The sequence below is a fragment of the Perna viridis genome, chromosome 15 (genome assembly GCF_037379345.1).
Source record: "Perna viridis isolate PV_CMFRI_1.1 ecotype Kerala chromosome 15, ASM3737934v1, whole genome shotgun sequence".
Lineage (NCBI taxonomy): Eukaryota > Metazoa > Mollusca > Bivalvia > Mytilida > Mytilidae > Perna > Perna viridis.
In genome coordinates, this window is record NC_142459.1 from 25,603,600 (window position 1) to 25,747,778 (window position 144,179).

The 144,179-nt window shown below is 35.1% G+C and overlaps 5 protein-coding genes across 13 annotated transcripts; 3 read left to right on the top strand and 2 right to left on the bottom strand.

Annotated features, from left to right (window-relative positions):
* The first annotated feature begins 24,572 nt into the window (after positions 1-24,572).
* LOC148597608 (uncharacterized) lies at positions 24,573-29,681 on the top strand. Of its 4 annotated transcripts, none has more exons than XM_088563945.1 (3): positions 24,613-24,634; positions 25,715-26,323; positions 27,743-29,681. In XM_088563945.1, exon 3 carries the CDS (start codon positions 27,948-27,950, stop codon positions 29,664-29,666), a length of 1,719 nt encoding a protein of 572 aa, XP_088420071.1. In that variant the 5' UTR covers positions 24,613-24,634; positions 25,715-26,323; positions 27,743-27,947; the 3' UTR covers positions 29,667-29,681. The 4 variants fall into 4 exon arrangements, with proteins under 4 accessions (XP_088420070.1, XP_088420071.1, XP_088420067.1 ...); XM_088563946.1 differs by lacking the exon at positions 24,613-24,634 and adding an exon at positions 24,969-25,033; XM_088563944.1 differs by lacking the exon at positions 25,715-26,323 and having other exon boundaries at positions 24,573-24,634.
* A 2,205-nt stretch (positions 29,682-31,886) lies between these two features.
* On the bottom strand, positions 31,887-75,509 carry LOC148597609 (MYCBP-associated protein-like). Of its 4 annotated transcripts, XM_088563526.1 has the most exons (22): positions 75,313-75,509; positions 74,237-74,331; positions 72,233-72,345; positions 71,285-71,352; positions 70,074-70,180; positions 65,996-66,140; positions 64,746-64,862; positions 63,442-63,514; positions 61,786-61,868; positions 60,620-60,747; positions 55,970-56,100; positions 55,379-55,631; positions 54,318-54,390; positions 53,248-53,435; positions 52,006-52,149; positions 49,940-50,056; positions 48,388-48,572; positions 47,755-47,873; positions 45,788-45,825; positions 37,155-37,376; positions 36,092-36,150; positions 31,887-32,107 (listed from the first exon to the last, which is right to left on the bottom strand). In XM_088563526.1, the coding sequence occupies exons 1-22, from the start codon at positions 75,431-75,433 to the stop codon at positions 31,960-31,962; spliced, it is 2,727 nt and encodes a 908-aa protein (XP_088419652.1). In that variant the 5' UTR covers positions 75,434-75,509; the 3' UTR covers positions 31,887-31,959. The 4 variants fall into 4 exon arrangements, with proteins under 4 accessions (XP_088419652.1, XP_088419654.1, XP_088419653.1 ...); XM_088563528.1 differs by lacking the exon at positions 72,233-72,345 and having other exon boundaries at positions 31,888-32,107; positions 75,313-75,341; XM_088563527.1 differs by lacking the exon at positions 36,092-36,150 and having other exon boundaries at positions 31,906-32,107; positions 75,313-75,508.
* A 1,184-nt stretch (positions 75,510-76,693) lies between these two features.
* LOC148597610 (uncharacterized) lies at positions 76,694-87,024 on the top strand. Of its 2 annotated transcripts, none has more exons than XM_088563748.1 (3): positions 76,694-76,827; positions 83,426-83,845; positions 85,514-87,024. In XM_088563748.1, exons 1-3 carry the CDS (start codon positions 76,767-76,769, stop codon positions 86,296-86,298), a joined length of 1,266 nt encoding a protein of 421 aa, XP_088419874.1. In that variant the 5' UTR covers positions 76,694-76,766; the 3' UTR covers positions 86,299-87,024. The 2 variants fall into 2 exon arrangements, with proteins under 2 accessions (XP_088419874.1, XP_088419875.1); XM_088563749.1 differs by lacking the exon at positions 76,694-76,827 and adding an exon at positions 82,499-82,658.
* Positions 87,025-88,308: 1,284 nt separating this feature from the next.
* Positions 88,309-107,837, bottom strand: LOC148597611 (nose resistant to fluoxetine protein 6-like). The gene is made up of 15 exons (XM_088563550.1): positions 107,356-107,837; positions 106,346-106,533; positions 105,586-105,664; positions 104,005-104,098; positions 103,212-103,405; positions 102,723-102,890; positions 102,137-102,233; positions 101,342-101,434; positions 100,016-100,184; positions 97,921-98,000; positions 96,399-96,506; positions 94,841-94,961; positions 90,104-90,290; positions 89,153-89,295; positions 88,309-88,551 (listed from the first exon to the last, which is right to left on the bottom strand). Exons 1-15 carry the CDS (start codon positions 107,750-107,752, stop codon positions 88,426-88,428), a joined length of 2,244 nt encoding a protein of 747 aa, XP_088419676.1. The 5' UTR covers positions 107,753-107,837; the 3' UTR covers positions 88,309-88,425.
* Positions 107,838-113,177: 5,340 nt separating this feature from the next.
* LOC148597612 (uncharacterized) lies at positions 113,178-122,397 on the top strand. Of its 2 annotated transcripts, XM_088563551.1 has the most exons (5): positions 113,178-113,335; positions 116,821-116,934; positions 117,824-118,014; positions 119,491-119,559; positions 121,903-122,397. In XM_088563551.1, exons 2-5 carry the CDS (start codon positions 116,925-116,927, stop codon positions 122,323-122,325), a joined length of 693 nt encoding a protein of 230 aa, XP_088419677.1. In that variant the 5' UTR covers positions 113,178-113,335; positions 116,821-116,924; the 3' UTR covers positions 122,326-122,397. The 2 variants fall into 2 exon arrangements, with proteins under 2 accessions (XP_088419677.1, XP_088419678.1); XM_088563552.1 differs by lacking the exon at positions 117,824-118,014.
* Positions 122,398-144,179: the final 21,782 nt, after the last annotated feature.

Below are 144,179 nucleotides of genomic sequence, written 5' to 3' on the forward strand. Positions count from 1 at the left end.
TACAGTTGTGAGTATAGAAGTTAAAAGATTTGAAAGATGCATTGTAGTACATTTTGCAGATCCAGCTATGAAACGTTGTTAGTGTGGAGTTTAGGAATCCAGTACATAGACGGTAAATCACAATCATCGTCCTTGGTAGAGAAACCAAAATAAGATAGCACAGATTTATGGTTTTCCACAATCTCTTCTTTGGAGAGAGTGATAGAAGTATAGGTCTTATCTTTTCTATTATTTTCTGCGTCTACCTCTGATGATAAACATTAGATGTTAAACGTGTTGCAGACAAAAACAATGTTGTTTTGGGCTTTATCTGCTGGTACGACAACATATTTGTCATGTATAGTAGACAATGTTTCTGCTACATCGGGGTCTTTGAAAACTGATGTAGCACGTGCACTCATTGGCCTACTTGAAACTTTCATTCGTTTCAAAATTAAGGACCTCACGGCCTTTAACCACTCTGACAGAGAATCAATGTCTTCATGTTCTCGTTTTATCCATTTATTCTATATCCGTGATATAGGGTAGACGATATACATGTAGGTCTTAAACAGACTCTTATAATGCATATACAAATAAGTTTTATTACTAAATATATGATATAATTCTGCATGAGAAACTTATATTTTCCTTTATGGTTATAATATGAAAATCCTACTGTCTCTATGTAAAATTGATATAAATTAAAACACCTTTTATATGGCACTTTTGGCTAAATAGAGGTTTTGAAGAATCATTTTTGGTTTAAAAAGTCATCGTGGGACCACAGTTTTAGTGGAAATCATAATAAAATGAAATCCAGAGACAAATACCATAAAGAGAAAACAAGAACACACAACAAACAACATAAAATAACAAAATAATACGTACAAAGAAACAAAAGTCAATGAACAACTAAAAAGATGACTAGAGCAAAAATAATAATCCCACTGTACACTTAAGTTGATCCCTTCTTAGCATTTGATAACCATTTGAATTAGATTTTAATGAGCTGTGATTGTTTAAGGCTATTTATTTTACAATTAGTTTACATGTGAGCGTATGGTGCATACAAAGGACTGAAGCTATTTCATCTTGAGCTTTAAAGCGTCTTAAAAGCAAACATATTATACTTAAACTGAATGTACAAGTTTCACTTTTCGGTGCTTACCACTCAGTAGATTTCTTTCAGTGATATCGTTATCTAAGTTGCATTTTCACACATGCACTAAGACTGTTACTGAAACCCGGTTAATTTCAAGTTGAATTCCAAACCAGTTACACACTTATAAACGATATGCAGTATTGTGTTACATAAAAAGATTTGTACTCAATCAAATTAACTTTGTGTTTCTGAAGAAAGTTCTGTTAAAATATTGCCATTATTGCAGAACCATGTGCTGGAACTAACACGGTTGTAGTGTAAGAGTTTCCATAGCAAGATTATAGACTTCAGACTTGGGTACGTGCTATGAAAAATACGTTTATACACGGAACATCGTAAAAATCTTCATAAAAAACATGTGCATCATCATTAATTATAGCGACAAATGCACCACTTACAAATTCATTTCGATGATTTTTTTTTTGCCAGATATCAACATGATGTAATGAAATATAACTATCATTGAGAAGACTCCTATAACAGATTTAAATAAAAAAATATTTGACTTATCAATGATATAGCAGACTGCGTTTGGTTGACATGTTGACATCCAAATATTTATGAATGAGTTAATTTTGGTGTAGAAATTCCAGAAACTCTGAACTCTGTTTTTTTATTCAAATTGCTGAATTAAAGACGAGTGAATTAAAACAAAACAACTCACAATATCTTTTGGCCATGGATACCATATTTTCTTAATATCTTTTAAAGAATATATCAAGCATGAAGAAATGACTACTTAATTATGTATTGATGTTTTAATCTTTTAGCTGCTTCCAGATCACAATCATTACCCATTTGATCCTAAAACAAAAATAATATGTTAATATTTACGCAACCATTTAAACAAACTTAACTTCTTGTTACTAATGAACTCATCAGTTAAGCAAAATGTGTACATGAAACTACGGAACAACTCAAGGATTCATTTAAAATTCTAAATTCGAGGATTTTCCAAGATAAGAGACCAGACGTGGTGTTATTTTGAGGCTTTCTGTGATTTTAGTTGTTGTATATATGGTATAGGAATGAAAACATTAATTCTTCAATGACTTTTGTGATTCTTGAGATACGTCTCCAATGACTTTTGTGATTCTTGAGCTATATATCCAATGCCTTTTGTGATTCTTGAATTATGTGTCCAATGACTTTTGTGAATCTTAAGGAAAGTTTTAAAAAAAAACACGTGTAAAAAGTGTTAAACTTTAAATAAAAAAAAAAACAAAACAAAACAAAAAAACACACGGCTCTTTATATAGCGACGCCAAATTAGTTAAATACTTAATGCAGTTAATTGACCGTTAAAATGTTTATGACTTTCATTTAAACACAAATTTTCTCAGGTTTCATGATGGTTTTCTCAGGTTTGTTTTCTATTCTATTAGCTTTCTGAATGATATCAGGGCTCTAGAGATTCCCAAAATGGTAGACCAAATATGATAGTAATTTTACAAAATCAACGAATTTATTACCATTATTTCACTCCCAGGAGCACACGTCTATGTAAGATGTTGCAAAAGATGAATATTTAAAAAAAAACGATAACATATTTTGTAGGTGTTTGTAAACAAAGATTGACTGTTAAGCAACAACAGACATTGATTCATTTTCGGCATTCATGAAACATCATATTATGTAAAAGAAACTTTTATTGAAGAGCTTCATTCAACGCACTTATTTGTTACAGTACTTGTATGGGGAAAACGTCCCATTTTTTTTATGGTATACTGGTATATCCGGACATGGTGGATTGATCTGGTCAAAAAGAAGGAACATCGTTTAGCTAGATCCTTTAATCTCAGTGTTCACTATGTAGATGACATATTATCGTTAAACAATCCTAGTATTGAGGATTTGATACATCGCATCTAGCTCAAAGAACTTGAGATAAAGGATAATACAGACACTGTGATGTTAGCCCCATACACGAACTGCACGTAGAAAACGATTGATAAGGAGAAGCACTGCCCAAACTATACAAAAATGCAATAACTTTTCAACTTTTCCTTTCATTTGTGGCAACATCTTATCAGCACCTGCGTACGGTGTTTACTCTTACTCTGGACTTGATTTTAATGAGCAAGTCGCTGGGTGTTTCTAGAAAAGCAGAGGATGTTTACCTACCGGTGCATATGGTCCATGCTCGAGTTTTAAGTGGAGTCCGAATTGCGCATTTATTTTCTTTCACTTTGTGTGTATTATTTTGGTTGCATAAGTTTTTTGTTGTTTGTGTGTTTTCCACGTCTGGTATTTTTCCCTGGATTACATCTTTTTGATTTCCACTAGAATATATTGGTTCCCTTGATTAGCCTTTGATGTAAAAAAGTGTTTTAAATTTATAATTGAAATGCAAGTTAAAATTTTGAATAATTCACAAATGTAAAATATAATTCGACAATGTACAAAATATGCTTTAGGGATTCTTTGGGGGATTAGGTTGTTTCTATTGGGAATTGGGTGGAAAATTCTCAATAGGGAATGGGGGGGGGATATTTGATGTAAATGAGAAGTTTATCCCAATAAAGACCTGTATTCAATTTTTAAAAATATCACATTCAATATTGTCCTTCAAACTTGAGATAACGAACGTAAAGAGAAATCAAGGGAACCAGGATTCGAACGGTTATAAAATTGACCTGTCAACAACATAACAAAGCATTAAATAACCGGTTTTGACTGGTTTGCTGCCCATTTTGTTGTTAAAATATACTTGAAATGTTTAACCAAAATGGACGCAAGAGGTTTGGCGCACTATAAATCATGGTTTAACCCATCTTTCAATTCGAAATGAATGTACTTAGTGGACCATTTGCTGTGGTTTTCCGACTTTCACGTTTTTTTACACTTCTACCCTGATATTCACATTTGTTATACGAACTTTCCTTTAAGAATGTTCCTTCTTTTTTACTACTAACTGGATTTTACACGGTTCGGTAATTTTGCTATTACCCTTCAAAACAATATAATATGTGAATATTTTTTGTCGAGAAGGTGACATATAAAAATAAACCAAAAAAAAAAAAAGAACAAAAAGTTTATTATAAGATTTTTATTATGAAAGGTACAATGCTTTTATTAAATTTGAGATTTAAATTTTAGTTAAAGGGGGAACTCTACTAAGTATTTGAAATTGTAATTACTTCACAACTTTCAACTATACTAATAAAATTGTCAAATATAAAATAAATGTTTTCGATCAGGGTCTGGTGCACAGGTACACGTTTCACATCTGTTTTCATCAAGCAGACAGAATTGAACGAATAATTATACATTTCATTATATAGATCTATAAAGCAACTTATATAACAAAACAAAATTGTGTATCCTTAATTGGGGTGTATCACATTTTACAGAATTATGGATGATTCTCAAAAAGACTGCTACTTATTTCGTATTAGATTTGTTCATTTCCATCAATAATAATTAAATATATGTATAAAAATGCATTCAATGAGCTGTGTTTGCTAACCAAAATGTCTGTCGGATATGTTTCATCATAAAACTGATGGATGTCTCAACGTATTCCTGCCGTTTTGTTCACAAAAGGTTGAAACATTATACCACATATAAATAGACAGTAGAAGTAGACAGTAGACAATATTTACTTGGACTGACACATTTAAAATAGATGGCCATGGTATGAAAATATCAAAAATACTAAAGAACAGTAGAATCTCTTATAAACAATGACTAAGATATTACTGTGGTATTATATATGAAATAGACAATACAATTGAAAAAAAGCGGTTACCTTGATGCTTATGGGTTTCAGATGTTCAAAAAAAGTACTTTATTTCACGGCATTGCAATAATGTTTCATATATGTAAAAAGGGAAAAAAAATAAGAAAAATGAAAATTCCTTTCAAACAGTACATTATCGTTTTTTTCTACAGTCTTGCAAGTTAATTCTAAACAACAAATCTCTGGCAATTTTTTTTTCTGTCTAAGAAAACAACAAATAAAGATATCCTTGTCTTGCACGTGGTAGAACCTCTCGGTGTTGATTTGACTCCTATTGGTTTTGCGTAATCAATGTTGTCTTCTAATATTTATTAAAACCTTACTTTGTATGTGATTCTTATGCTGTTTAGGAGAGGTTACGTCTTAAAACAGGTGTACAGCATATCGATATAATCAATATATATATGATTGCATGGTATTTTTGCATTTAGTTCTGAAGAGGGCCTGGCGAATTTTGTGGGGTTAAAATGTTTTTTTTACAGCCACATTGGGGAACGATGATTTATTTCCGTTCCATTGCGTTACAGGTAAGTACAAACATGTATCTGGACTGAGGTCAGAATATTCTTATCCTTTTCTAGGTGGTTGAGGCCAGAAAACTTGTTTATTTTCTAGGAAGTGAAGGCCAGAAAATTTATTTTAAATTTTTTAGTGCCATTATATTTATTTCCAAAATATGCAAGGCCCCTGACTTAGAATTAAATGGTCGACCCTTATATCATTAACCTCCCATTTTTCCTTTGGACTCGCCATGCATTTTGGTCAATCAAAGAACGCAAGTATAATTTGATTCTGAAAAAAAAACTTAAAAATACACACAGGACGTTTTACATTTCAGGCCATTTTATATTGTCCAAGTTTCCCACTAATTTCTATAAAGAAACCGATCTCGCTCAGAGTCATGAAATTAAGTAGGGCTTTATGTAGAGAGGATGAAGTTATACCTAGGGAACGGCCGAAGTATAACCTGGAAAGAGGTTTAAGTATTACCTTTGAAGGGATTGTGGTATAACCTGAGGATGAATTGAAGTATTTTCTAAAAAGTGGTTAAGCGGGATTGTGGTATCACCTGGATCGGGTTTGAGGTATTATATTGAGAGTGGACGAAGTATTATTGATGAGGTTTTGTTTGGGATATAAACCTATAAAGATGGGTTGAATTATTATCTGAAAAAAGGCTGGAATGTACCTCGAGGGGGTATTTATATATTTACTGAAGATGAGTGAAGGTGTGAATGTAGAAAAACCTGGAAATACTTTGAGGTATAACCTGTTAAATTGAGGTATCATCTGCAGAGAGGTTGTGACTTTCCAAAATTTGGGGGTTGAGGTATTATCCGAAGATGAAATGAATTTGTTTTTTTTTTTAGAAAGCGATACAGTTAATACTTATATTACATGATGAGGGTATGGATTAAAACGTGGAGAAGGGTTTAGTGGGGTCGAAACATTCCATTTAGCAGGTTTAAAGTATAACCTGGATTAATTGGAGTGGGGTTGAGGTATACCTGAAATGGTGTTGAAATATTACTTGCATAGGAATTGGTGTAGTGATGGTAAGGGATCAAGGTATTACCTGGAGAGGATTTGAGGTATTCATTATTTGAATGATGGATCAATTAACCAATTGGTCCCGGCGTTTTTGTTTGTCGGAACTAAATTTGGAACTTATCTTAAGATAAAACATACAACCATCATCATCATGAATACATGCACAAGTATAGCATCCTTTCTCATCAGTTTGATAACCAAAATGACAGCTATTTACACAAGACAATCTAGGGCATTCTTCTTCAGCTTTAAAAAAGAAGCAGATCTGTACATTACGGGAAAACCACATCTTAAAATCGAATCAAAAGTACACGCAAATTAGAATTGTTAAGAAAAACAATCAGAGATACAAAACACTAATAAGGTCAATAATCTTGCCCTTACTAATTGCAAAGATCTGAAATTTTACAAGGCAAAAGTTAAACATTCGTAAGATGGTTGAGCTCTGAGCTAGATATATTCCAAGTTTACTTCATATGGGGAAAAAAGTTGCATTCGTATGTGATGGAAAAGTGTTTGTCATACAACGCGTTATCTTAAAGAGCTAGGTAGCCGAATCCACATGGTATCCCCTTTCATTTGCATTACCAAACCCGTCATTTACCCAAAATCAAATGGAACACAACTTTGTGTTTCATTATTCTAATACTGAAGAGGGCAATGTTGCATCTACTATATATTTTTATAACGCGTAAGTAGGACAAGACAGGACAAGGGACAAGAAGAAATAACCTGAGGAGCAATATACAGTTAAATGAAGGCGTATTGTTACATACACAAAATTTAATTCATCTATTTTTTTGTTAAACTTAAAATTAAAAGTAAAAATATGGTGAATATATTAACTAATGTAGTTAATAATTCATACATGGACATTCAATAAAAGAAAATATGTCAGGAATGTTTCAGATCCCGGTCGTATTAGATTTTCTTCTCGGCATCAGCTGGCTGATTGTCAAAATACCTTCTTTTGCATGAACTTTATAAACCAAAATTAAGATAATGAAACAAATTATATTTTATCTATTGCCCACCTCCTCAATGAAAGCTTTCTTCCTGCGGTAGTTTCTAAGCGCTTCATATTTTATAAAACATAAAATATGGCTGTAAGATTTAAACAGGCATAACTGATTTTGAACTAAAACGCTGTTTTTTTTTATTTTCAACGATGGATACTGCTTTTAATGACAATATTCACTAATAAAAGTACTTTAACATCCAGACATCCAGGATTTAAAAAATGCGTATTTTTATGAAAAAAGAAAAAAAAAACACCACTTGCAATTCCTAATTTGACTGCCTCCAAACAGCTTCATATCAACAAAATAAGACCAAAACTTCAGAAATGACCGAACTGTATAGTGTTTCCTACCTTACCAACAATGCCAACGTGATAATTTTCCCTTGACGGAAAGTCTACGGTCTAATACTGTCATTTGAATGCAGCATTTACGTTTCCGCTCCAATAAAAAACGGACGATTGTTAGTGTACTGTTTAAAATGTTTTATTATGTTTTTTTGTTTACACCATTGTTCTTTATTTTTAGTTTTAGATATCGATCGTTTCTAGCTATAGTCTCTGCTCCACATATTTATAAACAATAAGGTGAAGAAAATTTGATATAGTTTACTTACATAAACATCCACAAGACTGGCAGCCTACTGTAGCTGAGTAAGTATAACCAAAGCGACAATGCATTGCACATTCTTGTCTACAATCTACCGGTACTGAAATATAGATATCAAAGTATGAGACCGTTCTGTTTAATATGGACGGGAGATGTACCATACATAGTAGTTGTCTAAACACGCACTGGAGTTTGGAAATGATATACATAAATAAGAAATTGCTTGAACTAGAATTTGTAACAAAATGATGTGCTGTACGATGAAGTCGTTCTGTGAGTACAGATAGCTCCGCCTCTCTGTATTGGCTTTTTTTTTTGCTTCGATCGTAATTTTTTTCTATGTGTAATAATGTACTTTTATGTTTTATTGCAGTGCTAGATACGCGTTTTAAGTAGAAGCCTTTCTTTTGCGTACCTAACTCCATTGTTCCAGTATCTAAGTCATCTTGGGCTATCAAATAGAAAGGGACGAGGGAGGGAATATCTACGTTAACGTACTAAACTACTATGGGGAATGTCTTCGACGAAAGTTGCGTTTACGTTGTTCTTTCATGCTAATCTTCAGTATGAAATACTTCTTTGGTCCATTCCGTATGCAATTTTTTTACGATGTGTTTGAAATTCTTAATTTTCCCCTTTTTATCAACCTCGTGAGTTCATCATGTGAAACAATCAAAATCTTACCAATAGGGCCCATTACTTGTTGTCCCTACAGAACACAGTTATAATTACATGTTTAATAATATAATTATCGTTGATGCATAGCTGTAACAAAAAGTAAAAACTATTATAAGTGCTGTGGACAAGATATTAAAACAATCTTTAGAGTGTAGTGAATCTAGAGGGTATACGGCTATATCGTATATCAATGGAGAGATGAATCAATGTAGTTTTTGAACATTGTTTGCTAATTGAAAAGTGGTGGAACTTTCAGCTATTTCGCATAAATTATAGGAGGGGTCAAAGTTCAATCGACTCAATACATTATGATGTGTAATTAAAGTTAAATCGTTCATTGAAACCGGTAACAAGAAAGATCACATAAATAAAATTTCGAAAATGTAAAAAAGAAACTGAACCAAATTGCCTGTAAAAGTTGTTGCGTTTTACTGCATTGTCAATGATTAAGAGATAAGACACCTTTCTTGCAATGTATTGCTTTGACATTTAATATAGCCTTATAGCCTCTGGGCCCATTTAGGTTCTAAAAATCCTTAGCCGTCTGTTGCACTATATACATTTATACTACAGTTATGAAAACTCAACAGGTAATGAAAGAATTTACACAAAAAAATGAACATAGACAAAAATCTATGTGTATAAGTGTATGCAATCAATGATAGTGAAGGTAATACACACAAACTGTAGACTGTACGCGCGTTGCAATGTGGACCTCAACTACGGTAATGGCAATATCAGTTTTTTAGGTCCATATCATTACTCTCGGGTAGTCCTATTTTGTGATATTGCTCTCACAACCATTAACTATTTTGTAAGAGTTGTCAAGGGAACCAATGTTATAGCGGTAATCAAAAGAATGTAATCCAGGGAAAAAGACCAGACATGGAAAACAGACATATACAACAAAGAACATAAAGTAACTAAAATCATACATACAAAGTAACAAAAGCAAATGAGCAACTCGGACTCCACTAAAAACTGGAAGCATGGATCAGGTGCACCGGTAGGGTAAGCGTCCTCTTAAATATGGTTTGGTTCGTGCATGTATGAAATTTTCAATTACTTGTTACTTCTCATAGTTCGCATGTGTGGCATTTTATGTTGTTTTTACAGTTGTTGATGCAATGAATTCAGTTTTAAATCTTCTGTACAGAGGGTATAAATACTTTTGCTACTTCAACAAAGTAAGAACTCTGGCGCAATCACTGTGCTTTTTTGCTATGAATGCTATTTATAGCCTGAACTTGACTTACGGATCGTCGGCAAGTAGGATTGAATCGGAAGTGGATATTGCCTTAATATTCCGCAGTCTGTTCTCTTTACCCTTCCCCTTTTCCACCTTGCAAATTTACGTTTGTATATCGCTCCGCCGCCGATTAATATGTGATGGTTTATTTTTCGTAAGAGATGGAAGTATTATGACATCAAAGCTTTTGTGATATATATTGAATTGCAATATTTCTATACTTGTGTGCTTATTTTAAACTATTTTTTCTTAGCGAGCAGGACTATTTTTTTCTAATTGACCTGACGCAGGTCAATCACGGTACCTCCAATAACCGAAAACAATATAGCGTGGGAAGGACAAGTGACTAATTTCAAAGTAATGACCCCATATACAGACTTTCATTAGGTATCTAGAAAGTGCTGGAATACTAATCAAAAAACTTATTTGCAAGTGTGTTCAAATAACACAGTGAGCAATTATACCACCCAAAAACGTGTTTTTTTGAGGTTTTCGGATTTTCAATCTGGTTTTCGGTTAACACCGAGGTTCTTGGTTATTCGAGCAATCCGGTCAAACATTCACAAGAAGATGTCGGAAGTTTTAAATGACGGATGTTTTGGACCTGAATGTACACTTTTGAGTTGTTAGTATATTGTTAATGTCTACCATTACAAGATGGGTCCTGTAGGTTTGAAAGTGTTATTTTTTGTCAATCTTACCAAGGAGTTAAAGATAGACTACTATCATTACTGTAAAAAAACATTGAGAATGTCGGGAGCTTCTAATAACGGATTTTTCGGAGCTGCAATGTACGCTTTTTGTGATGTACAAAACACGTAAGTATAGTTTTAATATTTATGATAACAGTGAGGGTGGAAGGGGGGGTAGTTGGCATCCCTCCTTTTTATGGGAAAATTATAATTTTCATGTGTAAAATTGACAAAAATGGCAAATAATGCCCTAGCACCCCCCTTTTTCTGAGGAAACCAAGCTGCCACCCCTCATTTTCAAAGTGTATGGATCCGCCTGTGATATATCCTGAAGGTTTGAAAGTAACCTACATACAGTGTACGTAAACTACAGGTATTTTTGTGAACAGTTTTGATAAAAAAATATTTTCAATTTTCAAGTTGTTCTATATTTTATACACATTGTACTGTTAAATTCATGTAAATCCTACAAATGTATAAATACCATGTGTGGTTGATTTGATCGCAGAAATTTAAAATGCAAGCAATGTGTACATGTACATGAATAAACATACAAATATACATGCAGCAAACAAAATGAAGTATTTAAACTAGAAAATAAACATTCGAATCATAGAATTGTTAAATTAATATGATTTCGAAAGCAGAAACAATGTCTGTCTGAAAGGTAAGAATGAAAGGCAATGTAATTAAAATTAGATCTTAATTGCTCCCCCTTCTTTCTATGTCACATAATGTCATGCGACAAAGAAAAAAGGGGAGCAATTATAATTTAATCTGAATTGGATTGGGATGAAAAGAAGCCATGTGGCATATCACACTCAGCAGTTGAACTTGATCTATCAAAAAGAGGGATATCTTGTAAAAATTAAGTATTTATATGTAGCCAAACAAACTTTTAGAGCATAAAGAGTCCCCGCTTATGACATTACTGACAGAAACCTCCTCTTAATGAGAAATATTCTTACATGTACATAATTTTGTGTGCAAAATCAGAGGTTGGGTGGTTATCATTGTCCCAGATGACATGAAGTCATGCGACAAAGAAAAAAGGGTGAGCAATTAAAATCTAATCTGAATTCAATTTGGATGAAATGTCACAAACTTTTAGAGCATAAAGAGTCCTCGCTTATGACATTCCTGCTGAAAATTTTTCAAAATATGTCAAAAATGATTTGATTACATTGTGATTGTATTAGAAATTTCCCAATTCTTAAATTTTCAATCATTATCAGTGTGGCTGACCTTTGATTTAAATACTCTATATCACACCCTAGACCTATATCGCATACCCTATATCACACCACTAGGACTAGACCTATATCGCATACTGTATATCACACCCCTAGACCTATATCGCATAACCTATATCACACCCCTAGACTTATATCGCATACCCTAAATCACGAGCCTGGGCCTATTTCGCGTACCCCTAGACCTATATTGCATACTGTACAAATATATATTACACTCTTAAACCTACATGTATATGGCATACTGTATATCACACCCTTAGACCTATAAGGTATACCATATATTACACTCTTAGCCCTACTGGGTATATGGCATACCATATATCACACCCCTAAACCTATATGGCATACCATATTTCACACCCCTAGACCTATATTGCATACCCTATTTCACATCTCTAGACCTACATTGCATACCCTATATTACACCCCTGGACCTATATTGCATACCTTATATCACACCCTACACAGAACACACTTGAAGTATAATTAAAATATATGTTTTGATGAACATGACATGCCAAAATCTGTATCTGATGCGGTATCAATCCTAGACCTATATCAATACGAGACCAATAGCCCTATTTGGGTTGACATGGGAGTCTTGTGTTGATACCGCATGTGACACAGATTTTGGCATGTAATATTCAGTATGGAATGTACATGTGTATTACATTTATACACATGTAAGCCATAATTAATTATAAATATGATTCTTTTTAGTGCATTGTCAGGATATACATTTAGAATGCAGATCTTAAAGTTAGATACAGGATTTTCATGACACATGAAGGACACAGTCAATTAGGTTAGAAATTCTATGTCCATGAAAGTGGGTTGAAAATATGATGGATATCAAGGCATCCAGTAGTAGACCTTTCCTAAGAGCTGATTTTCAGGGACATTCATACATCTACAATGTATTAGGTAAGTGAAGGTATACATAAGTTTGTTCATATACTTCTAATGTACACAATCATTTAAAATTTTCAGAACTGGTGATAGGTCTACTGTAAACATTGTTAGTGTAGAACAGCTGTCATATGTCTTAGCAAAATTAGCAGTTCACATTTGTAAGTCTATGAACAGGAAATGTATACTGAAAACTACAAAATACATGTGAATGTATTCTACCTATGGTTACTGACATATGTAGTAAAGTATTAGTTAAAGATTTCATATATGAAATTATGAGACATTGTATTTGCAATATTATAATACGTGTATCAAATATACACTTTACAGTGTGACATTAATTGCTCATAAATAAATCAACATACAGGGATGGATTAAGTTATTTTGAACTGGGGGTGGGGGGGGGGGGGGCAGACATCATTATTTATCATCAGGTAACTTGAAACCATACATGGGAGAAGCCCTAAAGCAATACCATCAGTTAACTTTCCAGTTTGTGTATTTAGAAGTTTTGTCTAGTACATGAAATGACTTTAATTTATCGTTTTAAACTCACCAATTCAAACCACTTTACTGATCTTCCTGGTTATGAGGGGATGTTGTTTTAACAATGACTACCTGTCAGTCAGGTAAAAAGTAATCTAGTCTACTCTTACTGTTACCTGTTATTAACAGTTATTGAAACAAAGATGTGCTCATGAAGTACTACATTATTGTAAAGTTTGTTATGTTCTATTTAAGATGAATTTGAATTATTTTAAAGAAAGAAGTGTTTATTTTTCTTAATTAAGACACCTAATAGAGATATTTTAAGAATAACATTTCAGAAAATATAATATATATTTATTGTATTAACTTTTTATAATGTAGGACAGAAATTATGATGTTACAAAAAATACTGTTTGCTCAAAAACCAGTAAAAATCTGGGACAATGATAACCACCCAACCTCTGTTTTTTGCCTGATTTTGCACACAATTATATGTACAAGTAAGAATATTTCTCATCAAGAGGAGGTTTCTGAACTTCCATATGATGTGGCTAAAATACATGTATATTTTCATGCATTTACATATTGTAACATATTGCAATTATCAAAGGCACTGTTTTCATTTTTCCTTGATTTCTTTTCAGTGGTTATCTCTTTTAAAGTTTCACTAGATGTAGCGAGGAGAAAGCAAAAGCAAAATGGACTATTTTTGTGTAGGACACTATTTAGGCATAAAAAAAGTTCATGATTCTCAAGTGCTGGTACGTGTCAACATCTCTTAATAAAAACTACAAATATGAAGTATGATTTCGTATCACTTATTTGTTGGCAAAATATACGAGTTACTTGTATTTTAATGTAATACATACATGAATTGGTGAAACAATCAAGCAGAAAAAAATGAAAGAATGCACATATATTATTGAAGGCAGACAGGTGTAAAACACTCTGCTTAAGCGCAATAATGATTCATCATAAAAAGTGGTACGCATGGAGTATGGGTTCACTAGTGCCCTTTTTGTTTTGGAAAGTAGAAAAGATGGATTTAAATTCAAAGTGCAGTTGTTATAAAGAAAGACATAATATTTCCTGTATTCACTACATCTCTTTATCCTTGACTTTCCATCTTGATTGGAATCAAAAATTGCTAAAATATATGAGGTACAAACAAAGTTTTTTTTAGTTTAAAGATCTTTAAACTGCATAGTAGATTTGATTACAAGAGTTTGCATCCTTGTTTGAATTGAAAAAATCCTAGAGAAATGTAATTACTTATTGTAAAAAAGTGTATAGTTTAGACATTTTCAACTCATGGCCTAATCTAGACACCAATGACAAGGAACAAGCTTTAGTAAATTCTATTTGAAAACTAACAATATCGACATATTTGTTCATTTAATCTATTACAAATCACTGTCAAAGAGAGCACAAACAAGGAGAAGTTTTTTGCTCATTTCTCTCTTTAGATTAGGTCATTGGTCAAACTAGCTCCCTTACACCACAGGATTCATATTTACTTCATGCATCTCCAACCCGAAATTTCAAAGTGTGGATTTTTTCTTACTTTGAAAATCCATCTAATATTGATAGTCAGTGATTCACAGTGGAGATCATATTTTTGAAGAAATGCTGGTTTATGTGTTAAGTGTCAAGAAATTTGAGGACAATCATAAACGTACACAGCCAGAAATACCAAAAGCAATAAAAGAAAAGAAGATCCATAAATACATTAATAAACATGCAGCTTGATATGCATTTCATTAAAACAGATGGTTTTCTTTAAAAGTTTTTGATCCGTTTATTTAGCTTACAATTTGGTTATATAAATATTTATGAGGTCTTCCTTGACTCAGTGCCTCAGCGCTTTGATTTCACATCTTGTTAGTAAGCGAGTAATCAAGGGAACCAATGTTATAGCGGTAATCAAAAGAATGTAATCCAGGGAAAAAGACCAGACATGGAAAACAGACATACACAACAAAGAACATAAAGTAACTAAAATCATACATACAAAGTAACAAAAGCAAATGAGCAACTCGGATTCCACTAAAAACTGGGAGCATGGACCAGGTGCACCGGTAGGGTAAGCGTCCTCTGCTTTTCTAGAAACACCCGCCGAGTTGCTCATAAAAAGTTAAGTCCGGGGTAGACAAACGAGGACAGAAAAACCATGCCCCGTTGAATAAATCAGTTTTCATGTTACTGATGGATACACCGTAACGATCCACGAGTTCATGATGACGACCATAAAACTTCTGTAGTGATGACTTCAATCTTGTAGCAACATAACCTTGTTCCAGAAGCCTATTTGTTAGAGTTCTAACGCGATACAAAAAGTTTCAATTCAGTTCAAGACTATTATCTGAATATAATAGCATTAAAACCTATGATTTTTCAACACTGTATACTTCTATTCCCCAGTTGAAATCTCTACTTAAAAACATTATACACCGTTGTTTTTCGAAAAAAGATGGTACACCTAGATACAAATAGTTCTTGGTAGAGATTACTCATACTTTGTAAGAAAAAATTCCAAATCATCTTCCAAATATACAGAGGAAGATGTTTACAAAATGCTGGAATTTTTAATTGACAAGATATTTGTCCAGTGTGGTGGACGTGTTTTTCAACAAATGGTCGGCATTCCAATGGGAACAAAATGTACTCCTTTACTTGTTCACCTTTTCCTTCACTCTTATGAGGCTGACTTTATAGCTGATCTGATCCAAAAGAAAGAATATCGTTTGGCTAGATCCTTCAATCTCAGTTTCCGCTATATAGATGACGTATTATCTTTAAACAATCCTAATTTCGGGGATTTGATACATCGCATCTACCCAAAAGAACTTGAGATAAAGGATACTACAGACACTGTGAAGTCAGCCTCATATCTTGACCTGCACCTAGAAATCGATGCTAAAGGAAAACTATTGACCAAACTTTACAACAAACGTGATGACTTTTCATTCAGAATTGTCAACTTTCCTTTCATCTGTGGCAACATCCCTTCAGCACCTGCGTATGGAGTGTTCATATCACAACTCATACGTTATGCCAGAGCTTGCCGAAACTACTCAGACTTTTTGTATCCTGCTAGAACTCTAACAAATAGGCTTCTGGAACAGGGTTATGTTGCTACAAGATTGAAGTCATCACTACAGAAGTTTTATGGTCGTCATCATGAACTCGTGGATCGTTATGGTGTATCCATCTGCAAAATAAAAGCTGATTTATTCAACGGGGCATAGTTTTCCTTTCCTCGTTTATCTACCCCGGACTTGACTTTTTATGAGCAACTCGGCGGATGTTTGTTACTTTGTATGTATGATTTTAGCTACTTTATGTTCTTTGTTGTGTATGTCTGTTTTCCATGTCTGGTCTTTATCCCTGGATTACATTCTTTTGATTACCGCTATAACCTAGGTTCCCTTGATTACTCTTAAACAATGTATTTCCAACATACCCATATTTTGTAATATTGCATGCTTGGCGTTTTAATTATGGCTCATAAATATTTATTATTTATATTTATATTTACAATAATATTTATATTTATTGTTTGCAAGAATGGAAACAAGGTAAATTGAACCGAATAAAAAATAAGTAAAAATTACATTTACTTTTTCTATATTGAATATCATTTATATGCTAAATCCGGACCCAAAAAATCAATTATAAATATATATAAATGAAAAGAGTGCAATAAATAAACATAAACATGGAAATATATAAAAACGGAAAATAAAACAATAGCACAACTATGCGATATATAATACACGCATAAAATCTGCATTAGAAGCACTGAATGAAACACTCCAATGAATTCCTGATTCTGGATTAGGAAATATTTAAAGAACTTTCTTGACAATCCTAACTTAAACCAGCCTAAAGTATAAGCTACTACTCAGAAGCTTTTTAGATTTTAAACTTAAGTTACTGCTTTGGAAACCTATATAAAAATGTATAAAATTATGGATAAAAGATATCAGACAATGAATAATAAATGTACCATAAGAACTGTAACGAAACATATGATTAATATACTACCATGAGAAATCACATAAATTTAAATACATTTTAACTGCATCAACCCTGCAGAATTAAAATGCAAACCACTATCATTATCGCAAATAACTACCTTTTTACAAGGCCTTTTGACAAGAATAATCTCTAAGATTTAACAACAAAAACAATATCTTCCTTACATACTATTGATGACTTGTATTACAGAACCAGATGATCCACAGGCCTAGGTAGAATACTAGACACAGTTGTTATGATATTCTTGTTCTTATGTTTTATACTAAAAATTAATCTCTTAAATAAACTTAATACTGCACCATAATCGTTAAGTAGCACTCCAGATAAGAATAATGCAAAATGTGATTCATGGGTGAAATGCCTACATATTTTTATTTTTGATATTTTGTTTGAATTGCCATATTAAACAGAAATTAACATTCAGTTTTTCATATAACCTTTGTTCTTCGGTGATAAAAATTATATAGAATGCACTGTATATTTTAAAATTAAGGGAGATAACTCTGTAAATGACACTCAAATACCATAGAATCTACTGGATTTTCAATGTTGATTATCTCCTTAGAGCAGGCAGATTTGAATGAATAATTACACATTTCATAGTATAGACCCATACAACAATTTAATTACAAAAATACAAATAACAATTTATCCTGAAGAGAAGATTCCAAATAAATTTTATGGGCATCACTAGCTAATCACCGTTAACTTGAATTAGCTCATAGTATTAGAAAATGCTAGGGTAGCTTCTCCCCTACAAAAACTGCAAAGAGTAATCAAGGGAATCAAGATGATTCTATCGGAAATCAAAAGGAAGCAATCCAGGGACAACGGCCAGGCATGGAAAACAGACATACACAACAAAGAACGTTAAGTAACTAAAATAATACTTACAAAGTAACAAAAGCAAATGAGCACCTCGGACTCCACTAAAAACTGGGAGAATGGACAAGGTGCACCGGTGGGGTAAGCGTCCAATGAATAGCTCTCTGTTTCTAAACCTATAGCACAAAAAAAAATAATATACTTATCAACATCAAAATAAGTAATTGGAACAACTGAATCACTTTTAGGAAACAAATAGGCTGGACATATATCAGAGGCGGGGATAAATCGACAAATCCGATTATAAGCTGAAACCGGACATAGAGGAGAATCGAAAATAGAAACTAGTGGATTTTTGAATACCTTCTTATCAAATTGTAAAATCATCTATCGCCACCACTTTACCCCTTGTCAATTTTTGTTTAAATTGATATTCTTGTGAAGGTGTGGAACTACATAGGACTTTGTAGCCAGAGGAAAAAGCTAAATAAAAATAAACATTATATTGTAATATGCCTCAAATTAACAATCAATTGTAATAGGACTTACTCACGTAGGTACATGTTCTTGCTCAAGATTCAAGATTTTATTTAAAAAAGCTCAGGCACAGTGTGCAACATGAGCAAACAAACGTTACAACATACAACATATCAAACATACAAAGACAAAGACAAAGTGACATATATATATATGGAAGAAAAGAAACATAGCGGACAGGAGTAAATCACTTCTAGGCAAAAAGTTTTTGCTCTTACAATACCTTCATAAGGTAACTTAACTGTCACATTGGAGCTTCGGCTATTGTTAAACACCATTATAAATGTAATATTACTTTCCTATCTACAACTGAAACTAATTTGTATAAGAATCAAAGTTCGTTAGTGCCATTGATCTTCAACGATAAGCACCCCAAGTGTTATTCGTTTTACGTTTTTATTTATTTATTTATTTATTTATTTATTGTTTTTGTTTTTGTTTTTTTTTCTTTGTATTTTTAGGTCCATTTCCGTCTTTCGTTCAATTGGGGCCTTTTTCAGCTTGCTTTATTGTATAGGTTTTGCCCATCATTGAAAACCGTTTTAATGTTGAAAGTAGCAGCGAATAATGGAAGAATATATATATATATATATATATATATATATATATATAAAATAATAAATAGGGTAAGCAATTGTTTTTGTGAATAACCAAATATGACCACTCGTGCTAAGTTCCGTGCACTCGTTTAATCTAGGTGGTCTGCGATAGTCGTGATCATACTTCTACAACCAACTACTATATGTCTCCAAACGTATTACATCCAATGTATATTTTCAGAGGTAGCCGTAAAATAATAGCAGCAATTAGACCGCTACTGCTATCAATCTCCAAAGAAGAGATAATTGAAAGCCATAAATCTGTGCTATCCTCTTTGGTCTCTCTACAAAAGACGGTAATTATGACCTACCGTCTATGTAGTGGATTCCTAAACTCAACAAGAATCCATATAAACAACGTTACATAGCTGGATTTGTAATATATATCACCAAACCTCTTTCAAAATTTTAGCGGACTATAAAGATGATCTTATCCAAGAGAAGGAATATCGCTTAGTTAGATCCTTTAATCCCTATTTCCGCTGTATAAATGACCTATTATCGTAAAACAATCCTAGCTTCGGGGATTTGATACATCGCATCTACCCGAACAGACACTGTGAAGTCAGTCTCATATCTTGACCTATTTAGTAGCTTTATGTTTTTTGTAGTGTTTCTCTGTTTTCCATATCTGGTCTTTGTTCTTGGTTTTCATTCTTTTGATTTCCGCTAGAATCTTGGTTCCCTTGATTACTTTCCTACACTTAGAGATCGATGGTAAAGGAAAACTACTGACCAAACTATACAGCAGACGCGATGACTACATTTCGTATTGTGGCAGTATCCCTTCACACAAGTGTATGGAGTTTTCATATCATAACTCAAACGTTATAGAGCTCGCCGTAACCAAGCCGACTATTTTGTATCGCGCTAGACTTTACAGTTAACCTGGAACAGGGTTATGTGGCAACAAGATTGAACTCATCACTACAGAAGTTATGTGGTCCTCATCATGAATTCGTGGATCATTACGGTGTATTCATCTGCACAATAAAAACTGCTTTTTTCAACGCGTTATAGTTTTCCTTTCCGTCTACCCTGGGCTTCACTTTTAATAAGCAACTCGGCAGTTGTTTCTACAGGAACCTGGTTAAAGTTTGTCTTCCAAGGGCAATGAATTTAACAAGGAGTTGTCCAACTATTTTGACTCAAGAAGACTTTTGTTGGACTATCATAAGTATCATTTCAGCGATTGAAAGTTTCTTTCTATCTTTCACATCAGTTCTAAGCAGGATACCCCAAGAAACATTCATACGATCTTGGGTCCAATTGGTCAAGTAGTGTCAGGGGAGAAGATTTTTGAAAGAAATAACATTAAAAATAGCAAAAAAAAAACGTCGAAACAGGGCAATAACTCCAACAACGCTTAACAGATTCAAATTTAACCACAGATAGATCTCATAATGCTGAACACTTTTACCCTAATCAGAATTTGACTAAACCTAACCGTTTTTGGAGATATATGCGAAAAACTACTGTCTGACCCCTATGTTTTATTTTTAGTAAGGGCGGCCATGTTTTTCGACGGATCAAAAATCCCAAAATCAGGAGAAGAGTTTTGATAAATTGGTAACGACGTCGACGACGACGACGGACGCCAAGTAATGACAATAGTTCACATGACCTTCGGCCAGGTGAGCTTAAAAGCAAAGGACGCTTACCTATACCGGTGCACCTGGTCCATGCTCCCAGAATTTAGTAGTGGAGTCTGAGTTCCTAAATTATATGTATAATGTTTGTTTCTTTTTTTTTGTTTTTTTTTTTGTGTGTGTGTGCGTGTCTGTTTTCCATGTCCATTCTTTGTCTCTAGATTACATTCTTTTGACTTTCGCTGGAATCTTGGACCCCTTGATTAATCTTTCTTTTATTATACATCTATTTATACACTATACTTAAATCGAAATATATGCAATCAATTATATGTTGTTTTTTTTTTTATTTGTGACGTTTTTAGCATAAAGTTTAAGATAACTAAGGTATATCATACCTATCACCTGAATAATTAAGGTAGAACATACCTATCACCTGGATAATGAAGGTAGATCATACGTATACCTATCACCTAGATAATTAAGATAGATCCTACCTATTACCTGGATAATTAATGTATATCATATCTATTGCCTGTATAAATAAGGTTGGTCATACCTGTTATCCGGATAATTAAGGTATATCATACCTATTGCCTGGATGAATAAGGTTGATCATACCTGTTACCAGGATAATTAAGATAGATCATACCTATTACTTGGATAATTAAGGTAGTTTATACCTATTACCTGGATAATTAAGGTAGATCATACCTATTACTTGGATAATTAAGGTAGGTCATACCTATTACCTGGATAATTAAGGTAGATTATACCTATTACCTGGATAATTAAGGTAGATTATACCTATTACCTGGAGTATACGGGTCCACGGTGACCCTAGCTATTGAGTCCATAGGAACTTCAATATTGGTATTATACATTTGTTCTTCGTCAACGGTTCTGATTTCTGGAACAAGATTCAATTGATCTTTTATGTTACTAACTTCACATGTAAAATTAAATTTGGACAAAATCAACGACTTCTTGGTACGAATTAATTCCTGGTGTTTGATAAGGCACAAAAAAATCATGTTGACATGTACAGTTATTTTTTGTTCAGTTATTGAATGAACGACTTTTACAGTTATTTCACTTTGAAACAGAGCGACTACTTTTGGCAAATACAAACAGATCATATGGATTTTGCACCTCTGCTGTGGCCCGCATAATAGCACGGTCAATTTGATTTTTCATAAACCCCCCCTGGATGAAATCATGGGGACTTTTTAGCACGGGGCGTTCTAATAAAGCAAGCTTCTATCGAATAAGATTACTTAATCCTATCTCTTCTATAATATGCATAGAAAAGAAAATTTATTGATAAAACTTTCATCATCAGTAGTGGATCCCAAGGACACCTTTTTGGAAAAAATCAAAAATTTCTTACAAAATGTGGGGAAAATATGACAAATAATAGCTTGAACTGGAACTCCCTTGTTGCTTGCTTTCAACATCCGAAATGGCACGAATGCGATATGAACTGAAATCGGGTGACTTCCGCCAGAATTTTGGATTCCTTGATATAATTACTCTTTCATAACCCTGTTAACCCGAATGCACGTGCCCGGATGTTTCTCAAACTAAATAATGGTTACCATGAAGTGTGGGTAATGTGTCGTTCCACAAGGTTTTTTTTTCTAATTTTTAAGCAGTCTTTGGATACATGTATCTTACGAAATCGACCAGGGAACCAGATTAAATAAATGGCGATAACTATATATAGGTCATAAACATTATCGAAGCCCTCCGTCTGTGCGGGACCCCACAGGGTAGTCAAGGACATTAAAAAACCCTTAGTAGTATCGAGGCCCTGATAATGTTTATGACCTACATGGTCAATTGTAACGAGCCCTTAATTTGAGTCCGAATCAGAGACTGAGTAATATTACATTAATTTCAATGCTAACTGATCATATCATCATTAAATGTAAACTTACATTTTTCGTACAAACAAAAAAAAAACACACGTAGACATGTGTATGGTCGTATGAAGCCAGAATTGGCGGTAAACACGGCACCGATCAGCAGCATATAATGTGATGTAGTAATAGCTATTATGATTATGCAAATCACATGCGAATGTAAAGTACAGTACTGAAGTCAGGGGCATATTCAGGCGGGGGCGTGGCGGGCTTTCGCCCTACTCCCTTAAATTTGCAAAGCATTGGTTGTCAGGGTTAAAATTAGGCGATTTAGATTTAAACTTTAATTTCTCGCTAATTTTACTACAAAAGATATCTACATTTAAGCCACTCTAGAAGAATATGCCAAAAATTTAACCAAAAAAAATTCGATCCGCTAGGTAAAATTTTAACTATGCGCCCCACTCCTCTTTTATTTGCTACACGGCCAAAACGCCACAAACGTACTGTGGACTATTTTGTCAATATTTACTAGCCAAGGTCGACAGTCGCAGACAGTTTTACTTTTAATGTATTATTTTGAAACAGGAAGCATATGAATGTAAATTTTTGTTTGTAGCATTCATCCAAACATCAGGTGTCCAATCGTAATTTCTAAGGCGATCATCTGAATTTTTCAAGCAAACTTATATCGTTTCCTTATCATAAAAGGAAGAAAATGATATAAAAATCCACTTGTATATATTTTGAATACACGCTTTTTCTCTTCCCAACATTTATGTTACTAGCGATTTTTCAGCTTTTCCACAAAAACTGCAAAACTTTGACCTGTCCAGTAAACAGTTAAATCATAATTGAAACATACGTCCCCAAGCTCGAAGACTGCACTTTTTAGCAAAACCTTTGCATGTCTTGTTTTTTTTAATTGGGTCAAAGCACGAAAACCATCAGAGAAAGAATAACAGGTTCCAGTGTTACATGTCCACAATAACAAAATGAATTCACAGTAATAAGAGGTAATTCGAGTTATTAAATGAAAACTGTCTTCTTTTGAGTATATGTTCTCTTTCTACTTTAGTTTTTGCACATTTTGATGTACAAGTTTATATATTTTCTATTCAGGAATTCCTTACAAACTTCATAACCAGAAACCAGCAAACGAAATCCGTATTATGTCCAACACCGTACGCGACGTCAAGCTCCGAACAGCGTCTGACGTTTGAAATTTACTTGGTGAGTGACAAACCGAACGTCTGCCGCTGCGTGGAGTTTGATGCGACGTTTTTATACTAGTTCTTACGTCTGCGTTTCTTGGTTTAATTCGGATTGTTATTTACATGTACATGTATGTGCACGGATTCGGATTATTTCTACTTGGGTTGCACAAACTTTAAGCTTAATTATTTCTTTTCATTTATAAACAGTTGCTTTGTTTATTCAGTTATAGTAAAATAAATAATTCAAAATAAAAACCAAACATCGTTGATGTAAGGGACGCGCATCCATTTCCATTTGTGTGTTCCGGGAAAGGGGGGGTCAAGGCTTTTAAAAGCTTATTTTTACCACAGTTTGTTGCAAGAAATTAAAAAAAAAATCAAACAAAAAGAGGAAGAATCCATGCTCTCTCCTTGAAGCACCATTGCAGCGTTGATTAACAGACGACATATATTGGATAAAGTTCGAACTGACTTTTAAACCTGACTGTTAGTATACTGAGCGATTGTGGCCTTATGTCAACTAATGTACATGTGTCACTGTCCTTGATTACCGCTTTATCTATCAAACTATTTATCATGCATGTCATTGTCCATTTATATATCATTCATGCAGTCTTAAGGTAAGGTACAAATTGAATTCAACAGGTGCTTAGGTTAAGGAACCCGCCCTCTCTTCTTTTCATAAGAGATAACCAAGGGCAAAAAAAGGGTTTTTTTTAAGGTTTTGTTTTATTGTTTTTAACTAATGTAGTTTGTATCAGTAATCCATGGAATGACGTAGAGAAACAGTCGTCAAATATTTCGTCAAATTGTAGAATGAAATTATTCTATACTTCGAAAAAAAATGGGTTGGCCTACGTTTTTCTACCAAGCGCATGTAGTTATCAATAGTAGATACATGTATGAGATATGCAAGGTAAACTGTTAGGTATGCAGTTGTTTTAGCTAGTTATCTAAATGACATATCAGGGATAACCATTAGTGACGACGTTACACCGTATAATCAGATCTATAGAAAGGTGAGGAAACTATTGTTTATTAAATCAGTGACGGATCCCGAGTGAACAAGCGATTAGGCCGTCACCCACTCTTGGATTTTTTTTTTTTTAACATTTTGCAAGTTTGTGCAAAATTCGGCAAATAATATCTGAAACCCCCTTTTCAAAATTATCTGTATCCGCCCTGGAAACCATTCAATTTTACAGGGAAGCGTATGATACATTGTATCTATTGGGTCAGATTTGATAAAGATAAGACTAGAATTCATGGTACTTTAAATCAAATCTTAAAATGCATAGATATACCGTAAAATTGATAAGTGTGAAATGCAAATATGATAAGAATATTTAACCCCTTTGTTTTTCAACTTATTTTCCGATAATGAAAATAATTCATAATGATCGTAAAATAAATCCTGGTTAATACAAAATCAAAGCTCACCATACAGAAGACCGAGACATTAAACACAAACAAAAATTCAAAAGCAAATCAAACAGAACATTAAATATAACTACAACACAGACACATGTATTGTTGAAATAAAATAAAATGGGGGAATCCTCTTACTTTTCTAAAATATGTTGAATTGGTATTGGTTTGAAAAAAGGAATGCATCAAAAGAACTCCCTGGCGTTTAAGTAGGTACAATCATTCCCTCTCACAATAACAGTGATTCATTCATAATTGTACTGTATTTTCAGAAAAAGGAAAAAAAAAACAGTTGAAGTGCGTAAATTCATATCGGCCTTATTGTATGCTTGAGGTGGCTGCATTTAACGGAGTGCGTTTCGAGGCAAATATGACTGCATGAAGGCGGAATCCGTAGAAATGTAGAAGATTTGACTCGATCAAAACTCAACAAAGACTAGAAAATATGAACAAATAACCAAATAACTTTTAGATGAATTATTTCCCTTTGAATCTATTTGGCTATAGTTATATTCCTACGTATTTATCTATTTAAGACGCCCAACCTTCAAAAAAAGATTTCATCTAAATCCCTTGAGCGGTTTTGGAGAAGTTGTACTTACATGTAATGTGAACAGACGAACGGACGTCGGACGGGCAGACAGAGACACAATGCGATTCTTACATATACATATTTGTAACACTCCGATATTTACACATGCTATATTTTAACTTTAAAAGGAAGTCACTTTTGTAACGAAGGAAAACACAAGAGTATAAATTGATACTTGTTTCCTTAATGTCAACATCATAAATTGTCTTATCACCATCTTCAGACCCAATATATAACCTATTCATTACATCTCAGGATATTTACAAGGCATTCATGCATCCCGGTTTAGGTAGGTCTTGTGCTTTTCATTTTTTCGGTGTATTTGTTTCAGTCCTTTGTGGTGTGGAATTAAATCAGCGTATTTTGTTCTTTTGGTGCTCCAAACTTTGTTTGTCACAGGATGATCCAGTTGCAATTTTAGCGTTGTCTTATCCAAAGATTTCCCCGTTGTACTTTTGGTGTTCCCGGTGTTGTCTCCTTATCCAAGAGTAATCAAGGGAACCAAGGTTATAGCGGTAATCAAAAGAATGTAATCCAGGGACAAAGACGAAACATGGAAAACAGACATACACAACAAAGAACATAAAGTAACTAAAATCATACATACAAAATAACAAAAGTAAATGAGCAACTCGGAAGGATATCCCCGCTGTTCTTATGTTGTTTTCGGCGTTGTCTTGTCCAATGATATCCACATTGTACTTTCGGTGTTCCCGGCGTTGTCTTGTCCCAGGATATCCATGTGGTACTTTCTGTGTTCCGGCGTTGTCCTGTCCTAGGATATCCACGTTGTACTTTCGGTGTTCCGGCGTTGTCTTGTCCCTCGATATCCCCGTTGTACTTTTGATGTCCTCGGTGTTGTCTTGTCCAAGGATATCCCGTCGTACTTTCAGTGTTCCCTGTATGATCTTGTCCCAGAATATCACCGTTTTAATTTTGATCCCCCGTTCCTGGCGTGGTCTTGTCCAAGAATACCCCGTTGTACTTTCGGTATTACCGGCGTGGTCTTATCCAAGATTATTCCCGTTGTATTTTCGGTGTTCCCGTGTTTAAAGATATCCCCGTTCCGTCATACATATAAATTACATGGCATTTTAAGCACTTTCTCTCAGATTATCATCCAATTGCAGTTATATTACAGTTACAATTTTAATTTGTTTGTATTAGACTTTAATTACATACGTTTAGATACTTGAGAACATTTAATAACGTATCGTCATTTTCCATTTATACTTCACATCATAATCCATATTTAATCGTCTTTCCTTGACAATTACATGTAGTTTTTGAAATAGTTTTGCTGCAATTAAATTCAAGTCTTTGTGATCAATAGGTACTTAGGAACTGTACTGTACCGACTCCCCCAACAACCATTGTTGGATTATACGGAATATATAGGGTCTTTCTATTGAACAGCGAAATTGCATTTCCTGATATATTTTTTTTCAATTAATAAGCATGGAAATAGACAAAGTTCGATGTTTAAAAATAAGATTTGGTTACGAATCAACCAAAATAATGATTGTATATGAAAAAGGGGGAGGTCTTTTTTACAAACCATGATAGAGGAAAGAAGCTGTTGCAATCACATACTTCACGTTAAAGGCAAGCTGCTAACAGTAGGCACAATACATGTCGAATGAGCTAAACACAATACAACATAGGAATACACGAATTTCTGAAACCTTACATGTTGCTTTTTTCATAGGATGTTGATATAGAATCTGAACAGAATCGTCCGGATGCAGCTCAACGGACAAAATTTCTAATACGTCTAGTGAATCCGATACACTGCGAAAGGTACGCATTTAAAGGCATGTATAATAGGACATAACGAACGTTTCTGTAGCAACATCCACCAAAATAGCACTATTGATATAGTACTAAATGATGATCTGAATCTACGGCAAGTTATGTATTATAGCCGTTGTCGTAATGTTAAGTTGAAATCCTATAGCATATTTTTCATACTAGCATTGGTAACGTCGCTATTTATTATTCTCTTCTCGTATTTCACATCACGAAAAAAAGGACTTCAATATGCAAATTTTGAGGACATGTATATTCAAGGACTTAAACTCGACAGAGTATTTCGTTCGGAAGAAATCCGCGGGAAACATATACACCAGAAAGGCAGGCCTCCTTACAAAGAGGTCAAAAGTTCAACCCATATCCAGGAAAACCTCGAGGTTAACTCCACGAATGGTAAAACAATCTTAGAAAATATCAATGCTAACGATATGGACAAGCGCTTTACATCTACACAGGAAAGAATCATCTTAAAAACTATAAATGTTGTTGAAAAAAGTAAAAGTGTTTCGATTCCAACAATTTCAAATGTACAGACGAATCATACAGATAGAATCAAGGTTTATAGCTGGGAAGCAACCAACCGTACTGTTAGTAAAAAGGCACATTCGCAAAGAAAAAATGAGCGAGATTCTTACGCAAGGATGAGGACAACACAAACTTCTGTTATCAATGAAATAAAACGGGACACGAATCGACGTCTTCCGTCGGTTGGCAATACTGGCCACTTTATTAAGGGTCAATTACTTCCTAGAGAACGGGGAAACAGACACCAATTGAAGTCATTTATGGGTCCATGGCAGTTATCTCAGCGGAAAATATTTCAAAATCTGCGAAGTAAAATGAGAACCACAAGTTACCAAGTAAAAGTAAATTCATTTTTGCCTATTAGAAATGAATCTTGCATAAACTGTTTTAATAATAATTTGAAGATACTCATGCAGCCGAAGTCTTTGTGCAAGAACAAACAGACCATTGACCTTCTCATACTAATCTCAAGCACTCCACATGACTTTGATGCAAGGAACGCGGTACGTGACACGTGGGGCTCAAACTGTAACCACAAAAATTCATCAGTCAAATGTGTTTTTGTTCTTGGAAGATTAGTTAATCTTAGAAATGTCTCTGACGTATCTAAAGTGCCGTCAACGTTGTCTCCTAGCGAAATACAGAACCTCAACTTTCGTCTCAAAAACGAGAGTAGCAATTTTAAAGATATAGTGCAATTGGATTTTTCCGACACATATTCAAATTTGACAACCAAAACATTGTCTGGGATTTTATGGGGAATTACGCGGTGTCCTAAAGCGAAATATATTATGAAGACTGACACAGACATGTATGTCAACACATTTTTGCTGCCGTATCTTGTGAAACAAGCTCCAAATACACAATTTATTGGGGGATACTGCTGGGGAACCTCTTCTCCAATCAGAGATCCCAAATCCAAATGGTACGTTTCGTTCAACAATTATATCAAGAAAACTTTCCCGCCACTCTGTTCTGGTACCGGGTATGTGATGAGCAAAGACTTAGCAGCTTCCGTTGTGGCCGTTTCCAAAAATATTCCTTTTTTCCATTTAGAGGACGTCTATGTCGCTTTATGCTTACGAAAACTCCAAGTTTACCCTATAAATTTATTGGGATTTTCAAACATGCATTCTGAATTCGAACCGTGTTATTACAAAAACCAAGTAATCACATCTCATTACACGTCTCCGGACCAGCTACGAAAATACTGGGGTCCAATTGTAAAGTGTCAGCTTTATGGCCATCTACAGACTGTGTATGATCCTTTACCTTATCCTGATGTGTCACATTAAACATACACTTATGGTTTTGTTTCTATTCAGTTGTCTCGCTCCGAAGAATAATAAAAATGGTTAAATATCAAATTGCAAAAAAAAGACATTTTGAGCGCAAGTCAAAATGCTGGAGTCATCCCATAAATCTACAGTAAACTGTTCACCAAATTTAAACGATGAAAAAATAAAATCCTTAAAAGTAGACTGGAAATCGAATTCAAAACTTCAGAAAAAAAGTATTAAAGAATAATCAGGGAACCAATTGCAAGGTTCTAGTGGTGATCTAAAGAATGTAATCCAGGGACAAAGACCCGACATGGAAAATAGACATACACTGTACACAACAAAGAACGTAAAGTAACTAAAATCATACATACAAAGTAACAATAGCAAATGAGTAACTCGGACTCCACTAAAAACTGGGAGCATGGACCAGGTGCACCGGTAGGGTTAGCATCATCTGCTTTTCTAATAACATCCGAAGAGTTGCTAAAATCTATATCACTTAACATGTACTTTAAACGGCAAATTTTCAAAAAAAGACACCTCCCCAATTAAATACCAAAGCTTATGGGTAATATCGTATAGATATAATTTATTTTGCCATAGAACAACTTTAGTCACAACTTACTAGACCGAAGGATGTCTGGAACTGCGTCGCATTGAAGCTGTGATTTATAGTTGGCGCAAGAAAAATGCGACTGAAATGGTGTTACAGTCGGATATACGGAAATATGGGACATGATTTTAATAAAAAGTAGAGAATTAAAATTTCCTGATAAGTATGCACAAATACATATAGTGTTCTTGCTACTTACCAAGTATTCAAAAATTCAGCTACGTAGTTAACGAGAAGTGGCATTGGCAAGCTGATACATGATGTTTTCGGTATATTTCTAAGTTCAAAAGGGTATAACTCACAAATAACCCACACAAAAAAAATCCCGATAATATCCACAACTTCATATAAAGTGTTCTTTTTAAAAATATCAAGTTCTATGAAATTTATTCAAGTATTTGGAAGTGGCAATGACAGCTTGGTACATGATGATTTCTGGTATTTTTTTAAAAATTTAATGAGGCATATACCTGTACATGTAATTCTCATGAAAATACGAGAATCAAAATTTCCTGATAATATGCACAACTACATACAGTTATGTACTGCATACTACATACAAAGTTAAGGAATTTCTGTTGAGTAGCTTTGAAGGAGTTACAATGACAAAATGAAGTGGTTATAATTCACTTGGTCCAAGTTTCTTTGAAACAGATATAGTTAACTGACACATTGTTACACTTGGTCCATGTTTTTTTTTCTAAACAGGTACAAATAACTGACAAATTGGTGACGCTCGGGCCAAGTTTTACTCCACAATAAACATAATTTACGTACAAAGTATTCACTCTAGGTCAAAGTTTACTCCCCAACAGAAACAATTTACTGACAAAGTGGGGACTTTTGGTCCACGTTTACTTCCCAGCAGACACAATCTAATTACTAATTACTGATGAAGTGGGGAATCTTGGGCAAAGTTTACACCATAAACACAATTCACTGACAAAAAGATGATTCTTAGTACCAGTTTACTCTCCAGCAGGCATAACTTCCTGTAAAAGGGGTGTCTCTTGACTGATATTTCCTCCCAATGAAAACTATGGGCTCTCCATCATGTCCCTAGGAATGATATGCTTAAGTTTAAAAGTAAAAAAAAAGGTTAGATAAGTTTTACACAAGTTATTGTAAATAAACAAAGTTAACCAATACAAACAACGATAATGACAAGGTGATATCAGTATATGACTGCTAATGTTTTACTGTCCTATATAAATACACAATGAAAATAGTCAGCGTTAACTCGGACTCCAGTTAAATTATAAAATAGTCTGTGTTGACTCTTGACTCCAGTTAAATTATAAAATAGTCAGTGTTGACTCTTGACTCCAGTTTAATTATAAAATATTCAGTGTAACATTAACTCTGAATCCAGTTAAATTATTAATAGTCAGCGTTAACTTTGGGAGTATACACCAAACACACTGGTAGGGTATGCATCCAGTGCTTTTCAAGAAACAAAGTTGCTCATATGAAGTTAAATCATATGTACACGTGTAGATCGAGGTAAAAATGACAGAGGGAAACTACACAATTTTGAACTAGTTTGGTCTCATGATTGAGTTGGCATCACTGAGCAAAAAAGTTCATGTCTGATGTCAGCAATACAATTTTATAAGCTTGACTATAACTCTACCTTCAAAAGACGACAAATCTGGGTCCAAGACATACATATATTTTATTATATCAATTTATTTAGATTAAAAACTTCCAAGATATAATTATTATTGTGTTCTGGTTTAAGATTAAACTCTTGAACATCTCATCTTTAGAACTGTGGGTCACCATAACAGTAGAACATAGTATCCATGGTGTCAATGGCTCCCTGGAGAAGGGAATAAGCCTACAAAATGAGAATTATTTTTTCATATCGGTAGAAGATAAATAACTCCATGGAGACGAGAATAAGCCTACAAAATGAGAGTTATTTTATCATAACGGTCGAACATCAATAGCTCCCTGGAGACGGGAATAAGCCTACAAAATGAGACCTATTTTATCATAACGGTCGAACATCAATAGCTAACTGGAGATGCGAATAAGCCTACAAAATGAGAGCTATTTCATTCTAAATTGGATTTGTAACAGCCACATTTGTATGAGTGAAGGTAAATACACAAATGTACATGTTAGTCTAGCTACATGTTTGAGTCTAGCTAAATATGCATGTAATGTTCAAGTGAATTTCATACAGAAGCTTAATTCTAATAAGTATTAGCCAATATACAGACACTGCCTATGGTAGAGATGATTCGTGGTGTAGACAAACCCACAGAACACAGCTTTTATGGTAAACAAATGCTATATTTTTATTTGACAATAGTTCTTCCTGTATCTCCATCTGTACTTTTTGGAAAATTATACTCTAACCAAAGTCAACCAAATCAAACCAAATAAAGAACAATAACTCTTCCATAATGTCAATTTCATACACAGTCTATAGAATTTTTATCTCAAAACTGCAACAACCAAATAGCAAACTAAGACTGGTCATGTGGCCTGTAACAGAATGGCAAACTAAGGCTGGTTCTGTGGCATGTAAAAGAATGGCAAACTAAGACTGGTTCTGTGGCCTGAAACAGAACGGCAAACTAAGACTGGTTCTGTGGCCTGTAAAAGAATGGCAAACTAAGGCTGGTTCTGTGGCCTGTAAAAGAATGGCAAACAAAGACGGGTTCTGTGGCCTGTAAAAGAATGGCAAAGACTGGTTAAGTGGCCTGTAACAGAATGATAAACTAAGACTGGTCATGTGATCTGTAACAGAATGACAAACTAAGACTAGTCATTTGATCTGTAACAGAACGGCAAACTAAGACTGGTCATTTGATCTGTAACAGAATGACAAACTAAGGCTGGTTCTGTGGCCTGAAACAGAACGGCAAACTAAGACTGGTTCTGTGGCCTGAAACAGAACGGCAAACTAAGACTGGTTCTGTGGCCTGAAACAGAACGGCAAACTGAGGCTGGTTCTGTGGCCTGAAACAGAACGACAAACTGAGGCTGGTTCTGTGGCCTGAAACAGAACGGCAAACTAAGGCTGGTTCTGTGGCCTAAAACAGAACGGCTGGTTCTGTGGCCTGAAACAGAACGGCAAACTAAGACTGGTTCTGTGGCCTGTAAAAGAATGGCAAAGACTGGTTATATGGCCTGTAACAGAATGATAAACTAAGACTGGTCATGTGATCTGTAACAGAATGACAAACTAAGACTAGTCATGTGATCTGTAACAGAATGACAAACTAAGACTGGTTCTGTGCCCTGTAACAGAATGACAAACTTAGGCTGGTTCTGTGGCATGTAACAGAACGGCAAACTAAGACTGGTTCTGTGGCCTAAGACTGGTTATGTGATCTGTAACAGAATGACAAACAAGACTGGTCAGGTGATCTGTAACAGAATGACAAACAAGACTGGTCAGGTGATCTGTAACAGAATGACGAACTAAGACTGGTTCTGTGGTCTGTAACAGAATGACAAACTAAGGCTGGTTCTGCGGCCTGTAACAGCACGGCAAACTAAGACTGGTTATGTGGCCTGTAACAAAATGATAAACTAAGACTGGTCATGTCATCTGTAACAGAATGACAAACAAGACTGGTCAGGTGATCTGTAACAGAATGACAAACTAAGACTGGTTCTATGGCCTGTAACAGAATGACAAACTAAGGCTGGTTCTGTGGCCTGTAACAGAACGGCAAACTAAGACTGGTTATGTGGCCTAAGACGGTATGTGGCCTGTAACAGAATGATAAACTAAGACTGGTTATGTGATCTGTAACAGAATGACAAACTAAGACTGGTCAGGTGATCTGTAACAGAATGACAAACTAAGACTGGTTCTATCGCCTGTAACAGAATGACAAACTAAGGCTGGTTCTGTGGCCTGTAACAGAATGACAAACAAGACTGGTCATGTGATCTGTAACAGAATGACAAACTAAGACTGGTTATGTGGCCTGTAACAGAATGATACACTAAGACGGGTTATGTGATGTGTAACAGAATGACAAACTAAGACTGGTTCTGTGGCCTGTAACAGAATGATAAACTAAGACTGGTCATGTCATCGGTAACAGAATGACAAACTAAGACTGGTTCTGTGGTCTGTAACAGAATGACAAACTAAGACTGGTCATGTGGCCTGTAACAGAATGACAGACTAAGACTGGTTCTGTGGTCTGTAACAGAATGACAAACTAAAAGTGGTTATGTGGCCTGTAACAGAATGACAAACTAAGACTGGTCATGTGGTCTGTAACAGAATGACAAACTAAGGCTGGTTCTCTGGCCTGTAACAGAATGACAAACTAAGACGGGTTATGTGATGTGTAACAGAATGACAAACTAAGACTGGTTCTGTGGCCTGTAACAGAATGATAAACTATGACTGGTCATGTCATCGGTAACAGAATGACAAACTAAGACTGGTTCTGTGGCCTGTAAAAGAACGGCAAACTAAGACTGCTTATGTGGCCTGTAACAGAATGACAAACAAGACTGGTCATGTGATCTGTAACAGAATGACAAACAAAGACTGGTTATGTGGCCTGTAACAGAATGATACACTAAGACGGGTTATGTGATGTGTAACAGAATGACAAACTAAGACTGGTTCTGTGGCCTGTAACAGAATGATAAACTATGACTGGTCATGTCATCGGTAACAGAATGACAAACTAAGACTGGTTCTGTGGCCTGTAAAAGAACGGCAAACTAAGACTGCTTATGTGGCCTGTAACAGAATGACAAACAAGACTGGTCATGTGAACTGTAACAGAATGACAAACTAAGACTGGTTCTGTGGCCTGTAACAGAATGACAAACTAAGGGTGGTTCTGCGGCCCGTAACAGAACGGCAAACTAAGACTGGTTATGTGGCCTGTAACAGAATGACAAACAAGACTGGTCATGTGAACTGTAACAGAATGACAAACTAAGACTGGTTCTGTGGCCTGTAACAGAATGACAAACTAAGGGTGGTTCTGCGGCCTGTAAAAGAACGGCAAACTAAGACTGGTTATGTGGCCTGTAACAGAATGACAAACAAGACTGGTCAGTTGATCTTAACAGAATGACAAACTAAGACTGGTTCTATGGCCTGTAACAGAATGACAAACTTAGGCTGGTTCTGTGGCCTGTAACAGAACGGCAAGCTAAGACTGGTTATGTGGCCTGTAACAGAATGATAAACTAAGACTGGTCATGTGATCTGTAACAGAATGACAAACTAAGACTGGTTCTGTGGCCTGTAACAGAATGACAAACTAAGGGTGGTTCTGCGGCCCGTAACAGAACGGCAAACTACGACTGGTTCTGTGGCCTAAAATAGGTTATGTGGCCTGTAACAGAATGACAAACTATGACGGGTCATGTGATCTGTGACAGAATGACAAACTAAGACTGGTTACGTGGCCTGTAACTGATTTTTAATAAGAAATTCAGTGGGTATTTGACATGCATGAATCATTTCCTGTCTGATTTGTACGTAAATCTAATGTTATTTAATTCTGTAGGAGAATCATGATCCAATACTTTGTTTAGGATCAACTTCTAATTTTGAAGGCTACAAACAAAACCTAGTAAGTAAATCTTTGATAATAAAGGCAAAAACAAAGTCCCATATCGGTAAATCAATATAAATTTAACTTTTGATCTTAGGAGCACAGAGAGCCTGATTTCAGACTGACAGAAAGTTAACAGGTAATACACTGGGTAATACTGATCAGGACTGCATCAAATTTAGTAACTTTAAATTAAATCATGAAAAAGTAAATCTTAGTTGAAGTAAAACTGTAACTAGAGGCTCTAAAAGGCCTATATTCCTCACCTGGTTGAATAATTTTTTTTTTTTGTAAAGCGGCCTGGTGTTTTCTTGGATAAAAATTCCTAAAACAAATGTCCTTAGGAACAATAAAATACATTTTCACTAAATTCTGTTCAACAGTTACTGTGCAAAGAGTTTTTGAACGTTACAACATTAAAAATTGCAAAAAGATGTCATAAAGAGCAATAACTCCAACATGGCTTAACAGATGTATGCAAAAATAGACGACAGATAGGCGTCTTATCATGCTGAAACTTTTACTGCCAAGTTACATGCGAACAACTTCTGTCTGACTCCTATATCCTATTTTAAGTAACAGTGGCCATGTTTTGATGAACAAGTTCTATCTAGAATACTCTATGGAACATTCATACCAAGTTTTGTTTTAACTGGTCCAGTAGTTCCAGTGCATAAGAGTTTTAAAAAATTGTTAACAACAAGAGATGTCAAGTGATGGCAATAGCTCATACGGTCCATCAGGCCAGGTTAGCCAAAAAGGCATAATTTCTTTTTAAAAGATATCAATATATCATGCATATTCAACTTAGTCACCTGCATCATACATTAAACAACCTCCTGGTTCATCTTTTGTTGGAAATTTCACGTTATTTGAATTTGTTATTTGACACAACCCACAAAAACAAACAGAAATTGGTACTCCAAGGTACTTATAGCATTCTAGAAAAAATCAAATGTTAAGCCATGATACTAATACTTATAAATTACAGAACACATGAAAATTTTGTACAATACAATTTTAGCAAAACTTCATTTCAAATTTTGTGGTCACTTTAGTTACTTGATTGACTGATTGTTGGGTTTTTTTTGCTGCTAGGGCATTAAACCCCTACAATCAATCAATCAAGTAACTAGTGACCATAAAATCTGAAATCATAAAATATATATACAGTTTATTTTTACATAAAGTACCTTGAGGTTACTGACGAGATTTAAAAGTACTGTTATATATAGAACACAAAATTGGATTCAGACAAATATAAAATACAAATTTTTGGTGCCATAATGCCAAAATGACCTTAACAAAAACATGAAAGACCCAACCAACTTGTAAGTATAGTTTCTCCTTGTACACTTCCTGCTGGGTGGTTGTTGCTGTATCACGCAGAACTGGGCTGAAGGTTTCTATTATCCTTGGGGGAACTATGGAGGGGACAGAACCAGGAGTTTCCTTTAGTGGAGACTGAGTCCCCTTCTTTCGACTTCTTGATGCTACGGCTGCCAATAATCGCCCTGGTCCATTAGGGGATGCATTAATTCTGCCATCTGCCTATTAATATTCATATAGATTAGTCTGAATGTGTAACAACTTTATGATAAGCAAATGATTATCTAATAAACAGTTATCAGGGAGATATGTCTCGCAGCTGTTAATAAACATTTATCAGGGAGATATGTCCTCGCTGCTGTTAATAAACAGTTATCAGGGAGATATGTCTCGCTGCTGTTAATAAACATTTATCAGGGAGATATGTCCTCACAGCTGTTGATAAACAGTTATCAGGGAGATATGTCCTCGCTGCTGTTAATAAACAGTTATCAGGGAGATATGTCCTCGCTGCTGTTAATAAACAGTTATCAGGGAGATATGTCTCGCAGCTGTTAATAAACAGTTATCAGGGAGATATGTCCTCGCTGCTGTTAATAAACAGTTATCAGGGAGATATGTCTCACAGTTGTTAATAAACAGTTATCAGGGAGATATGTCTCGCAGCTGTTAATAAACATTTATAAGGGAGATATGTCCTCGCAGCTGTTGATAAACAGTTATCAGGGAGATATGTCCTCGCTGCTGTTAATAAACATTTATCAGGGAGATATGTCTCACAGCTGTTAATAAACATTTATCAGGGAGATATGTCCTCGCTGCTGTTAATAAACAGTTATCAGGGAGATATGTCCTCGCTGCTGTTAATAAACATTTATCAGGGAGATATGTCCTCGCTGCAGTAAATAAACAGTTATCAGAGAGATATGTCCTCGCTGCTGTTAATAAACAGTTATCAGGGAGATATGTCTCGCTGCTGTTAATAAACAGTTATCAGGGAGATATGTCCTCGCTGCTGTTAATAAACAGTTATCAGGGAGATATGTCTCACAGTTGTAAATAAACAGTTATCAGGGAGATATGTCTCGCAGCTGTTAATAAATATTTATCAGGGAGATATGTCCTCGCTGCTGTAAATAAACAGTTATCAGGGAGATATGTCTCACAGCTGTTAATAAACATTTATCAGGGAGATATGTCCTCGCAGCTGTTGATAAACAGTTATCAGGGAGATATGTCTCGCAGCTGTTAATAAACAGTTATCAGGGAGATATGTCTCACAGTTGTTAATAAACAGTTATCAGGGAGATATGTCTCACAGCTGTTAATAAATATTTATCAGGGAGATATGTCCTCGCAGCTGTTGATAAACAGTTATCAGGGAGATATGTCTCGCAGCTGTAAATAAACAGTTATCAGGGAGATATGTCCTCACTGCTGTTAATAAACAATTATCAGGGAGATATGTCCTTGCTGCTGTAAATAAACAGTTATCAGGGAGATATGTCTCACAGTTGTTAATAAACAGTTATCAGGGAGATATGTCCTCGCAGCTGTTGATAAACAGTTATCAGGGAGATATGTGTCGCTGCTGTTAATAAACAGTTATCAGGGAGATATGTCCTCGCAGCTGTTGATAAACAGTTATCAGGGAGATATGTCTCGCTGCTGTTAATAAACAGTTATCAGGGAGATATGTCTCACAGCTGTAAATAAACTGTTATCAGGGAGATATGTCTCACAGCTGTTAATAAACATTTATCAGGGAGATATGTCCTTGCTGCTGTAAATAAACAGTTATCAGGGAGATATGTCTCACAGCTGTTAATAAACAGTTATCAGGGAGATATGTCCTCGCTGCTGTTAATAAACAGTTATCAGGGAGATATGTCCTCGCTGCTGTTAATAAACAGTTATCAGGGAGATATGTCTCGCTGCTGTTAATAAACAGTTATCAGGGAGATATGTCTCGCAGCTGTAAATAAACAGTTATCAGGGAGATATGTCCTCGCTGCTGTTAATAAACAGTTATCAGGGAGATATGTCTCACAGTTGTTAATAAACAGTTATCAGGGAGATATGTCTCGCAGCTGTTAATAAACATTTATAAGGGAGATATGTCCTCGCAGCTGTTGATAAACAGTTATCAGGGAGATATGTCCTCGCTGCTGTTAATAAACATTTATCAGGGAGATATGTCCTTGCTGCTGTAAATAAACAGTTATCAGGGAGATATGTCTCACAGCTGTTAATAAACATTTATCAGGGAGATATGTCCTCGCTGCTGTTAATAAACAGTTATCAGGGAGATATGTCCTCGCTGCTGTTAATAAACATTTATCAGGGAGATATGTCCTCGCTGTTGTAAATAAACAGTTATCAGAGAGATATGTCCTCGCTGCTGTTAATAAACAGTTATCAGGGAGATATGTCTCACAGTTGTAAATAAACAGTTATCAGGGAGATATGTCTCGCAGCTGTTAATAAATATTTATCAGGGAGATATGTCCTCGCTGCTGTAAATAAACAGTTATCAGGGAAATATGTCTCACAGCTGTTAATAAACATTTATCAGGGAGATATGTCCTCGCAGCTGTTGATAAACAGTTATCAGGGAGATATGTCTCGCAGCTGTTAATAAACAGTTATCAGGGAGATATGTCTCACAGTTGTTAATAAACAGTTATCAGGGAGATATGTCTCACAGCTGTTAATAAATATTTATCAGGGAGATATGTCCTCGCAGCTGTTGATAAACAGTTATCAGGGAGATATGTCTCGCAGCTGTAAATAAACAGTTATCAGGGAGATATGTCCTCACTGCTGTTAATAAACAATTATCAGGGAGATATGTCCTTGCTGCTGTAAATAAACAGTTATCAGGGAGATATGTCTCACAGTTGTTAATAAACAGTTATCAGGGAGATATGTCCTCGCAGCTGTTGATAAACAGTTATCAGGGAGATATGTGTCGCTGCTGTTAATAAACAGTTATCAGGGAGATATGTCCTCGCAGCTGTTGATAAACAGTTATCAGGGAGATATGTCCTCGCTGCTGTTAATAAACATTTATCAGGGAGATATGTCCTCGCTGTTGTAAATAAACATTTATCAGGGAGATATGTCCTCGCTGTTGTAAATAAACATTTATCAGGGAGATATGTCTCGCTGCTGTTAATAAACAGTTATCAGGGAGATATGTCTCACAGTTGTAAATAAACAGTTATCAGGGAGATATGTCTCGCAGCTGTTAATAAATATTTATCAGGGAGATATGTCCTCGCTGCTGTAAATAAACAGTTATCAGGGAAATATGTCTCACAGCTGTTAATAAACATTTATCAGGGAGATATGTCCTCGCAGCTGTTGATAAACAGTTATCAGGGAGATATGTCTCGCAGCTGTTAATAAACAGTTATCAGGGAGATATGTCTCACAGTTGTTAATAAACAGTTATCAGGGAGATATGTCTCACAGCTGTTAATAAATATTTATCAGGGAGATATGTCCTCGCAGCTGTTGATAAACAGTTATCAGGGAGATATGTCTCGCAGCTGTAAATAAACAGTTATCAGGGAGATATGTCCTCACTGCTGTTAATAAACAATTATCAGGGAGATATGTCCTTGCTGCTGTAAATAAACAGTTATCAGGGAGATATGTCTCACAGTTGTTAATAAACAGTTATCAGGGAGATATGTCCTCGCAGCTGTTGATAAACAGTTATCAGGGAGATATGTGTCGCTGCTGTTAATAAACAGTTATCAGGGAGATATGTCCTCGCAGCTGTTGATAAACATTTATCAGGGAGATATGTCCTCGCAGCTGTTGATAAACAGTTATCAGGGAGATATGTGTCGCTGCTGTTAATAAACAGTTATCAGGGAGATATGTCCTCGCTGCTGTTAATAAACATTTATCAGGGAGATATGTCCTCGCTGCTGTTAATAAACATTTATCAGGGAGATATGTCCTCGCTGTTGTAAATAAACATTTATCAGGGAGATATGTCTCGCAGCTGTTAATAAATATTTATCAGGGAGATATGTCCTCGCTGCTGTAAATAAACAGTTATCAGGGAGATATGTCTCACAGTTGTAAATAAACAGTTATCAGGGAGATATGTCTCGCAGCTGTTAATAAATATTTATCAGGGAGATATGTCCTCGCTGCTGTAAATAAACAGTTATCAGGGAAATATGTCTCACAGCTGTTAATAAACATTTATCAGGGAGATATGTCCTCGCAGCTGTTGATAAACAGTTATCAGGGAGATATGTCTCGCAGCTGTTAATAAACAGTTATCAGGGAGATATGTCTCACAGTTGTTAATAAACAGTTATCAGGGAGATATGTCTCACAGCTGTTAATAAATATTTATCAGGGAGATATGTCCTCGCAGCTGTTGATAAACAGTTATCAGGGAGATATGTCTCGCAGCTGTAAATAAACAGTTATCAGGGAGATATGTCCTCACTGCTGTTAATAAACAATTATCAGGGAGATATGTCCTTGCTGCTGTAAATAAACAGTTATCAGGGAGATATGTCTCACAGTTGTTAATAAACAGTTATCAGGGAGATATGTCCTCGCAGCTGTTGATAAACAGTTATCAGGGAGATATGTGTCGCTGCTGTTAATAAACAGTTATCAGGGAGATATGTCCTCGCAGCTGTTGATAAACAGTTATCAGGGAGATATGTCCTCGCTGCTGTTAATAAACATTTATCAGGGAGATATGTCCTCGCTGTTGTAAATAAACATTTATCAGGGAGATATGTCTCACAGCTGTTAATAAACATTTATCAGGGAGATATGTCTCACAGCTGTTAATAAACATTTATCAGGGAGATATGTCCTCGCTGCTGTTAATAAACAGTTATCAGGGAGATATGTCCTCGCTGCTGTTAATAAACATTTATCAGGGAGATATGTCCTCGCTGTTGTAAATAAACAGTTATCAGAGAGATATGTCCTCGCTGCTGTTAATAAACAGTTATCAGGGAGATATGTCTCACAGCTGTAAATAAACAGTTATCAGGGAGATATGTCTCGCAGCTGTTGATAAACATTTATCAGGGAGATATGTCTCGCTGCTGTTAATAAACAGTTATCAGGGAGATATGTCTCACAGTTGTAAATAAACAGTTATCAGGGAGATATGTCTCGCAGCTGTTAATAAATATTTATCAGGGAGATATGTCCTCGCTGCTGTAAATAAACAGTTATCAGGGAAATATGTCTCACAGCTGTTAATAAACATTTATCAGGGAGATATGTCCTCGCAGCTGTTGATAAACAGTTATCAGGGAGATATGTCTCGCAGCTGTTAATAAACAGTTATCAGGGAGATATGTCTCACAGTTGTTAATAAACAGTTATCAGGGAGATATGTCTCACAGCTGTTAATAAATATTTATCAGGGAGATATGTCCTCGCAGCTGTTGATAAACAGTTATCAGGGAGATATGTGTCGCTGCTGTTAATAAACAGTTATCAGGGAGATATGTCCTCGCAGCTGTTGATAAACAGTTATCAGGGAGATATGTCTCGCTGCTGTTAATAAACAGTTATCAGGGAGATATGTCTCACAGCTGTAAATAAACAGTTACCAGGGAGATATGTCTCACAGCTGTTAATAAACATTTATCAGGGAGATATGTCCTTGCTGCTGTAAATAAACAGTTATCAGGGAGATATGTCTCACAGCTGTTAATAAACAGTTATCAGGGAGATATGTCTCACAGCTGTTAATAAACATTTATCAGGGAGATATGTCCTCGCTGCTGTAAATAAACAGTTATCAGGGAGATATGTCTCACAGCTGTAAATAAACAGTTATCAGGGAGATATGTCTCACAGCTGTTAATAAACATTTATCAGGGAGATATGTCCTCGCTGCTGTAAATAAACAGTTATCAGGGAGATATGTCTCACAGCTGTTAATAAACAGTTATCAGGGAGATATGTCTCACAGCTGTTAATAAACATTTATCAGGGAGATATGTCCTCGCTGCTGTAAATAAACAGTTATCAGGGAGATATGTCTCACAGCTGTTAATAAACAGTTATCAGAGAGATATGTCTCGCTGCTGTTAATAAACATTATCAGAGAGATATGTCTCGCTGCTGTTAATAAAAATTGATAGTGACATTGTTACTAATTTTATACATAATGGACAATTTATCATATGACACCACCAAAGTAGTGTTTGTATAGTTTATTGTTTGCATACACAGAACTGTGAAGAAATGATATTGTAGTAAAGTAAAATTTCAAAGTCAATAGACCATGACTGTAGGGGTATATGTATAAAAAAAGATATGGATCAGAACTGAAGTGTAATGCAAATGCAAATATATACCCAAAACAATTGACCTAGTGACCTAGCACAAGTGATTCATGTTCAACTGACCTTATCATAAAATTAAACATTAAAATCTAAGCATGATATTTTGAAACTTTCAAAGTCAATAGACCGTGACTGTGGGGCATGAAACAGAGTTGTGATACAGTAATGCTAATGCAAATGCATACACAAAATATAACTGACCACGCAAAAGTGGTTCATGTCAACCTGACCTAATCCATACCTGTTAACCTAGTCAAACCTAATTATGGGAGATCTCCTGCAATCCATCATAAAATTGCGGGCGATTTTGCGTGACAACATACTTTGTTATGTTATAAATTAAATAAAACAGAGGATTTTAATTTTTTTTTCAAAACCATAACTATATGATATATACAAATGAATCAACAAAATGAAATATACATGTATTCACAGAAGTGATGCTTGATATGGCATAAAATAGATTTTGCCCTGTTCCAATGTTCATCGCAGGCATGTCAATGCATCTGGCTTTGATGGATCTGCTTCTATCTTTAAAATTAAGAACAAGAGTAGCGAATAATTTCTGGCACCCCTACAGTTGCTTTCATCACATAAAATACTGAATGGTTTGTTTACAGTTTTGAATCACTGTACGTTTGTAGCCTCAAGACTTGGTACGATAACCTGCTTTATGATTTGGGTGCATTTAGTTCTTTTACATTAAAATTTCTCTGCAATTTTATTGCCAGGGAATGTTTTCTTTTTTTCACAAAGTCAGTAAAATGATCAGACACACAGAATGGCAAGTTGTGTTCAGCCACAAAGTTCATAAAATCTTGACAGATCTATTCATTTGAAATTGTAAATCATGCTATTTGTTGATATGAACAAAGATTATTCTAGAGAGACTTGTATGTCGATCAGCTATTCCGGGCGTTTTGACAATAAAGCTCTTTCGTGACTCATGCGGTTGTTGATATAAACAAAAATGGTGGAAAATTTTTTAGAAAATTTGACAAATTTTTTTACGGGAGTTTTATAGGAGGAATTCTAGCTAGAAGACGGGAGATCGATGCCTCCTGCACGGAGACTTTCTTTTGCAGGTCAAAAGGTTAAATTACAGGTGACTCGTGCAAAAAATGGGAGGGTTAACACCTACATTCCATGAAACGTTTACTTATCATTTATCATGAGCTTACACATCATTTTGAGTGTGTTTTTAAACGCACAATAGAAGAATTTATTATTGTGTGTTTGGTGAGTGTTTTGCATGGTTGTGCTGAGCATTTAGTGTGCATCTAGGTATCAAATGTGCAGGAAACCTAAACATCTGAGGGGTGTATTATAAAAATTTGGAATTTCAGTCAATAGACTGTGACTGCATGGACATATACATGAAACAGACTTGGAGTTGTGGTAAAGTGAAGCTATGGTAGTACTATACGTTTAGGTCAATTCTGAAAATTTTGTTTCATTTTGTTGAAATGAACCTGTTTTGAGGCCAACCCTCACAGAAATTTCAAGTGTTTTATCATAAAAACTACATACTTTCTAATCCTTGGTGTGTGGAGGGTTCAAGTCATTTATAAGTAATTTAGTGATAATTGTTATAAAATCCAGTAGCCATGGTAACATACTGGAAAAAAATATTACTAATTTTTAGTAAAAATCAGGGGTTCCTTTCCAAAACTAACTGCCAAATATTATGTTTTATAAAATATCAGGCACTTAAGACACTACCACAGGATGAAAGCATGCATGGAGTAGGTGAAAAAAGGGTAAATAACACTCTTTTCTATTCATCCTCTTGCAATTTCAGTTCCAAAAGTTCATGCAAAATAAGGTATTCTGGAAATCAGCCAGCTGATGCTAAGGAGAGAACCTAATAAAGCAGGGGAGTGAAACGTTCCGAATACCATTCTTCATTTAAATTACACCTGTTTGCCATTACTTATATTGTATCTGTCTATGTGAAAATGCTTAACTACATTTAAACAATATATTCACCAAATTTCAACTTTTAATATTAAGTTTTACAAAATTTGACTGTGTGCCAAACAGTGTACCTAAATGTAACTGTATAGTGCACCCTAATGCAGAGGTGTACTACATGTCTGATACTGTACACTACTATGTTTTTCATCACCATGAGCAAGAAAAATTGTGAAGGTAAATCACTATGAATAAGTCACTATCTTATGGAATTGACGTTATGAAAGAATATATGTTGTTTCTCAATTTTCTGATGGTCAAAAGGAGTAAAATATCATGTGTAAGTTTGAGTATACATGCACTTACACCTTTCCTGCCTTTCTGAGGTTTCTTCTTCTTTTTATCTACAAATAAAGGTAATAAAAGAAATCATTATCAATAACTTTATTGTCAACTTCTGAATAAATCTATACTTAATATATGTAGCAATTACTTTATGACATTTTAATCATTTACATGTATGACATGTATGAGGTCCATCTTATAATCAGTCATACTACTATTACCTACAACAGAAAATAATAGGCTCTTGAGAGCCTGAATCACTCACCTGGCAACCCATCAGAAAATAATAGGCTCTTGAGAGCCTGAATCACTCACCTGGCAACCCATCAGAAAATAATAGGCTCTTGAGAGCCTGAAGCACTCACCTGGCAACCCATGCACTATTAACTAAGTAACTAATGGTATCATACTATGTTACCATGGCTGACAAAAAATTACTGAAAAAGACCATACTGTGGAGGTACTTTTATTTGTACCAATTTTCATGTTTTAGGGAAAAATGATAAGTTGTGGATTCTTAAATTCTTGGATTTCAAACTGATCAGAATGGGAAATTTCCTTTTCATTTGGGAACCAAATTTTGAGACTTACAAACGAATAGAAAATTTCCTATTTATTGAGTACCAAATTTCTTAAGATAACTTTTGTGGTACAAGTAGCAAGAAATTAAAGTTTCAACTTAAAAGTGCCTAAAATATCACTGAAAACCCATGCTTTGCAAACTTTAGGTGGGGCACAAGCCTGCCAAGCCCCCGCATTAATCCACAGCTGTCAATATATTTTACGGTTTCCAGTGTTTTTTTTTTGTCAATTTTACACTTATTTTCATAATGCAATAACTTTAAACATCAATTAATTCTTTTATTTTACACTAGTTTTATTTTTAACAGAACATCCTTCAATTTACAATTACAAAGCTGCCAACCGATCAGTCACCGGTCATCGGTTATTGATCCTTCGGCAATCAATCGGTCAACAGTCATTGATCTGTCAAACAGTTCCGCGGATAGGTTCAAGGACTGTAACTCATTTTGAAAATTTCGAAAAAGGTCCATCTTCTGTGATGAACAATACTACTCTCTATCAGAATTTTGCTAAATTCAACAGTTTTGGGGTCATTTGTGAAAACTATATTTTGACCCCTATGCTCTATTTTAAATAACAGCAGCCTTGAATTTTCACGGATCAAAAATCCAAACAGTCACTTTTTGCAGGATACTCTAAGAAACCAGCATGGGGCAAGAGATTTTCACAAAAATTTGACCACAGATAAATCTTGACATGGTGTACACTTTTACCACAGTCAGAATTCGGTAAAAGCTAACAATTATAAAGCTAAACTAAACTGCTGTCTGACCCTTTATGCTCTATTTTAAGAAACGGTAGCCATATTTTTTTTTCAGGGATCAACAATCCAAAAGGTCATTTTGTGCAGGATACCCTATGAAACATAGCCTATGGCCAGGTGAGCTAAAAAGAATTGATATAGTGAAAAATAACAAATTCACCAGCCCATATCGTAAATACTTTCAGAGATAACCAAAAGGTCATCAACAAGTGTAAACACATCTTTAAGTGAAACCAGGGTAACAGAATGATGATACTTCCGCAAAATCAAACTAAAAAGAAATAAAATAACACAAAGGAAAATAACCAGAATTTCCTTACTATGGAAGAGTGCATGAAATCTGGGGTAAAAGTGTTTTATAAAGCCTTAACCACCTCCTTACTATGGAAGAGTGCATGAAATCTGGGGTAAAAGTGTTTTATAAAGCCTTAACCACCTCTTTAATATAAGGTAAAATTAATGAAACAACAAACAAACACACTATAAAATCAACTCAATAAAACATTGGATTCACTCCGCAAAACAAAACCAATTATAAAATATCCACTTAAACGATGCTTGCAATTACTAAAATACCACCAAAACTACCAGCATACAGTACATCATATTGCAGTACATTAATGAGTACATAGCACAATACCTGTTTTCTCATCCTGAGCATCTTCAGGTTCCAGGGATTTGACAGGGATGCCCATTCTGTAGGCCATTTTATAAACAGAATCTGCATACTCCTCTACCATTCTCTGAAGGATCTGGGAACTGTAATAATATACAAAATACATCTTCATAAAACTCTTGAATGGTATAAACTTCCCTTTAACAACATTTATCATAAACTTAACCATTTTTCCTTGCTCTTACTGCATGCTATTTTCAATGATTTTCTATCGCAACCTACCAATGATAACCTCATGTCGATTCTACTGTCATGTCAAAGACAAACAGAATGTCAGTTTTGAAAGTATACGGATAGGCTAATAGTGATCTGTTCTGTTTAGTCTGCAAAACTACCATTTTTCTATTTAAAACAACCCATTCCTTTCCATGGCTAGAAATACAGAAAGAAAGAAACCATCAAGAAAAAACAAGAATAGAGTATGTGACTGTAACAGCAACACATGGTAGAAATTTGTGAACAGTTGGCTTGAAGTATTTCATATATTGCCAAATAGAATCCATATTGCAGTTTACTTTTATATACAGGTATTATAACATTATCATTCTTCATCATTAAGCTATACACCTCCATCTTGGCTAGTTCAGTTAAACAGACCTTATATTCCTTCTTTTTAAGGTACAGCAGTCACAGGGTGACACTGGTTTGAATGACAATTCTCTGGTCAATGATAAATACTGTTCTATATATAGATCTTTCTCATCCTCCCTCTCCATCATTATAACATCATAGTTAGGATCATCCGAGGATGGGGGTTCTAAATAGTCCAGACGACACATTAACTACAAAATAAACAAAATATAAAAACACTCCTTACAAACCTAACTTATAAATAAACTTTAAAAAAAAGTCAGATTGTGGCCAAAGGTGTTACACTGTAGGGTAAATCCTATCCTACTGAAGCTACTCATCAATATCAAAGGTTGTCAAGAATAAAAAGTAATTCTGAGACATTCATGTACTAAGGTACAGTTAACCAACTAAATGACTAGGACACTTATGGATAAGGCAATAAGAGACTACACTAAAAGTAATATTTAACATCCATAGAAGTTGTAAATCTACTTTTAATTTTATTTTATATTTCCAACTGTTTGATTTTTTGGCATATTTTCTTATGTAGGTAACTTGGAGATACACTTCACCAAATAACATTCACAATACCTTCCATTACAGTATTTGAGGTGGTATTTACTTATAATTATAGGAGTATGATGATACTGTTTAAGTAATACTCTGGCTAACAATCATGCAAAATGTTATTCGCTTTGGAAAGCCGTAACATACTTTTATTTTCAATATTTTGTTTAAAATGTCATAGTAAACAGAAATTAACAAGTGGCTTTGCATATAACACATGTTCCTAGGAGATAAAAATTACATAGAATGTGCTGTAGATAACTGGATGTTGGAGATACCCCTGTAAATGACACTAAAATACAAAAGAAACCATTTAATTTTCGATGTCCATTATCTCCTAAGAGCAGACAGATTAGAATGAATAATTATATATTTCATCATACAGGCTTATATAGCAACTTAATAACAAAAATAAAAAAAAATGTGTAGCCTTTTTTCAGGGTGTATCACATATTACAGAATTTGCATGATTCTTACAAAGACTACTCCTCAACTACTTATATTGTATGATGGGTGTCAAATTTGGCGAATGTATACAAAAAAGTTGGCAAATTCTAAAGGTGTAGTGGCATTAGGCTATAATTATGGCTCAAAAATGTAAATTTGCACAACTGTGACATCATTGCAATGAACTCATTAAGCCTCAAATTTTGTTTTACTACTACGTACATATTTTTCTAGGTGAAACAAAATTCATATTATTTCAGGAAATTTTTTAAAGAAATTTGTGATATTGCTGTACATGTCATTTGTATTTGTTTACAATATTATTTATAGTAACAGTTACAAATGCTTTGCCAGTTATTGCAACATCATAGTAGTATGTTATTTTATTAGCCTTAAAAAGGGGGGGGGGGGGGGGGGTTCGTAGGCAGATAATTGGCAATTATGTCAATTTCAAACATTATTAGCAAGTGCAAATCAAAAGAATTGTGTACAAATTACCAACAAACTGCTTGAATTATAATATCTCCAAAAGTTCTTTCTTCAAATTTACACTTTAACAAACCTGTAATAGATTTTGGACACTAAATTTCTCTTCTGGAGAAGGAGAGATTAGTTTACTACCACAGATTTCCAGGTATAACTTCTCCATCTCCTGTAAATGGGATCTTTTATAAAACATCTGTAAAACAAACATAATAGTTATTATCTTTTTTTATTTTAAATATTTATGATATTGTCACAGCTCTACTAATTAACTTCTAATCAATACTTTCACCAACAAAATCCATAAACTTTCTAAAACTTCTTAATGCAAACTAAGCAGTTTTATTTCGCTGTTTTTGTGCTATTTTTGTGCTATGACCTGATGCAAATGTTTTCTTTATAGAAAACTTCATACAATTTGACCCAACGACCACAAATTTATGACTACATGAAAGAAGCTTAATAAAAGATGCACAAAAATTTCCCATTCAACAGTATCTCTATTCAGTTATCTTACCTACACCAGACATCATATTGTTTTATGAAGATACAACATTTTGTATGCATGTGACGTCCACATGCTATGGTAGTGATTAAATTTCCAATTACTATTTCCTTTTAAATTCATATTATCAAATTTCTTGGATAAAACACCTTTCAAGTAAGCTTGGTATAATTTTTTTCTCAAATTTTGATAGTAAAATTATGTCCTTAGAATATCCAAATCTAACCACCTCACAAACAGAAAAAAATGAAGCCCTTCTTATCTGAATGTGAATTAATTTACATGTTTTTTTGTCAAGTTACAAATTTTTAGAATATAGCTTTCCAAAGACCTTCAAATTGACCAATCAAAAAATTGATAGAAGTAGGGCATCTAATGGGACATTAAATGGCACACTGTTACAATGCAGAAAAACTTTGGTGGGGGTATAAACAATTTAAATGGCTCTAACTGTTGTGAAAATAAATCTGATCAAACTGAACTTTGACCTTGATTTGTATTTTATGATACTAAATAACTACAAATTTACAAAGTTTGCAAAAAATCCTTTAACATCTTTTAATGTTATCAGAAAAGTCCCCCAACAGACAGACGGACATGTGCAACTTTTTTTAGGGTAATTTGTGTGGCAGGTATAAAAAGCATAATATAAAATCATAAAATAATTGTCAAAAAGTGTTGATGTGATAATGATCTTGAGCTGGATTGAACAAACCTATTTTGATCATGACCTTTGACATCTGAATTTCATAATTTAATCATGCATTGGTCATGTCAAAAACAGCAAACGGACAAATTAACATTTTTACTCATTACAGAGTGCCTTTTTGTATTATAATATTAATTTAATCATTCAAAGCACATAAAAATGTACTTTTCTTCACTATGTATACAGTATCCGAACCAATCCGTGCAGAAAAAACTGTGATCAGTCATCGATCCATTAAAAGAATCCATTTAACTGGTGATCACATCATGTGACCACAGAGCAATCAATATATTTTACAAATTCCTGTTCTATTTTTCAATTTTACACATATTAACATAAAATGCAGTAGATGTAAACTACTTTAAATTTTACATTTGTTTTATTTTGAACAGATCATGCGTCATTTAACACAGCAAATAATGTGATCAGATCAATCATCGGCTGTCGGTTATTGATCCGTCATCGATCAATCAGTCTGCGGTCATCGATCTGTCAAATTGTTATGCGGTTCAGGGACTGTAATAATATATATTTTGTGAATGTTCATAAGAGAAACAGAACATTTATTTCCCCAAGTCAAAAACTATTACAACAAAGGTAATAGCTGGTATCAAGGGGAAAATAGTCTAGTTTTCCAAAAGAACAAATGACAGAATTATAGGGATGCCATCAAAATCAGGTAGTAAACAGCCTGTCCATAGCATTGTTGATTTCTGCTGAACATGCTGTATCAGGATTTAACAATGAACAAAATAAACCTGTAGACCATCTAAGTTTTGGTAAGTCAATTAAAATTGGAGGGGAAAAAATGTGAAATATGAGTATGGCACTATTGCCCTGGTCATTAGTAAAAGCTGTCTAAAATCATTAGGTTAAAATGTTACACTCGATATATTACAGAAAATGTATATACATGTATAATAATACTAACTCCTGGGTGACTCCTGTTGAACTCTTCCTCTGGTGATATATACAAAGGTAATATCAGGGTTTTAGATTTCTCCTCCACACAGAAAACAAGATCATTAATAATGTCCCTGACAGTAACATCACTAGATTTATCATTCAATCTTCTCTGTAATACAGATAATAAACAATCAGGTACCTAACATCTTCTCTACCATTTATTTGGCTCAATCTTTGAAATTTCCTAAAATTTTATGAAGTGTTTTACTTTGATAACAGAAGCCTTTTATAAAGAGGCGGTACCAGGTACTTTAAGCCTTCTAAACTACTGAAAGGTACCTCCTGAATTTTAAAACTTCATACATTTTTATTAAACAAAATGATAAAAAGTACCTCCTACAAAACCAAAGGTACCTGTATTGTAAAAAAAAATAATGAAACCCATGAAGTAAAATATATATATTTCAAGAAATTTTAAGCACATTTCATGGGAATAATTGTAATGAACATATAGTAGCTTCATCAAGAAAACTTTTCATCACTGAGTTGCTTTAAGTTGTTTTATATCAGAGTATCACAAATAAAATGTTTTGCTAATCTTAACAGAGTTATTTCACTTAGGTGTTGCATAACCCTTTGAAGAATAAAATAAAATCTTCTTATGTTTTTTTTTTTTTTAATAAAGTAAACTGTTAACTCACAGATCAGCTGACTGGGAGAACTCACAGATCAGCTGACTGGGAGAACCCACAGATCAGCTGACTGGGAGATTATTTACCAGTCATAAAACATACCCTATCAATCGATGAGATTGAAACACAAATTTAGGTGCCTGAATTCAGAGTTGACAAAGCATGTTTTTGGACAAATTGTGTCAGCAGGACAAATGGTCCAAATCTTGAAAACATGCTGAAATCTCATATTAGTTGGTACTAATCTGATAGCCCCCACCCCCCTTGCTAAATTACTTTAAATTAATCACCTTCTTTCATGCATAATACATATGATACCTATACTTCATTTAAAATTTCACAGCAATCTGCCAAGTTGTTCAGGAGTTGTACTTATAATAAAGCTTGACAAAAAAAGACCAACAGACAGACAGACAGACATATACGTTGATTCCTATACTAGTTACTCAAAACTTCGTGGAGATACAAAAAATAGGAAATCATATTGGTTATACCAGAAACATAATGTATTACATAAAACAATTATAGAACATCTGAACAAAAACAATTCAAAGACGATGTTTATAAACTTGTACCTGTATCTCATAAATTTTATCCTCCATGAAAGGAGGTCCAACTGTCATGGCTCTGAAATGAATGAGAATGTCCACACCACCACACAACACTGGTTGTGTCTTTAACTTCCAGGTTTCTTTGAACATACCGCAGCATTCAGATTTGTATAGAACAGGAAGCTGTAGAGTGCCACCTGGTGGGAGAGTGCCTGAAATTTTAAATAATCCGTCACTAGGAGGAAACATTATTTAATCAGGGAGTAACAAAGCACAGAGGGTTTGGGAGTATCAATCAATGGAATTAAGGTCAACAAATAAGAGAGTTCAATAAGAGAGTTAATTTAAAATACAAAAATGGATTACTCTAAAATATTTGATACAAGATAAATGCAAAATGTAAATGAGGCCAGTTCACCTTCTATTTACACGAACATTGTATTTATCATGTATCTGTCGTATATATGAAGTACAACCTACAGCTAATTATAGTCCTTACACCGATCTGTGCAACAATTTGATGGATTGTTGATTGCTGACAGATTGATAACTGATGACTGGTGACCAATCTCACAGCAGTTTTGTTATGTAAAATGACCGATGATCTGTTTAAAAGAAAAGAAATGTGACAAAGACAACTAAGAAAACTGTAAAATACATTGACTGCCTTGTGGTCACTTGATGCAATCAGGGATCAATATGCCGGATCGATGAATGATTAGAAACTGATTGGTAATTGATGACTGATCGCAATTTTTGTTGTACAGATTGGTTCAGGAACTGTTTCACCCTAGGTAATTAGTGGAATAATATAGTGAACTTTGATAGCTAAAAAAAAAAAAAAAAAAAAAAAATTCAAGGATAAATTCCGAATTTGAAATAGCAGATTTCCATACAAAGCATAAAAAATTAGGTCCGATTGTTACCATTTCAGTTAATTAGAAACCACCAGTCATTTAAAAAAATTAATTTGTGATTTCAAATGGATGAAACAAAACTTGGCATGTGCAAACCACAGTCTGGGTCTTCCATGAATTGTCTCTCAATATGTTTTTTTTCTGTATCTAGTGGTATCATGTCATCAAAATTCTTACCATTTTCACTCAGAAAATAAAACTGTTGTCTTCTCAGTTTGAATAAACCAAATGGACTTCTGATTGGAACTTTCTACAATTATGACATAAACAGACCCATAAAACATTAAAAGGAGAATTTAAAGTATCGCAAAACTAAACTGGTATGGATAAACAATAGTTAAAATTTTGATTTATCCTATGATCATGATGATATGAGGACAGATGGACAGACCAACTTAAATGATTGAGTACAATGTAGGTGGCTATTTTCAAGTGAAAATTGTTTTATGCTTATCATTTCATGTTCCTAAAAAATAAACTACAGATAATTAGTTCTATTGTATATACAGCATCATGTTTAATCTTTATGAAATAAAAATTTATACACTGATATAATACATTTCTTCATGTACCACCCAATCATAATATTTTAGTGTGCTCTTACAATTCTGAACTTACCATCCAAAAAATATCACCAAATCAAAGCGTATCAGTGCGCTCCCACGATTCTTACCGTACCATCCAATCATTATACATATCAATGCACTCCCACAATTCTGAACTTACCACCCGATCATAGTGTAACAGTGCGCTCCCACAATTCTGAACTTACCACCCAATCATAGTGTATCAGTGTGCTCCCACAGTTCTGAATTTACCACCCAATCATAGTGTATCAGTGTGCTCCCATAATTCTGAATTTACCTACCGATCATAGTGTATCAGTGTGCTCCCACAATTCTGAACTTACCACCCGATCATAGTGTATCAGTGCACTCCCACAAATCTGAACTTACCACCCAATCATAGTGTATCAGTGTGCTCCTACAATTTTAAACTTACCACCTAATCATAGTGCATCAGTGTGCTCCCACAATTTTGAACATACCATCCAATCATTGTGTATTAATGTGCTCCCAAAATTTTGAACTTACCATCCAATCATAATGTATCAGTGTGCTCCCATAATTCTGAACTTACCAATACCACCCAATCTTGGTGTATCAATGTGCTCCCACAATTCTGAACTTACCACCCAATCATAGCGTATCAATGTGCTCCCACAATTCTAAACTTACCACCCAATCATAGTGTATCAGTGTGCTCCCACAATTCCTCAGTAAAATTTTCTCCACCTTCCTTTCCTTTGGTTTGGTTGTAAAGAATAGTGACAAAGGCTGTACAGGGGAATCCTCTCCAGATTCCCTAACAGGGCTGTATACAGGTTCTGTTATAAAAGCTTGAGATACAGGGGATTCCCTTTTCGCTTCCCATGTTAGTAACTGGTTCCCAACTAGAAGTGCTGGTCCTTGGAAACCATAACTATAAAAACTTCCAAACAAACCAGTAACAAAGTAAATTAATTTTCTTCTACATTTTTTAAATGAAATAAAAAATATGGATTTTATATTTTAAATTCAAAGTAAATTTGACTTTGAAAATCGGAAATTTACATGAACCAATCATTTGTCATTTTACATATCATAAACAGATCAATCAAAGGTCAGTGGTTTTTGATCCATTAGCAACCATTCAGTTTTCTGTCATTGATTCTCTGAAACAGTTTCATGGATTGATTCAGGGACTGTAAGGTTCTGCAGTTTTCTAAAAATTATTTCAACATGCCTTTTTTACAAACAAATGAATCAGTTCTCCCATACTTTACATACCTTTCAGTTTCCTCTTCTTCTTTAAAAGGTGAGTGTATAACTATATGACCTCGAAATGGTTTAGGATGAGTGCATTCCTTACTGGTCACCTTAAAATGACCTTCACCTTTGACCATAAGGTCAGATAAATCCTTTAATGAAATACAAAACATTAATATCAGATATCAGAATACTAAAACACTATCTAAAAGTACTGGAATCATGCTTACTTTTGGGATCAAAATATATTTATTTAATTGTAAATTAGAAATACTTTGAGCAATATTACTCAGAGAACTTCCCTTGTATTAAACAGACTTAAATGATGTTAAAACCTAAATTTCTCTTTGCCAACAATCAGAAAATTCTTTCACACACATCTGAGTATAAAACTTCATCGAAGTACATCGAGCTATTTACGAGGAGTTATTCTGATTAGATTTTAATATGTAAAACCCTCATTTGGATTATCTCCCTTTACAGCCATTAATTACACTTCCATTATTCTTGTCTACATGATGTGACGTCTAACTTTTCTATGAAGTTTCGTCAAAATCCATTGGATGGTTCAGAAGAATTTACCCTTACATACCATGTAAACCATGTAAATTGGATTATCATTTTTAATGAGCATCGGACAAAATTTGTTGCTACCATACATGCATTGTCTTATCTTCATTAAAATTTGTGAAAGCAATTGAGCAAGCCCTTACAAGATGGACATAATACAAAATGATAGGGCGATTATAACCCATATAACCACACAACATTGTTTTCAGACATTAAATACCATTTTAAGCCTGAGAGACAATCTTGTTGAAATGAAGTGGCAGACATTGAGCACTTTAAAAATAATGCAACAGTTGGTGGTATCACAAAAGAAAGATAATTCAGTCAGAAACAGTTACAGTCCCTGTATGGGATAAACTTCCCACTGGCCCCATACCCTTTTCCCTATAGCCCCATTCCCGATTGCTCTATCCCCCAATGCATCAACTTATTTCCCGTTGTCCAATGCCTTTTCCCATTCTGAAAAGAAAGAGTAAAGTAAATGTTTTATTAAACACATATAATGCATTAGGATGTAAAAAAAATGACATATTTCTTCAAATTGTAAGGGTGCGAACAATTTTAATTTCAATAATGGTCCCAAATTTTTGAAAAAGAGATCTTTTTGCAAATTAATGACTGCATACACTTGAAATTAACTTTATGGTCTTATATTACTGTTTGAAACATTAAAATTGTCAAAACAAGCATCACATGTTTTAGCTGTAACATATTGATTTCAGTTAAATTACTCAAAAATGATATTTCTGCAGATTGTAAGGATGCGAACAGTTTTAATTTCAATCATGGTCTAAAATTCTTGTATAAAATATTAAAAATGGCAATATTATAATTCTTTTCAAGGTTGTGACAAATGACATATTTCTGCCAACTGAAAGGGAATCAGCATTTTATTTTTGTTAATGATCTTGTTATTATTGCTCAATGTGTTGAATTTGTCAGTATTGAAATCATACAAGTGTCTCCAACACAAAATTATTTAAGTATCAATTTTCAAAAATGATTTACGTTTAGAAATCGTGTGAGCGCGAACATTTTTAATCTATAATGACCAGAAATTAAATATTGTACAAATGTACTTCAAGTTAATATTGAAAAGATATGTCAATAAATAATGAACTGCGACAACCATAATAATAAAAAAATAATAAAAAAATAAAATTGTTTAAAATTATATTAATTGCTGTCACAGAATTATGATAGGTACGTTGCTAGCGGAAAAAGGCAGAACAATTTGTTTGTTTGACCAATCAAAATTATTCCCTCGCCCCATTCCCATTGCCCTATTCATTTACCTCATATTCCCAATGCCACATTCCCCACTGCCCCACCCCCCATTCCCCAAGCCCTATCCCCCATTCCCCCATACCCCATAAAATGGAAAGTTTATCCCATACAGGTACTATAATATATTGTAAATACATGTTACTTACTCCAAAATTGCAAAATTGAGGCAATATTTACCCCCACTTTTTTTTTCAAAATGTAATATTAGGTTTACATCAAAAGAGAGAATGTTCACGAGTTCAAACTGTGTCAAATTAGGACTGGTTTGATCATAGAAACAGTAAAACTTAGCATAAACATGGTATGAACACATACATTATAAAACATGAATAGGGTCTATAAGTCTCTGACTCCTGGATTCACAACAATGGGTTCCATCTACCATTCAAATGGATGGATGGAGATTTGTCATTTACAGAGTGTTGGAACCACTATTTTAAATGCAAATCTTTCTGGGTAAAAAAATGATTAAAAATGTCTATTTCTATATGATAAAAGTGTTAGGAAAAGCAATAAATAGAAGATTATACATTGTAATGCAGTGTTTCATGATTCCAGAAGTAAGCAATAAAATGTAGATAGGTCTACGAACTTGAATATGTTCTACACTGGAAATTCCAGTAAGGAAATTGAAACTAGAATGAGACTTGTGCACCCAATTTAAATGGGTGATTTCATGTTTTCCTAAATTCTATTGGAATGCTGCTGTAAAATCCCTATAACTATCCTTCATTCCTTTTCCCAAAAGATGTAGATAGATTCTTGAATACTCATAAAAAGGTTCGTTCAAATTTGTCAAGTAGTTTCAAAGGAGAAGATTTTTCAAAATTGTCAACAATTGACAACAATGATGGATGACAATGACAAAGTTATGGCATTAGCTCACCTGGCCCAAAATATAACACCAAAAATGATTGAGCACATGCAAAGTAGTTATATCTGTAAGAATCATGCAAAGTCATTAATATGTGATACACCCAAAAAAAGGCTACACATTTTTATATTTTTTTTATTCAGATGCTTTATAGGTCTATATAATAAAATGTATAATTATTCATTCCAATCTGTCTGTTCTTGGGAGATAATCCACATTAAAAATCCAACAGTTTCTACTATATTTAAGTTTCATTTACAGAGTTATCTCCCTTAATTTTAAATTCTACAATACATTATATGTAATATTTATCTCCAAAGAACAAGGACTATATGAAAAGCCACATATTAATATTGTTTTACTATAAAATTTAAAACAAAATTAAAAAAAAAAAGATGTACGCTTTCCAACCATGAATTACATTTTGCATGATTCTTATCTGTAGTGCTACGTAAAAAAAACTATGTGAACAAGCTATAAAACGAGTGCCTAAGATACCAACAGGAAGTACTCTCTCACCAGTCACTGTAAAACAAAGTCATACAGTTTAGTAACAAAGAAAATCCCAACACATGTAACAAGTCAAACCAAATTCTAGAATCTTAATTTGAAGACAATAAGGCTAAAATAAAAAAATATCCTAAAATAAGCTTAATAATCATCCCCACCAGCCCATTTTCAACCATCACAAAAAAAATTATTTAGATTCCCCATCCCCCGGGACGCCCTACCCACTTATTTTGAAAAATGTTGAATGATACTCTAGTTATTTGTTTATGATGGCTTTATATGGCAATTAAAAATCTGTAAAAACTTAGTAAAACATTTCTAAGGAACATGTCTTTAAACAAGGCATTATCTATAATTCTGGAAAAAATCAGGAGTTGTAAAAAATATTTTTTAGTAACTCTTCATGCTTCCACGAGGTAGTTTGGCTATTAATGTATATTTTTGTGATGTTGACTAACATCCTTTAGTCATATATACATGTACATGACTAACGCAGTAAAGATTAAGGTATGGAAACAAAAATCTAAATCATGACTCTCTTTTTAATTACAGGTATGCTGTTTCAGCCCTGTGGAATCCTCTGCCCGAAAACGTGGGCAGTGCTCAAACTTCAATCAGTTCAAAGCCATGATTTCAAGCTAGGAGGGAAAATGTTCTTGTGTTGTTTGTAGCGACGGCTAATCCATGCCAGGAGCAGTGACCCAGAATGCCATATTTTTGTTCATTTGATTTGATTTTTTTTTTGTTTCTGCCGGTTTTGCTTTTAGTTCCATGATTTGCTCTTTTAAAAATTGATATTTTATGTTTTTGTGCTGTATGTGTCTGTCTTACTATAACTGTTTGTCTTATTGCTTTGTTAATGTATATTACATGTATGCATGAACTGTACAGCTATTTATGTACCTTTTGCTGGTTATAAAAGCTCCTAATGTTGTATTGTTGTTATGAACTTGCCGACTTAAAATAAAGCTTATTTGATTTGATGATTTGATCTGAACATGAAGAAGAATCACATGTCATCATGAAAAGGGTCTCTTCATTTATGAAAACAAAAAAGTAAATAAAAAAGTTTATCATAGCCTGAACTAGTTTTTAATTACATGTATCTATTGAATATGTTTATCTGAAATATTCTTTCAATAAACTAAGGTCAATAACTCCTTTACAATACATCCACAAATAACAGAAATTCTCAAAAGCATAAGTCATTAATTTGTCTATATACATCAGACTGTGTTGGATCCCAGCCCAAGTCATAAGCAAAGCCTTGGTATTTATGTTTCCAGTTAGCTTTCAGCATATTCATGTAGTAAATTAATTAACAAGTGCTTAACAAATAATTCTCCTAAGAAAATGTGGATTTCATAATCATTTTTAATAGCTATGGAGGTTTCCTTCATTCAATATTCCTTTTATTATCAAATACTTACTGGATGATGAGGATTTAGTATGTGAATCATATCTTTGACATGTCCCTTCCTTTCCTCCATATTATCTGTGTGATAAGGTTTGTAAGATCTACCTGGTATATCAGTACCCATATCTGAGGGGGAAAATGCTAAAGAAGAGGAAACGAATGACAAAAACAAGAAACAAATGAGGGTATACAGCTTTCCCCTAACTTTTTGTTTTAAATATTGAGAAAGTACTTTTAATTGTGGATGCAAATTTTCATGATTTATGAAAAAACTAGCAGTTCATATACTTTCAAATTTGTGAATTCCACAACTCTATGAAGCAAGCTAAGGGAAAATTTCTTTTTCATTGGGAACCAAATTTTGTGGTTTACGAAAACCACTAAAGTTAGTACCCCACAATCTGTAAAGCATAATGCTAAAGTAGGTATCAAATTTTGTGGTTAAGGGAGAAAGCACAAGATCGTGGATTTTTGAATTTGTGGTTTTGATAATCCTGTCATACAATTTTAAGCATATAATCCTTTTCGTTGGGAATCAACCACAAACAACAGTACTGAAACCGTAATTTGTAGTCAATATTGATAGAAACTGTGAAAAGGAAAACACCTCTAAAATAATACCATTACTCTAACAAAAAAAACAACAACAACAAAAAAACAAAAAAACAAATGAAGGCCATGAAACACTTGAGGAAATTTCCTTTCATCAAAATAATCACTTTAAATAAGTTACAAAGTGTTTTAATTACATTAACAGTCCTTTAATGTATGTTATAGGAGTTGATGGACAGATCATAATAATACATCTGAGATGAACTGAACTCTAGGAGAAGTGAAAAAGTAACCAAGGGAACCAAGATTCAAATGGATATCAAAAGAATATATTCTAAGTATAAAGACCAGACAAGGAAAATAGATAAACAAAACAAAGACCATGAAATAACCAAAATAACATGTACAAAGAACAAATGAAATGAGCAACACGGAGTCCACATAAAACTGGTTCTTACAACCTATAATGTGGTATACTTATGAAAAGTCAAGAAATGTGATGAGTTATAACAAAGACAAGTGTGACAGATGATTTCATTGTAGAGGGGCATCACACACCTGGCTCATATACTACATGTACTTACATTAGCTTTATGGATAAAATATTAAAATCTGTAGTAAACTTACCTAATTCTGTCTGAATGTTACTGGGTATTCCTCTAAACTCTAACACCTCTCTGCCTTCCTGGACACTCTGTCCATAGGTAGGGCTGTTGATGATATGATGTAAAACAGTATAATACTACAAACAATATCATTCAATACATAACTTCTAGTCAGAGGTGAAACAATGTAGAAGAAGACATGATATATATAAAACTACTGGTTAGAGGGGAAATAATTTACCAGTAGATGGATAGAAAAAGGGGGGGTGTCAAACAATTTTTGACTCTGATTTTTGCCAAACGGTGGGAATACTAAAAGAAATAGCTCTTTCAGTGTCATGGCAATTACTCTTGGTATAAATTTCACCAGGAATAAATCATTTCCTTAACCAGTATAAAATATTGATACTCAAAAACTATAAAAAGCCCGAAAAAAGGTCCATCAATATCTTCTTAATAACCATTAAGAAATGGTTGACACACAACTTTTTGCTACTTTGTGTATAAAGCAAATGTAAAACTAAAGTCATTAAATGATGTCAAAATTATTACCATGCAGAGAATAAGTGTACAAAATGGAAAACAGAAACAAACCAATCTGTGTAAGATAAAGACCCCCTGTCTATAGAGACTTTATCATCAACAGTTCTTAAAAGATCACTGTAGACAGGTTTAACCGTAGTTTAAAGTAGAAGTTACCATTGTTAGGGTAAGATTCCGTTTCAATGTTGATCATCAATAATTGCCTTATCTGTTATGTTACCCATTCTTAATTTCAGGCTGACATTCAGAATCTTCTTGTTTTAACAAAATAATGGTAATTGACAATACAATTGTGAGACCTGCCATCTTCCTTCTGAATCATGTAAACCCTTCGATCTTCAGGTACGAGAACACAATTTATTCCCCTTGGTTTCCGTTGTATAGTTCCAACTTTGGTAGTAGGTACCTTCCACATTTTTTCATATTTTTACTGGAAACTATTTGCTGAAGTTTTGCCTCTAATTGGTAGAAAATAGGTTAAAATTACATGGGATTTTTTTTCATTAATCAATTCTGACTAAAAGTTGTGATTTGGTTCAGTGGAAGAAGGTTAAAATTTAGGACTTTTGACTCAGTTCATTTTTCATGTTTACCCCATCTCCAAATTATATGTATTAATTTCAGAAAATGATGGTAAAATTTTCTACAATTTATATATAAAATCCTGTTTGTACATATCTTTAGGCCAGAGAAGTTTTCTTCAGTTTGCGCCGGTGGAATTTTTTTAATCTGCTCAAATGTGTATATTGAAATGCACTTGAAAATTAATTGCGGTCTCGTGCCTTCATGAAGATCAGTACATTAAAGCACCTAGCTGTTGTAGATTCTCAAGATATTCCCAATGACCAAAATAGCCCCAAAAAATTTTTGGACAGCAACAGCCAATAAACATTTTCAGGTTGGTGATGAGAGGGGAAACAAACAATATTTAAATTTCAGCCTAATATATATATATATATATATATATATATATATATATATATATAGTATCCAATCAGCAGCCATGTGATGCAAAATTGAAGCCACCACCAGTATAGAGCTTAAGGATAGAATAGACTTGACAAGTAACTGATCAGTGACCAAACAGGGATCCAGTTTATAGTTACAAGGATCGGTTCAGGTACTATATGCTTACAATAATGGACTTTCATCATCTAGTCCCATCTGTAGTGGTTCCTTCCAAAACTGCTTAATCACTCTATACCTTCCTAAAAAGTAAAAGTAAAAGTACAATTAAGTATTTATTTCTGTCATATGTATTAATGCTTAATGCACTATGGCAGATATATCATGTATTTCAGGACCACAATATTTGATAAATTTAACCTGCCCTGCTTTAACATTGACCAAAACTCAAATTTTTTAACAGGATCACCATTAACAGTTGGCAGAATAAGCCAACATGTGCCAGCTGTCAGTTGATGTATCAATTTTAACAATAGTATTTGTATTTGTTTTCATGTTTAGATTGAAAAAAAAGAGAGATTTCTTTTATCATGAGAGACCTTAAGTTGATGCCTTCATCAATAAAATGAAAATGAAATGTGTCCACATTTAAGGTATTATTTTTGCTAAATTGAAACAGTTTAGACCAAGGTTATCAAGTTGAATAACTCCACAAAGAAAAATACATGGTAGAAATTGCACCTAACAGAATACAGACATTGTCACAATTCTAACAAGCAACTGACATTGTCACAATTCTAACAAGCAACTGAGTAAAGTTTAATGTTAATCCAATCTGAAGTTTTCAAGACAGGCCACAACCTTTTTTTTAAAAAGAAAGTCCAATAATTCAGAAACTAAATAATGAATTTTCCACAAATTACAAAGATTATACAACCATTATAATCAACAATGGTGCTAAGTTTGAAGTATGCTGAACAAAGTGTGTGGTACATTTATGCCAGACACACATCTGTACACCATAAAACAACCTGATCATGATATTATGAAGCCAACAAAAAGGAAGAAATTGGAAGCAAACATTTGATAAAAAAGAAACAGAAAATCCAGATTAGAAAAAAAGTAACTCTGTTTTAAAGAGGAATAAAATAATACCAGACAACTCATCTTAAGCAAGGATTTTCCGAAATCCAGAGCTGCAAACACAAAGTTTTGAAAAACAATAAGACTGGAGGCTCTGTTAGAGATTTTTTATAAAGCTTCTATACAATTTAAAGTCATGAGGTTCATTTCTTACTGTTAAATACTTTACAGGCAATTTCAGAAAAGACTGAGAAGTAGATCTGACTAATTTCAAAACCACAAACAGTCATGCCAATGAAAAAAAAAAATCATTTTCATTTTTTTTGGCTAAAAACTGGAAATGTAAATTTTTTTTCCTAATTTTTACAGTAACAATGACCAAAAGCAGAAGACTAAAGCTTAAATAGTAGCTCTGGAAACCCATGCATCATATAAAAAATAAATACCCACCATAACCTGACATGGTAGATTCAGCAGCTATGCCTATCTCTTTCCTCAGATCTAACCAGGAGGGGAAGTAACTCTGTGTCCTCATTAACATATCTCCTATAGGTCTCTGTACCTTGACTGTAAAAATAAACAAAATCAACACAGTATTCATTTACTGGAGGGTAAATTGTATCATTAAACTCTACTTTTCACTGACGCATTGCACCTATTAATGTTTACATGTAAACATTAATAGGTGCAATGTACTAACTTTCGTATTTTTTCAATGGACAGAAAACCATGAAAAATAGTACCCACAAAATGGATTTGTAAACAATATATATTACTAATAATTTTTTGATACCATGAAAACCAATACCTACGAATATGTTCATTTGACAGAATCTATGAAAATTAGCAACCACAAAAACTAACACATTTATAGTAATGTATTTATAAACTTCATTGAACATCTAACACAGGTTATTTCTTATTTCACTGTTATAATTTGAGGGAAATGTTAAATAAATATTCTTTAATTTGTTTCAAGGAAAATTAATTTAGATATTGGTGAATTTGTTTTTTTTTTGGTTTTTTTTTATATTCTGCAGTTCATTGTACAGAAATATAATGTTGTAATTGTTGTCTCCCTTTGACACGAGTTTTAACAAATGGAGACTTCTGCAAGACTTGTCAATGGGGTGATTTCATTAATTACTTCATTTTCATGAGTATTGTGGTTTCAAAGATATTGACTAAACACTGCAAAAATAAAAACAAAAGCCTTATTTTCACTTTCAAGGGGAATAACTCTTAACATGACGCTCTAGTAGATGTTCCTGTAGACCATATCATAACCTCTGGTTAGACAACATGTTGTAAAAGGTAGGTACATGTATGAGAGTGTTTACCTCATAAATGATAATCAGTATCATTTGCCAAAATTTTACTGTTGTTTAAATACATGTTTATGCTATGTAGAAATTACAGATAATCCATAGAAGTGATCATCTCTGAATCATGGAAGGACAAAAACTTTACAATTAAGATATATAATGTAAAGTGTTAATTATCCCTATTTCGCAGTGGACAGAAATGCATGAAAAATAGTGCCCGCAAAATTGAGTTTTAACACTACAGAACACTTATCATTTTTTTGGAAACCCATGAATATGTTCACTTAACAGAATCCAATATTAATCCAAAATTAATATGTTTTGAGTAATAAATTTAATATTCTCAGAAGGGCAAAATGTTTGAGGTATACATACTAGACAGTTTCTCCTGCTGTCGTCTCCATTCCCTTAACCTTTCATACCACCTCCTTAATGCCAAACTTTGTATAACTGTTGGTGATTTATCTCCCTTTCTTAAGTTAGGAGCAACTTCTTTCACATCCGTTCTTCTATACAAATGCTGACATAACAAACAATGAAATATCAAACATTGATTTGTTTTGACTCATAACAACATTTGAACAAGTCTTCTGTGGTTGATTTCACAAAAATTCATCAGTGTAAAATCAAGCATAATTTATTACGTCACAATACTTTGAACTTTTATGGCATCAAAACTCATGACAAACTTTAAACGCATGATTTTTTTTGTGAAAAGGGCTGAAGTTTCAGTCTCCATGGAACAAAAATAGCAGAATAACTATAAAATTTTCTTGAACTGAATTTAAGTTTCGATTTAGTTAAAAGAATCAGATATTGTTGTTAGGGATTTTTTCATGATGTATTATCGTTAAACAATCCTAGTTTGGGAATTTGATACATGGCATATACCCTAAAGAACCTGAGATAAAAGATACTACAGACACAGTGAAGTCAGCCTAATATCTTGATCTACACTTTGAGATCAATGGTAAAGGAAAACTCTTGACACTATAAGACAAACCTGAGGACTTTTCATTCCATATTGTCAACTTTCCTTTCATCTGTGGCAACATCCTTTCAGCACCAGCATACAGAGTTTTCATATCACAACTCATATGTTATGCCAGAGCTTGTCATAACTACGCAAACTTTTTTTTATCACCCTACACTTCTTACAATTAGGGTTCTGGAACAGGATTATGCTGCTACAAGATTAAAGTCATCACTACAGAAGTTTTATGGTCATCATCATGAACTTGTGGATCGTTATGGTGTATCCATCAGCACCATGAAAACTGATTTTATTCAACAGGTGTCAGGTCTTAGTTTTCCTTTCTTCTTTCGTCTACCCTGGACTTGATTTTTTGAGAGCAATGTGGCGGATGTTTCTAGAAAAGATGAGGTTGATTACCCTACCGGTGCACCTGGTCCATGTTCCCAGGTTTTGGTGGAGTCCGAGTTGCTTATTTCCTTTTGTTAATTTGCATGTATTATGTTAGTTATCATATGTCGTTGTTGTGTGTGTTGTGTTTGTTTTCCCTAGATTCCCGATAATTTCTGCTAGAAACTTGGTTCCCTTGATTACTCCTGAAATACATTTACAATGATTAACACATAGCCATTCATAACAAAGTTTTCTCTACAAAACTTAAAAATATCACTGGTGAATTCAATAACAAGATCAAACTGACTTTGAATATAAAACAAAAGGCTCACAGGAGCCTGAATTGCTCACCCGGTTGAATTTTGCCTTTCAAGAGCAATAAATTAAACAAGCAGTTGTCCAACAATTTTGACTCAAGAAAACTTTGATAGGACTTATCATAAGGATCATTTCAGTAAATGAAAGTCTAAATCTATCATAGTTTTCAAGACATTGGCTGAAAACTGTAAAAAAAAAAAAACCTGCACTTTTTCCCTGTCAAGGGCAATAACTTTTATAAGAAGGCGTCTGACAAATTCTATGCCTGACGACTTTTGTAGTCCTAAAAATACCGATCATTTCAAATTTGAAATAATTTGGCTTAACCTAATGGTTTTGGAGATATATGCGACAAACTATTGTCTGACCCCTATGTTCTATTTTTAGTAACAGTGGCCATGTTTTTCAACAGATCAAAAAACCCCACTTCAATTCTATGCAGGATACCCCAAGAAACAATTATACCGAGTTTTGTTTCAATTGGTAAAATAGTGTCAGAGGAGAAGATTTTTGAAATAAAATGACAATAGAAATAGGAAAAAACTTTGAAAAAGGGTAATAACTCCAGCATGACTTCATAGATTAAAATGAAAATTTGACTGCAAATAGATCTTATCATGCTGAACACTTTTACTGGTCAGGATTGGGCTTAACTTAACTGTTTTGGAGATATATACGAAAAACTATTGTCTGACCCCTATGTTCTAATTTTAGTAACAGTGGCCATGTTTTTCAACAGATCAAAAAACCCCACATCAATTCTATGCAGGATACCCCAAGAAACACTTATACTGAGTTTTGTTTCAATTGGTAAAATAGTGTCAGAGGAAAAGATTTTTGAAAGAAATAACATAAAAAATAGCCAAAAAAATGTTGAAAAAGGGCAATAATTCCAGCATGGCTTAATAGATTGAAATGAAAATTTGAACGCAGATAGATCTTATCATGCTGAACACTTTTACTTCTTCAGAATTTGGCTAAACCTAACCGTTTCGGAGATGTATGTATATGCGAAAAACTATTGTCTGACCCCTATGTTCTAATTTTAGTAACGGCGGCCATGTTTTTCAACAGATCAAAATCCCCACTTCAATTCTATGCAGGATAACCAAAGAAACAATTATACCGAGTTTTGTTTCAATTGGTAAAATAGTGTCAGAGGAAAAGATTTTTTAAGAAATAACATAAAAAAATAGCAAAAAAAAAAAACGTTGAAAAAGGGCAATAACTCCAGCATGGCTTAATAGATTATAATGAAAATTTGACTGCAGATAAATCTTATCATGCTAAACACTTTAACCTCATCAGAATTTGGCTAAACCTAAATGTTTTGGATATATATGCGAAAAACTATTGTCTGACCCCTATGTTCTAATTTTAGTAACAGCGGCAATGCTTTTCAACGGATCCAAAATTCCCACAAAAATTCTATGCAAGATACCCAAAGGAACATTCATACCATGTTTAATTCCAATTGGTCAAGTAGTTTTAGAGGAGAAGAGTTTTGAAAAAATGTTAACGATGACAAATGTGTGTGTAAGACACTAGTGATGCCCTCGCTCCCTAGATTTGCCAAATTAGGGACATGTTTATTGTTGTATGAAGACATGGTTTGCAGATTCAGAAATGCTTCCAACCCTTGTGTTACTCATGGACTGGGGATCAATTTGGGGATCAGAAATTCCTAAATATCTGCATATCTACCTATTGTATCCTGGCCACATAGTGTCATGCAATTCTGTTTGGTAATGTCAGACTAGTTGTGATGAGAAAAAGGGGACCAATGGACGTATTAATGGACACATAAAAAATGTTAATACCCCCAATAACAAATCCCTAAGTTTGTTGCTTGGGATATATTTCTGACAAAAATAACAAAGTCTAACTATCACCCAGTTCCGTAATATTTCATGTAAATCAAGATCCCTTTAGCCCTGCACACCTTCATCATGTGTAGAAATATCCTGTAAAATATTTTAGATGTAGTTCAAAAAACTGTACGAGGAGATAGCAGGACAAGCCATGATCCATATATTTCTGAGTAAAATGACAACGTGTAACTATCACCAATTTCCGTAATATTTCACGAAAATCAAAATTCTTTGGCCTTGCACACCTTCATCATGTGTAGAAATATCCTGTAAAATATTTCAGATGTAGTTCAAAAACTGTACGAGGAGACAGCCGGACAGGCTATGATCCATATATTTCTGAGTAAAATGACTAAGTGTAACTATCACCAATTTCCGTAATATTTCACAAAAATCAAAACCCTTTGGCGGGGAACACCTTCATCATGTGTAGAAATATCCTGTAAAATATTTTAGATGTAGTTCAGAAACTGTATGAAGAGATTGCCAGACAAGCTATGATCATGTGTAATCCAAACAGACCGCATGACAGACGAACGGACAGACAGGGGTAAATTAATACGCCCCCCGAGAGTTTGTCGCGGAGGCATAAAAAATTGTGAAATAAAAACAGATCTGACTGCAGTATGATCAACTGTTTTTATTTCAGAAGTACTTTGATTAAAAAAGTATAAAAGTGTAACATTCTTAGGGTCGCATGAAAAAAAATAGAGTAGGTCAAGTAACCGTTATCAGACTTGTACATGTAATTGCTATGATAATGCACATCAACCTGCCTAGTTTACATGAATAATTTTCCCCTGTACTAATTTCAATGTATAGTTACATTAGTAGATGCAAACATTTTTTATTGTGTTTTTCTTTCAAACAAATTATTAAAGCAATAATTTCTTATTACCATAAATTCTCCCCTTCGCTGAGCCTCAGTTCTGAAGTCGTCATAACTACCAAGGATGCTATGATCAATCACACGACCCTCTCTTGTAAACTGTGGTCCTGCATAGTCTGTATAGAGAAGATGTGGGTAAACTGAGACAATAATTAATAACATTTCTATATATATATATATATATATATTTACCAGTAGTTTTACAACAAGGAGTCATTAATTGTAAATTTCCCCTCAAGACAAAAATAGCATTGAGACCTTAATGGAACATGATTTTTTTTGTCTCCCTCATCTTCTTTCTCTCTAGAGTCTTCTTTGGATCCCTTCTCACCAGAATTACCTTTCTTTGCCTTTCTCCACTATCACCTTTGACTCACTTATCTCCATCTTTACCTTTGTTGCCTTCATCTCTCTTCACCTTCAGATACCTGATCACCTTTCTCTCTCTCCCGTCCCCATCTGTGCCCATATCTCTTTGGGATCCCTTATCTTTTGTATCACCCATCTTTACTCTGTCTCCCTCATCTCCCGTCTCTCCTTTATGACCTTTGAGACCATATCTTACAACTCACTTAACACTCAACATTTAAACATTACTTTTCCAGACCTCTTTATGTTCAATCCATCTCTTTTGACAAAATTCTTTTACAGTGTAATTTTAAATGCCATCAAAATTAAAATAAACTACAGAGTAATACCTCTGCTTTTTGTTAAATTGACGATAGAGATGAATTAATCTGTGGCCAACCAGCTCCAGTCTTTCAAAATAATACAACTAAAGATGACGGACTGTTAAATATAACATTAGGTAACACATGTTACCAAGCTTGGTACACTCCCACTCATTAAGAAAATTGATACTTGACAACAACCAAAATTACTAACAAAATATGTCCCATCTCTAAATGCCACTTGCCAAAAGTTAAAATCGATCCCCCAAATACAGTGAGAGGGACCATTTTCAGGTTTTTTCAAAGATTCTTTTAATTCTTCGGGTCTATTTGTTAATAAAATATATCAATTTCTTTATGTGAAGGGACCATTTTCTGTCCATGACCCCTGACCTTCCCAACCAATGCCAGTAAAAATCTTGGAAAGAAGATGGAGAGACAGACAAGTTGATTCCAATATACCACCCAATTGTTCAGATGGGGTCTAATTAATAAGGTTTCAAGACCATGGTCAATATAAACACATCATTAATGTTTGTGTTAACTTACTGGTAACATTCTCAAGAGGTTTAACTGTGCTGTCTGGATCAGCTGGCTTCAGAACCAAAACGGACCTCCTGTTTAAAGCAATAAAATCACTTTAAAACACTTTATTCAGACCCAGGGCAAACATGAAATACACAACTGCAGTAAACATATATACACTTTACATATAGAAATGCGTGTAACGGGAATGTGTAAATAGGTTTTTCCTTCACCCAAATATGGTAATTTTTTTTCTTGTGAAAACATAAGAGCTGTGTTAATTTAAGTAATTATGCTTCCCTCTGTTTTTGTGGAATTAACAAAAACATTTCCATATCTCTAAAACCAAAAAATGAATAGGAGAAAACAAAAAAACAAAAATTGACTAAGTCTGTTACATGTTTAATCTTGCCGATTTGGTTTTTATTGTATTCTGAGTAAACAGAGTCACATTTATTTCATTTCAAATTAGAAAAAAAAAAATAATAAAAATTTAATTTATCAAAATTCCCTACCTACCAACCCTACAAAATTCTAGAGGGGTGATCAGAAACACATTATCTTATTATTATTTTTTTTTTGAGTATAGGTTAGTAAAATACCATAAACAAGAAAATGTTTCCAACCATGTCTCCCCTAAAAACAATGCTTACCCTCATTTCAGATATATGTATGTTTACACAAATCAATTACATTCTGTTCTTTCAACAGCAATTCAATACAGTTTCCCAGATTTATATCTTTTATTTTTAAATGCCTGTACCAAGTCATGAACATTTAGATGGTTTCCAACTTTCAGGTGTTTACCCTGACATCTCCTTTAGACTGTAGACTACTGCCAGATTTTGTCGGTTTGGCAATTTATTTTTAATTTTGAAATTCTCTGTAATTCATTTTTATATTTTATCTTCAAATAAGATTGTTTTTCCCTATTTGCATATTTCTTATTATGAAAGAAAAGCCATAATTTACAAGATTTGTCTCTTTTCTTTAGGAATTGGTTTCTTCACATAATACGTGACTGTTCTCTGTTTTGTTTTCATCAAATGCTGAATGTAAACACTGGAAGCTCCTTTATATTTCAGCTGAAAAATAGAAATTCTCAGAAGTGGAATATAATTAATGAATTTTTACTTTGAGATTTGACAGATACATGTAGCTAAAATATCCTCATTACCATTATTTTACTTAGTTATTTATTTTGAAGAAGTGCCATCTTTTTGTTACCATGGTTTTTATTACTTCTGTTGTTATGGCCTTCAGGTCTTACTTAAAGGTATGTTTACACATGTTGAAGACCTTTTGGTGATTTCTGAAAGTATTTACTATTTTGTATTTAGGTTTATATGGTGATGTATTTGCTGGAATCCCTAAAGTCTTCAGGTGATCAGAAGACTACAATTCAATTTTGCAGAAATAATAGAATATCATTGAGCTGAATAATTGCAAGAAACATATTTACTGGTTATGAAAGAGGTATTGAATGATATAAAAGGAATTTGGACTATATTTTCATGTATAGTTCTGAAACAGTAAGGAAGTACCAGGCTTGTACCAGTGAAAAAAAAATGAAGGATAAAAAATCCCCCAAAATGTGTACGGTAGAAGTTGAACAACCATCAATTATTAAATGTTTTAAAACTAAAGGCTCTAGAGGACACGAACTGCTCACCTTGTCAAAAACTGTCTTGTACATGTTGTAAGTATTCAAAAATTGGACTCTTGACCCAACTGTACTTTGGCATAAGAATCATTTAATAAATAGAGAGCATCTTAATTAGTTTTCTATGCAGCCTGTTTTCAAATTATAAATTAATCAATCACAGTGATTTTTTTACTATTCAAGGGCAATAACTCCAACATCAGTCAACAGATCTTTATAAAAAAAAAATTAAGTACAGGTCTGTCTCAACATACTAATCAAGGTTTCAGCTAAACTCAACTGTTTTTAGTTGTTTGAAAAACCTTCTATTTGACCCCATGGTCTATTTTTAGTAACACCAGCTGCAATGTTTTCCGCAAGATAAAAAATCCCCATGCACAGATGTTTAAGATGTTCTATAAATATTCATGCTAAGTTTTGGAAATGTAAAATTCAGGAAAAAAATTATTTCAAGACCCATAACTCATTCATCTGATAAAGCATCTTTCTGAAAATTTCAGCATAGGTACATTCCATCATGCAGAACAATTTTACTTCCTGTCCATTTTCAGCTTAGTCCAAATGTTCTTGAGTTATTTGCAAATTTCTGCAATTTGACCCCAATGGTCTACATGTTGTATTTTAAGTAAACAGCAGCAATGTTTTTTGCCAGATCAAGGATTTCTAAAGATTTCCTAAGGAACATTAAAGCAAAGTTTTGGTAAAATCTGTCCAGTAGTTTCATAGGAGATGTCTGAAATAGTAAACAGACAATGACATGACGACACTGAAAGCAAAATTATGACAATAGCTCAAACTACCTTATTGTCAGGTGAGCTAAAAAGCTACAGTCAAAACCATGGATTATTCTAGCATTCTGCAAAATTATATCTGCACAAAATTTTGACTTTGCTTCCCTAATTTTGACTCCAAAATGGCAAATTTGTAATTTTTGCCTGAATAAGGCATTTCCCAGAATACCCAGATAAACCCCTGAAATTGTAGGCTAAACATTTTTTCTGCAAAATATTTGTTTTGAAGACATATATATTCAGATTTTAATAGATCTTATCAAAGTTTAGAATAGGTACAAAATTTTAGGGTCATGAAACAACAAGAAATTTTTTTTAGACCTTTAAGTGAGGTTTTCTTTATAGAAGATTTTTTTGCAAAATTGATAACAACTAACAACATTGTTGGCAAAAGCTGACATGGACATTGACATGGACATTTGGGTCACATATGGACTCCTTCTAGTCCGAATGAAAAGAGCCCTGATATATCAAGGGAAGGTTTTTCTACGTATGTTTCTATCTATGGGTTATATTACATACATCTTTGAGCAAATTTACATCAATGGAGAAACGACGGAAATCTTCCACCTTCGCAGGTTTCGGTTCCTCCTCCTCTTTTATCTGCATCCACTTACCTAAAAATACACATTTATAGCAAAAGTAGGAGACATATACATGTAGAAGGCAATTTCCACTCACATGTGTTACAGCCGAATTTTTGTATCAAATTTTACATTGAAATACACACAGAAGGAGTCAGTTTATCACTTTGGGATTTATAGCCAGTTACTCCTGAAACTTTTGAAAGTCCTGAAATTATACAGACTATAATTGGCAGCTTTGAAGTCAAGAGATAATACATCATACAATGTACTGAACCTAATGAAGAGTAATCAAGGGAACCCAGATTCTATCGAAAATCAAAAGAATGTAATCAAGGGACAAAGACATCATGTGTCATACGAAAAAACTATGGAAGGCCAGATTAACAAAAAATGAAAATTTTTTGAGGATTTGACTAATTAAGATATCAAATATATTTTCCCTTAAAAACATTTATCTTAGAAAAATTCAATAGAAATAATGGATATGCAGTATTTAACAATTAATGAATTATAGAAAAAGTTCACAATGGACAAATAAGCTAATTTGGGATTATTTCTTATTTACAGATATTTTAAAAAAATGAAGGAAAAACAGTATCACCCTGACAGTTAAAAATCTGCCTTATTGCAGTTCAGAATGGATATTTTGTTTGATAGTTTTTTTGTTTGTTTTGATTTTTTTGTCATTGATTTTTTAAAAAGTTGTTCACATATATAAATGATTTAATTTTCTAAGTTGGAATTGATTCAAACGAAAAATATAAAAATTAGCAAGTTTCAATCATCTAATGATTGAGATCACCATAATTAAGGGTACCCCAGTTTATAAATATATTTCCCTAGTTTTCTTACTGAAATCTCCTCCACTGATCATGAAAGACTCTAGTGACCTCACAATTGAAAATTACTTTGTTTCATAGACCACAAAAGGTTATTTCGGAGACAAATCTTGGGTCATTCATATTGAATATTGAATTCAATGTCAAGTGGGAACTCGTGGCTGAAACTTACTGGCAGTTGATTCCATCTGCTGAACTTCATTCTGAGAATTTTTTACAGCCTTTTTCAATCTTCCTGCAAGTCTTCCTTTTGCAGATCCTTTCTTAGTGGAAGATTTCTTTTTTAAATCCATAGTTCAAATATAAAAGTACGTAGAACGATCCACGACCACGTCTCCATCGACGTTACCGGGAGTCTTGACGTCGATTGTCCACGTCATGAGTCACAGTGCACTGAAAGTGCACAACCACAGGATTAAAAAAGTAAAGCAAATAAAGATTATTGTGGTAATACTAATAATGTGATTATATCTAGCGACTCGGTCATGATATACAGGCGATACCCATGCGTAACAGGCAGTCAATACACTCGCAACTATCTACTTTCACTTAGTCAGATTCCCGCGGTAATTTGACGAAAAGTAACGGTGCTTTCTAATTCCAAGTTTACCTGTCAGTATGTATTTTTGTTCCGGCTAAAATGTTACGGAAGAGTTCGGAATAAGCAGGGACACGGTTATAACTCCTTAAGGAACTTAAAGATGATTCCCGAACTTATTTGTGATAGGATTCTCCAGTTGCCAAACTATATAATAGGAGAAATATCATTATCATCAGTTTCTGACCAAAAATTAAGAAAGGAGGTTTTCAGGTCATCATTACTCATTTTTGCCAATTTTTTGCGCAATATCAAAAACACATTTTCCACCCCACCACCTTTTTGGCTGGAACTTAACTTTATATTACTGGAATTCCGTTCCTCCATACCCCAACCAAGTGAGAAAAAAAACTTGCCAGACAACTACAAGTGCTGGAGTAGGTGAATATGGAGCGAGGGGAATGTAACTGCATACAAAACATACACAACGCATGACATGAGACATATATACCAGCATTACCGGACTGAAGCCCGGACAGGACAAGAAATGCATTAATTATACAATGTACCCTATATGTAAAAACAAAAACATGGTGTGTGTTATATTCTGTCTGTCCGTATTTAAGGCTAAATCTTATGCAATAAAATTACAACAAAATTCTCCAAGCAATATGTATGTACGCAAACCCAATGTATGAAGCCCTTTACTCTATGTAGCCAGGGACTTTACATTAAATTGTGTATGAAGCCCTTTATATTATGTAGCCATGGACTTTACATTAAACTGTGTATGAAGCTCTTTACATTATATGTAGCCAGAGACTTAACATTAAACTGCGTATGAAGCCCTTTACATTATGTAGCCAGGGACTTTGTATTATACTGTGTATGAAGCCCTTCATATTATGTAGCAATGGACTTCACATGAAACTGTGTATGAAGCCCTTTACTTTGTATAGCATACGACATATTTACATTACACCACTTATACTAGTAATATAAATCTTGTCAACAAACTCTGTCTATAAACATCCAGGTATAAGAAATTTAATAGGTTGTATTATATAGCTTTAAAACAGTAATCGAAAATGGCGGATATGGAAACATCCCTGAGCAAAGAAGGAGAAATGCTATGGACCAACGATCAAAGTAAGTTATACATATTTCACTACAAATCTTATTTCATTTTTTCTTTCCCTTGAGAAAATGTTTTATTGAAAGAAAAATTTCTTCTGATGGAATTTTTAAATGGCATATGGGCGTTCCGATTTGAGATGCATTTGTAAGTAAAAAGGGAAAAACGATAAATATTCATAATAACTATCGTCAGATCATGATTGGTAATTGAAAACAATGAAATTGAAAAATCATATTATTTTTTAATTTCTGCAGAATTAATTATACAATGTTATAATTAATGAGGCGTAGATTAAATGTAATAAAATACAAAAATTGTGAATGTCGATATACTGTAAACCAGGAATAAGTAACTCTCATCAGCGGCATTAGAATCAAACATGTAGGAGGTTTTATAATACTTGGTTAACTTGTATACAAGAAGTACAGTCATTGAATATATACCAAACTATTCACATTCAATTTGTACTATACACAGTCATGTAGTAAATATAACGTATTTTTCATATATAATTATGAATATAAGGTACATGTACATATTCATTGTATCTCCCGTCATTTTATTTAAGCCTATCTCATTATTCCATTCTTAAGAGGAAACGATGCATGCCCGTACTATGTGGACGATTGTTTATTTAAAGAGGGGTTGTATTTATATGTAGGAGGGGGCCAAATAACATGCAAATGTTGTTTTGAGCGAACAAAATATGTTTAAAATGTAAGATAAAATATTCATTGTCAAATATCAACGGTTCAAATATTGTTTTTATTAGAATCATGATCAGTTATTAATAACATTGATAAAGGCATTCCGAATAAACCTAAGATACATGTTTTATGCAACTAAACAGATTTATATACCGTTGACCCTTTTTTCAGAGCGCCGAACACAGGACTGTGCTTTTGATAAGAACACACACACACACATACACACAAAACACATACACACATAATAGCAGTAATTTCTATTAACCGGAGCTTAGGAACAACGGATGACTACAAGTTTGTGATTTTGGTTTGGAGCTGCAGATTCTGAGTAATAAATACCATAATCAGTGAACAAAGAAATCAGGCAAGGATCGTACATGCAAAGAAACCCTCTCGGTAATCTCAGACACCCCTTAACAACTTTCAAAATTACCGAAGTGAATAAGTACATATATACAGGCTCACATAGGGAGTGTATCTGATAGGCTAAATTGAGCTATTCCTAAATTAATATACAAACGGAAGTAACATATAGATATGATGAATTTGAACTTTAAGTCGGGAAATACTAGTTTAGTTCAGTTTATAGTTTATAACGACATTTATTTGCTCAAAAGCATTTCTATTTTATTCCTCATCAAAGAATATTAGTTTCACTTGGCTCTCTTTACCGCTAATGAGCTAATGAACATGAACTTCTATCGGCAGATTTCATCCGGCAAAATTTTGTGAAAGAATTTCTCGGAACTCAGAGTACTTGAGAATATTTGTATTTAATAAAACTCATGTCAAGAAGAATGCTTGAAAACTTGAAAGTTCCGCACACTCGTTAAATCTGTAGTCGTTTTCGGAACTCATGATTACATTGTACTGGTAAAGAATTGTTTTAGTAGTCAGCTGTTCACATAATTCAACGGTACTGATTGGAATGAACTTCCTATTAACGTAACATACCAGTATATGTTTGAAGTGATTAGAAATCAGATAGATTTAAGATAATCGGTCATCACGAACATTGTATCAGTTTCCCCATCAGTCACCAGATCCTACTGGTTCACTAGTCAATATGAGTAAGCTTATTTGAAAGGCTACATTATCACATCATTAAGACTCGTATTACATGAACATTCGAAGCAATAGTATTATTTAATTAATATCATTTTACTGGTAAAGAATTATATATTGACAAGTTTTAGATATGACATGAAAGAATGAGTAAGATATACGTTTGGAAACGCTAACCCAATTATTAACGTCATGTTATGTAAATCACGTTACCCGGGCACGGAGATGAATGTCCCATCGCAGATCAACTTACAGTATATTTACATGCACTTTTTTAAGGCTCAAATAAAGTCCTGTACAAAATCGGGCAAGTCATTTAAAACTGAAACTCGTGCATGAAATGACAGACGACTTTTAAGTGTACTGCAAAAATGGTTCTCTGTGCTATGAATGGCAATTTGCTTCTTCTTACCTGATATAACTGGGAAGAAGAAAGTTTCTAGTTTTGCATTTTGAAAGAGTAGTTTCTTCGTTTTGTTTTCATGTAGCGAGGTCCAATTAAATCAAGTATTTTCCTTGATGTTAATGGTACTGGTTTATTTGTCTTACTGTGTTTTAATCATCGCATGACTCTTACAAATACCGATATATAAATACAGTGTAGGTCTCAGATTACACGAGTTCAGTCGTAGGAGACTATATATCCACAGAGATTATGGACCAAAAAACAAATTAAAGTAGTCACAAAAGATTTAAAAATCGATGACAAGAGACCAACTAACGTCACATGCTACCTACTGACTGCGTTACTCGTCATTATATGTAATCTTACACTGAAGGTTTAAAATTTGTCGTCATTTTAGTGTAACTAGACAGGAGAGGACCCTGAAATATATGGCAGGACCAGATTGGGGAAGCTTAAAGTTTGCTATTTTTGTTTCAATTTTTTCTCAAAATAAACAGTTTTGCAATAAAATGGGAGATTACAATCCGGAATCTAACAGAGTTGCCTCTTCATGTTAGATGTAGAATTGTGCATTGGTATGAATTATATGAACTGAGTTTGTTGGGATTCTTCTTATAATCCCTCTTGGAAAGCAGGAGGTATATTTTAGAGATCATGCAGTCCATCTATTTCTCCGTTCGCCGTCTCCTGTTTTCATCTGTAACTCCTCTCAAATTGCTGACTTTCATACATTCTTCTTCACATATGCCATTGTGCATCTCTTATACTGTTTTTCAATTTGAATTACTTTTGGGATTTTCTAAATGGTTTCTAGGGAGGAAGGTGATCACCTATGAATTTCGCTTTTCTCCATAAAACCATTTTACCACCAACATCCATCCACAATTAGCAATGTAGTTATGGTTTCGCCGTACTCTGCACGTTTTCAGATCGGTACACATGTATATATAGGGCTGTAATGACAGCACATAATGGAAGACATCCCTGACTACATCTCAAAAAAAAATATTTCTGTTTTGTATATAAACTTTCGATCGATCGAGAGAGAGAGAGATAACAGTTACACTGACGGATCGGAAACCCCTTTTCAAAATCTCATATATTTGGATCTGTTCTGAAACTCAATATACAGTAGGATATGTAACCTTCAAATATGATTGTCAAATCGGTGCATATAAAACCGCAACGAATAAAAATGTCACCAAAATACAATCATTCACAGGCTGTATACATAATAAATAGTTATGTTTTGTGTCAAAATAAGAACAAATGTTTCCTGGGGCATAACAGTTTGACTTTTCCCGGAAACTTGTTAAATTTGTCAAATAATTTAATATTAGGATAACTGAGTGTAGCTCTATAGGTACATGTAAGTTTTATTTTTTTAATTATCTTACTATGATGAAAGTGATAGCTTTTAAAAGTGAAAAATTGGGGGGGGGGTCTTTGTACGGGAGTTATACATGTGAACCCTCTTCTTGTTGGACATTTTCGTTTAGAATTAGTCTATTAGTAAAACTTCTCCCTCTTTTCATACTTTTTGTGTTCGTTAGTTACATGTAGAAGCAACCCTTTCTTCCTTCAGAATTATTTACAGACAGGTTGAAATCCTAGAGATATAGTAAGTGTTCAAATTCACACTTGCGAATTTCTGAGGAACGAGTCATTGAAAAAGCAAAATTTAGTAGAAATCCGAAATTTGAAATGCATTTTTTAATCAATCCCGGAATGGTGTGATGATGAATAAGTTCATATGTTTCACACGTGGAGCATTTAAAATATCATGTGTAAGTTTTTGTAAGAATCAGGCAAGATAAAAACAAATCAGAAACATGCATGTCTGATAGTACAATTCCACTCAAGGATACTTTCACTATTTGAAAACAGTTATATAATGTACAATGTCCATTTTCTGTTCATTTCAATGAAATTATATTGAATTTGATGGTACAAATATTCACATTGTTTATTTCTATTCAATACTAAGTTTCACCCACTGCCTGATTCTTACATAATCTGACATTTTAAAAATTAACGACCCAGAAACAGCCTATATTCATATGTACTGAAGTTAGAACAACATAATAAGGTTGTGAAATTCTTAACAAGATTGGATCCAAAAATTTTGAAAGGGGTAGAGAAAAAAACGCGCGTGTGTCTGTTGGGGTAGGGTGGTTGAGGAGAGAAGTACACAGGCAAATATGCCACACATGAGAATCATATGGTTTGCATCATATGATTATCATATAAATCGAACACCATGATAACCATATGTTTCGGTATACATATGATTATCGCATGATTATCATATGATAATCATGTGTTTTTCACAAACATATTATTGTCATGTATTTTAAGCCCTTTATCTATCCCGGACTTGACTTTTCATGAGCAACTCAGCGGGTGTTTCTAGAAAAGCAGAGAACGCTTACCCTACCGGTGCACCTGGTTCATGCTCCCAGTTTTTAGTGGAGTCCGAGTTGCTTATTTGCTTTTGTTACTTTGTATGTATGATTTTAGTTACTTTATGTTCTTTGTTGTGTATGTCTGTTTTCCATGTCAGGTCTTTGTCCCTGGATTACATACTTTTGATTACCGCTGTAACCTTGGTTCCCTTGATTACTCTTACATGTAAGCCTAAATTACCATATGAGAATCATATGATTTAAGAATTGGCTATGATAAAAAATTGTCTATTGAAAAATAACATAAATTTTCCATGTGCATATTGTCTATTGCGTGAAGTGCAATTCTTATAAATTAATTTTAAAACATATTTTTATCTTTAAACATGAGAAACGTAGCTCTTCATTTAACTGAATAGGGGGGTGTCAATATTTTTTTATCCATTGAGATATAACAAAATAGTTTTAACCAATCAGATTACAGCATTTATCTCAAATTGATTTATAATCATATGACTATCATTTGTTCAATATCATATGATTGTCATATGATTACCATATGATTATCATATGAATCGAGCACCATATGATTATCATATGTGGCACTTTTGGCTGTGTACATGTGATATTATTTGCTCATTTTTGCTAGAATTTTGCACACAAGTACAAAAAAATAAGGGGCCAAAAACCAGAACCCACTCCTGGACTCGCCAAAGGGTAAAGTGATTAAAGTGGCCAGTTAGATATGACTAATACAAAAGCCAAATCATGTATAATGACAGTTACTGGTGTACTTTTACCTGCATGGGCATGTAACTTAAAGTCTGTTTACATTGACTCAATAATGATTAATTTGGAATATTTTTTATATACAACATAGTAAAATTAGGGGTTTATAAAGCTATGACTATTCAATGTTCAACAGTAAAGCAAATCGAATATTAACAAACAGGAAAGAATGCAAAACATATTTTTTTTCCAAATTCATAAAATTCATTGTATTACACTCCTAACACACGTAATTTAAAACTTAAAATAACTTGAACAGAGAACAGGGTAGATTCCCAATCGATAATAAATCATTTAAATCTCTTTCTGTATTATATGTTGTAAACATGCAGCGGGTTACTTACGTAGTTTTACGATTATTACGCCTACTACAGGGGTTTAAAGGCGATTGTTTTAGGTTCAAGCAGACATTTTGGACTGTGATATGTTCACTTATACATTAGGCTTAGTGGAAGGGGTTTAACAAACTGGTAAGCTTGTTTTTTCCTTCTCTTCTTTTCGCTGAAAGTTTGTTTATTGGTGAAGGGTGTGTGTGAATCATACAAAAATGTATAACACAGCAAACACATGACGTTTTGTCGACGTCAGAAATTTGTCATATTAGATAAATATTCTAAAATATATCGGTATTTTATTAAAATTGAAACACTTCTTATCGTGCTAATTAAAGTAATGAAACAAAGAGGATGGTATTGAGTACAGAATGTTGCCTTATTTTAGGGTGTAATTGATCTAATGAACTCACTTCTGAATTGTAATGTATACAAAATGTACATAAGCAAGCATTGTCTGCAATACGTACATACAACAATGTATGACATTTAAGTGATTTAGAAAAAAAACTTCATTAAAAAAAACTTAATTAATCCAGTAAATTTTCCACCTGCTCGCGGTGGTCCATTATCACATAGTATAGTTCTAATGCATTATAATTCATGCAGATTAAAACAAAACCCATACGAGTTCATTACTTCGATGGCAGACCAAAAATGTTGATTCAGAAGTTTGTTCATTACGTGCAGAAGTTCGACAAAATGGACCCCCTTGTACTTGTATAAATATTCAAATCCAAACCGTTTTATACACTTCTGTATCTGCATCTGTTCCTTACAATCATATATAACTGACTATTTACAATGGATAATGTATGCAATTGTGTTCATTTGTTAATGGCTGGTTTTAGTTTGCGTTCTAATTGTTTTGCTTTTAAAAAAAAGTTACTTTTTTTTTATTCCAGATACAATGGATTACCGGTTTTCACATCACTGTGGAGAGAATGTAGACCTTTCTAAGGAGAAGTTTAAAGCGTCGTGGACACACAGATTCTCTGATGGCGTCGCTTTCTCGTGTCAACCAATACAGAACTACACTAGACTTAAGCTTGATCTTGCTGGAACTGGGCATGCTTATGTTGGAACGATTTCACGTGACCCTGAAACAATCAAATGCATGCGCAACACTCTGTCGCATGACGTTAACGTTCTGAAGGAGATGAAAGTCCATAAACGTCTTTGTGCAGTTGACATTAAAACATTGAACAAAGACGGCCGTCAACATGTTTCATTCAACTTTCCGGGCGAGGAAAAACACAAAGAAGCAGACGAAGACATTTGGCTATTCCTGTACATCAAATTTGGGGATTTAGTTGCAGTCATTCGTAAGTTCAAAATGCTGATGAAGTACAATGTTATTATTTCCTCATTTTTGGCAAAAGTTTCAGAATTTGTGCTATATTTTTCAACAACAAATGCCTATCCCGACCTCCGAAACACCCTTTGGACTCGCTACTGCAATTCTAATGTAAAAAAATAGAATGGGGCCTGCAGACCGTGCGTTCATATAGAAACAAGTGTTATTTGATATTGATACAATGTAATAGCAAACAGTCAATAGTCGCGTCGGTTAAAAAATAGGTGTACAACCAGACTATATCATTTGAAATAAGAAAAAAAAAGGGACAGACAAAACATTCATATTTCAACCAATTTAGCGGCTGTGCAAAAGAAAAGAAGTATACATGCAAAGTATTTCTACGAAGAGCAAATGCATCATAGTACGTTATAACCTGATACGGTGCAGTACTTTCAAGGTACGATCTGACGTGTCTTTTATTATTGTTTCAGTCATATATGTAATAATTGTCCCTTGTGGATCCTTAATCGGAAATTAAGAATTTTTGATTTTGGTTAAGGTCAAACCAGAAAAAAAATACGTTGAAACAAATTTGCAAATTGAAAAAAATGATTATATGAAAATAGGAGGTGAGACAGTCATCCACCAAAAGCCAAACAACAAACAATTAAACTTCAATAAAGTTACAGAACATAAAATCACTACAGGAAAAAAATGTACGTTTTATTGGCGAGGTGTGTGGGGGTGGGGGGAGGGGCTGGGATCTTCTTGAAAAGAATATTCCAGATTTAGTAGAAAAAAATATTTACTCCTTCATTGAAAAAAAAAAAAAAAATATTAATCTTTATTATCTCCTTCACTTTGCTGCTGAAATATAAATACGAATAGCGCTGGTGCAAATAATTCTGATTCCGCCTCAGATACTAGGTCCTATTAAGATAAAAATTGTCGGTGCCTAAAGGTATATCGTTTATATCTCGTGTCTGTATTTTTTACTTGTCATAGCCATTGTCGTCTACAATTATTAATATTATCTAAAACATTCTGTAAGATAAATGATATCAGATTTATAGTTTAATTTAAATATAAATCATGGAAAATTTATTGACAAAGTTTCTTGTGTAAATATTGTGTTTTAAGTTGTTTACAAACGAGTTGCTTGTCGACAGCCTATACATGTAATATATTGTATTGAATGTAGATAATATTTTTGCTGGTGAATTGAAACTCTCTACATAAGGGGTTGATTGCTTACAATAACATATATATCTATTCGATCATTCAAAACTATGCTTACTATACATTATACACAATAGGGTCTGCATGTTCTATTCTCATCCTTTCAAACCATCTGAAACTCTACGAGGATACATGACACTGGAACGGAGTCAGAAAAGTGTAACAATATTGATCTCGTCACGGAATATTATTGAAGGGAGTGGGTATTGTCTTTCAATTGTCCCTTTATATACCAACATACAAAGTGAATTGCCAGCCCCCTAAACCCTTCTGGCCTATATGTGTCACTGGCGACATCAGGATGAATTTCTGATATTACAACATAATTTAGAATTAGATGTCTATTTTACATAACTATACACATGTAGAATTTTACTTTCGATATTAAAACCAAAAAGGATCATCAAGAGAAATTATCAAGACAAGTTGCAGCATTTGTTATGTATTGTTTCAGATTCTGATGATACAAAACACCGAAGTTTCCATCACGTGACCGGAAGTAACATTCACTGCATGGATCAAGACCGGCGTTCTATAAAATTACAAGTGGAGAACCCGTCAGCCGTCTGCTGCCTGAATAAACGACTTAAACCGGGTTATTCAGTCACGATTAAGATAAAACCACTAGCAGAGAATGGCCACGTACCTAGTCGCTGCCATTTAAAACTGGGAATAGTTGACCTTGACCCTTCTGAGCTTAGATCATGTGACCCAGAATCTTTCGTTGTTGACAGAAAAATTGCCATGCCTAAACGATGGACAATTCTTCAAAAATTCGCTAAAGAAAATATTGAAGGAGCGTTAAAAGTATATTTAACTAATACTGGCGAACTTTTTTTTAAACATGACTCGGGAATAGAAGGAACCCACAAATGTCGTGTGAAGGATTTAAGCGCGGGCGTTCTTGTGATACTAGATTTATTTAGATCGGAAGCTACTGTAACGACCTCTAATGACGAGGACAGTTATGAAACGGTAGAAAAAGACTACGATTATGTCATGCCGGATGAGAAAATTGTCGAAAAGGTGAAGGATAGGCTTAGAATTTCGGATAAAAAACATGAAAAAGAACGACTTCCTAAAGTAAATGAAGGCTACATAAAAATGGTTGACATGAAACAATCTGAGGAAGAAATTGACAAAATTATTTCTGCATGTAAGCGCAGTCCTCGTCTCAAAAGGGGCAAGGGTGAAGGTAGGAAAATCCCTTCACCTGCTAACTTTGAAATGTGCAAGTAATTATAATTGGTTAAATTGGGTGAACTATTTTTGTATAATTTAATATTGTATTTTGATCGTGTTTACAAACTAGTCGGGCTGCATGTTTGATAGTGGGATTATGCCCCAGTGGCGCCCATGTATACGAATCAAATAACAGAGAAGTGATCATACCAATTTGTGTAGACCTTTGAGTGTTAGCTGCAGGTAATTAATGCGTTACATGTACTGGCGGGAAGTGGGCTTGGGGTAATACAAAAACATTTGTACATTATTGGCATGAACAAAGACTAAAAACCCCGCAGTTCATACAAAATGGTCTATCGATATGGAGCTTGATGATTTTATAAATACATTAAACAGAAATAAGACATAAGCTTATCCAAAGAATCTTCCAAAGTCGGGGAAAAGTGAATGATTTTACGCGACGTTATCCGATTGTCAAACGACATATGATTTAAATAACGCCTGAGAATTTCGAAATGTTTGTCTGCAGCGGTTAGTAAGAGAGGAAATGAACCTTTGCCGCTGCGTTGAGCTTGAAACTTGTCGGTATACAATATTTATCAAACGTTCACTTTTTTGAACATTATTGTCTCGTATGTGATTTTGGGTTGTGCAATATTTTTAGTATTTATAATACTTGAATTGAATGCGTCAATACTTTTTGTGTATAATTAACAGTACATCTTGTCAACTGAATTCTAATTTACATATAGTTCTGTATAAATAAATACTGTAACTAAATAGTGTTTCCTTCTTGTGTAAGGTGATTCACCGCTAACAAGACTGAATCAGGAAAACTCGGGGTATATCTAATATTGACACCAAAACTGACACCGACTAAAGCTTATATAAAGTCATTACGTGACTTTAACGACCTATACATGTATATTGATTTTATGCAAATTCAAATTCAATTCTAATTTTTATCAATCAAATCATGGTCCTTCAGGGGGCACTTACATGCACATTAATAACCATCAGATGACATACTAAAACATTACAATATAGAGACACAACATGATATATGGTATTCATGTAGCACAATAGATGCATATGCATCTATTGTACTATTGGCGACCATTAAAAGCAGAATTGACGCCTACAACAAGTTAATCACCTTCACAGTTGCTCATTTACTTTTGTTACTTTGTATGTATGATTTTAGTTACTTTATGTTCTTTGTTGTGTATATCTGTTTTCCATGTCTTGTCTTTGTCCCTGGATTACATCCGCTATAACCTTGGTTCCCTTGATTACTCCTTCACAGACCTAGACATGTATAACCACTTTCTGACTTACTGGACGTACATTTGTATTACTACGCTATTTTATGGACCCTGCTACGGTGTATGCAGGATTTGTAATCTCTATTTCAGCATGAATATTACTTAGGGTACCAATCCGTGAATACTGTTTTAATGTGCATAAAGAGGTTGTGGTTTAGCAATGTGTGACAGTTTGGTTGTGGTACTAATCTGTGACTACTGTTCTAATTTGCATAACGAGGTAGGGATTGTTTGGTATGTTTTGTGGCATATTGCAGATGTTTCGTACACAGGCCCGTTTGATCAGCAGACCCTGTTTAGCACTGGTCGGAAACTAAGCATGATAGTTGTCAAGTTGGATCACAAAAACAACAGACCACAGGTAGTCATGTCACACCAATTGGACAATTTATTCTGCCTGCGAGCAAACCAGATGAAACTTCAGGCGCGTAACTGAGGCCAAATTGAAGTGTAGGCAAAATGACGGCAGGTCCAGGGCGGAGCCTTGGTAAGGGGTCCAGGCGGGGGGGGGGGCGAAGCTTCTCCCCCCCCCGAAGCTCCGCGGAGATAGCGTTTTATAGCATCATTTATGCCTCTCCTGGATGTATTTTATCTCTCAAAAAAAAAAAATTGGCAAAATTAAGTGCAGGCAAAAGCTTTTTTGCCTAACGGCAGCTACGCGCCTGGACTTTTTACCTCATGTACTCAGTTTTTCGAATGTTTGGTACATTTATATACCTCATAACAAATTTTAAGTAAACAAATTCAGACTTTTATTTCTAAAACACTATATTTACATGTAGGGATCTTGATTAGTTGCTAAATACCGGTACTGTTTCATATTATTGCTTTACTTCACTCTTTACGTCCGGATTATCTACCTTTTGTTTTGTCTCCGTTTCAATAGAACACTCTCTAGTCCAAGCATAGGTGATTCGAAAGCTAACGAAGTCACAAACGCCGCCATATAAGACAGCACTGTATGTCCAATGAACTCGTATATCTACAATATCGTGACAAAGTGTTAAAAAAACTGTAAATGCCATTAATTTCAAATTCTTAGAATCGATTATCACTTATTAAGAAAGATCCTTCTGTGTGTTTTTTAAACCTCAAAATTTATAACGGTAACAAATTCAATAGTATCATTGAATCCAAATGAATCCTTTCTTTTTTTTAAAATGACTCGTAGAGAAAAAAAAAAGGTTTGGGGCTAAATTGAGCATTAAACTATGATAAAGTAGTTCGTCTATGTAATTGATATTGATTGATTGATTGATTGATTGGTTGGTTGAATCTGGTTAAACGACTAATGTCAGTTACATATAATGCATGCACTATTAATAAATCGAACAAAATCTGTAACGTTCCGATACACTGTGCCGGATATTCCATACTCCTGTAATATAAATTGTGACTCGTCCACGGACTGAACACTCGAACAGTTCTCATTGCCACACTGCATAACTTACATCCACATTGCACATATTCCGTCAATGATTTAAGGACATTACCAGTACTTTACTTACATTATTTCCTAAAATGAGGAGAGGGCTGTCAAAAGTTTCAGAACTCCACTACAATAGACACATTATATTACTTACATATTCTCCATCTGTGAGGTGGACGGTCTTCCTCTGTGATAACTTCCAATAGTTTATAAACACCAGATGTACTAGGTAGGTCATGTATGTCAATTTACTTAATGGAATAAATCCTTTCCAAGACAGCAAGGTGTTGATGTAGCCTGAAATTACGGGAATCGTACATTTATGTTACTACTAAGTTTTGGGCAAGCCCTGGTACAGTACTCATAAGCAAGCCGGTATTTCACTTTACATTAAGTGCACCGGTAGGATATAAGCCTTCCCCGTTAGAAGGAACACAGTTAAGTCCCCGGAGGGTTAATTTTCATTGTGTCCATAAAGTATCATGCGATAGCTATATTCTACAAGAGATGTTCAGTGCATTTGATAAATGCCTTTGTGACGACGTTTTCATAACAACGCGCTCTCATACAGTCAACTCATGAGTGTATCCCTTGAAATGAAATTTCCACAGATTTTGCTCCATCAACCTTCAAAGCTTTTAATTATTAATTTTTCGTGTTTCCTTTCTATCTATCTTAACATTTCGTAGTGCGAATATGTACATCGTCTCTGGTTAATAAACAATCCATGTACGTTTGCTCTTAGTGAAAAGGCTTGTAGTCCGAGGGTATTGAGACCTTTATATACAACCAATACTATATCTAAAAATATCGGAGTTGCCAATTTAATAACAACCAGGTAACACTTGCGTCCTTGGGTAACTATATGATTTCTAAGGGTGGCAACTTTTTGTCCTTGACCTTTTTCTCTAATACTTCTGACCTGACTTTATTCTTAAGTCTGGTCCTGTATTTTTTTACTGATCCTTAGTTTTTCACCACTTATATTTTAACCATTTTCCCCTGGATTTCTTTAACCATAAATCAACGTCCTGCTTTTTTAATTTAAATGTACCCAAGCCCAACCACCCTCTTAAATATCAAAAGATGGTTCACTTATCTTTACCTCCATTTCCAGTTGCGCAGGTGAATATAACCCACGACACACAGATTCCCCATGCAGTCCTATGTACTGAGTTATAAAATGCTGCAACTTCAGTTGATAACCTTTCATTGTTGATGTCATCGTACAATCCATACACAACGGCCAACCCAATAGCAGTAGCGACAGCCCAACCTAACACGTTAAGATACTACAAGATAAATATAAAGCTCACAGACAATGACCAACCCTAAAGCAGTAACGACAGCCGAACCCAAAACATTCTGATACTACAAGATAAATATATAGCTCAAGGAAAATGATCAACCAAATAGCAGTAGGGACAGCCCAACCCAAAACGTTAAGATACATCAAGATAAATATATAGCTCACAGACAATGACCAACTCAGTAGCAGTAGCAGTAACGACAGACCAACCCACATAATTAAGATACTACAAGATAAATATATAGCTCAGAGACAATGACCAACCCAATAGCAGTTGCGACAGCCTTACCCAAAATGTTAAGATACTACAAGATAAGTATAAAGCCCACAGACAATGACCAATCCTATAGCAGTAGGGACAGCCTTACCCACAGACAATGACCAACCCTATAGCAGTAGGGACAGCCAAACCCACAGACAATGACCAACCCTATAGCAGTAGGGACAGCCAAGCCCACAGACAATGACCAACCCTATAGCAGTAGGGACAGCAAAAGCCCACAGACAATGACCAACCCTATAGCAGTAGGGACAGCCAAGCCCACAGACAATGACCAACCCTATAGCAGTAGGGACAGCCAAACCCACAGACAATGACCAACCCTATAGCAGTAGGGACAGCCAAGCCCACAGACAATGACCAACCCTATAGCAGTAGGGACAGCCAAACCCACAGACAATGACCAACCCTATAGCAGTAGGGACAGCCAAGCCCACAGACAATGACCAACCCTATAGCAGTAGGGACAGCCAAGCCCACAGACAATGACCAACCCTATAGCAGTAGGGACAGCCAAGCCCACAGACAATGACCAACCCTATAGCAGTAGGGACAGCCAAGCCCACAGACAATGACCAACCCTATAGCAGTAGGGACAGCCAAGCCCACAGACAATGACCAACCCTATAGCAGTAGGGACAGCCAAACCCACAAACCCACAGACAATGACCAATCCTATAGCAGTAGGGACAGCCAAGCCCACAGACAATGACCAACCCTATAGCAGTAGGGACAGCCAAACCCACAGACAATGACCAACCCTATAGCAGTAGGGACAGCCAAGCCCACAGACAATGACCAACCCTATAGCAGTAGGGACAGCCAAACCCACAGACAATGACCATACTTACAACAGTAGGGACAGCTAGACCGCTAGGGACAGACAGGCCAATTAAAGATGCTGGCAATGACCATACTTACAACAGTAGGGACAGCTAGACCGCTAGGGACAGACAGGCCAATTAAAGATGCTGGCAATGACCATACTTACAACAGTAGGGACAGCTAGCCCGCTAGGGACAGACAGGCCAATTAAAGATGCTGGCAATGACCATACTTACAACAGTAGGGACAGCTAGACCGCTAGGGACAGACAGGCCAATTAAAGATGCTGGCAATGACCATACTTACAACAGTAGGGACAGCTAGACCGCTAGGGACAGACAGGCCAATTAAAGATGCTGGCAATGACCATACTTACAACAGTAGGGACAGCTAGACCGCTAGGGACAGACAGGCCAATTAAAGATGCTGGCAATGACCATACTTACAACAGTAGGGACAGCTAGCCCGCTAGGGACAGACAGGCCAATTAAAGATGCTGGCAATGACCATACTTACAACAGTAGGGACAGCTAGACCGCTAGGGACAGACAGGCCAATTAAAGATGCTGGCAATGACCATTCTTATAGAAATAGGGATAGCCAAACCCATTAAAGATGCTGGCAATGACCATACTTACAACAGTAGGGACAGCTAGCCCGCTAGGGACAGACAGGCCAATTAAAGATGCTGGCAATGACCATACTTACAACAGTAGGGACAGCTAGACCGCTAGGGACAGACAGGCCAATTAAAGATGCTGGCAATGACCATACTTACAACAGTAGGGACAGCTAGACCGCTAGGGACAGACAGGCCAATTAAAGATGCTGGCAATGACCATTCTTATAGAAATAGGGATAGCCAAACCCATTAAAGATGCTGGCAATGACCATACTTACAACAGTAGGGACAGCTAGACCGCTAGGGACAGACAGGCCAATTAAAGATGCTGGCAATGACCATACTTACAACAGTAGGGACAGCTAGACCGCTAGGGACAGACAGGCCAATTAAAGATGCTGGCAATGACCATTCTTATAGAAATAGGGATAGCCAAACCCATTAAAGATGCTGGCAATGACCATACTTACAACAGTAGTGACAGCTAGCCCGCTAGGGACAGACAGGCCAATTAAAGATGCTGGCAATGACCATTCCTATAAAAATAGGGATAGCCACACCCATTAAAGATGCTGACAATGACCATTCCTATAGCAGTAGTGACAGCCAAGCCAATTAAAGAGTAATCAAGGTAACCAAGGTTATAGCGGTAATCAAAAGAATGTAATCCAGGGACAAAGACCAGACATAGAAAACAGACATACACAACAAAGAACAAAAAGTAACTAAAATCATACATACAAAGTAACATATACTGACAATGACCATTCACATAGCAGTAGGGACAGACAACCCCATTTAAGATACTGACATTGACCATTCCTATAGAAGGAGGGATAGCCAAGCCCGATAAAGATGCTGACATTGACCATTCACGTAGCAGTAGGAACAGCCAAGCTGCCCATTAAAGATAGTCTGACTTGACTATTCACATAGCAGAAGGGACAGCCAAGCCCATTAAAGATAATGACAAAGCGTCCTCTGCTTTTCTAGAAACACCCGCCGAGTTGCTCATAAAAAGTCAAGTCCGAGGTAGACAAACGAGGAAAGGAAAACTATGACCCGTTGAATAAATCAGTTTTCATGGTGCTGATGGATACACCATAACGATCCACGAGTTCATGATGACGACCATAAAACTTCTGTAGTGATGACTTCAATCTTGTAGCAACATAACCCTGTTCCAGAAGCCTATTTGTTAGAGTTCTAGCGCGATACAAAACGTTTGTGTAGTTTCGGCAAGCTCTGGCATAACGTATGAGTTGTGATATGAACACTCCATACGCAGGAGCCGAAGGGATGTTGCCACAGATGAAAGGAAGGTTGACAATTCTGAATGAAAAGTCATCACGTTTGTCGTTTGTTTGTTTGTTTGTTGGGGTTTAACGTCCGAGCAGCAATATTTCAGCTATATTCAGACAATGAACATGAAATGAAAAAAAAGGATGGGTCACAAGGATAATAGGGTCGACAAATTTTGATTGCCACTGGAAAAAGGGGGATGGGTAAGGTCGGGCAATTTAGCCTCCTGTGGCGGAGCGCAAAGGTTCCTACTCCTATCGAATACCACAGCAGGGTTTTTAACGTGCGAGGAACGTGGTATCTTTCCCAACACGGTGCACCACTATGGTTTGCGGTCAGGTTTTCCGTATTATAGCCTGACAACCCCAGCATGCAACACGCCAGGGGTACCCCATTCCACCACCTGGGGCATCCCAGTTGCTCTGTGGGCAGAGCGCCTAGCCCCCGGCTAGGTTTCTGAGCACTATTTAGTCGCCTTTTACGACAAGCTGAGCGCTGCTGCAGGCCTATTCTTTTAACACCCGGACCTGCACGGGGCCACGTTTGTCGTAAAGTTTGGTCAATAGTTTTCCTTTACGATCGATTTCTAAGTGTAGGTCAAGATATGAGGCTGACTTCACAGTGTCTGTAGTATCCTTTATCTCAAATTCTTTTGGATAGATGCGATGTATCAAATCCCCGAAATTAGGATTGTTTAAAGATAATACGTCATCTATATAGCGGAAACTGAGATTGAAGGATCTAGCCAAACGATATTCTTTCATTCTGATCAGATCAGCTGTAAGGTCAGCCTCATAAGAGTGAAGGAATAGGTCAGCAAGTAAAAGAGCACAATTTGTTCCCATTGAAATGCCGACCGTTTGTTGAAAAACACGTCCACCACACTGGACAAATATGTTGTTGATTAAAAATTCCAGCATTTTGTAAACATCTTCCTCTGTATATTTGGAAGATGATTTTGAATTATTTGGAATGACGACAGTCCAAACTGAAAGGTTTAAATAATACAAGATAAATATATAGCTCCCAGACTATGGTCAACTTCGTAGCATTGACGACAGTCCAAACTAAAAGGTTTAAATAAAACAAGATAAATATATAGCTCCCAGACTGTGGTCAACTCCATAGCAGTGGCGACAGTCCAAACTAAAAGGTTTAAATAAAACAAGATAAATATATAGCTCCCAGACTGTTGTCAACTCCATAGCAGTGACGACGGTCCATATCAACGGAATTACATGATATATACACAATTTACAATGTTATACTCATTATGGTGATAGCCAGACTAAACAAGGTGAAATACTGCAACATAAACAGTTTAATTTACAATAGAAAACAAAATCGGGATTCAATTTAAAATTACTTTTTCAAGTTCCAGCTGAGATAACTCCAGATGTTTTAGAATACAATTTCAGAAGTTCGCAGTTAAAATGCGTAAATCAACAGACGAAGTGTACAACCTACCATATGTAAAACTTGAGTTGGTACTAGGAACACTTACCCGATTTATCTTTACTCTACAGTTTGTACGGTACAGTAGGTATCCTGTATACATCCCTACCAAGTAAGGGCCCATTCGACAGTACGGCTTTATGTACATTTTCTGGAAATTTGAAGGTCCACTAAAAAGAGAAAACTGAAGTTGTAACCCGGGTGAAAAATCTCCCGACCTTAATTCAAATCAAAGGCTGGTTTAACTAATTACATAGAATACAAAACCGTAGCGATAAGACAGCTTTAGATTTAGGCAATATACATGAAGGTGGCTGGAATGGAGTTTAGGCGATAGATAATAGAAGTGGTTAGGATGTGGTTTAGGCGATAGATGATTTGAATGGCTGGGATATAGGAAAGGCGATATAGGATTGAAGTGACTGGGATATGGTTCAGGCGATAGAGGATTGTTGTGACAGGGATGAATTCTAGGCGATAGATGATTGAATTTTCTGGGATGTGGTTTTGGCGATAGAGGATTAATGTGGCTGGATTGTAGCCTAGGCAATAAAGGAACTAAGTGGTTAGGCTATGGTTTAGGCGATATTGGATTGAAGTGCCAGAGGTTCAGGTCTAGGCGATATAAATGATTACATTTTCATGTGATGTGGTCTGGACGATAGATGATTGAATTTGCTGGAATATGGTTTTGGCGACAGAGGATTAAAGTGGCTGGAGTGTAGCCTAGGCGATAACGGAAGTGGCTAGGCTATGGTATACGCTACGATATAGTTTTGGAGATACAGGATTGACATACCCGCCAAATGAGATTGCTCAAGGATCATTATTAGTAGAGGTACGTGTAGCTACCCGTCCACTAATTGAGTTGATTGCATGTTCATAGAGAGAAAAAATTGTATGCAGAGAGGTTATAATGAAATTAGATATGCATACACGTGAATTGAGTAAGATGGTATTATTATATTGAAATGGGGTACGTATCCGGCAAAAGAATTGCTAAGAGGTTGTAGTTAGTAGTGTTACGTACCGTCAGGTGAGTTTGTTTCACATTGGTGAGTGAGTACAGACACGTGAACATAAAATGAGTTAGCAGAAATGTAGTAGTGAATAAAAAGACATATCCATCAATTGAGTTTGCCGAGATGTTATTTTAAGTAGGGATTGGTGAGTAGTGAGTACATACCTGTCATATAAGTTGGTTAACCTGGCAGAGTGAGTAGAGAGTACTTACCGGTCAAATGAGTTCGCTGAAAGTTCATAGTGAGTATACTTACATGTGCGTATCCGACAAATAAGTTCGCTGAAAGTTCGTAGTGAGTAGATACAAACATGTACGTACCCGTCAAATGAGCTGGGTAAAAGTTCAGTGAGTATAGTTACATGTGCGTATCCGACAAATAAGTTCGCTGAAAGTTCGTAGTGAGTAGATACAAACATGTACGTACCCGTCAAATGAGCTGGGTAAAAGTTCAGTGAGTATAGTTACATGTACGTACCCGTAAAATGAGTTCGCTGAAAGTTCGTAGTGATTAGAGATACAGTCATGTACGTACCCGTCAAATGAGCTGAGTAAAAGTTCAGTGAGTATAGTTACATGTACGTACCCGTCAAATGAGTTCGCTGAAAGTTCGTAGTGAGTAGAGATAACTCCAGTTGTTATAGAAGTACCCAACAGGAACACCATTAATACTCCAACTCCGACTAAATGATAACTGAAATTATGTCCACATGTTCAGCATCCAATGATACGCAATGGAAAAAGCAGATTCTAGAGTATATTAGACAAGTTTTGTCTAAAGCCTCGTGGAAAGCAGTTTTTTTTTTGGTCTTGATCACACACAGAATTATGACCTTCTGTTTATTAACAAATTTTTTGTTAGGTTTATTGACTAATAAATTTACCATATAGATCGCAGATAGCAGTGATTTACCGATTTGTTTCTTGTGTAAAAAGTTTCGCTAACTCACACTGAAATAAATACGGTAATTTCACAAGCCAAAACGTCACAAAACATCACAAAATGTAATCAATTGATTATCGTGAATAACCAAATTATAATCACCAATGCCCAGAACGCATTAAGGTTTAATCTTGTACGGAACAAGTTCCACCCACTTCGGTCCTTGTGATCTTATTTTGGTTTTTCATTCTGTCCAATTAATTTGCCTATCTATTGATCTATCCGAATAAAGATTACAAGTAATAATATTTCAATGATTTTTCATCTTTAAAATCAAGGAAAGAACAATGAGAAACTTCGTGTACCCATATCTGTATGTCCCAGAAGCTTATGTTCTATTGTTTTAAAATATCGACGTTAGACAATGTTAAATAAAGCTTTTGTACTGTATTGTATTGTATACGTGTATACATATTCCCTGACACTGACGAAGTGTCATGCGTCTTTTAACCGATAACTCCTTCAGATTTGCGGAATGCTGCAAAATGTGGAAACAATGTTTCAATCGGTTTTAGAGTAGAATTTTTCTTGATAGTGCTTGTTGCCAAGGGACATTAGGAGTAATTCAGCAAGGGAAAATCCATTGCCATAAAACCTCAAAATTTGGATTTAGGCATTTCAGTTTCAACCTAAAAACCTCCTAAGTCAGTCATGTATATCATCCATCATTAAATTGTGGTAAGGTAGAAATAGTAATAAATATTTCCAAAAACCCAGATCCGTCATCAACATATAAACAATGAGATGTTGTATAACGCGATCTTAGATGTAGATTAACAAAATTTCACAAAGTTCAAGATTAAAATAACAAAACCGATTCTTAAACTGGAGGAGAATGATTGTACCTTTACAAAAGGCACATAAAATATCAGTGGAAAGAATGTAAAACATCTGACAAAAGGTTGGTTGTAATTAATTTTTTGTTGTGTTCTGCATCGTTTCTAACGATTCATCACCTCAAAAAAGTAAATTGTTGACTATCATTTAGACGATTTATATATTAACATATACCTGTATATGCATATGTGCGCGTCCGATCGCTTTCAGTCGGGGAAAAAAATTCGGAAAAGAATAAGGGATACAAACTATAATCGAGAATTGAGATCGTGGATTTGATTTTAGCTAATTGTGTTTACCGGCGACACTGTACTATTACTTCACTTACTAATACAGTGGTAGTAGTATTAAAGGACTCAAAACGAAGAACTGCATATCGTTGGCGAGATACCACGCCCATCCCATACACTGAAAGAAAAAACGGCAATATAAAACAAGGCAAAGATACCGCGCCCATTCCATAGACTGGAAGTAAAGAATGGCAATATAAAACAAGGCAAAGATACCGCGCCCATTCCATACACTGGAAGTAAAGAATGGGAATATAGAACAAGGCAAAGATACCGTACATCCCATACACTGAAAGAAAAGAACGGCATTTTTAAACAAGACAAAGATATCGTACATCCCGTACACTGAAAGAAAGAAACGGCAATATAAAACAAGGCAAAGATACCGCGCCCATTCCATACAATGGAAGTAAGGAATGGAAATATAGAACAAGGCAAAGATACCGTACATCCCATACTGAAAGAAAAGAACGGCATTTTAAAACAAGACAAAGATATCGTACATCCCACTGAAATAAAAAACGGCAATATAAAACAAGGCAAAGATACCGCGCCCAACCCATATACTGAAAGAAAAAAAAAACGGCAATATAAAACAAGGCAAAGATTCCACACAAAGTCATGACAATACACTGAATAGAAGGAAATATAAATCAAGAAAAAGGTACCGCGCCTATATCCCATACACTGGAAAGGAAATCCGATACATTGGAAAGGAACTTCAATATCTAACAAGGCAAACACCAGCCTTAAACACCGGAAAAGATGCGTCAATACATGTACAAAGTAAGGCAAAGATACCAAGCCAATCAAATATACTGAAAGGGTAATAAAGGGAACCAAGGTTCTAACGGAAAACACAAGAACGTAATCCAGGGACAAAGACCAAACATGGAAAACAGACATGCACAACAAAGAACATTAAGTAACTAAAATCATACATACAAAGCAACGAAAGCAAATGAACAGCTCGGACTCTACCTAAAACTGGGAGCATGGACCAGGTGCATCGGTAGGGTAAGCGTCCTCTGCTCTTCTAGAAACACCCATCGAGTCCGGGAAAGAAATCAGGCCCAACCCATACATAGGAAAGAAGTAGAAAGATAAAAAAAAAAACAATGACAAAGGTATCATGTCAATTACATACCCTACTATGGAAAGACACGGGAAAACTGAAAAATGATAAAAATTTAAAAAGTAATAATCAACAACATTGCACCCATCGATTTCCGGCTGGGAGGGGTATACATAATTAAAGGCAGAGCGTATCGATGCAAAAAATATTCGGAAGAGGGGTAGAGAAAATATAAATTTCGTGGAAAACACCGATTTTCAAAGTTTAGAGTGGGGTGTATGCAAGGTCCGCCCACTCCATGCTATGAGTCATCACCTGTTTAGATCGAACTAAAGCGCGTGAACTACATGTATATATATATATATATATATATATATATATATATAGCCTAGCTGGCTGAGTGGTCTAGGGCGTTGGACTTTGTGCAGGCGGTGTTGCCATAGATGTCACAGCGGTACGAGTTCGAGTCCCGCGGAGGGAACGACCAAAAATTTGCATCGCAAATTTGACAGTTGTAACATCGTTGGGAATTTTTCAGACCTTTCTATACGTTTACATATCTTCCCTGTATCAATTTGATCCGATGGAGCAGTGTAGCGAATAGGGTCGTCACATTCTGAGACGTTATATATATATATGTGGGTTTTGAAAACCGTCGGAATACAACGGCTTTCCGACTGCACTATAGCTAACAGCAAATTATTTCTAGGGATCAAGACAATTCCAAAGTTCCAAAATCAAAAGTATTGGTGATTAGTCTTACATGCTTTCTGATTGGTTTGTTCTCTTTGAGCAAACAAGGTTATTTTGTATACCATAGCTTGGTACTTTGACGTCAAATAATGTCAGTTGATCTTGCACGGTACTATGACTCAATACCGTCAGTTGATTTCGGTTGATCTGCCATCCGCAATTCAAATAATGATGATCCCAAATAAAATAACGTTTTGATTACGAAACAATTGTTTTAATATTGTAAGTGTAAACTGCCAAAATCCAGGTTAGATGGTATAACTTTTTAAAAAATTAGAAACATTCATAAAGTCAATATTCTCTACCTTGTTTTCTTTCTCCGCGGCGAAGTTATTAATATACAACAAATTCCAGTACCATGCATTTTCACAGTTCTTGTATTCTGGTCCGTCCTTCTTCCAGTTAGGTCCACTTCCGGTATATTGAAACAGTGAGACATAGAACATTAGTACTAACATGTAAGGTGGGGTCAACCTATATAAAACGAAAACTGAGTACAAAATAAGGTAAATACGGCAAATAGAAAAAAAAATATAGCACTTTCAGCCCATAAATACTTAAAACAGAACTTAAGAAAAGGATAATTAAGACACGGATTTTAGACACTTACACCGATACAGTCTGATGGCAGTAAAGGTACATGTAGGAGAGGGCAAGCCTAAATACACAGACCTACAAAATTCCCAGCGATAGACCGATTGAGCATGCAGCTCGAAATGGGAAGCCTCCCCTGCGATAGACCGATAGAGTACAGGACTCCTGCAAGGAAACCTCCCCTGCGATAGCCCGATACAGTACGGGGCCCCTGCATGGAAGCCTTTCCTGCGACAACCGATAGAGTACGGGACCCCTGCATGGAAGCATTTCCTGCGATAGCCGATAGAGTACGGGACCTCTGCATGGAAGCATTTCCTGCGATAGACCGATAGAGTACGGGACCCCTGCATGGAAGCATTTCCTGTGATAGACCGGTAGGGTACGGGCCTCCTGCATGGAAGCCTTTCCTGCGATAGCCCGATAGAGTACGGGACCCCGGCATGGAAGCCTTTCCTGCGACAGCCGACAAAATACGGAAGCATTTTCTGCGATAGCTGCTCACTTCTCCTCAAATACAATGTATACTTAAAAAATGAAGTTACACCTTTCGTCTTTGTCTAATAGAGTAAGTTGATATCCGATAGGAAACAAAATCGCTTACAACGTATTCCTCATCTATACTAAACCCAAATTTGAAACAAATCCATCTACCTGGAGTCGATCGACATAATTGCGTCGAAATTTGGACGGCCGGATTGACGGACGGAAAAGGTTTTTCCAACATACATGTATCCCCACTCTTTGGCAAGCCTTATTCATTGTATTTAAAAGGATATGTTTCAGACCAATATTATGATCTGCTTACTGCTATACTTTTAAAGTACTTTTATTCATGGGTACCAATTTTCGTCGTTTAAGGGGAAATGATCGGTTCGTAGATTCCTGAGTTTGTGGATTATGAAACTATATCCTACATTTACAAACGAATGGGAAATTTTCTTTTCGTAGGGAACCAAATTTTGTTCTTTACAAAATGGACGAAAACCACAAAATCGTTACCCCACGACAATATTACTTTCACAATAATTGATTACCTCCAGAAACGATGAAAGTAGAATAGTCCCCATTTCATCTTTCCGTTGTTTTTCCTCAATTCTTTCATCACAAGGTATGTCAACAATAAACCACTGCAACCCAGAAAATCGTATTAAACGAAATTAACGTGTGCTATTATTTTGAATGTGTCAATTATCGACGGACTTTCTTTTTGAAGAATTTATTTCTATTCCAAGTTTTTGGCTCCTCTTTTATATTTAAAGTTTACATTCTGTATGGTTTTAAATTTTTAATTTTTTTTTTTTTTTTTTTTTTTTTTTTTTTTTTATTACAGTTTAATTCATTTTCATAATTTACTTTCAAGTTCTGCATAAACATGTTAACGACTGAGGTTACCCTGACTTCTCTGTGTTGGTCAATCAAACTGGTCACACCAAGCAGACACTGCACGTTGAGTCAACATTGACGTGCCTACTAGATGTTCATTTTTTGCTAATTTGTTTGCAAATGTTAGAGCTTAGAATTGAAGAAAAGCCGTAGAAGAGAGTATTCGAACATAACCAACTATTTTTACTTGTATAGGTAAGATACTACATGTATGTAAATGCAGGTAATATCAATTTCAAATCAAACATCAACGAAGAACAAAAGAACTTTGAAACCAAAAACTTCATAAAGTTTTACGTTCGTACAACTTTGATACTGAACATTATTTTCTTGCAATCTTCAACTTGACTTCATGAAGATTTACAATAGTAAAAAAAAATATTAACGGTAACAATCTGTATATTTTTACCTTCTAAACTATCTGTAAAATATAACAACTTAAGTACCTCAGGGTGAAGAAAGAATCCACGGATACATATGCGTTACAAACGGCGGCAAATGTCCATCTCTTCAACATCCGGGGTAAGAATTCAGCTTGATTATCTATAGAGGATAACGTTGGTAAAATTATTACTTTTAAAACCTTAAAATATGGGATAATGTGTTACTTGGGTTTTTAGGTAATGTTTATTACTTATTTACTGCTTTGTAACTTCTTTACATTATGAGGATAAAAATGAAAAAAAAAACCTATTAAAAACAAAAAAAAAAACAAAACAAAACACAATCCTATAAAAAAAAAAAAAACAGCAGACAGTATAATATTCTAGTTTGGTTTGAAAATATTGAATGGAATGTTGTTCATTGACTTTGTTCTTAGTCTACCTCGTGACTTACCTCCCTTTTTCACATAACATCTTACTTTTTACATTTATATCAAATCAAAGGCGGACAAAAATACATTTAATACGTACATGTATGTAGCCCTTATGTGTAAGGTCAGGTCCTTTGGAAATTCATTTATATTTCATTCTTTGTTCCAGTGACTTTATGGCAAATTCAATCTTAACACACTTCTTCTCATCAACTTGCCTGCAACACTTTTAGGCGCTGAGTACGTGTGACCTAAAATAACCCATGTCATGGACAGGAAGCGGATGCCGTTGATACACGTTATTACACCTTTACTCTGTTTCGTATCTAAGATTTTCGCTCCATTTGTGTACACCGAAAACGGCAACAGAAGTTTCCCTGGAGTTCCTAGAATGATTCAATGATTGGAAATACAAACACTAGAACATCAGTGTTTCAATACAAACATACAAAAGTTTAGAACCATGGTATCTTTTTGGGTCACTAGTAGCTGAAAACTTTGTCTAGTAAGGCTGAGTGATTAAACATGATTTTCGCGCAGTTTTCATTGTTTTCCTGTGAATGCTTCATCAAGTTTCACTGTTAACATTTACTTGATATCGTTCAAGTATCAATTGTTTAATAGTTGATTAGCAATGTATATTAAGACAATTATATAAGTGTTCGAGCGAAAGTATGTAATTGCATCTGGGGAATGTATTAATTTACCTGGTTGGTATTCTCTGAAATTAGACTTTTTGGGTGTAATCATGGGTGTTTTCTCTGACTCCTCTGCCTCTATAGCAAACTCTTCGCTGCATGACGCCTCGAGGTTCTCACTTCTCCACCTTGGTAATTGCATGTATACTATGTCGTAAACAGTACCTGCACACATTAATGCCAGGAATATACTCAGTATTACTCTAATAAAATGGAAAAGGATTAATTCAATACAACTCCAATTTACATTGTAACAACATATACTCGTAGGTAAAGCTAAAGAAAGACAACCAATGTAAATCGTAAACGAGAGAGAAGCTAAATTGGACATCTTGATCTTTTCTTACGCCTGTCAAAACATTCCAAGTTCAGATGTTCAAATTTACTTGTTCATGATGCGCTTTGTGCAAATTAAACTGTTTACATTGCTGTATTGAGTTGTTCGCATTATGCTTGGAAAATCCCATTCTCCTGCGCAAGACAGGGTATGTTCGCTATTTTAAAGCTTAACATCTATGCCACATTCAATGATTAATCCCGCCTCTTTATGGAAAATAAACTGCACAAGTAAGTACAGTTCAACGTTAACAGCTTCGCGGTTTTGTATGGGGTAGTGCACATGCCATGCAAACTTTTTCACGCCTTGTACAGTACAGCATTTTAACTATGAAAGTGATAAGCAACGTGAAGCTGTTATAGGTCTGCGGATGAAAACCCTACCTATTACATATATGAGTTGTATTATGTTAATTGATACGATGATTCCACATCATAGCGAAGACAAGATTAAAATATATCTTACATGACAATAATGGCCCTAGTATCCAGTGGGTTATCTATAGTATTTACACAACTCTGAGTGGATGCTGTCAGTTCAGGATCTAGCTGATACAATGCTTTGAAACAAAAAAAAAATAGTAGCGATTTCATAATTTGTTTAAGATTTCTTTTATAACCACGCTCTCTTCAACAAGGCTATACATAACAGCTACTTTTTATATACATGTACATATAAAACTTGAAACTTCATACAATTCATGTAAAATAATCTACGAATAGATTGTTTTTGTTTGTAGAGGTTTAACGTCCGAGCAGCAATATTTCAGACGACTACGAATAGAGGAAGAGTAATGAAGGGAACCAAGGTTATAGCGGTAATCTAAAGAATGTAATCCAGGGACAAAGACCAGACATGGAAAACAGACATACACAACAAAGAACATAAAGTAACTAAAATCATACATACAAAGTAACAAAAGCAAATGAGCAACTCAGACTCCACTAAAAACTGGGAGCATGGACCAGGTGCACCGGTAGGGTAAGCGTCCTCTGCTTTTCTAGAAACACCCGCCGAGTTGCTCATAAAAAGTCAAGTCCGGGGTAGACAAACGAGGAATGGAAAACTATGACCCGTTGAATAAATCAGTTTTCATGGTGCAGATGGATACACCATAAGGATCCACGAGTTCATGAGGAAATCAGGAGACAGATTAAAGCTTCAAAACAGTACTTAGTCTTCACCATCGACTATTTCCTGAGATACAAAATGTATATAAATTCGAATTATTGAAATTTTGTTTTCTTCTCTAAAACATACGAAAGAGGGGGATGGGGGATGGGTAAGGGGCGGTTTTTACATATCCCGTAAAGCAAAAACGTTTAGAAAAGCAGATGACGCTTACCCTACCGGTGTACATTGTCCCAGTTATTAGTGGAGTCCGAGTTGCTCATTTACTTTTGTTGTACTTTGTTTGACTTTTTTGTATTGTTTAGCTCATGTAGTTATGTTCTTCGTTTGTCTGTTTTCCATGTCTGGTCTTTGTCCCTGAATTACGTTCTTTTGATTTCCGCCGGCATCTTGTTTACCTTGATTACTCGTCCATGTCTGGTCTTTGTCCCTGAATTACGTTCTTTTGATTTCCGCCGCCATCTTGTTTTCCTTGATTACTCACTTTTTTGCAACTTTCTAGTTTCAACATTTGTAATAATAATATGTACATGTACATGTAGTTCCGTTTGCTTGTTTGGGAGGTTTTGGAGACTATACCCCCTTCCTTTCAGTAATAAGGTTTGTACTTCAATAATATACATGTATGGAGTTTATTAAATTATGAGTGATTTTATCTTTTGCTGATGATGTGTTCACCTTGATACATGTAGAGAGGTTAACAGGGTTAACTGGTTGAAAAAGTAAAATATGGTTGTACACTGATACCAAACTGCTCAACTGCTCTTGTTTCCCCCCACACTTTTTTTTTGTCAATAAAATAAATAAAGTGTATGACGGTAATTTTTTTTTCTGATTTTGAAAAGGGAAAAATAGAAAAAAATAGGGAGCTATATTTGTATGCATTACTCTAAGCGATGATATTGTAATACTTACATTTATGTATTAAATTAGTGACATCCTTTGTAGAGCAATTAGTGGGTACACAAACAGCAGTAGTAATGGTTGCCCTTATCTGAGAAAATGAAAATGTTTAATTAAGTAACAATTATTTTTTTTATTGAAGCCTGTATTGTGTGAAAAGTGAAGAAAGAGAAAACAAGAAAAAACAACACACCAGGTTGAGCAGTTATTACAGGTTCTCGGTGAAAGGCGTGCTACACCGAAGAATCAACGTGGATCTTCCCTTGCCTTGAATTGTCGGTACCCATTTACCCCCCACCCCCTTTTGTGTCGGGAATGGTGAATGTTATTTTCACAGAGGACTTAACCCAACCAAGCCGTGTGTTGACGTATACTTTACAATAACTCCGTACATCTTTTGCACTTTTCCTATACATTGGTTGATTCATTTTTATTGAATTCGCTTTCACGTCACGTGACACTGATGAACACTATATAACAACCTAACTGATGGAGCTTAATTACAAACTCGCATTTCATTGGACAAAAAGGCGACAGGTTCCCCTTAATAGTGGTTTATACCTCAAGGCAGACCTACATCATGTACTTTAAGAAGTCTCGCATATTTACATTGGTCGAGACATAACAGCATAATGGTCATTATCAATTAAGATATATGTAATTTGAGTACAAACAATTCCGTCCCTCATAGGCAAAGCCTGTGATCATATAATGATATAAATTCATTGAATATTCCACTCAGATTCGAGCCAAATTGAATATCCTTACTCACCGGAAACAGGTTCTTTAGCACTCCTTTGATTGGAATTCGCACTTTACAATACTGTCCACTGAAAAATTGGTGTTGTCCGGTAATGTTTGCATCTACGTCTTTAACCGACAGACACTCGTCAAAGTCTCCTAGCCACATGATACCACCTCCCATGAGATTAGAGGCAGGTTTACCGGCGGCATCGATCACTGGAGTAAAAAAATACATGGTAAAAAACTTAAGATAAAAAAAAATAGTCATAATATATTGTCGGACCTAGATTCTAACCAGAAGACTCGCTGATTTCAAGATCGACAGTCATTACTGGCACACTCTTTTTTTTAAACATGCAAACGTCAATGTTACACATGTAATACGCTGAGATGATGCATGTACAGTACTTCAACTGCCAAGGCGAATGTTAACTAGATATCTGGTAGATAGAAATATGTGATAACTAAGAACAAATCAAAGGGCAACTGTTGCTTTTTGGTGGTTTAACTTGGTGTGTATACATGCATATCTATTTTCACAGCCCTTGGCTTGCAAAGACGGGCCACCAGCTTGAAGGACCTCTATGTTGCTAAAATTCATATATCTGTTGTAAAGTAAGCGATTTATTTAATCGTGTTTATTGTCCATATATATGAACTCAACATATCTGCCGATTTCAAAATAATTCAATGGAAAGTTATTACCACGAAAAGGTATATCTCAAAACATATTACTTCAAAATTAATGGTTTCAGTTTGATGTTGTTTGTAACCCTGTAGTTACATTTGTTATACTCAGAAGAAAACTACATCAGTTCCCAAACAGACATCAGTACACCAAATCGTAATTTAGCAAAGCATTCATAAGCAAGCTAACTGATCAGACGCCATTTTGTTCGAATCGGCAACATGGTTTAGCAAGTTTTCCACAACATCTCAATATATTTGTAATAAGCTTGGCTGTTCAGAATATCGGAAATTGATTAGACACGGGATTGGAATTGTTGTGAAAGACAGGAAGAGATTGGTAATGCTTACTCTTAATTGCCCACATTTGGTTGCTACTGAAGCCTGCTTTTACGGCATCCCAATGATTCGAGCATACCTCTGATACTGGGAACTTCGGTGGCTTTATGGTCGTCGGTCGGGTTGAGACTGACAAAGTCGAAACATCAGGTGAGGTAGTAACGTTATCTGCAATGTAACCGGAATCCTCATTATGGTCCAAAATTGGTATATTCTGACTTTGAAGTAAACCGTGAAAAGATACCGCATTTGAAACCAAACGAATAAATCGTACGTAGTCATCGCCCGACGTCTGTATGAAATTTCCCAACTCCCTGACTTCATTCCATTCCTTTATTTTTTCTTCGTTCACTTCTGTATTTACACTACCAACGAGAACGAGAATAAGGAATAATACTAGTCCGTTCATTGTTAATATCACGGTTAAATTTTTGTGTATGATATGACATTAGTTATCAGGATTTGTACTGTATCCGTCCGATAATGCACTGTTTATGTTTAATTTGATTTGATCATGCGGTCATCACCATCGACAAAAGTAAAAACTACATAGGTTTGTTTATTTTAACGATATACAAAGATAACAGAAACATTTTTAAAAACATGAAGGGAAATATAGTGGGGGTCAATAGACAAGAAACTAAAAACATAAAAAAAACATAGCCTGGCATTCCTCGCGGAGGAATAATAAAAAGCATCCCATTTTTGGCTCCTCACAAAGACAATACAACTGCAATATTGGGTGTGGGCTCTGAAAACACACGCAACTTTTTAAAAATATATCTCAGATTTTACATATGTTTCCCCTTTTATAGTGCAAATATGTAAGACAGAGATCTGATAAGCCGATACTTTGTTAGAAACTTCGTGAGATGTACACGACCAATCTATGACATCTTTGTTGAGCTGTTTTGTCAAGTATGGTTTTTAAAAATGACCAGACTACACATTGGTAACTCAAAAGCTTAGATTATGACACAAAAATTATTGACTTGTCCCAGAAACCATTTTAACATCTAAAATGCCGGACTACAAAAAGTAAATCTGAATAAGTGTTGAATACAATACTATACATACACTATAATCTTGGTTGCCTTGGTTACACTAATACGTAATATTATATATTTTTGTTTATACCTTTACCAGGTTGTTACATGGAGAATTATTTTTTATAACAAGACTAAGCCAAGTAGGACAATATTGTCAAGTAGAGTTTAAACTATGACCAAACATTTCCTAGAAGACTGGCAATTATGACAAGAATATTGTCAAGTAGAATTTAAAATATGACAATGATATCTATGACTATGACATTATAACTATGATAAAATATATCAAATAGAGACTTAACTATGACAAGAAAATGTCTTGTTTTAACTATGACAAAAACATATCAACTTTGAGAAGAGTATATCAAGTATATTAACTCTGACGATAATGTTGTCAAATACAGTTTTAACTCTGACAAGAATATTGTCAAGTAGAGTTTTAACTATGGCAGGACTATTTCAAGTAGACTTTTAATTTTAATAATAACATTACCAAGTCAAGTTTTTTATGCAAAATGCACCACCAAACCTCTTTCAAAACTTTTAACTTCTATACTCACAACTGTCAAAGAGGGTCTGCAGTCCTACCACTACTTTTGTTACTCCCGTAGTGGTATTAATTCAATGTGGATCATGAAAAATTCGAAAGATCTTTTGGATACGATCAGTTCAAGAATATTATCTGAATATAATAGCATTAAAACTTATGATTTTTGAACACTGTATACTTCTATTCCCCATACGCAGTTAAAATCCCGACTTAAAAACATTATACATCGATGGTACACCTAGATACCAGTATATATAGTTCTTGGTAAAGATTCCTCATACTTTGTAAGAAATAATTCCAAATCATGTTCCAAATATACAAAGGAAGATGTTTACAAAATGCTTGAATTTTTAATCGACAAAATTTTTGTCCAGTGAGGTGGCCTGTTTTTTTCAACAAACGGACGACATTCCAATGGGAACAAATTGTGTTCCTCTACTTGCTGACCTATTCCATCACTTTTATGGGGCTGACTTTATAGCTGATCTGATCCGAAAGAAGGAAGATATATATATATATATATATATATATATATATATATAGATGACGTGTTCTCTTTAAATAATCCTAATTTCGGGGATTTCATACATCGTATCTACCCCCAAAGAACTTGAGGTAAAGGATACTACAGACTTTGTGAAGTCAGCCTCATATCTTGACCTACACTTAGAAACCGATGGCATAGGAAAACTATTGACCAAACTTTACGACAAACGTGATGACTTTTCATTCAGAATTGTCAACTTTTCCTTTCATTAGTGGCAACATCCCTTCAGCACCTGCGTATGGGGTGCTCATATCACAACTCACACGTTTTGTCAGAGCTACCCGAAAATACGCAGACTTTTTGTGTCGAGCTAGAACTCTAACAAATAGGCTTCTGGAACAGGGTTATGTTGCTACAAGATTGAAGTCATCACTACAGAAGTTTTATGGTCGTCATCATGAACTCGTGGATCGTTATGGTGTATCCATCTGCACAATCAAAACTGATTTATTCAACGGGTCATAGTTTTCCTTCCCTCGTTTGTCTACCCCGAACTTGACTTTTTATGAGCAACTCAGCGGGTGTTTCTAGAAAAGCAGAGGACGCTTACCCTACCGGTGAACATTGGTCCATGCTCCCAGTTTTTAGTGGAGTCCGAGTTGGTCATTTGCTTTTTTTACTTTGTATGTGTGATTTTAGTTACTTTATGTTCTTTGTTGTGTATGTCTGTTTTCCATGTCTGGTCTTTGTCCCTGGATTACATTCTTTTGATTACCGCTATAACCTTGGTTCCCTTGATTACTCATCCAATATAATGTATATATCAGATGTGTGTCAGTGTAAAGTTTGTTTTAAATCGAAAATTGATGCATGGGTCAGAAAATGATTTTAAACTTCCTAAACAAAATAACCAAGTTTGCTCAAATTAAAGGGTTATCTCCATTTTTAATGAATTTCAGGTCTCACTAACCACGTCTAACGTTTCCATTATTTTACATGTTAAAAAAGTTATTTTCAAAGTTTCATTGTGAATTCCCAGGACAAATGACATCTTAAAGTTGCATACCGTTGCAAAGCTTGGAAAATAAGGCTTCCAAAATCATTATGCTAATGGTACGATGATTGTAGAAATTCTTCACAAAATTTACTTGAATAGATAATACTGAAAATCCACATTTTTACCTGTTCTGCTAATTGACAGCATGGAGGCAAATTACTCACACATGTAAACAAGATTCATACACTTTTGTAGTTAATTACATATATGATTTTAAAGTACACATTCTAAGCTTTCTTTTTACTACTTTTAACCATAATACACACAAATGATGCACTTACAATGCATATGTCTAGGTTCAGTGTGTTTTTGATACTACATAGAGGGGTGGCCATTTGACCCGGAAGTGGTTAGTGAGATCTCAATGCCTTATGTAATTCATTTCTCTTTAATGGTTGAAGTTAATAAAAAAGAAATCAACTTACAGTCATCTTTCGATGGCAATCGTTGCTTGTATATTTGGATTCAAGCAAACTTTGGCCGGAGTTCCACGAAGCCAGTCATTATCTTACCACCACACTCGTCCATGAACTTGGCAAATACCTTCTTGGTAACACCGACTGGAATTCCGGAAGGATGGTCAGCTGAATAGTTCAAGGTATCGAATTTCTACTGGGCGTGGGAAGCGACAGTAGAAATCCTCAGATGTGATCGCATAGGCTAAGCTATCGGTGTCGGTGAACAGCAACCGGGGGTTGTCGTCGTAAATCTACCATATAAAACCGTAGTGGAAGTCATACATCAGAATCTTTGACATATCCAGGATGCATGGTCCCAATTAAGATGGGCTTGTCGAACTTGAGCTTGGTTCTCTTCATATGGACTGGTGCTAGCTGAATTCTAATCCCGAAGTGGACTTGCTTAACATGCCGACTGAAGTACGATCCCTATTGTACATCAATCCTTGGCATTCAGTTAGCAGTACGTACATGCGTCATTAGTTAGAGAATATTTTTTGCGCGAAAAAAAATCAGAAAAAAATCATGTATGCCTAAATCTGGGCAGATATATCGTTTTCTTTATGAAAATTCATGAAATTGAATAATACTTTCGATGCCACGATGGATCAAAACAATTGATTGGAGAAAAAGGGGAAGATATTTTATTCGTTGTTAAAACTAAAAGTAATGTTTATTAACCTTACGGTTTAAAAAATGGCAGGGTGAGGCGTGATCTGGGATTTTTTTGTATGAAAATCCCCCCCCCACCGAAAAATCCTTTAATCCGTCTACGCGCAGATTGACCGGATAAGACTGAGAGTGTCGGGGTAGGAGTTCTAGTGGTATATAATATACGATTTCAACGATTTCAACGAAAAATTAAAAAAATACAGAAACAGTGATCGAGTTGCTTTTCAAATAAAAGACCATTGAATAGCAAAAAATAACTTCATATATGCGTATATTTTCTAACATGAATGCTGAGAAAATCGGAACACGTCGACCCCATTATCCTTGTGTTCCATCCAATTTTTCATTTTATCATCATTTCATGCTCATTTAATTATCCATTTAACGTTCATCGCCCGCTGAACTATTGCTGCTTTGACGTTTAACACCTATCAATCGATCAATCAATCAATTATTTTATATTCAATTGGTTTAAAGACTGTGTATACCAGGTACCTTTTTGAAATCAGGAAATCCGCTTAATCAATATACTAGTTGCGGTAACTTTTTACATACATGTATTTAACCAACAAATCACGTTAATGTGTACTACTTATCATTAATGTCAATTTATTCAGCACATTTTCTTTATTTTTTAATCTTTCCTTATACCATTCATTTTTTTTTTTTTCGTTATTTTTCCTTCTTTTGTTAACTTGTTTATTTTTATTCGCTCTGAACAGCAGATTGGCAATCCATATTAGGCGAGCATTTTGCGTTTTTTTTTTTGTTATCCCTATTTGGAGGATGGAAGAAAAACGATTTTACACTTCAAACGTCGCTGATGTTTTCCCTCCACTCGACGTGACTTGCACTATAATTACGTCAAATAATCATGTGGAAAATACTGTGTATATGTTATACATATCTGCAAAATTTTATAATTCAGGGAATAAATACATGTTTTGAAATACACACATTTCAAATACATCTGTTTAACCATATTCAGTAAAAAGATATCTAAGGCAAGAAATACATCATGACCACGCTCGAATTCGTTGAAATGTAGAGGTGGAAATTTTCTTACAAATTCGCAAAATTGAAAGAATTTTTATATTTATACCCCCCCCCCCCACCATTGTTCTTTTTCCCAGTTCCATATTAAATGCATATTAATAATATTTTCATTTGTTCTTTTTCAGTGTATAGAAAATCATTTTTATGGGTAGTTTACCGTTCGTTTATTGCGAAATTATTGGATGATGTACAGCGTCTACATCATTAACTTTATCTGGAAAGTGGCCATACTGAATGAAAAACAACGCACACCGCCATGGTCACTAAGATATGAGAAATTCACTGACTTTTGCGTCGCTTCCTGAGAAATTAGGGTGTATATATATAGTGCGTATGTTTGTTTTTGTTTTTGTTTTTGGTTTTTGGTTTAAACAATATATCCGTTCTGTAAACGCAGCTACAGCCATTTTCGACGATTTTGGTGATTGTTTCCTTTCAGTTCGTTTATTCATGTAATCGGTTGATGACGACACTGTTACACACAAAAATGATGCACATTCTTTTTATCCGATCAAAAAGTGTGTTAAGCCTTAAATTTTGTAAAGGGAAGTAAATCTAAAATGGCGCGAACTGTTATAATGCTTGAGTTGATGGATTGATATATTATGACGTCAAAACATTTCGTACTTGAAGCTCGAAAGAGAGCGAGCAGTATACTTTAAGGTAAGGAAATAAATTATTCAAGTTTTACTTTTACATTCACTGGTTTAATTATCATACTATTGCAGTCCTGGTGCGTATTTTAGCCGACTTCTAATCTAATAATCGGGGTACCTGTAAACTGCGGAACGAAAAAAAAAAAACGAAACGAAATGAACCCAAACGAAACGGGTAAGTGCACGAGAGATCGATCTGGCAGATATCGTCTCTCCCATCTTTAGTGCAGGAAAAATCATGTTGAAAAATAATGACTATCATGTCTGCTATCAACAATATAATATTCACCTCATATTTAAAACTACATGTAGATCGACAATAGTTTTGGAGATCTGATTTATGGTTACAGGAAAAATCTAGACAACAAAAATACATTACATGGACCCCTGGACCTTGTGGTGATATTTGATTTAGAAATTCTCAATATATTCGTCCGGAATAAACGTTTTTCATCCAGTAGAATTGAACATTGGTTTATAATATACAAGACTTCCCGAACATTCTTTTACACATATTGATTCGCTACAATGACACATATGTAGATGGATATATAACAAATATCGTAATTGTTTTGAATATGAGGGGAACATGGTTGATCTTCCAAGCTCATGGATTACAAATCTCATCTTCCTACACACCATGTGCAGATCTCAATTGGGCATGAGTATTGCCTTGCATTATCAAAGCTATTGATGTTCAGGTTTCCCGGACGCACAATACCTCAACGCACGCATAATGCTCACCAAACGCACGATAGACGAACGCGTTAAGGCAGTTTGTGAAACATGGTATGAAAAAAACATTCATTTTGATAGTGTAATTTTACTATTTGCACCATCAGAATCAAGAAAAAACAGAAAAGATTTCCCATATTTTGCTGGACCTTTGAGTTACAATGTCACTGAAATGCACTGAAAATGAACATTTCAAGGGCAGATAACTCTGTCAAAAACCTCATTTTTCTAACATTCTATTGAAAAAATTCTGAGCAAACCCAGTGATGCAGATAAAAAATTCAAATAATGAGTTTACGAAAAAAAAAAGAGAAAGCTTCTATCGTGCGTGTAAACGAACACTCCTATCATGCGTATAAACGAATGCTTCTATGTTGCGTTTATTGTGCGTTTTAAAGCACGAAAAACGCTCAGCTAACGCACGATAAACGATGCACGAACGCTAAACTAGGAGACGTAAAGGTTTCCAAGGATATCCTTTTTATTAAACAGTCAGCTGTACAACTTATTGGCCAGAGAAATATGTTGTCTGCAAATGCTTTTTATATAATTGCTCATAGTATAATACATTAATACTTTAATGCTATGTGTAGCTTTCCTTATGATATATAGCTGATAATATCTCATATAATTTTGTAAAAATAGAAAAGAATGAATTAACCATGGCAAGACTGGTGTATGTCTCATGCCAAATTGTTTCTAATACAACTTTTTTGAAACATTTGTTGACGTAATACATACTATTGATTTTTTCTTTTTTTTATGCAAAATATTACCGTGTATTTGGAACCCTATTAAACACTTATATGAAGTTCCCCTCTTCTTCACAATCCATGGCTGCGTGGACCGAAGAAGCGCTGTGCTCTATAATTTCTGTCGTTATACTTATACCTGTAGGTGAAATGCTTTACTGAACAATCGAAGTGAAGCGACACCATATCGTCATATAGCGTATCAAAATTGATTGAACTAAATGCATACATTGACGACGCTTTTACCAATAAATAAAGAACGTAAGAATGATGAAATTAGCTACAGGCTAGAAACCACTAATTCCACTTCCCATAGCCTTCTATGCAAATTTCACAATATTCAATGGCTTCTCTGGACTTTACTTTAACTTTAACCTGCAGAGGACTATATATCAGCATGATTCTACATATGTCAACTCACAATCCTCAGAATGGCATGTGGGGTTAGCAGACTTGCAGTGCAGTACTGGTCACCGGAAGTGAAGTGTCTATAAATAGCATGGGAAATCCCAGTGTTTTCACAAGATAGGGGTATATTTAGAAATCATTATGGAGATTAGGCTTCACATCACAAGAAGCAAAATCACCTATAAAACGTACAGAAATGTTTTTCCTTTCAGAAACTGTTTAATTTTTTTAAAATAAGATGAAAACTTTTTTCACAGCACTATGAGGAACAGGGGTAATTTCTGCGTAGGACTATTTTTGCGTACGTTCCAAATGCTCATTGGTTGAATTGGTGGTCTGTAACCTACACTATTATAGTCTAACTTCGATCCACTAAGTCGTCCATCACTTTGGTGTTTAATCTTTAAAAACAATCTGTTATATTTTAATTGACTTTTTACTTCATCTAAAATTATTCCTTAGGTTACTATACCTACAACCGAGTATAATATTTGCATTGAGTGTGTATTCATTAATGTTGTATGTTCTTGATCATGTTTTAATTAACGTTGGACAGATTTTGATACTCTGCTTACTTAACACTTTTTTCTATCCTAAAGGATTACAGTATCTTGCGAAGTCAATTTAAGTTAAATGTACACAAGCAAAATTACTTCACATGATTTTCACAAGAATTTCACACGATTTTCACCTGAATTGAGCAAGTTAACTAAGTGTCAGAGTTCACGTGAAATTCGGGTGAATGGAGCCGTCACGTGAAATTCAAACGAAATGTTCACACGAAATTCTTGTTTAGTGAATATCACATGAAAATCATGTTAATTTCATGTAAATTTCACGTGAAGCTCGATTAACATGAATTTTACGTGAAAAATATTTGCCTGTGTATGAAATCCGGATCATTCGAGTTAAAGATTGAAAGTGAACATTTTGCATTATTTGGAAACCCAAAACGTAGAACAATTCAAATATAAAGGAAACTCTTATTATCTGTCACTCTGTTAGGGTATGTACATTACATAAAAATAAGGTTTATCCATTTCTGCTTTTGTTCATTTCACTACCGATTATTCGGTACATTGATTCAGTATTTCTTATTTCTGTCCCTTCTACTCTTTATAACACGTTACTAGCGTCTGAATTCGTTTTGTGTTGGCCTGTTGCGTTTCGTTTCGGTCCATTTCGTTTCGTTTTTCGTCTCACAGTTTACATGTTTCATGTAAGTATACCCGACAACAGTAAAATTGCCGAAACAAATAGATGATTAAATACACTTGCAATTAACCAATCAGGATACAGGATTCTGAGGTGTAATTAAAACAACAACTAAGTCTACTATTAAAAAACAACAGAACTTATACTGCTTATGAAGTGAAATTCGATGTTTTTTAGCTTGTAGAAAACTCGGAGCGAGTACTTTAATTATTGGCACGGGGGTATAGAGGGGTGACTGTCTCCGACACAACTGTAAAGTGTTCAATATTCCAATTCCATCATTAAGTACACAACCGCGATAAAAGTGATCTATTTTGATTACTGAACAAATACAAGTAATTAAGAGAATACATTTTATTGTGTAATGTATCTATATTTGTAGAAGCATCTGGAGTTTCATCATTTAATTTAGGGTTATGAGGATAATATGCTAATTCACACCAACCCACAGAGGCAGCACGAGCAGACGAAACAAGCTAAATCAGCATGTCTAGTGGTATGGTTTGATTTCACATACACACATGTACTTTCATCATTAACATAATAATTTGGTAAAATCTAAATTGTGACTGTGTCATATTTTGAGTAAAATCAATTTCATGTACATGTACATGTAGTACAATTTGTGAAAAAATAAAGATAATGCAATCTTAAAGTAAAAAGTAGTGCAGTTCAGCATGGACGTTGGCTCAAGTAGAACCGAATCAGCATATACATTGGCTCATATAGGACCGGGTCCAGACCCTTTGAAAAGAAGGGGTGCCAGAAAAAAGGGGGCGCTAGTACATTATCTGCCTTGTTTTGTCAATTTTACACATGAAAATGATAAATTTTCAAATAAAAAAGGGGGTGCCAACCCCCTGTACCCCTCTGTACCTACCACTGTCAAATGGCATTTTCGTTTGACAATGTATATTTAATTTTGTTTAATTTCTCATCTCAGCGCTCTTTTCCTAGCTTGTGGTGTGAGGGTTTCCTCGTCGTTCATTGAAGACCAATGGGTGACCTTGAACTGACATTTTTCATCACATCCATTCTCGTAAAATTGTATTTCGATATCTAAATTCTGGAGAAGAAAAAAGTTTGTCGAGCATAAAAATCCCACCTACCGAGACAATGGATGGTGCCTCATAACATTTGTATCAAATTATTTGGCTATTTCAATATTTACGAAATAATTTTTGATTACACAAGACTTACGCCGGTAGTTAAGCTACATTATGTATATATACATTGATTTCGTTTCAGAAATTATTTTAATTTTTCTCGAATCCTTCTTCAACGCCTGATTTCAGAAAGTCGCGAGAATTAAATGAAGATCATAATTTTGGGTTGATTTATGAAACCGAACTATTATGGTGCTACAATGACATCTGAACTTGTAGATAATTCCTTATCTGGGGAGGAAAGAAAGCACGCACTGAGCCTATACCACAAGACGGTAATCTTATTTTTCCTGAGTTGTGTTGGTGGTGTGGTGGTTGGTGTGGAGTTTGAGATGGGTCTAGAAAAGATACAGACTGAGTTGGAGGTCTGGGAGAAACTCCATATCGGTGCATTCATAATAGCTACTATTGTAAGATTTCATTCAGATTTTAATGTGTAAAAACTCCGGCACATTTACATGAAAATTTTGTAAGTTTTCATCCGGATTCAAAATAGCATTCGATGATATTTAAAGAAATAAGTATTTATAAATCATTTATAGTTGAGATATGTACATGTATTGTGTTTTGAAAAAAAAAAAAGACCGCTTGAAGACCGTGTGGTGACCTGCTTAATTGAAGTTTAATTATTCGTTGCTTGGCGTTTGATGACTCTACATGTATTGGCAATACCGCATCTCCTATTTTTATAATTGTGCAATAAAAAGGGCCTATCTTAAGAATTGTTTTAAAATTTTGACAAATTTCTTCGAAATAACCAACTTTAGGTTTCAAGTACCGCAAAACGATTGATGAACAAGTGTAAACAGTCCCGAATTTGTTTATGCAAATATTTTAACGTGGTAAAAAAAATTTAAAAAATCTCTTATCCATTCAAGTCAAAGTAAAGATTTGTTCCTTTGAATTATTTGCGGACTGGACCTATTGACGTTATTCACGTCACCGTTCCAAGATTTTTTTTTTATTGAAAAGAAACCATCTTGCCCAGAAGTGAAATAAACAATGTATTCACAAATGCCATTGCAAGTCAAAAAGAAATTATTATCTTTTATGTTTTAATTGCATAGTTCTTTCGATTTATATATTTTGACGATGCACGATGCATATTTAACGTATAATGAGGTTCCCTTTTGATCTGCAAAGAAAATAATCCAGTTGAACTTTTCTAACCTGATTGAAGAATTTGTTGATATAAAGAAAAAAAGGCCATGATGCTTATTTTTTTTTACTATTCATATGTTCAAAAATGTATCCCGGCGATACGTTTAAAAGACACAATGTCTTGGCTGTCAAAAATAGCTCCAGAATCTTACATCGTGATGCACGAACCAAATTTAAAACTATGGACCGGTAGCGTGGCCGATACTATATACCAACACTCCACATGCACGTGCATGTACGCAGCTAATATACAGGCGCGAATTCATAGAGGAACGCCCCTCTAAAATTGTTTTTTTTTCTTGTATGAAATCTTGATTTTTCATAAATTCTACCCCAACAATTTTCTTGCCCCGATTTGCAAAGCCTTTAATTCCATATACAATTGTACTCCCCTAACCTGAAATTTTGGATCCTCCCCAGATACTTAGGTTTCCAATGATGTAAAGGCAAGCTTGCACTAAAACACAAACAGATCTGAGTATCCATGGTATCTAAGTCTTTTTATCAGACAGGAGGTGATAACCCTTAATATTCATTTTGATTTGTGATTCAAAAACAATTAAAGACCAAACATAGGAATTCATAGTACATGTATGTCATTCAGAAACAATTAAAGACCATACATACATGTACATGTAACCAATCATAGTATGTCATTCGGTTGTTACAAAGTTATCGTTTTTTAAATGGTTAATTTTTACTGTTTAATTTCTCTTTTCTTTCAGAGTTTCGTGTTATTGATAATAATAACCTCTGTACACAAACGGGAAAGAGAATCTTACGTCATTGATACGGTTAGTACATGTGCAGTTATTATACTCAACAGGACTAACCAGCCTAACCCAGTAGTACATATATTTATAGTCTCCCCCACGTGACTTATACCAACCTAACTCAGAAATACATGTATTCATGCATAGTCTCCCCCCACATGACTTATACCAGCCTAACCCAGTAGTACATATATAGTCTCCCCCCACATGACTTATACCAGCCTAACACAGTAGTACATATATAGTCTCCCCCCACATGACTTATACCAGCCTAACCCAGTAGTACATATGTAGTCTCTCCCACGTGACTTATACCAGTCTAACCCAGTAGTACATGTATTTATATAGACTACCCACATGACTTATACCAGTCTAACCCAGTAGTACATGTATTTATAGTGTCCCCACATGACTTATACCAGACTGACCCAGTAGTACATGTATTTACATGTATCATGTTTATGATCCCCCAGATGACTTATACCAGCCAAACCTAGTAGTACATGTATTTATAGTCTCCCCCACATGACATGTACCAGCCTAACCCAGTAGTACGTGTATTTATAGCCCTCCACATGACTGATATCAGCCTGACCCAGTAGTACATTTATTTATAGTCCCCCACATGACTTATGCCAGCCTGACCCAGTAGTACATTTATTTATAGTCTCTACCACGTGACCTATACCAGCCTAACCCATCAGTACATGAATTTATACTCTCCACCACGTGACTTTTACCAGCCTGACCCAGTAGTACATGTATTTATAGTCCCCCCACATGACTTTTACCAGCATGGCCAAGTAGTAAATGTATTTTTATTCTCCTTCATATGACTTATACCAGCCTGACCAAGTGGTACATGTGTTAATAGTCTCCCCTCAAGACTTGTTCCATCCTCAAACAGTAGTGCATGTGTTGATAGTCTCCCCTAATGACGTATACCAACCTTATACAGTATTTCATGTGTTAATAGTTCGTCTCCCCACAAGACTTATACCAGTCTTATACAGTAGTGAATTTGTTAATTGTCTCCCCACAAGACTTATACCAGCCTTATGCAGTAGTGAATGTGTTGATTGTCTCCCCACAAGATTATACCAGGCTTATGCAGTAGTGAATGTGTTAATTGTCTCCCCACCTGACTTATACCAGTCCTATACAGTAGTGTATGTGTTAATAGTCTCCCCAAATGACTTATACAAAGCTGATACTGTAGTTTATGTGTTAATAGTCTTATTGACAGCATCTTTACCAGCCTAATCCAGTTGTTTATTTACATATATTTATACATGTAGTTTCAACTCGGTGGGTGACGCTTTCCCTACCGCTGCACCTGGTCCATGCTCCCAGTTTTAGTGGAGTCCGAGTTGCTTATTTACTTGTGTTGCTTTGTATGTATTATTTTAGTTATTCATGTTTTTTTTTTTTTGTATGTCTGTTTTCTATGTCTGGTCTTTGTCTGTGGATTACATTTCTTTGATTTCCGCTAGAACCTTGGTTCCCTTGATTACTCTTACATGTATATCGGCATCGCCAAGACGTTTATGTATTCTGCAAAGGCTTTTGACTTTGAATCATGCATTCAATATTTAATCACGTCTATGTATCCACAATGTACATGGAAGGTTGAACTTCTTACTGAGTCTGATTCATGTAGTCACGAGCTTGTAGCTATTTAACTTCTATTTACACTATAGCGATACCAGTAAAGGAAAATATTGAAATTATAGAACTGATAAACTCTAGGCAATTACCGACAAAAAATGCAGAAAAGGAAAGCCCATACAACAAAGAACAATATCTAGGCAAAATGACGGTAGAAAACCCCTGACTACCAAAACCTTTTCACCTACATGTACACGTAATTTCAAATACGATACGTTATTGAATTTTTCAGTTTTTACTGTATTTTATGTGATGTATAAAGCCTGAATGTGTCGTCTTAAATCATGAGGGTCTACTTTTGATGATGAATTTACCTTGGTTTCACATGACCAGATTGTATTGTAGTGACTATTCAATTCTGATGGGAACTAAGCATTTTTTTCTGGTCAGAATATCAATTTTGTGAAATTTGAAGGATCAGAAAATTTATTTTCATCAACTTTAGGGCACGATTATATATTTCCATTACACTGTATGACCTTTGGACTGAGGTCAGAAATTTGTTTAGGGTGTGTAAGCCAGAATATTTGTTTACAACATCTGTGGGGCCACAAAATATTTTCAAATACTGCCAGTCCCTCCTTTTCAGGATCAAATTTCAATGTATTGTTTTGCTAGTTTCTTGTTTTACATGTAGATTTAAATAAATTGACATGTATTTTCATGAAGTATTTTTTGTTTTTATTTTCATTTCAGATTGGTTGTTTCCCTATAGTGTTATGGTTTGGTATTGTAGGATTCGGTATATCTACTGCGTTTGTGTGTTTGTTTATCGACACATCTAAAGTATTTAACTCTTGTAATGGGACTGTATTACTTCAAGACAACAAGAAGCCATGCCTTGAACACTTGATGCCATTTGTGGTCCTTTTCATCATAACATTAGGGTGCTTCATTACGGGCATCGTTATGGGCTGCACACTACACAACCCAATGAATGTCCAAGTAAGGCGTAGTCATGGTTACCACAACGATTTTGTTTATCATGTTCAAAAACCTGAAAAGGGGTCTGACAAAACTGAAACTAAGACGGATGTCGCCACTGTTCAACAACAAGACAATCCTAATAGACTCGCCGTACCGAAACTAACAGTTAACCACGTGCAGATTGTTACGTAAACATCTCCATTTCTTTTCACTCAATTCTAATTGTTCTATGAATACTCTAGTATTAAAAAATCGAATCACGGATGTCATGTGTGGAATGGTATTTTTTTTTATTCAGGACCCGTTTGGTTGTCGTTACTATTATATTTGTATGACATAGCAATAGTACAACATTTGCATCGTTCATGTCTACAAAACATTATATTATAGTGGTGCTACTTGGCTCTACATAATTCCGTATTGGTCAGGGTATTGGTTTGAAGTAGGCTGTATTGTTCCCGACGCGATTCATTTTTTTGGCGACCAACGAGTCCATATGACCTTCAGCGTTATGACCTGAATATTAAACACCACAGTTTGTCCACTGTTATGTCCCATAAACCTTTAAATCAAAAGAATATTGAAGAAGAGTCACAATGTTACAGGATACATCAGGTGTTCGCGACGACTTCGTGAATTTGTAAGTCTAACATCATCACACAAAAAAGGATAATTGCTTTTCTATTTTTGCCAAAAAATCTTAATACACATTTATGTCCTTAATCATATTTCATTTAACAAAACGGTTCTCAGGTTTTTTTTTTGTATTATATGATTTATATGAAAGGGGAAGGATTGTGATCACGCCAATTATAAAGTACTTTAACCCCGCCGCATTTGTTCGCCTGTCCAAAGTCAAGAATTTCTGGCCTCTGTATGTCTTGTTTCGTTTTCACCTTTAGTTTATTTTTTAATGTTAATTGAGTATATATGGACAACTCTTTAACTGTACCTGTGTATAATGATGTTTTGGGGACCAGTTGCAGCCTGTCCTGGGGTGTTAGAGTTTCTTTGTTGCTCAATGAAGACCGATGGATGACCTTGAGTTGACCTTTTCATGCATTCAGGTATGGTTTTTGTCTCTTTGACGTATACACCATACCTATTCTCGTTATATTTATATGTATTATATGTACATGTATATATGTTGGGCAAAAACTAACACCAACAAAATACGAATTTTGAATATATCCAACAGAACGTTTGTTTGTTTGTTTGTTTGTTTGTTTGTTGGGGATTAACGTCCGAGCAGCAATATTTCAGCTATATTCAGACGATTAACATGAAATTGATGATAAAATGAATATGAAATGATGATGAAATGGGACACAAGTACAATGGGGTCGACAAATCTTGATTGCCACTGGCAATAGGGAGAGGTGGGTAGGGTCGGGCAATTTAGCCTCCTGTGGCGGAGCCCTATGGTTCCTACTCCGGGAGAATACCACAGTAGGGTTCTTTAACCTGCGAGGAACGTGGCATCTTCCCCAACACGGTGCACCTCTATGGTTTGCGGTCAGGTTTTCCGTATTATAGCCTGACAACCCCAGCATGTAACACGCCAGGGGTACCCCATTCCACCACCTGGGGCACACATCCCCGGCTAGGGTTCTGAGCACTATTTAGTCGCCTTTTACGACGAGCTTAGCGCTGCTGCAGGCCTATTCTTTTAACACCCGGACCTGTCAATAGAACGTGCAAATACATTGTAATTTTGTCTTAATTTGTTTTCTTTTAGTTTTAGCACTCATTATACTAATATTCCACATCCACTGGCATACGTGTACATGTACGTACCTTGTTATATGTAGGGCGTGATAAATCTTAAGATGGTGAAATCATTACTTACATGTAGGTGGACGTTTTGATTAACGATATCTTTGTACAGTTTGGTTGATTAGCTTTTAGATAGACAATAGGAACACAAATGGGTACAAAATGCGCGTCTTTATTTACTCTTTTAATCTACCACGAGGAATTTAATACTTCATACAAAATCCAAAGACAATGCACGTAAATATGAACAGACTTTAAATTCAGCATCCGCTATAGATGAAAAATGGAGGCATTATTAGACTTGATTTTAAATCCGACCTTGAGTTTACTTTACTTCCTTGGTCTTCCTACCGGTGTTCATCGCTGTATTTAGAGACTTAATGTAAACTATTATAGAACCACCAATGTTGGCAGTGCATTTGGGGAGAGTTTCTAGACAACCTGAAATTAATACACCATCAATGCATCAGCCTGCTAAAAAATCGAGGGTATATAATGTGGCATTCGTTATAGATCATTAAACTAAATAAAAAGAAAGCACTAGATGCATCTTGTAGAACAAATGTGCTTCGTTTTTGCTCTTGTCAAGGGAGACAACCTAGTTATCGAAAGTAACTACGTGTAGGTGCATATGATGCACTAAAATCAGACCATTTTTCCGATCCGTTTGTTTGTTTGTTTGTTTGTTGGGGTTTAACGTCCGAGCAGCAATATTTCAGCTATATTCAGACGAAGAACATGAAATGGATGATAAAATGAACATGAAATGAAAAAAAGAAAGGATGGGTCACAAGGATAATAGGGTCGACAAATTTTGATTACCACTGGAAAAAGGGGGAGATGGGTAAGGTCGGGCAATTTAGCCTCCTGTGGCGGAGCGCAAAGGTTCCTACTCCTATCGAATACCACAGCAGGGTTCTTTAACGTGCGAGGAACGTGGCTTCTTTCCCAACACGGTGCACCACTATGGTTTGCGGTCAGGTTTTCCGTATTATAGCCTGACAACCCCAGCATGAAACACGCCAGGGGTACCCCATTCCACCACCTGAGGCACACATCCCAGTTGCTCTGTGGGCAGAGCGCCTAGCCCCCGGCTAGGTTTCTGAGCACTATTTAGTCGCCTTGTACGACAAGCTTAGCGCTGCTGCAGGCCTATTCTTTTAACACCCGGACTTTTTCCCATCCGTTTTACGAAAGGACGCCATCTGTTACCAAAGCTGTTGGGGAGGATAACTTTGTGGTCGATGAATGATTTTTGTGAAATCAGTGTCTCGTACAAAATACATGTAAATGATTAACCTTTATTCAATCGAAAATTCTTGTAAACGTGTTACAATGTTTATTGTCTTTGTTAGGGGTGACCAACCGAAATTGTTAGGAACTTTGGAGGATATAATCGAGACTATTCGATCGTAGTGCACAAAAACGTAGTACATATTTACTAGGTCTATCTAATCAAGAAAAACCAAAGTTAGTGCATATTAAGCATGGCTAGCTTTTTTAGAAGCACCAAAAAACGTAGTGCATGTTTAGCCAGGCTAGTTAATCATGAAACGCCAAATTTGAGTGTATATTAAGGATGGCTAGCTTTTCTAGAAGCACCAAAACGAAGTGCATGTTTAGCAAGGCTAGGCAATCTAGAAGCATCTAAATGTAATGCGTGTTTAGCAAGGCTATTTAATCTAGAAGCATAAAAAAGGAGGGCGACAATGCTTCACAAAACGTAGTAAAGAAAGTTATAAAAAGTTCTCTGCTCATTCAAATATTATTCGCACACATAGTCTTTCAATTATCTGATGAATGCGCGTCGCCCTTCATTTGGTATTCAGCAAGACAACAACTGTGTAGTAACAATAACTGCATCCTTTTATAATCGTAAATAATGAAAATCTGGAAGATACACTTATTATGAGATATGTTACCTTATCCCCATATTATTAGAACAGGAAGGTAATAGAACATTAATATATAAAATATCTGATATCGGAACAGCTGTTTCAACCCAACAATACCGCCCTCTAAATGGCCCAGGACGGTATACAAAACATCTGATATTGGAACAGCTGTCTCAATCCTACAATACCGTCCTCTACATGGCCCAGGACGGTATAAAAAACATCTGATATTGGAACAGATGTCTCAATCCTACAATACCGCCCTCTAAATGGCCGAGCAAGGTATATAAAACATCTGACAGTGGAACAGCTCTCTAAATCCTACATTATCACCCTCTACAAGGCTCAGAACGGTACCCTACATATTGTGAGCTTGCTGGGCACGAACAAATCTTCAATTCTCATTAAGCAATTCAATCCTCTTAGTCTATTTTTCTTTATTTTCCACTTTTTTTGGGCAAGATAGTACACCAAAGAAAACAGTAGAAACACATACCCATTCAGAATAAATTCATATGCATACATATCCTTAGGGATGACGATACTTGACACTATCAAGTAACTATGACAAATTCTGTTTAGCGTTTACACACAAAAATAACTACGTTAAAAAATAACCCGCCTCAAAAATGAGAAGCAAACTGTGGATAAAATCAAAAGTCAATGTTCTTATTTCATTCATTTAACAAATATCACTCATTTCAATCATACATGTATTAAACATATGAATAATTTATAAGGTATGGCAAATTCCCTCTTTTAATTTTCTACACAAAAAAATAGCTATATGCGAATAAAGATCCCCTCAGAAAGGTGGAGTCCACTTCTTTTCCCAGTTAACAAGTCCCTATATTTAAGTGTATATTCGGCAAACCAACCGTATAACTATTTGTGGACCTTGTATCAAGTTTATAGACCCTGACAGAGAAAACAAGGCCGTCAAAATGACTCTACACAGATACTTTGGTAAAAATGGACACTCTCTTTCTTGTTATAATAATGATTGTTAAACATTAATAATGCGTGACGAACTAGTCAATAAGGTTACTTCACGTTTCCCTATAACCTTTTACTGGTGAAGCTAAATAATTGTGTGACAAAAAAAAAAACTCTTCAGAATGGTTACAAAGCTATCTTACTGGTAGAAAACAGTGTGCGAAAATAAGTTCTAAATGTAGTACTTTCCTAGATACAAATAAAGATGTGCCCATGCAAGGATTTATTTTTGGACCTATGATATTCAACATTTTCATTAATGATATATTTGATTTTGTAAAAAAAACCGGAAATTTGTACAATTATGCTAGTGAAATCCTTTTGAAAGATTTGGGTGGTCCTTAAAAGGACCTTTGATTTTTTTAAGCTGTCTGTCTTTTACTTAGGCATCTTCTTCTTGCAGTATGCATCATGCATCAGCTCATCTGGTACAGGATCTAGTTGCCCTTTTACATAGTCTGGTCTCTTTTTGTGGAGCTCTTTATGAATCTTGTGTTCCTCCAGTCTGACAGCTGTCTGTTGTAACCTTCTTATCTTTACTTCAGGTTTCTGCTCATAATTCCTTTTGTAAGTATACTCTCTGTCCATTTTATCAAAGAAGGTCTCACAGTCTTCGGACACTTTAATGTTCAACTCTTTGCTTTTCATCTTGGCTGATGTACCAGGTCTGTTGTTGGTCCTGTGTATTGCAGAATGAAGTCTGCCTTCCATGTTTTTTCCATGAGTTACATTTTTTGGTAAACTCACACTCAATGCACAATGAACTCCTTCATTTTTATTTGTTGTGTGGAACATTCTCATGCTATTGACTGCTTCCTCACTAAGTATCATTTTCAGTAGTTCTAGCAGTATAATTTCATCAATTTCATCTATTTTCAGCACAGTGATGTTGTAAGTGCTTAGGTAAAAGGATCTAGTCCACCAGTTATCACTGACTGTACCTTTGCATACCACAGACTCCTTAAGGCAAGATGAACAGTCTCCACCATAACACTGGACTGTAGTTGAAAGGATGGTAGGTAATTTTTTACATACTTTTTCTGTGTCCTTGTTATATTCATTCATTAACTGGTTCAATATCATGGAACTGCGACACTTCAAGTCCAGGCTAAACATTTTCTTCAAGTCTTTGTTCTCTTCTTTAGTTTGTCCATGAAACATGGTCTCACTAAACTCAGCTCGCATTCCCGCTCGGAATTGATGTTGGCTTAGATGTACTGGGTCCGCCAGTCTCTGCACTTCCCACATAGGATACAGTACATGTATGGCATCTTCTACTCCTTTAGCGGAACGTGCATCTCCATCTGTTGTGGCATAACGGATAAGCATACCTTGCAGTGCAAGCTGATTTCCAATTTCTTTTCCCATGGCATATTCTGATATTGGTATAGTTCTATGAAGGGTAGCAGTACAGTCTTCATGGCCTGGGCACTCTGCATCAAATCCCTTTCCTCTGAGCCAAGCTCCCTTCCAACATAGCTGGTTTAGTGAAGATGATGCGACTACAAACTTCCATGGAGTATTTTGTTCAATCGCAAGCATCTGTGCCTGTGATGCATTTAACCCTGGTTTCTTCCTGCTGGACCTTGTTGCAGTTGGGTACCTGCCATCTAAGGTCACATCTATCACATTTTCTGGTTGTCCCTTCTTTTTGTTGTATGCCTTCACTTGTTCAACCTTATCTTTCATGTCGTCCTTGTTCTGCTTTACCATAACTTTAGAAATTCGGTCGGTGTTTCACTGCATACCACTCTTGCATGGAGGTGGAACACTTACACGCGCTAAAATCTCCTGGGTCTTGGTGCTTCCTATTGGACTATCTAGTCCTGCTGAAACTAGCGCAATGTTAGTACCGGCTGGATTTGGCCCTGGCTTGTTGTTTTCAACTTCTGAGTACAACTTTGCTAGTGTTGGAGTCACAAACCAACAGTTTGCACACCGAACTCTGTACATGATACAGGCACCCCATTTTCTGTCACTATGTGGCTCCATCCATGGCCTCTTACAAGTTTTTGGTGTTTCCCTGTGCTGTTGGTACGCCAAGTTGAACATGTCAAACATCTTTTCACTCTCAATAATATGAGAATTATTTGATGTCACCTTTTCTTTGTCTGCTTTCAGGAACCGTGGCCGCAGGATCATACTGGATTTAATCACACCACTTCCATCTTCTTTTACCACTTGTGAGCTGTCAGTCCTGGATACGGAATCAGCTTTGATGTCGTCTTGTTGGTGATCTTGCAGATTCATTCGGATGTAAGCTTTTGACTCTTCTTCATCTGATGAAACTGCATTCTCAAAAACGAGACCTTTCGACCACGGAGTATGACCTTTCTTGAACCGTCCAGCATTACTAACCTTGTGGCTTCCTGCTAGACCAGTTTTGCCTTTGTTGTGTGGAGTATTACCATCAGTAAACATATTTGAATCTTCTTCTTGTATGCTTCCGCAACAAAATTTGGTATGATTTTAGTCTCGAAAGGGCTACTATTTGTACTTTTTGGTTCTTTTGATAGTTTAGGTGAGAATTTCTAGATGCTGACAATGTTTACTTAGTTCTAATAAGGCTCAGGGTGCAGTCTTTTACTCATTAGATCAGATAATTTGATCCTAATAGGATACTAGACTGCCCCTTGAGTGATGGGGGGTTTTCAAAGAATCATCAAAAGAAAGCCAATATGGTGGTTTAATTCCGTATTATTGATAACAAATATTTGATTTGGGATTGTTTTTGTACTTTTTAAGTAGATACTAGTAAAAAAAAATAAAATTAAATTGACCATTTTTGCACCACTATATTATAATTTTCGTTCTTTGAGACCCAAATGTGATAAATCAATTTTGTTTTCTTTAAAATGTGAAGAAAAAAACTTGCTGTGATGAAAATTTCCTAAAATACCTGTGTAATTATTCAAAAATTTTCTTATCTGAAGAACTTTATGTATGAGTATGCAACCCTGAGCCTTTAGATTATTGGTCATATTGCCACCTGTAGAAAATAATTATTTACACAAATACTTTTCAACTTATCAAGAATCTGTAAATTGGGGCTGTTTTCTGAATTATTAAAGTAATTTACAATATTTTTTTCTATTTTTTTTATGAAGTAGAAGTATTTTTAATTTTAGCTTCATTTGATTCAATTCTATTTTTTTCCATATTTGGAATTTGAAAAAAAAAAATTAAACCACTTTAAAACTATTTTGATAAAAGAAAATTTGTAATTCAAATACTATAATTATCCAAGAGAAAAAAACACTTTAGTTTGTGAAAATATCTCCAAAAGTAAAAAAGTTATTGCAATATTGATAAAAGTGGTCATATCTAACTTTTGGAATTTTTCAGATAAGAAAGAAGAGCTGCAAACAGTTTTGGGTAGCTGTCTTTGAAGCTGGTTTGTGGACATGGTAATGAACCGATTTGATCGAAACTTTGCAGAATGATTGGAAATATGATGAAATAACAGAAAATAGTTTTTTATTACAGTATTTTAACTTTAGCGCATCTAATAGGTACGAGACCTCAATTATCTGCCCTTAGCTTTTCGTTGTATACGAATATAGTTCCTATAATAATAGGAGATTTTTCAAAATTTTTTTAGAAACACTTCCTTTCAGAATTTCTCATACTTTTTGTGCTCAAATGGAAGAGGAATAATGAAATTATTTTAGTAGATGTGTTGAAATGAGAAATTTGACATTTAGGTTGTGATTTGGTGAGGTCAAAAAAGGTCAAGTTTGTGACATCCAGAAGCCATTTTGGGTCATTTTTTAGGGTATCTCTGTGTTTATGCATAAAATTTGAAAAAATAATGGTAATTTTTTTTATATTTTTTATATAAGTTGTTGGAAGGTTCAAATTAACGTCCCTGAAAATCTGAATTGAATTGCGCCGGTGGAATTTTTTTAAATTACAGAAAGGCTATAAAGAAGACAGTGGGAAAATTAATTGTGGTTTCGTGCCTAATAGAGAGGTATGTTTGCATACAAAAACAGCTGATATGGCTACATTTTTATATTGGTGAGTATTTTTATGTTTCATATGTGTAGTAGAGGTACAGTACTATTGAAATATATCAAATTTACTATATTTTGAGGAAATTTTGCATAATTTAGCCATTTTTCAAAAGATAGGAGATGGATATCTCAAATTTGGACTTTTTTTGTGGTTTTGAGGAGTACCAAATCCTCGTTTTGAGAAATATTCCTACTCAATCTTGCTTGAAAAAGTAACTTTACAAAATGGATGCCTTTTTTCAGAAGTACCATCAAAAGCTAGAGGAAAAATGTGCCCTTGGGCTAAATGGAGAGTGTTTTATTTGGACAGGGTCATGTACACCAAATGGCAAATATGGGGTCATACATTGTAGATTTCCTGGTGCCATTGGGTGGAAATTATTATATGTGCACAGGCTTGCATACATGATACAGCATAGGGCTGCACAGTTAGCAGCTGTTGATGTATCACACCTGTGCCACAATACCAAATGCATAAATGTAGCTCATCTGGTGTTGGAACCACATGGTATCAACAACAGTAGGCAAACATGTGTGTCGAAAGGGGAATGTATAGGTCACATTGCCCCCTTTCCCCCCTGTTTAGTGCACCTTAAGATGCCAGATAATAATTTAGGTATTTTAATGGATTTAAAAGAAAATGGGCAGGGGAAAGTGTTCATTTATTCATTAAATTTCATTTTATTCGTATCAATATAAGAAATCTTTTTGAAAGATTTGGGTGGTCCTTAAAAGGACCTTTGATTTTTTTAAGCTGTCTGTCTTTTACTTAGGCATCTTCTTCTTGCAGTATGCATCATGCATCAGCTCATCTGGTACAGGATCTAGTTGCCCTTTTACATAGTCTGGTCTCTTTTTGTGGAGCTCTTTATGAATCTTGTGTTCCTCCAGTCTGACAGCTGTCTGTTGTAACCTTCTTATCTTTACTTCAGGTTTCTGCTCATAATTCCTTTTGTAAGTATACTCTCTGTCCATTTTATCAAAGAAGGTCTCACAGTCTTCGGACACTTTAATGTTCAACTCTTTGCTTTTCATCTTGGCTGATGTACCAGGTCTGTTGTTGGTCCTGTGTATTGCAGAATGAAGTCTGCCTTCCATGTTTTTTCCATGAGTTACATTTTTTGGTAAACTCACACTCAATGCACAATGAACTCCTTCATTTTTATTTGTTGTGTGGAACATTCTCATGCTATTGACTGCTTCCTCACTAAGTATCATTTTCAGTAGTTCTAGCAGTATAATTTCATCAATTTCATCTATTTTCAGCACAGTGATGTTGTAAGTGCTTAGGTAAAAGGATCTAGTCCACCAGTTATCACTGACTGTACCTTTGCATACCACAGACTCCTTAAGGCAAGATGAACAGTCTCCACCATAACACTGGACTGTAGTTGAAAGGATGGTAGGTAATTTTTTACATACTTTTTCTGTGTCCTTGTTATATTCATTCATTAACTGGTTCAATATCATGGAACTGCGACACTTCAAGTCCAGGCTAAACATTTTCTTCAAGTCTTTGTTCTCTTCTTTAGTTTGTCCATGAAACATGGTCTCACTAAACTCAGCTCGCATTCCCGCTCGGAATTGATGTTGGCTTAGATGTACTGGGTCCGCCAGTCTCTGCACTTCCCACATAGGATACAGTACATGTATGGCATCTTCTACTCCTTTAGCGGAACGTGCATCTCCATCTGTTGTGGCATAACGGATAAGCATACCTTGCAGTGCAAGCTGATTTCCAATTTCTTTTCCCATGGCATATTCTGATATTGGTATAGTTCTATGAAGGGTAGCAGTACAGTCTTCATGGCCTGGGCACTCTGCATCAAATCCCTTTCCTCTGAGCCAAGCTCCCTTCCAACATAGCTGGTTTAGTGAAGATGATGCGACTACAAACTTCCATGGAGTATTTTGTTCAATCGCAAGCATCTGTGCCTGTGATGCATTTAACCCTGGTTTCTTCCTGCTGGACCTTGTTGCAGTTGGGTACCTGCCATCTAAGGTCACATCTATCACATTTTCTGGTTGTCCCTTCTTTTTGTTGTATGCCTTCACTTGTTCAACCTTATCTTTCATGTCGTCCTTGTTCTGCTTTACCATAACTTTAGAAATTCGGTCGGTGTTTCTCTGCATACCACTCTTGCATGGAGGTGGACACTTACACGCGCTAAAATCTCCTGGGTCTTGGTGCTTCCTATTGGACTATCTAGTCCTGCTGAAACTAGCGCAATGTTAGTACCGGCTGGATTTGGCCCTGGCTTGTTGTTTTCAACTTCTGAGTACAACTTTGCTAGTGTTGGAGTCACAAACCAACAGTTTGCACACCGAACTCTGTACATGATACAGGCACCCCATTTTCTGTCACTATGTGGCTCCATCCATGGCCTCTTACAAGTTTTTGGTGTTTCCCTGTGCTGTTGGTACGCCAAGTTGAACATGTCAAACATCTTTTCACTCTCAATAATATGAGAATTATTTGATGTCACCTTTTCTTTGTCTGCTTTCAGGAACCGTGGCCGCAGGATCATACTGGATTTAATCACACCACTTCCATCTTCTTTTACCACTTGTGAGCTGTCAGTCCTGGATACGGAATCAGCTTTGATGTCGTCTTGTTGGTGATCTTGCAGATTCATTCGGATGTAAGCTTTTGACTCTTCTTCATCTGATGAAACTGCATTCTCAAAAACGAGACCTTTCGACCACGGAGTATGACCTTTCTTGAACCGTCCAGCATTACTAACCTTGTGGCTTCCTGCTAGACCAGTTTTGCCTTTGTTGTGTGGAGTATTACCATCAGTAAACATATTTGAATCTTCTTCTTGTATGCTTCCGCAACAAAATTTGGTATGATTTTAGTCTCGAAAGGGCTACTATTTGTACTTTTTGGTTCTTTTGATAGTTTAGGTGAGAATTTCTAGATGCTGACAATGTTTACTTAGTTCTAATAAGGCTCAGGGTGCAGTCTTTTACTCATTAGATCAGATAATTTGATCCTAATAGGATACTAGACTGCCCCTTGAGTGATGGGGGGTTTTCAAAGAATCATCAAAAGAAAGCCAATATGGTGGTTTAATTCCGTATTATTGATAACAAATATTTGATTTGGGATTGTTTTTGTACTTTTTAAGTAGATACTAGTAAAAAAAAATAAAATTAAATTGACCATTTTTGCACCACTATATTATAATTTTCGTTCTTTGAGACCCAAATGTGATAAATCAATTTTGTTTTCTTTAAAATGTGAAGAAAAAAACTTGCTGTGATGAAAATTTCCTAAAATACCTGTGTAATTATTCAAAAATTTTCTTATCTGAAGAACTTTATGTATGAGTATGCAACCCTGAGCCTTTAGATTATTGGTCATATTGCCACCTGTAGAAAATAATTATTTACACAAATACTTTTCAACTTATCAAGAATCTGTAAATTGGGGCTGTTTTCTGAATTATTAAAGTAATTTACAATATTTTTTTCTATTTTTTTTATGAAGTAGAAGTATTTTTAATTTTAGCTTCATTTGATTCAATTCTATTTTTTTCCATATTTGGAATTTGAAAAAAAAAAATTAAACCACTTTAAAACTATTTTGATAAAAGAAAATTTGTAATTCAAATACTATAATTATCCAAGAGAAAAAAACACTTTAGTTTGTGAAAATATCTCCAAAAGTAAAAAAGTTATTGCAATATTGATAAAAGTGGTCATATCTAACTTTTGGAATTTTTCAGATAAGAAAGAAGAGCTGCAAACAGTTTTGGGTAGCTGTCTTTGAAGCTGGTTTGTGGACATGATAATGAACCGATTTGATCGAAACTTTGCAGAATGATTGGAAATATGATGAAATAACAGAAAATAGTTTTTTATTACAGTATTTTAACTTTAGCGCATCTAATAGGTACGAGACCTCAATTATCTGCCCTTAGCTTTTCGTTGTATACGAATATAGTTCCTATAATAATAGGAGATTTTTCAAAATTTTTTTAGAAACACTTCCTTTCAGAATTTCTCATACTTTTTGTGCTCAAATGGAAGAGGAATAATGAAATTATTTTAGTAGATGTGTTGAAATGAGAAATTTGACATTTAGGTTGTGATTTGGTGAGGTCAAAAAAGGTCAAGTTTGTGACATCCAGAAGCCATTTTGGGTCATTTTTTAGGGTATCTCTGTGTTTATGCATAAAATTTGAAAAAATAATGGTAATTTTTTTTATATTTTTTATATAAGTTGTTGGAAGGTTCAAATTAACGTCCCTGAAAATCTGAATTGAATTGCGCCGGTGGAATTTTTTTAAATTACAGAAAGGCTATAAAGAAGACAGTGGGAAAATTAATTGTGGTTTCGTGCCTAATAGAGAGGTATGTTTGCATACAAAAACAGCTGATATGGCTACATTTTTATATTGGTGAGTATTTTTATGTTTCATATGTGTAGTAGAGGTACAGTACTATTGAAATATATCAAATTTACTATATTTTGAGGAAATTTTGCATAATTTAGCCATTTTTCAAAAGATAGGAGATGGATATCTCAAATTTGGACTTTTTTTGTGGTTTTGAGGAGTACCAAATCCTCGTTTTGAGAAATATTCCTACTCAATCTTGCTTGAAAAAGTAACTTTACAAAATGGATGCCTTTTTTCAGAAGTACCATCAAAAGCTAGAGGAAAAATGTGCCCTTGGGCTAAATGGAGAGTGTTTTATTTGGACAGGGTCATGTACACCAAATGGCAAATATGGGGTCATACATTGTAGATTTCCTGGTGCCATTGGGTGGAAATTATTATATGTGCACAGGCTTGCATACATGATACAGCATAGGGCTGCACAGTTAGCAGCTGTTGATGTATCACACCTGTGCCACAATACCAAATGCATAAATGTAGCTCATCTGGTGTTGGAACCACATGGTATCAACAACAGTAGGCAAACATGTGTGTCGAAAGGGGAATGTATAGGTCACATTGCCCCCTTTCCCCCCTGTTTAGTGCACCTTAAGATGCCAGATAATAATTTAGGTATTTTAATGGATTTAAAAGAAAATGGGCAGGGGAAAGTGTTCATTTATTCATTAAATTTCATTTTATTCGTATCAATATAAGAAATCTTTTTGAAAGATTTGGGTGGTCCTTAAAAGGACCTTTGATTTTTTTAAGCTGTCTGTCTTTTACTTAGGCATCTTCTTCTTGCAGTATGCATCATGCATCAGCTCATCTGGTACAGGATCTAGTTGCCCTTTTACATAGTCTGGTCTCTTTTTGTGGAGCTCTTTATGAATCTTGTGTTCCTCCAGTCTGACAGCTGTCTGTTGTAACCTTCTTATCTTTACTTCAGGTTTCTGCTCATAATTCCTTTTGTAAGTATACTCTCTGTCCATTTTATCAAAGAAGGTCTCACAGTCTTCGGACACTTTAATGTTCAACTCTTTGCTTTTCATCTTGGCTGATGTACCAGGTCTGTTGTTGGTCCTGTGTATTGCAGAATGAAGTCTGCCTTCCATGTTTTTTCCATGAGTTACATTTTTTGGTAAACTCACACTCAATGCACAATGAACTCCTTCATTTTTATTTGTTGTGTGGAACATTCTCATGCTATTGACTGCTTCCTCACTAAGTATCATTTTCAGTAGTTCTAGCAGTATAATTTCATCAATTTCATCTATTTTCAGCACAGTGATGTTGTAAGTGCTTAGGTAAAAGGATCTAGTCCACCAGTTATCACTGACTGTACCTTTGCATACCACAGACTCCTTAAGGCAAGATGAACAGTCTCCACCATAACACTGGACTGTAGTTGAAAGGATGGTAGGTAATTTTTTACATACTTTTTCTGTGTCCTTGTTATATTCATTCATTAACTGGTTCAATATCATGGAACTGCGACACTTCAAGTCCAGGCTAAACATTTTCTTCAAGTCTTTGTTCTCTTCTTTAGTTTGTCCATGAAACATGGTCTCACTAAACTCAGCTCGCATTCCCGCTCGGAATTGATGTTGGCTTAGATGTACTGGGTCCGCCAGTCTCTGCACTTCCCACATAGGATACAGTACATGTATGGCATCTTCTACTCCTTTAGCGGAACGTGCATCTCCATCTGTTGTGGCATAACGGATAAGCATACCTTGCAGTGCAAGCTGATTTCCAATTTCTTTTCCCATGGCATATTCTGATATTGGTATAGTTCTATGAAGGGTAGCAGTACAGTCTTCATGGCCTGGGCACTCTGCATCAAATCCCTTTCCTCTGAGCCAAGCTCCCTTCCAACATAGCTGGTTTAGTGAAGATGATGCGACTACAAACTTCCATGGAGTATTTTGTTCAATCGCAAGCATCTGTGCCTGTGATGCATTTAACCCTGGTTTCTTCCTGCTGGACCTTGTTGCAGTTGGGTACCTGCCATCTAAGGTCACATCTATCACATTTTCTGGTTGTCCCTTCTTTTTGTTGTATGCCTTCACTTGTTCAACCTTATCTTTCATGTCGTCCTTGTTCTGCTTTACCATAACTTTAGAAATTCGGTCGGTGTTTCTCTGCATACCACTCTTGCATGGAGGTGGAACACTTACACGCGCTAAAATCTCCTGGGTCTTGGTGCTTCCTATTGGACTATCTAGTCCTGCTGAAACTAGCGCAATGTTAGTACCGGCTGGATTTGGCCCTGGCTTGTTGTTTTCAACTTCTGAGTACAACTTTGCTAGTGTTGGAGTCACAAACCAACAGTTTGCACACCGAACTCTGTACATGATACAGGCACCCCATTTTCTGTCACTATGTGGCTCCATCCATGGCCTCTTACAAGTTTTTGGTGTTTCCCTGTGCTGTTGGTACGCCAAGTTGAACATGTCAAACATCTTTTCACTCTCAATAATATGAGAATTATTTGATGTCACCTTTTCTTTGTCTGCTTTCAGGAACCGTGGCCGCAGGATCATACTGGATTTAATCACACCACTTCCATCTTCTTTTACCACTTGTGAGCTGTCAGTCCTGGATACGGAATCAGCTTTGATGTCGTCTTGTTGGTGATCTTGCAGATTCATTCGGATGTAAGCTTTTGACTCTTCTTCATCTGATGAAACTGCATTCTCAAAAACGAGACCTTTCGACCACGGAGTATGACCTTTCTTGAACCGTCCAGCATTACTAACCTTGTGGCTTCCTGCTAGACCAGTTTTGCCTTTGTTGTGTGGAGTATTACCATCAGTAAACATATTTGAATCTTCTTCTTGTATGGTTCCGCAACAAAATTTGGTATGATTTTAGTCTCGAAAGGGCTACTATTTGTACTTTTTGGTTCTTTTGATAGTTTAGGTGAGAATTTCTAGATGCTGACAATGTTTACTTAGTTCTAATAAGGCTCAGGGTGCAGTCTTTTACTCATTAGATCAGATAATTTGATCCTAATAGGATACTAGACTGCCCCCTGAGTGATGGGGGGTTTTCAAAGAATCATCAAAAGAAAGCCAATATGGTGGTTTAATTCCGTATTATTGATAACAAATATTTGATTTGGGATTGTTTTTGTACTTTTTAAGTAGATACTAGTAAAAAAAAATAAAATGCCTTTAGAAAAAAAAAAAAAAAATTAAATTGACCATTTTTGCACCACTATATTATAATTTTCGTTCTTTGAGACCCAAATGTGATAAATCAATTTTGTTTTCTTTAAAATGTGAAGAAAAAAACTTGCTGTGATGAAAATTTCCTAAAATACCTGTGTAATTATTCAAAAATTTTCTTATCTGAAGAACTTTATGTATGAGTATGCAACCCTGAGCCTTTAGATTATTGGTCATATTGCCACCTGTAGAAAATAATTATTTACACAAATACTTTTCAACTTATCAAGAATCTGTAAATTGGGGCTGTTTTCTGAATTATTAAAGTAATTTACAATATTTTTTTCTATTTTTTTTATGAAGTAGAAGTATTTTTAATTTTAGCTTCATTTGATTCAATTCTATTTTTTTCCATATTTGGAATTTGAAAAAAAAAAATTAAACCACTTTAAAACTATTTTGATAAAAGAAAATTTGTAATTCAAATACTATAATTATCCAAGAGAAAAAAACACTTTAGTTTGTGAAAATATCTCCAAAAGTAAAAAAGTTATTGCAATATTGATAAAAGTGGTCATATCTAACTTTTGGAATTTTTCAGATAAGAAAGAAGAGCTGCAAACAGTTTTGGGTAGCTGTCTTTGAAGCTGGTTTGTGGACATGATAATGAACCGATTTGATCGAAACTTTGCAGAATGATTGGAAATATGATGAAATAACAGAAAATAGTTTTTTATTACAGTATTTTAACTTTAGCGCATCTAATAGAGAGGTATGTTTGCATACAAAAACAGCTGATATGGCTACATTTTTATATTGGTGAGTATTTTTATGTTTCATATGTGTAGTAGAGGTACAGTACTATTGAAATATATCAAATTTACTATATTTTGAGGAAATTTTGCATAATTTAGCCATTTTTCAAAAGATAGGAGATGGATATCTCAAATTTGGACTTTTTTTGTGGTTTTGAGGAGTACCAAATCCTCGTTTTGAGAAATATTCCTACTCAATCTTGCTTGAAAAAGTAACTTTACAAAATGGATGCCTTTTTTCAGAAGTACCATCAAAAGCTAGAGGAAAAATGTGCCCTTGGGCTAAATGGAGAGTGTTTTATTTGGACAGGGTCATGTACACCAAATGGCAAATATGGGGTCATACATTGTAGATTTCCTGGTGCCATTGGGTGGAAATTATTATATGTGCACAGGCTTGCATACATGATACAGCATAGGGCTGCACAGTTAGCAGCTGTTGATGTATCACACCTGTGCCACAATACCAAATGCATAAATGTAGCTCATCTGGTGTTGGAACCACATGGTATCAACAACAGTAGGCAAACATGTGTGTCGAAAGGGGAATGTATAGGTCACATTGCCCCCTTTCCCCCCTGTTTAGTGCACCTTAAGATGCCAGATAATAATTTAGGTATTTTAATGGATTTAAAAGAAAATGGGCAGGGGAAAGTGTTCATTTATTCATTAAATTTCATTTTATTCGTATCAATATAAGAAATCTTTTTGAAAGATTTGGGTGGTCCTTAAAAGGACCTTTGATTTTTTTAAGCTGTCTGTCTTTTACTTAGGCATCTTCTTCTTGCAGTATGCATCATGCATCAGCTCATCTGGTACAGGATCTAGTTGCCCTTTTACATAGTCTGGTCTCTTTTTGTGGAGCTCTTTATGAATCTTGTGTTCCTCCAGTCTGACAGCTGTCTGTTGTAACCTTCTTATCTTTACTTCAGGTTTCTGCTCATAATTCCTTTTGTAAGTATACTCTCTGTCCATTTTATCAAAGAAGGTCTCACAGTCTTCGGACACTTTAATGTTCAACTCTTTGCTTTTCATCTTGGCTGATGTACCAGGTCTGTTGTTGGTCCTGTGTATTGCAGAATGAAGTCTGCCTTCCATGTTTTTTCCATGAGTTACATTTTTTGGTAAACTCACACTCAATGCACAATGAACTCCTTCATTTTTATTTGTTGTGTGGAACATTCTCATGCTATTGACTGCTTCCTCACTAAGTATCATTTTCAGTAGTTCTAGCAGTATAATTTCATCAATTTCATCTATTTTCAGCACAGTGATGTTGTAAGTGCTTAGGTAAAAGGATCTAGTCCACCAGTTATCACTGACTGTACCTTTGCATACCACAGACTCCTTAAGGCAAGATGAACAGTCTCCACCATAACACTGGACTGTAGTTGAAAGGATGGTAGGTAATTTTTTACATACTTTTTCTGTGTCCTTGTTATATTCATTCATTAACTGGTTCAATATCATGGAACTGCGACACTTCAAGTCCAGGCTAAACATTTTCTTCAAGTCTTTGTTCTCTTCTTTAGTTTGTCCATGAAACATGGTCTCACTAAACTCAGCTCGCATTCCCGCTCGGAATTGATGTTGGCTTAGATGTACTGGGTCCGCCAGTCTCTGCACTTCCCACATAGGATACAGTACATGTATGGCATCTTCTACTCCTTTAGCGGAACGTGCATCTCCATCTGTTGTGGCATAACGGATAAGCATACCTTGCAGTGCAAGCTGATTTCCAATTTCTTTTCCCATGGCATATTCTGATATTGGTATAGTTCTATGAAGGGTAGCAGTACAGTCTTCATGGCCTGGGCACTCTGCATCAAATCCCTTTCCTCTGAGCCAAGCTCCCTTCCAACATAGCTGGTTTAGTGAAGATGATGCGACTACAAACTTCCATGGAGTATTTTGTTCAATCGCAAGCATCTGTGCCTGTGATGCATTTAACCCTGGTTTCTTCCTGCTGGACCTTGTTGCAGTTGGGTACCTGCCATCTAAGGTCACATCTATCACATTTTCTGGTTGTCCCTTCTTTTTGTTGTATGCCTTCACTTGTTCAACCTTATCTTTCATGTCGTCCTTGTTCTGCTTTACCATAACTTTAGAAATTCGGTCGGTGTTTCTCTGCATACCACTCTTGCATGGAGGTGGAACACTTACACGCGCTAAAATCTCCTGGGTCTTGGTGCTTCCTATTGGACTATCTAGTCCTGCTGAAACTAGCGCAATGTTAGTACCGGCTGGATTTGGCCCTGGCTTGTTGTTTTCAACTTCTGAGTACAACTTTGCTAGTGTTGGAGTCACAAACCAACAGTTTGCACACCGAACTCTGTACATGATACAGGCACCCCATTTTCTGTCACTATGTGGCTCCATCCATGGCCTCTTACAAGTTTTTGGTGTTTCCCTGTGCTGTTGGTACGCCAAGTTGAACATGTCAAACATCTTTTCACTCTCAATAATATGAGAATTATTTGATGTCACCTTTTCTTTGTCTGCTTTCAGGAACCGTGGCCGCAGGATCATACTGGATTTAATCACACCACTTCCATCTTCTTTTACCACTTGTGAGCTGTCAGTCCTGGATACGGAATCAGCTTTGATGTCGTCTTGTTGGTGATCTTGCAGATTCATTCGGATGTAAGCTTTTGACTCTTCTTCATCTGATGAAACTGCATTCTCAAAAACGAGACCTTTCGACCACGGAGTATGACCTTTCTTGAACCGTCCAGCATTACTAACCTTGTGGCTTCCTGCTAGACCAGTTTTGCCTTTGTTGTGTGGAGTATTACCATCAGTAAACATATTTGAATCTTCTTCTTGTATGGTTCCGCAACAAAATTTGGTATGATTTTAGTCTCGAAAGGGCTACTATTTGTACTTTTTGGTTCTTTTGATAGTTTAGGTGAGAATTTCTAGATGCTGACAATGTTTACTTAGTTCTAATAAGGCTCAGGGTGCAGTCTTTTACTCATTAGATCAGATAATTTGATCCTAATAGGATACTAGACTGCCCCCTGAGTGATGGGGGGTTTTCAAAGAATCATCAAAAGAAAGCCAATATGGTGGTTTAATTCCGTATTATTGATAACAAATATTTGATTTGGGATTGTTTTTGTACTTTTTAAGTAGATACTAGTAAAAAAAAATAAAATGCCTTTAGAAAAAAAAAAAAAAAATTAAATTGACCATTTTTGCACCACTATATTATAATTTTCGTTCTTTGAGACCCAAATGTGATAAATCAATTTTGTTTTCTTTAAAATGTGAAGAAAAAAACTTGCTGTGATGAAAATTTCCTAAAATACCTGTGTAATTATTCAAAAATTTTCTTATCTGAAGAACTTTATGTATGAGTATGCAACCCTGAGCCTTTAGATTATTGGTCATATTGCCACCTGTAGAAAATAATTATTTACACAAATACTTTTCAACTTATCAAGAATCTGTAAATTGGGGCTGTTTTCTGAATTATTAAAGTAATTTACAATATTTTTTTCTATTTTTTTTATGAAGTAGAAGTATTTTTAATTTTAGCTTCATTTGATTCAATTCTATTTTTTTCCATATTTGGAATTTGAAAAAAAAAAATTAAACCACTTTAAAACTATTTTGATAAAAGAAAATTTGTAATTCAAATACTATAATTATCCAAGAGAAAAAAACACTTTAGTTTGTGAAAATATCTCCAAAAGTAAAAAAGTTATTGCAATATTGATAAAAGTGGTCATATCTAACTTTTGGAATTTTTCAGATAAGAAAGAAGAGCTGCAAACAGTTTTGGGTAGCTGTCTTTGAAGCTGGTTTGTGGACATGATAATGAACCGATTTGATCGAAACTTTGCAGAATGATTGGAAATATGATGAAATAACAGAAAATAGTTTTTTATTACAGTATTTTAACTTTAGCGCATCTAATAGAGAGGTATGTTTGCATACAAAAACAGCTGATATGGCTACATTTTTATATTGGTGAGTATTTTTATGTTTCATATGTGTAGTAGAGGTACAGTACTATTGAAATATATCAAATTTACTATATTTTGAGGAAATTTTGCATAATTTAGCCATTTTTCAAAAGATAGGAGATGGATATCTCAAATTTGGACTTTTTTTGTGGTTTTGAGGAGTACCAAATCCTCGTTTTGAGAAATATTCCTACTCAATCTTGCTTGAAAAAGTAACTTTACAAAATGGATGCCTTTTTTCAGAAGTACCATCAAAAGCTAGAGGAAAAATGTGCCCTTGGGCTAAATGGAGAGTGTTTTATTTGGACAGGGTCATGTACACCAAATGGCAAATATGGGGTCATACATTGTAGATTTCCTGGTGCCATTGGGTGGAAATTATTATATGTGCACAGGCTTGCATACATGATACAGCATAGGGCTGCACAGTTAGCAGCTGTTGATGTATCACACCTGTGCCACAATACCAAATGCATAAATGTAGCTCATCTGGTGTTGGAACCACATGGTATCAACAACAGTAGGCAAACATGTGTGTCGAAAGGGGAATGTATAGGTCACATTGCCCCCTTTCCCCCCTGTTTAGTGCACCTTAAGATGCCAGATAATAATTTAGGTATTTTAATGGATTTAAAAGAAAATGGGCAGGGGAAAGTGTTCATTTATTCATTAAATTTCATTTTATTCGTATCAATATAAGAAATCTTTTTGAAAGATTTGGGTGGTCCTTAAAAGGACCTTTGATTTTTTTAAGCTGTCTGTCTTTTACTTAGGCATCTTCTTCTTGCAGTATGCATCATGCATCAGCTCATCTGGTACAGGATCTAGTTGCCCTTTTACATAGTCTGGTCTCTTTTTGTGGAGCTCTTTATGAATCTTGTGTTCCTCCAGTCTGACAGCTGTCTGTTGTAACCTTCTTATCTTTACTTCAGGTTTCTGCTCATAATTCCTTTTGTAAGTATACTCTCTGTCCATTTTATCAAAGAAGGTCTCACAGTCTTCGGACACTTTAATGTTCA

Excerpts from the sequence above, each read along its gene's own strand:
- LOC148597608 (XM_088563944.1), top strand. The coding sequence starts at position 27,948 with ATGTATTATAGCCGTTGTCGTAATGTTAAGTTGAAATCCTATAGCATA.
- LOC148597609 (XM_088563526.1), bottom strand. The coding sequence starts at position 75,433 with ATGGATTTAAAAAAGAAATCTTCCACTAAGAAAGGATCTGCAAAAGGA. Across the intron at positions 61,869-63,441 it reads GATGATGAAAGTCCATTATT|CCCTACCTATGGACAGAGTG; the intron begins GTAAGCATATAG and ends TATCATCAACAG. Across the intron at positions 50,057-52,005 it reads TCAACAGGAGTCACCCAGGA|ATGTTTTATAAAAGATCCCA; the intron begins GTTAGTATTATT and ends TTTGTTTTACAG.
- LOC148597610 (XM_088563748.1), top strand. The coding sequence starts at position 76,767 with ATGGCGGATATGGAAACATCCCTGAGCAAAGAAGGAGAAATGCTATGG. Across the intron at positions 76,828-83,425 it reads GCTATGGACCAACGATCAAA|ATACAATGGATTACCGGTTT; the intron begins GTAAGTTATACA and ends TTTTTATTCCAG. Across the intron at positions 83,846-85,513 it reads GGATTTAGTTGCAGTCATTC|ATTCTGATGATACAAAACAC; the intron begins GTAAGTTCAAAA and ends GTATTGTTTCAG.
- LOC148597611 (XM_088563550.1), bottom strand. The coding sequence starts at position 107,752 with ATGAACGGACTAGTATTATTCCTTATTCTCGTTCTCGTTGGTAGTGTA. Across the intron at positions 94,962-96,398 it reads TCAGCGAACTCATTTGACGG|TGGACCTTCAAATTTCCAGA; the intron begins GTACGTACATGT and ends TTCTCTTTTTAG. Across the intron at positions 88,552-89,152 it reads ACCTCACAGATGGAGAATAT|ATATACGAGTTCATTGGACA; the intron begins GTAAGTAATATA and ends ACGATATTGTAG.
- LOC148597612 (XM_088563551.1), top strand. Across the intron at positions 118,015-119,490 it reads CATTCATAATAGCTACTATT|AGTTTCGTGTTATTGATAAT; the intron begins GTAAGATTTCAT and ends CTTTTCTTTCAG. Across the intron at positions 119,560-121,902 it reads AATCTTACGTCATTGATACG|ATTGGTTGTTTCCCTATAGT; the intron begins GTTAGTACATGT and ends TTTTCATTTCAG.